The 140,412-nt window shown below is 55.2% G+C and overlaps 6 protein-coding genes, 5 long non-coding RNA genes and 1 other non-coding gene across 38 annotated transcripts; 7 read left to right on the forward strand and 5 right to left on the reverse strand.

Annotated features, from left to right (window-relative positions):
• The first annotated feature begins 3,510 nt into the window (after positions 1–3,510).
• On the forward strand, positions 3,511–3,583 carry TRNAR-CCG (transfer RNA arginine (anticodon CCG)). The gene has a single exon. It is a non-coding gene; the product is annotated as a tRNA-Arg (tRNA).
• A 16,248-nt stretch (positions 3,584–19,831) lies between these two features.
• On the reverse strand, positions 19,832–21,339 carry LOC131575095 (uncharacterized). Of its 7 annotated transcripts, none has more exons than XM_058830111.1 (5): positions 21,312–21,339; positions 21,178–21,257; positions 21,071–21,141; positions 20,131–20,742; positions 19,832–20,085 (listed from the first exon to the last, which is right to left on the reverse strand). In XM_058830111.1, the coding sequence occupies exons 1-5, from the start codon at positions 21,323–21,325 to the stop codon at positions 19,894–19,896; spliced, it is 969 nt and encodes a 322-aa protein (XP_058686094.1). In that variant the 5' UTR covers positions 21,326–21,339; the 3' UTR covers positions 19,832–19,893. The 7 variants fall into 7 exon arrangements, with proteins under 7 accessions (XP_058686094.1, XP_058686092.1, XP_058686099.1 ...); XM_058830109.1 differs by having other exon boundaries at positions 21,062–21,141; XM_058830116.1 differs by lacking the exons at positions 21,178–21,257; positions 21,312–21,339 and having other exon boundaries at positions 20,131–20,625; positions 20,680–20,742; positions 21,089–21,098.
• On the reverse strand, positions 20,889–24,907 carry LOC131575089 (GPI-linked NAD(P)(+)--arginine ADP-ribosyltransferase 1-like). 7 transcript variants are annotated; one of them, XR_009276694.1, is made up of 4 exons: positions 23,450–24,483; positions 21,401–21,521; positions 21,258–21,302; positions 21,091–21,159 (listed from the first exon to the last, which is right to left on the reverse strand). XR_009276694.1 is itself a non-coding variant. In XM_058830100.1 (3 exons), the coding sequence occupies exons 1-2, from the start codon at positions 24,447–24,449 to the stop codon at positions 21,436–21,438; spliced, it is 1,086 nt and encodes a 361-aa protein (XP_058686083.1). In that variant the 5' UTR covers positions 24,450–24,483; the 3' UTR covers positions 20,889–21,007; positions 21,410–21,435. The 7 variants fall into 7 exon arrangements, 6 of the variants coding, with proteins under 6 accessions (XP_058686083.1, XP_058686082.1, XP_058686081.1 ...); XM_058830100.1 differs by lacking the exons at positions 21,091–21,159; positions 21,258–21,302 and adding an exon at positions 20,889–21,007 and having other exon boundaries at positions 21,410–21,521; XM_058830099.1 differs by lacking the exon at positions 21,258–21,302 and having other exon boundaries at positions 21,095–21,150; positions 21,410–21,521.
• An 8,205-nt stretch (positions 24,908–33,112) lies between these two features.
• On the forward strand, positions 33,113–44,594 carry LOC131575113 (CKLF-like MARVEL transmembrane domain-containing protein 5). 2 transcript variants are annotated; one of them, XM_058830157.1, is made up of 5 exons: positions 33,113–33,204; positions 34,858–35,010; positions 41,253–41,348; positions 42,029–42,107; positions 44,302–44,594. In XM_058830157.1, the coding sequence occupies exons 1-5, from the start codon at positions 33,124–33,126 to the stop codon at positions 44,322–44,324; spliced, it is 432 nt and encodes a 143-aa protein (XP_058686140.1). In that variant the 5' UTR covers positions 33,113–33,123; the 3' UTR covers positions 44,325–44,594. The 2 variants fall into 2 exon arrangements, with proteins under 2 accessions (XP_058686140.1, XP_058686141.1); XM_058830158.1 differs by lacking the exon at positions 33,113–33,204 and adding an exon at positions 33,366–33,383.
• Positions 44,595–45,614: 1,020 nt separating this feature from the next.
• On the forward strand, positions 45,615–46,171 carry LOC131575155 (uncharacterized). 2 transcript variants are annotated; one of them, XR_009276708.1, is made up of 3 exons: positions 45,615–45,733; positions 45,800–46,051; positions 46,085–46,171. It is a non-coding gene; the product is annotated as an uncharacterized LOC131575155 (long non-coding RNA). The 2 variants fall into 2 exon arrangements; XR_009276709.1 differs by having other exon boundaries at positions 45,800–45,958; positions 46,019–46,134.
• Positions 46,017–90,215, reverse strand: LOC131575067 (myosin-6-like). Of its 3 annotated transcripts, XM_058830021.1 has the most exons (42): positions 90,179–90,215; positions 86,890–87,145; positions 85,129–85,272; positions 80,611–80,767; positions 78,064–78,091; positions 77,860–77,968; positions 77,672–77,764; positions 75,150–75,213; positions 72,782–72,880; positions 72,566–72,669; positions 71,383–71,521; positions 71,030–71,298; positions 69,670–69,840; positions 68,657–68,966; positions 68,504–68,577; positions 67,705–67,792; positions 67,488–67,605; positions 67,280–67,403; positions 65,192–65,328; positions 64,981–65,107; positions 64,769–64,897; positions 64,429–64,671; positions 63,536–63,712; positions 63,291–63,436; positions 63,120–63,210; positions 61,263–61,652; positions 59,967–60,093; positions 59,766–59,884; positions 58,259–58,455; positions 56,138–56,321; positions 55,898–56,063; positions 55,664–55,788; positions 55,271–55,579; positions 53,486–53,689; positions 52,004–52,129; positions 51,589–51,920; positions 51,304–51,518; positions 51,093–51,173; positions 50,945–51,036; positions 50,398–50,493; positions 46,261–46,395; positions 46,017–46,158 (listed from the first exon to the last, which is right to left on the reverse strand). In XM_058830021.1, the coding sequence occupies exons 2-42, from the start codon at positions 87,088–87,090 to the stop codon at positions 46,138–46,140; spliced, it is 6,261 nt and encodes a 2,086-aa protein (XP_058686004.1). In that variant the 5' UTR covers positions 87,091–87,145; positions 90,179–90,215; the 3' UTR covers positions 46,017–46,137. The 3 variants fall into 3 exon arrangements, with proteins under 3 accessions (XP_058686004.1, XP_058686005.1, XP_058686007.1); XM_058830022.1 differs by lacking the exons at positions 86,890–87,145; positions 90,179–90,215 and adding an exon at positions 86,790–86,819; XM_058830024.1 differs by lacking the exons at positions 86,890–87,145; positions 90,179–90,215 and adding an exon at positions 86,636–86,649.
• LOC131575158 (uncharacterized) lies at positions 52,136–53,479 on the forward strand. Of its 2 annotated transcripts, none has more exons than XR_009276717.1 (3): positions 52,136–52,275; positions 52,356–52,575; positions 53,331–53,479. It is a non-coding gene; the product is annotated as an uncharacterized LOC131575158 (long non-coding RNA). The 2 variants fall into 2 exon arrangements; XR_009276716.1 differs by lacking the exon at positions 53,331–53,479 and adding an exon at positions 52,771–52,850 and having other exon boundaries at positions 52,145–52,275.
• On the reverse strand, positions 54,468–55,256 carry LOC131575163 (uncharacterized). The gene is made up of 3 exons (XR_009276722.1): positions 55,134–55,256; positions 54,686–54,704; positions 54,468–54,572 (listed from the first exon to the last, which is right to left on the reverse strand). It is a non-coding gene; the product is annotated as an uncharacterized LOC131575163 (long non-coding RNA).
• On the forward strand, positions 66,396–67,273 carry LOC131575156 (uncharacterized). Its single transcript, XR_009276710.1, has 3 exons — positions 66,396–66,494; positions 66,647–66,936; positions 67,089–67,273. It is a non-coding gene; the product is annotated as an uncharacterized LOC131575156 (long non-coding RNA).
• LOC131575096 (uncharacterized PE-PGRS family protein PE_PGRS44-like) lies at positions 81,004–82,963 on the forward strand. 6 transcript variants are annotated; one of them, XM_058830117.1, is made up of 7 exons: positions 81,126–81,271; positions 81,371–81,540; positions 81,691–81,790; positions 82,005–82,064; positions 82,115–82,398; positions 82,527–82,606; positions 82,756–82,963. In XM_058830117.1, exons 1-7 carry the CDS (start codon positions 81,207–81,209, stop codon positions 82,933–82,935), a joined length of 939 nt encoding a protein of 312 aa, XP_058686100.1. In that variant the 5' UTR covers positions 81,126–81,206; the 3' UTR covers positions 82,936–82,963. The 6 variants fall into 6 exon arrangements, 2 of the variants coding, with proteins under 2 accessions (XP_058686100.1, XP_058686101.1); XM_058830118.1 differs by lacking the exon at positions 82,005–82,064 and having other exon boundaries at positions 81,691–81,884; positions 82,170–82,398; XR_009276704.1 differs by lacking the exons at positions 81,126–81,271; positions 82,527–82,606; positions 82,756–82,963 and adding an exon at positions 81,673–81,690 and having other exon boundaries at positions 81,522–81,573; positions 81,731–81,902; positions 81,996–82,034; positions 82,330–82,443.
• Positions 83,170–85,161, forward strand: LOC131575157 (uncharacterized). Of its 5 annotated transcripts, none has more exons than XR_009276712.1 (7): positions 83,170–83,401; positions 83,712–83,855; positions 83,917–84,038; positions 84,188–84,414; positions 84,498–84,519; positions 84,703–84,741; positions 85,052–85,161. It is a non-coding gene; the product is annotated as an uncharacterized LOC131575157 (long non-coding RNA). The 5 variants fall into 5 exon arrangements; XR_009276713.1 differs by having other exon boundaries at positions 83,917–83,977; XR_009276714.1 differs by lacking the exons at positions 84,703–84,741; positions 85,052–85,161 and adding an exon at positions 84,764–84,811 and having other exon boundaries at positions 84,498–84,558.
• Positions 90,216–121,285: 31,070 nt separating the features above from the next.
• LOC131575101 (GPI-linked NAD(P)(+)--arginine ADP-ribosyltransferase 1-like) lies at positions 121,286–125,620 on the reverse strand. Its single transcript, XM_058830128.1, has 4 exons — positions 125,418–125,620; positions 123,808–124,101; positions 122,375–122,895; positions 121,286–121,972 (listed from the first exon to the last, which is right to left on the reverse strand). Exons 2-3 carry the CDS (start codon positions 124,065–124,067, stop codon positions 122,376–122,378), a joined length of 780 nt encoding a protein of 259 aa, XP_058686111.1. The 5' UTR covers positions 124,068–124,101; positions 125,418–125,620; the 3' UTR covers positions 121,286–121,972; position 122,375.
• Between the last annotated feature and the right edge of the window lie 14,792 nt (positions 125,621–140,412).

Consider the following 140,412-nt stretch of genomic DNA (forward strand, 5'->3'; position numbering starts at 1 on the left):
GACAGCACCAGAGCGTCACCTGTGGGGACACACCTGTGTCACCTGTGTCACCTGTGTGTCACCTGTGTGTCACCTGTGTGTCACTGACACTGAGCCCCAGTGACCCCAGTGACCCCAGCCCCGACTGCGACAGCACCAGAGCGTCACCTGTGGGACACCTGTGTCACCTGCGGGGACACCTGTGTCACCTGTGGGACACCTGTGTCACCTGTGGGACACCTGTGTGTCACCTGTGTGTCACCTGTGTGTCACCTGTGTCACACCTGTGTCAGCTGTGTGTCACCTGTGTCACACCTGTGTCACCTGTGGGGACACAGACACGGGGCTGGGGCACCTGAAGGACACCTGTGTTCCTTGTGGGACACCTGTGTCACCCGTGGGACACCTTTGTCACCTGCGGGGGGGGGGACACGGGCACTGAGAGCCCCCAGCACCCCCCACTGGGACCCTCTACACCTGCAGAAAAAGCCCCGCCCCCTTTTCCCGAGGCCCCGCCCCCTCCGCCGAGCCCCGCCCCCTCCGCCGAGCCACGCCCCTTTCCCCGAGGCCCCGCCCCCTTTCCCAGAGGCCCCGCCCCCTTTCCCAGGGCCCCCGCCCCCTTTCCCAGAGGCCCCGCCCCTTACTGAATGCTCGCGGCAGCTCGTGCAGCGCCAGCCCCGCCCCCCTTTCCCGAGGCCCCGCCCCCTTTCCCCCAGGCCCCGACCCCTTTCCCGAAGCCTCGCCCCCTTTTCCCGAGGCCCCGCCCCCTTCCCGAGGCCCCGCCCCCTTTCCCGAGGCCCCGCCCCCTTCCCCCGAGGCCCCGCCCCTTTCCCCGAGGCCCCGCCCCCTTTCCCCCGAGGCCCCGCCCCTTACTGAAGGCTCGCGGCAGCTCGTGCAGCGCCAGCCCCGCCCCCGCGGCGGCCCCGGCGCTCCCGGAAGCGGCGAAGGCGGAGCCGAGCGCGAGCCCGTCCGCCAGGCGGTGAACGGCGCCCCCTGCCGACAGCAACAGCGCCTGCGCACTGCCCCCGGAACCGGACACCGAGCGCGCTGCCGACGGACACACGGACAGACGGACCGGACAGACAGACAGACAGACAGACGGACCGGACAGACAGACCGGACAGACAGATAGACAGACGGACAGACAGACACACGGACAGACGGACCGGACAGACAGACAGACAGACAGACGGACCGGACAGACAGACCGGACAGACAGATAGACAGACGGACAGACAGACACACGGACAGACGGACCGGACAGACAGACGGACAGACAGACGGACCGGACAGACAGAGCCAGGGACAGACACACGGACAGACGGACCGGACAGACAGACCGAGCCAGGGACAGACAGAGCCGGGGACAGACAGACACACGGATAGACAGACCGGACAGACAGAGAGACAGACAAACAGAGCCAGGGACAGACAGACCGGACACACAGACAGACAGACAGACGGACAGACAGACGGACAGACAGACAGACAGACAGAGCCAGGGACAGACAGAGCCAGGGACAGACAGACAGACAGACAGACGGAGCCAGGGACAGACAGACAGACAGACAGACACACGGACAGATACACGGACAGACAGATAGACAGGCAGACCGGACAGAGCCAGGGATAGACACAGGGACACACAGACAGACGGACAGACCGGACACACGGACAGACAGACAGAGCCAGGGACACACCGACAGACGGACAGACACACGGACACACGGACAGACAGACGGACACACGGACAGACAGATGGACAGACACACGGACAGACAGACACACGGACACACCGACAGACAGAGCCAGGGACAGACAGACGGACAGACAGAGCCAGGGACAGACACAGCCAGGACACAGCCGGGACAGACACACGGACACACGGACAGAGCCAGGGACAGACAGACAGGCACATGGACACACAGACACAGCCGGGGACAGACAGACGGACAGACAGAGAGACACAGCCAGGACACAGCCAGGGACAGACACACGGACAGACAGACACACGGACACAGCCCGGACACACACGGACACACCGGGGGACAGACACGGGGTGGGGGGACAGTGAGGGACATGGGGGGACATGGGACAGACAGAGGGACAGACAGACAGAGAGACAGGGGTCACCACAGGGCACCCACGGGTCACCTGGGGGCACCCATGGGTCACTCGTGGTCACCCGGGGTCACCTGGGGCCACCCATGGGTCACTCGTGGTCACCCCCCTGTCCCCAGCGGCTCCCCAAATGTCCCTCCCATCCCCCCCCGTGTCCCCCCCCAGTGTCCCCCCATGTCCCCCCCGTGCGCCCCCATGTCCCCAATGTCCCCCACAATGTCCCCCCAATGTCCCCAATGTCCCCCCAATGTCCCCCCATGTCCCCAATGTCCTCCCATGTCCCCAATGTCCCCAATGTCCCACCGTGTCCCCCTATCCCCCCGTGTCCCCTCTGTGTCCCCCAATGTCCCCCCAATGTCCCCAATGTCCCCCCAATGTCCCCAATGTCCCCCCAATGTCCCCAATGTCCTCCCCATGTCCCCAATGTCCCCCCCATGTCCCCCATGTCCCCAATGTCCCCCGTGTCCCCCCCCATGTCCCCAATGTCCTCCCCATGTCCCCCATGTCCCCAATGTCCCCCGTGTCCCCCCCAATGTCCCCAATGTCCCCTCCCCGTCTCGGGGGGGGTCTCTCCCAGCGCCCCCAGCTGCCTCCCGGCAGGTGTCCCCCCAATGTCCCCTCCCAATGTCCCCAATGTCCTCCGTGTCCCCCCAATGTCCCCCCCATGTCCCCCATGTCCCCCCCCATGTCTCCAATGTCCCCCTCATGTCCCCCCAATGTCCCCAATGTCCCCAATGTCCCCCCATGTCCCCCCATGTCCCCAATGCCCCCCCAATGTCCCCCCATGTCCCCAATGTCCCCCGTGTCCCCCCCAATGTCCCCAGTGTCCCCCCCCCGTCTCGGGGGTCTCTCCCAGCACCCCCAGCTGCCTCCCGGCAGGTGTCCCCCCATGTCCCCCATGTCCCCAATGTCCCCAATGTGCCCCAATGTCCCCCCCAATGTCCCCCCCAATGTCCCCAGTGTCCCCCCCCCGTCTCGGGGGTCTCTCCCAGCACCCCCAGCTGCCTCCCGGCAGGTGTCCCCCCATGTCCCCCATGTCCCCCATGTCCCCCCATGTCCCCAATGTCCCCCGTGTCCCCCCAATGTCCCCAATGTCCCCCCCATGTCCCCAATGTCCCCCGTGTCCCCCCCGTGTCCCCCCCAATGTCCCCTCCCCGTCTCGGGGGTCTCTCCCAGCGCCCCCAGCTGCCTCCCGGCGCATGTCCCCCCCAATGTCCCCAATGTGCCCCCATGTCCCCAATGTCCCCCAATGTCCCCCGTGTCCCCCCCAATGTCCCCAATGTCCCCCCATGTCCCCAATGTCCCCCGTGTCCCCCCCAATGTCCCCCCCGTGTCCCCAATGTCCCCTCCCCGTCTCGGGGGTCTCTCCCAGCACCCCCAGCTGCCTCCCGGCGCCGCAGCCGCGCGCACGGCCCAGTGGCCTAATGGACAAGGCATCAGCCTCCGGAGCTGGGGATTGTGGGTTCGAGTCCCACCTGGGTCGGTACCGCCCCTTTTACCGGGGGGGGCTCGGGGAGTTTTTGGCGGGGGATTGGGGGAGATTTGGGGAGTTTTGGGGGGCATTTGGGGAGTTTTTGGGGGGATTGGGGAGTTTTTCGGGGGTCTTGGGGAGTTTTTGGGGAGTTTTTGGGGGGATTTGGGGAGTTTTTTGGGGGATTTGGGGAGGTTTTGGGAGTTTTTGGAGGGATTTGGGGAGTTTTTGGGGGGATTTGGGGGAGTTTTTGGAGGGATTTGGGGAGTTTTTGGGGGGTCTTGGGGAGTTTTTGGGGGGACTGGGGAGTTTTGGGGGGACGTGGGGAGTTTTGGGTGGATTAGGGGAGTTTGGGGGAGGTTTTGGGGGATTTGGGGAGCTTTTGGGGAGTTTTGGAGGGATTTGGGGAGTTTTTGGGAGGTTTTGGGGGGATTTGGGGGAGTTTTTGGAGGGATTTGGGGAGTTTTTTGGGGGATTGGGGAGTTTTTTGGGGGATTGGGGAGTTTTGGGGGGGATTGGGGAGTTTTTGGGGGATTTGGGGAATTTTTGGGGGAGTTTTGGGGAGTTTTGGGGGGGTCTTGGGGAGTTTTGGGGACTTTTGGGGGGGATTTGGGGAGTTTTTGGGGTCGTACCGGGGCCGGGCAGCTCCTCCGTGCTCTGCGCGGGGTCGGGGCTGGGGTCTCCATCCTTTGAGGTGAGGGGGGAGGGGCTTCTGTACCCCAAAATCGCCCCCCCCCCATCGCCGGGTGACACCCCCAGACTCATCATCCCCTCCCCCCCCCAAATCCTCCCCACAGCCCCCCTGACCCCCCCCCAGGGGGTCCCCAGCCCCCCCAAATCCCCTCCGTGTCCCCTCCTCCTCCGGGGGGGCGTTCACAGACCCCAAATGTCCCCCCTGTGACCCCCAGTGTCCCCAGTGACCCCCAGTGTCCCCCAGTGTCCCCCCAGTGACCCCCAGTGTCCCCAAATGTCCCCCCTGTGACCCCCAGTGTCCCCCAGTGTCCCCCCTGTGACCCCCAGTGTCCCCCAGTGTCCCCCAGTGTCCCCCAGTGACCCCAGTGTCCCCCAGTGTCCCCCCAGTGTCCCCAGTGTCCCCAGTGTCCCCCCAGTGTCCCCCCCCAGTGTCCCCAGTGTCCCCACCTGTTGGGGGGGGTGGGCTCCCAGTGTCCCCAGTGCCCCCCAGTGTCCCCAGTGTCCCCCCAGTGTCCCCAGTGTCCCCCCCCCAGTGTCCCCAGTGTCCCCACCTGTAGGGGGGGGTGGCCTCCCAGTGTCCCCAGTGTCCCCAATGTCCCCCAGTGTCCCCCCAGTGTCCCCCCCAGTGTCCCCAGTGTCCCCAGTGTCCCCAGTGTCCCCCCCAGTGTCCCCAGTGTCCCCACCTGTAGGGGGGGGTGGGCTCCCAGCCCCCCCAGCAGCCGCTCCAGGACGAAGCCCCCGTAGAGCCCCCCCAGCACCGCCAGCATCTCCCAGGGGGGGCCCCGGAGCCCCCCGAGCTCCTCGTGCGCCCCCCCCGCGTGGCTGTGGATCCCCAGCACCTGCGGGGACACTGCTGTCACCTCCCCGTGTCACCCCCGTGTCACCCCCGTGTGTCCCCCCGCGTGGCTGTGGATCCCCAGCACCTGTGGGGACAGCGCTGTCACCTCCCCGTGTCACCTCCCCGTGTCACCCCCGTGTCACCTCCCCGTGTCACCCCCCGTGTGTCCCCAGTGTCCCCCCGCGTGGCTGTGGATCCCCAGCACCTGTGGGGACACTGCTGTCACCTCCCCGTGTCACCCCCGTGTCACCTCCCCGTGTCACCCCGCGTGGCTGTGGATCCCCAGCGCCTGCGGGGACACTGCTGTCACCTCCCCGTGTCACCTCCCCGTGTCACCCCCGTGTGTCCCCAGTGTCCCCAGTGTCCCCAGTGTCCCCCCGTGTGGCTGTGGATCCCCAGCACCTGTGGGGACAGCGCTGTCACCTCCCCGTGTCACCCCCGTGTGTCCCCAGTGTCCCCAGTGTCCCCCCGCGTGGCTGTGGATCCCCAGCACCTGTGGGGACACTGCTGTCACCTCCCCGTGTCACCTCCCCGTGTCACCCCCGTGTCCCCAGTGTCCCCAGTGTCCCCCCGCGTGGCTGTGGATCCCCAGCACCTGTGGGGACAGCGCTGTCACCTCCCCGTGTCACCCCCGTGTCACCCCCGTGTGTCCCCAGTGTCCCCCCAGTGCCCCCCAGTGTCCCCCACAGCAGCCTCTGTGTCCCCCCCCCCGTGTCCCCCCCCGTGTCCCCGATGTCACCTCAGTGTCCTCTGGGTGTCTCCAGTGTCCCCAGGCTGTCCCCCCCGTATCCCCAGTGATGTCCCTGATGTCTCCAATGTCCCCAGGCTGTCCCCAGGCTGTCCCCAATGTCCCCAGTGATGTCCCCAACGTCCCCAACGTCCCAGTGTCCCCAGGCTGTCCCCAATGTCCCCAATGTCCCCAACGTCCCCAATGTCCCCCAATGTCCCCAATGTCCCCAGGCTGTCCCCAATGTCCCCAACGTCCCCAATGTCCCTCCAGTGTCCCCAATGTCCCCAGTGATGTCCCCAATGTCCCCAGTGTCCCCAATGTCCCCCAATGTCCCCAATGTCCCCAGGCTGTCCCCAATGTCCCCAATGTCCCCGATGTCCCCAGTGTCCCCAATGTCCCCAATGTCCCCAGGCTGTCCCCAATGTCCCCAATGTCCCCAGGCTGTCCCCAATGTCCCCCCAGTGTCCCCAGTGTCCCCAATGTCCCCCCAATGTCCCCAATGTCCCCAGGCTGTCCCCAGTGTCCCCAATGTCCCCAGTGATGTCCCCAACGTCCCCAATGTCCCCAATGTCCCCGATGTCCCAGTGTCCTCAGGCTGTCCCCAATGTCCCAATGTCCCCAATGTCCCCAATGTCCCCAATGTCCCCGATGTCCCCAGTGTCCCCAATGTCCCCAGTGATGTCCCCAATGTCCCCAGGCTGTCCCCAATGTCCCCAGTGTCCCTGATGTCCCCAGTGATGTCCCCAATGTCCCCCAATGTCCCCAATGTCCCCAGGCTGTCCCCAATGTCCCCAATGTCCCCAACGTCCCCAATGTCCCCTGATGTCCCCAATGTCCCCAGGCTGTCCCCGATGTCCCCAATGTCCCCAATGTCCCCGATGTCCCCAATGTCCCAGTGTCCCCAGGCTGTCCCCAATGTCCTCAGTGTCCCCAATGTCCCAATGTCCCAATGTCCCCAGTGATGTCCCCAACGTCCCCAATGTCCCAATGTCCCAATGTCCCCAATGTCCCCGATGTCCCCGATGTCCCCAATGTCCCCAGGCTGTCCCCAATGTCCCCAATGTCCCCAGTGATGTCCCCAATGTCCCCAATGTCCCCGATGTCCCCAATGTCCCCGATGTCCCCGATGTCCCCGATGTCCCCAATGTCCCCAATGTCCCCAATGTCCCAATGTCCCCAGTGATGTCCCCAATGTCCCCAATGTCCCCAATGTCCCCAATGTCCCCGATGTCCCCAATGTCCCCACCTGTGGCAGCACGTGCAGCAGCGCGTCCCCGCTGAGCGCCCCGGCCGCCAGCCCGTCCAGCAGGGGGCGCCACCAGCGCCCGCGACAGCCGCGACAGCGGCGACAATCGCGACATCCGCGACATCCGGGACAGCGGGGACAGCAGGGACAGCGCGGGTACAGCACCAGCGCCAGCGCCACCAGCGGCACCAGCGCCAGGGCCAGCGCTGTCACTGTCCCCAACACGTACCCTGGGACAGGGACACGGCTCAGCGACAGGGACAGGGACAGGGACACGACTCAGCGACAGGGACACGGGGACAGGGACAGGGACAGGGGGACACGGGGACAGGGACAGGGACAGGGACAGGGACAGGGACACGGGGACAGGGACAGGGACAGGGACAGGGGGACAGGGACAGGGGGACAGGGACAGGGGGACAGGGACACGGACACAGGGACAGGGACAGGGACAGGGGACAGGGACACGGGGACAGGGACAGGGGGAGAGGGACACGGGGACAGGGACAGGGACAGGGACACGGGGACAGGGACAGGGACAGGGGGACAGGGACAGGGACAGGGGGACAGGGACAGGGACAGGGACAGGGACAGGGGCAGGGACAGGGGGACAGGGACAGGGACAGGGACACGGCTCAGCGACAGGGACACAGGGACAGGGACAGGGACAGGGACAGGGACACGGGGACAGGGACACGGGGACAGGGACAGGGACACGGGGACAAGGACAGGGACAGGGACAGGGATGGGGACATGGAGGGGACAGGGACAGGGACAGGGGGACAGGGACAGGGACAGGGACAGGGGACAGGGACAGGGACAGGGACAGGGGGACAGGGACACGGGTCAGGGACAGGGACAGCCCCAGGAGGACAGCAGGGCACTGTCCCAGTCCTGTCCCTGTCCCTGTCCCCATGTCCCTGTCCCCGTGTCCCTGTCCCTGTCCCCTGCCTTGTCCCTGTCCCCAGTTTTGTCCCCAGCCCTGTCACTGTCCCCAACATGTACCCTGGGACGGGGACAGAGTCCCTGCCAATCCCAGGGGGACAGCAGGACACTGTCCCCATCCTGCTCTCTGTCCCCTCCCTGTCCCCATCCCTGTCCCCTCCATGTCCCTGTCCCTGTCCCCATCCCCTGTCCCATCCCTGTCCCCATCCCTGTCCCCTCCATGTCCCCTCCCTGTCCCTGTCCCCTCCATGTCCCCATCCTTGTCCCCTGTCCCTGTCCCCTGTCCCTGTCCCCATCCCCTGTCCCCTGTCCCCTGTCCCTGTCCCCTCCCTGTCCCCTCCCTGTCCCCTCCGTGTCCCATCCCTGTCCCCATCCCCTGTCCCTGTCCCCTGTCCCTGTCCCCTCCATGTCCCCATCCCTGTCCCATCCCTGTTCCCATCCCTGTTCCCATCCCTGTCCCCTCCTGTCCCCCTCTCCGTCACTGTCCCCATCCCTGTCCCCTCCCTGTCCCTGTCCCTGTCCCCATCCCCTGTCCCCATCCCTGTCCCTGTCCCCTGTCCCCTGTCCCCTGTCCCCTGTCCCCTGTCCCTGTCCCTGTCCCCGTGTCCCCATCCTTGTCCCCTGTCCCCTGTCCCCGTGTCCCCATCCCTGTCCCCATCCCTGTCCCCTGTTCCCCTGTCCCTGTCCCCTGTCCCTGTCCCCTGTCCCTGTCCCCATCCCCTGTCCTTGTCCCCTCTCCCTGTCCCCTGTCCCCTGTCCCTGTCCCTGTCCCCTGTCCCTGTCCCCATCCCTGTCCCCTGTCCCTGTCCCTGTCCCCTGTCCCCTGTCCCTGTCCCTGTCCCCTGTCCCCATCCCCATCCCTGTCCCTGTCCCCTGTCCCTGTTCCCATCCCTGTCCCCTGTCCCTGTCCCCTGTCCCTGTCCCTGTCCCTGTCCCCTCTCACTCTGGGTGTTGCTGAGCTGCTCCTCATCCTCGCTGCTGTTGGTGGCCGTGGGGACAGTGACGCTGTCCCTGCTGTCCCCAGACCAGGGGCTGGCGGCTGCGGGGCTGTGGTGGCTCTCAGGGTCCCCACGGGCGACAATGTCACCGATGTCACCATGGGGGGTGTCCGTGTCACCGGTGTCCCCATGGGGGGTGTCCGTGTCACTGGTGTCACCATGGGGGGTGTCCGTGTCACCGGTGTCCCCATGGTGCCAGCTCTCTGTGTCACCATGGGGGGTGTCCCTGTCACCAGTGTCCCTGAGGTGCCAGGTGTTGTCCCCACGGTGGCTCTCGGTGTCCCCAGGGTGGCTCTTGGTGTCCTCGTGGTGGCTCTTGGTGTCCCCAGGGTGCCAGGTGCTGTCCCCAGGGTGGCTCTTGGTGTCCACAAGGTGGGGGCTGGGGGTGTCCTCGCTGTCCCCAATGTCCCCACAGTGGCTCTCGGTGTCCCCACGGTGGCTCTCGGTGTCCCCAGGGTGGCTCTCGGTGTCCCCAGGGTGTCTCTCACTGTCCCCATGATGTCTCTCGGTGTCCCCAGGGTGTCTCTCAGTGTCCCCAGGATGGCTCTCAGTGTCCCCACGGTGGCTCTGGGTGTCCCCAGGGTGTCTCTCGGTGTCCCCAGGGTGGGGGCTGGGGGTGTCCTCGCTGTCCCCAATGTCCCCACAGTGGCTCTTGGTGTCCCCATGATGTCTCTCGGTGTCCCCAGGGTGCCAGGTTCTGTCCCCAGGGTGGCTCTCGGTGTCCCCAGGGTGGGGGCTGGGGGTGTCCCCGCTGTCCCTGCTGTCCCCACGGTGGCTCTCGGTGTCCCCACGGTGGCTCTCGGTGTCCCCACGGTGGCTCTCGGTGTCCCCACAGTGGCTCTCGGTGTCCCCAGGATGTCTCTCAGTGTCCCCACAGTGGGGGCTGGGGGTGTCCCCGCTGTCCCCGATGTCCCCATGGTGGCTCTTGGTGTCCCCAGGGTGCCAGGTGCTGTCCCCAGGGTGGCTCTCGGTGTCCCCACGGTGGCTCTCAGTGTCCCCACGGTGGCTCTCGGTGTCCCCACGGTGGCTCTCAGTGTCCCCACGGTGGCTCTCAGTGTCCCCACGGTGGCTCTCAGTGTCCCCACGGTGGCTCTGGGTGTCCCCATGGTGGCTCTCAGTGTCCCCACGGTGGCTCTCGGTGTCCCCAGGATGTCTCTCGGTGTCCCCAGGGTGGGAGCCGGGGGTGTCCCCGCTGTCCCCGATGTCCCCAGGGCAGAGGCAGCGGCCATGCAGCACCAGGACCCCGAGTGCCACCAGCACACGCCCGGTCCCCACCCTTGGGGACACCCCGGCGGTGGCTGCCAGCACCCCCTGAGCGTCCACGCAGGCCTGTGACACCCACAGGTCACCGTGTCACCCTGGGGTCACCCTGGGGTCACCCTGGGGTCACCCTGGGATCATCTGTGACACCCACAGGTCACCGTGTCCCCGTGTCCCCATGTCCCCGTGTCTCCGTGTCCCCTCACCTGTCCCCCTGTCCCTGTGTCCCCCTGTCCCCCTGTTCCCCTGTCCCCTCACCTGTCCCCGTGTCCCCTCACCCTCCCCCTGTCCCCCTGTCCCCCTGTCCCCCGTGTCCCCGTGTCCCCTCACCTGTCCCTGTGTCCCCTCACCTGCTGGCCGTTGTCACTGCGGTAGTTGGGCTCGATGGCCGCCAGCAGCTCGGCCACCTCCCGCAGCCCGGGGCCACCATGGCCAGCGACGGTGACATTGGTGGTGACATTGGTGGTGACATTGCCAGTGACACCTCCAGTGACACCTCTGGTGACATTGCTGGTGACATTGCTGGTGACATCTCTGGTGAATTCCCAGTGCAGGGCGCGGACACGGCTGGCCCAGGAGCCCGTGGTGGCCTTGGTGTCCCCATCGATGTCCCCGTTGGTGTCCCCACCGATGTCCCCGTCGATGTCCCCGTCGATGTCCCCACAGGCGCCCGGGGGGTCCCTGAGCGTGGCCACCACGGCCGCCCCCAGCCAGGACAGCGCGGTGGCCTCGAGCCCGGCGGTGTCACCTGAGCCCTGCCCGGCCAGGGCCAGCAGCGCTGGCACCGAGGGACACTGTGGGGACAGGGACACGTCAGGGGACACTGCGGGGACAGGGAGGGGACAGGGACATGTCAGGGGACAGGGAGGGGACAGGGACACGTCAGGGGACACTGCGGGGACAGGGAGGGGACAGGGACATGTCAGGGGACAGGGAGGGGACAGGGACACTGTGGGGACAGGGACACGTCAGGGGACAGGGAGGGGACAGGGACACGTCAGGGGACACGGGGGGGACAGGGACACCTCAGGGGACAGGGACACTGCGGGGACAGGGACACGTCAGGGGACAGGGAGGGGACAGGGACACATCAGGGGACAGGGACACTGTGGGGACAGGGACACGTCAGGGGACAGGGAGGGGACAGGGACATGTCAGGGGACAGGGAGGGGACAGGGACACTGTGGGGACAGGGACACATCAAGGGACACATCAGGGGACAGGGACACGTCAGGGGACATGGAGGGGACAGGGACACGTCAGAGGACACTGCGGGGACAGGGGTGAGGAGGGGGGACAAAGGGTCACAGGGAGATGTGGCACAGGTGACACACACGGTGTGATACAGCGGGCACGGCACAGGTGACACAGGTGACACAGATGGCACAGGTGACACACACGGTGAGACACAGTGGGCACGGCGCAGGTGACACAGGTGACACAGGTGACACACATGGCACAGGTGACGCACACGGCACAGGTGACACACATGGCACAGGTGACACAGGTGACACACACAGTGCACACGGCATAGGTGACACACACAGCACAGGTGACACACATGGCACAGGTAGCAGCACAGGTAATACAACACAGGTGACACACAGTGCACATGGCACAGGTGACACACAGGTGACACAGGTGACACACACAGCACAGCTGACACAGGTGACACACACGGTGCACATGGCACAGGTGTGACACACACAGCACAGGTGACACAGGTGACACACACAGTGCACACGGCACAGGTAACACAGCACGGGTGACACAGGTGACACAGGTGACACACACAGTGCACACGGCACAGGTGACACAGGTGACACAGGTGACACACACACACGGTGCACACGGCACAGGTAACACATGGCCCAGGTGTGACACAGGTGACACAGGTGCCACACACGGTGCACACGGCCCAGGTGCCCCAGCCCAGGTGTGACACAGGTGACACAGGTGACACAGGTGTCACACACAGTGCACACGGCCCAGGTGCCCCAGCCCAGGTGTGACACAGGTGACACAGGTGACACAGGTGACACAGGTGTCACACACAGTGCACACGGCCCAGGTGACACAGGTGACACAGGTGACACAGGTGTCACACACAGTGCACACGGCCCAGGTGCCCCAGCCCAGGTGTGACACAGGTGACACAGGTGACACACGCGGTGCACACGGCCCAGGTGTGACACAGGTGACACAGGTGACACAAGTGCCACACACGGTGCACACGGCCCAGGTGCCCCAGCCCAGGTGTCCCAACCCCCGTCCCCCGCTGTCCCTCTCCCCTCCCCCGCTGCCAGCCGCCCTTTGTCCCCGCGTGTCGCCGTCCCCGGGCGCGGCTGTCACCTCTCCGCACGGCTCTCGCGGGCACTGCGCACGGCCGGCCACGCTCGCCACGAGGGCCCCCAGCTCGCCACGGCCCAGCCGGCCCTCGCCCGACGCCAGCAGCGCCTGCAGGGCCAGCAGGGCCCCCCCGGGCTGGCCCCGGGCCGGTGACCCCCGGGGCTGGGCCAGCGCGGGGGGCACGGCCGGGGCCAGCGGCAGCAGCAGCAGCAGCGGCAGCAGGCGCGGCGCGGCCATGGTGACAGCGGTGGCAGCGGTGGCACTGGTGACAGCGGTGGCACTGGCGGTGGTGGCACTGGGGTGACAGCGGTGGGGACAGCGGGGCTGTAAAACCCGCCCGGGCTCGCGGCCCTGATTGGCCCGGGCTGAGATTGGGCCGGGTTAACGATTCATTCACCCCGCGGGGCACGGCCCGCACCCCCGGCACCGACCGGGACAGGTGGGGACACACCGGGACACCCCTGGGGACAGACAGGGACACCCCTGGGGACAGCCTGAGACACCCCTGAGACACACGGGGACAGACAGGGACAGACAGGGACAGACAGGGACATCCCCGGGACCGACCGGGACAGATGGGGACACACCGGGACACCCCTGGGGACAGCCTGAGACACCCCTGAGACACCCCCGGGACACACGGGGACAGACAGGGACACACCGGGACAGCCTGAGACACCCCCGGGACCGACCGGGACAGGTGGGGACACACCGGGACACCCCTGGGGACACACCGGGACACCCCTGGGGACAGACAGGGACAGCCTGAGACACCCCCGGGACCGACCGGGACACACGGGGACAGACAGGGACACCCCTGGGGACACACCGGGACACCCCTGGGGACAGCCTGAGACACCCCTGGGGACAGCCTGAGACACCCCCGGCACCGACCGGGACACACGGGGACAGACAGGGACAGCCTGAGACACCCCCGGCACCGACCGGGACACACGGGGACACACCGGGACACCCCTGGGGACACACCGGGACACCCCTGGGGACAGCCTGAGACACCCCCGGCACCGACCGGGACAGGTGGGGACACACCGGGACACCCCTGGGGACAGACAGGGACACCCCTGGGGACAGCCTGAGACACGACCGGCACCGACCGGGACACACGGGGACAGACAGGGACAGCCTGAGACACCCCCGGGACACACGGGGACACACGGGGACACACCGGGACACCCCTGGGGACAGGCAGGGACACACCGGGACACTCCTGGGACACAGGGGAACAGGCAGGGACACACCGGGACACTCCTGGGGACAAACAGGACGGACAGGGACACCCCTGAGACACCCCCGGGACAGACCGGGACAGACGGGGACAGACAGGGACACTCCTGGGGACAGACAGGGACACACAGGGACACCCCTGGGGACGGGCAGGACGGACGGGGACACCCTTGGGGACAGACAGGGACAGATGGGGACGGACAGGGACACCCCTGGGACACACCGGGATGGACATGGACAGATGAGGACACCCCTGGGGACAGACAGGGACAGACAGGGACAGCTGGGGACACCCTGGGGACACCCCTGGGGACACCCTGGGACAGACAGGGACACACAGTCCCCAGCCTGGCACCCCTGGGACACCCCTGGGTCACCCCCGGGTCACCCCTGGTCACCCCCAGTCCATACCCAGGGCACTCGGCTGGGCCTGGGGTCACCTTTGGGTGTCACCGCTGTGACACCGGTGCCACCGCTGGGTGCTGTGGTCACCTCTGGGTGTCACCTCTGGGTGCTGTGGTCACCTCTGGGTGTCACCTCTGGGTGCCGGGGTCACCTGTGGGTGTCACCTCTGGGTGCTGTGGTCACCTGTGGGTGTCACTGCTGTGACCTCAGTGTCACCTCTGGGTGCTGTGGTCACCTGTGGGTGTCACTGCTGTGACCTCAGTGTCACCTCTGGGTGCTGTGGTCACCTGTGGGTGTCACTGCTGTGACCTCAGTGTCACCTCTGGGTGCTGTGGTCACCTTGGTGTCACCTCTGGGTTCCGGGGTCACCTCTGGGTGTCACCTCTGGGTTCCGGGGTCACCTGTGGGTGTCACCCCTGGGTGCTGGGCTGTCCCCACAGCCCACCCAGGACAGGGGCACAGTGCAGGTGACACAGGTGACACAGGTGACACAGGTGACACAGGTGGCACACGCAGAACATCACCCATGTCACCCCTGTGTCACCCCTGTGTGTCACCCCTGTGTCACCCCTGTGTCACCCCTGTGTGTCACCCCTGTGTCACCCCTGTGTGTCACCCATGTCCCCTGTGTGTCACCCCTGTGTCCCCTGTGTGTCACCCCTGTGTCCCCTGTGTGTCACCCCTGTGTCACCCCTGTGTGTCACCCCTGTGTGTCACCCCTGTGTCACCCCTGTGTCCCCTGTGTGGTGCTGCCAGGCTGGATGTTGTCCCCAGGGCCAGCCCCTCTCTCCACACGGCCCAGGGCCGCTGTCACCTGGGGCCACACCCTTGGGGACACCTGGGGGTGCTGGTGTCACCCCTGGGCCTGGGGACACCTGGGGGTGGGGACACCTGGGGGTGTTGGGGACACCTGGGGGTGCCAGTGTCACCCCTGGGCCTGGGGACACCTGGGGGTGGGGACACCTGGGGGTGTTGGGGACACCTGGGGGTGCCAGTGTCACCCCTGGGCCTGGGGACACCTGGGGGTGGGGACACCTGGGGGTGTTGGGGACACCTGGGGGTGCCAGTGTCACCCCTGGGCCTGGGGACACCTGGGGGTGTTGGGGACACCTGGGGGTGCCGGTGTCACCCCTGGGCCTGGGGACACCTGGGGGTGTTGGGGACACCTGGGGGTGCTGGGGACACCTGGGGGTGTTGGGGACACCTGGGGGTGCCAGTGTCACCCCTGGGCCTGGGGACACCTGGGGGTGCCCCGGTGTCACACCTGGGTGCTGCTGTCACCTGTGGCGGTGTCCCTCTGTCCGTGTGTCCCCATGTCCATCCCAGTGTCCATCCCGGTGTCCCCATGTCCATCCCGGTGTCCCCATGTCCATCCCCATGTCCCTCCCGGTGTCCCCATGTCCATCCTGGTGTCCCCATGTCCATCCTGGTGTCCCCATGTCCATCCTGATGTCCCCATGTCCCTGTGTCTGTCCCTCCCGGTGTCCCCATGTCTCTCCCAATGTCCCCATGTCTCTCCTGGTGTCCCCATGTCCATCCCAGTGTCCATCCCAGTGTCCCCATGTCCATCCTGATGTCCCCATGTCCATCCCAGTGTCCCCATGTCCCTCCCGATGTCCCCATGTCCATCCTGGTGTCCATCTCGATGTCCCCATGTCCCTCCTGGTGTCCCCATGTCCATCCCCATGTCCCTCCCAGTGTCCCCATGTCCCTCCTGATGTCCCCATGTCCCTCCTGGTGTCCCAATGTCCCTCTTGGTGTCCCCATGTCCATCCCCATGTCCCTCCTGGTGTCCCCATGTCCCTCCCGGTGTCCCCATGTCCATCCTGATGTCCACATGTCCCTGTGTCTGTCCCTCCCGATGTCCCCATGTCTCTCCTGGTGTCCCCATGTCCCTCCTGGTGTCCCCATGTCCATCCTGGTGTCCATCCCAGTGTCCCCATGTCCCTCCCAATGTCCTCATGTCCATCCTGGTGTCCATCTCGATGTCCCCATGTCCCTCCTGGTGTCCCCATGTCCATCCCCATGTCCATCCCAGTGTCCCCTTGTCCCTCCTGATGTCCCCATGTCCTTCCCAGTGTCCCCATGTCCCTCCTGGTGTCCCCATGTCCATCCCAGTGTCCATCCCAGTGTCCCCATGTCCATCCCAGTGTCCATCCCAGTGTCCCCATGTCCCTCCTGGTGTCCCTCCCGATGTCCCCATGTCCTTCCCAGTGTCCCCATGTCCATCCCCATGTCCCTCCTGATGTCCCCATGTCCATCCTGGTGTCCCTCCCGGTGTCCCAAGCCCTTCCGACCCCACCCCATCACACCATGGGCACAGGGTGACAGGGACAGGGTGACAAGGATGGGGTGACAGGGACAGGGTGACGAGGACAGGGTGACAGGGACAGGGTGACAAGGATGGGGTGACAGGGACAGGGTGACGAGGACAGGGTGACAGGGACAGGGTGACAAGGATGGGGTGACAAGGATGGGGTGACAGGGACAGGGTGACAGGGACAGGGTGACAGGGACAGGGTGACAGGGACAGGGTGACAAGGATGGGGTGACAGGGACACGGTGACTGACGAGGACTTTGCCCCGTGAGGTGGCACCGGGACCTTGTCCCCTTGTCCCAGCCCAATTAGGGGTAATTAAGGTAATTAAGGTAATTAACCCCCAACTTCCCGGAGATCCCAACGGCTCCGGGGGGGGGGAGGGGACATTTGGTGACAAAGGGGACAGAGGGCACCGCGGGGGGGGGGAGGGGAGGAGCCCGGGGACATTTTGGGGCATTTTCCAGGTAAATCCCGGGAATTCGGGGGCTCCGGAGCCGCCCCTCCCCCTCCCCGAGGGTGGGGGGGGGGCCCCAACTGGTTTTACTGGGAGGAGCCACCAGTGAGGGGGGGATGGGAGCCCACAGGGACCCCCCGAACCTCCAAAATGGCCAAAATCCCTTAAACCGGCCCAGAAATCGCTTAATTCGGGTTTAAATCACTTAATTCGGGTTTACATCACTTAATTTGGGTTTAAATCACTTAATTCTGATTTAAATTGCTTGACTCTGATTTAAATGGCTTAATTGTGGTTTAAATCACTTAATTGTGGTTTAAATCCCTAAATTCTGGTTAAAATCACTTAATTCTGGTTTAAATCGCTTGATTCTGATTTAAATCACTTGATTCGGGTTTAAATAATTTAATTCTGGTTAAAATCACTTAATTTAGGCTGAAATCACTTACTTCGGGTTTAAATAGCTTAATTCTAATTTAAATAATTTAATTCTGGTTAGAATCACTTAATTCTGGTTAAAATCACTTAATGCTGGTTTAAATCACTCAATTGCGGTTTAAATCCCCTAAATCAGGCCTAACTCCTTTAATTCTGGTTGGAATATTTTCATTCAGATCGAAATCCCTTAATCTGGATTAAAATCCTTTAATTCAGGCCTAAAACCTTCAATTCAGGCTGAAACCACTGAATCCAGATCCCTTAATTTGGGTCTAAATCCCCTAAACCCGACCCCAAATCCCTTAATTTGGGTCTAAATCCCCTAAACCAGACCCCAAATCCCTTAATTTGGGTCTAAATCCCCTAAACCAGACCCCAAATCCCTTAATTTGGGTCTAAATCCCCCAAACCGGACCCCAAATCCCTTAATTTGGGTCTAAATCCCCTAAACCAGACCCCAAATCCCTTAATTTGGGTCTAAATCAAATAAACCAGACCCCAAATCCCTTAATTTGGGTCTAAATCAAATAAACCAGACCCCAAATCCCTTAATTTGGGTCTAAATCAAATAAACCCGACCCCAAATCCCTTAATTTGGGTCTAAATCCCCCAAACCAGACCCCAAATCCCTTAATTTGGGTCTAAATCCCCTAAACCAGACCCCAAATCCCTTAATTTGGGTCTAAATCAAATAAACCAGACCCCAAATCCCTTAATTTGGGTCTAAATCCCCTAAACCGGACCCCAAATCCCTTAATTTGGGTCTAAATCCCCCAAACCCGACTCCAAATCCCTTAATTTGGGTCTAAATCCTCTAAACCGGACCCCAAATCCCTTAATTTGGGTCTAAATCAAATAAACCGGACCCCAAATCCCTTAATTTGTGTCTAAATCCCCCAAACCCGACCCCAAATCCCTTAATTTGGGTCTAAATCCCCTAAACCAGACCCCAAATCCCTTAATTTGGGTCTAAATCAAATAAACCAGACCCCAAATCCCTTAATTTGGGTCTAAATCCCCTAAACCGGACCCCAAATCCCTTAATTTGGGTCTAAATCAAATAAACCAGACCCCAAATCCCTTAATTTGGGTCTAAATCCCCCAAACCGGATCCCAAATCCCTTAATTTGGGTCTAAATCAAATAAACCGGACCCCAAATCCCTTAATTTGGGTCTAAATCCCCTAAACCGGATCCCAAATCCCTTAATTTGGGTCTAAATCCCCCAAACCCGACCCCAAATCCCTTAATTTGGGTCTAAATCAAATAAACCAGACCCCAAATCCCTTAATTTGGGTCTAAATCCCCCAAACCCGACCCCAAATCCCTTAATTTGGGTCTAAATCTCCCAAACCAGACCCCAAATCCCTTAATTTGGGTCTAAATCCCCCAAACCAGACCCCAAATCCCTTAATTTGGGTCTAAATCCCCTAAACCGGACCCCAAATCCCTTAATTTGGGTCTAAATCAAATAAACCAGACCCCAAATCCCTTAATTTGGGTCTAAATCCAATAAACCAGACCCCAAATCCCTTAATTTGGGTCTAAATCCCCCAAACCCGACCCCAAATCCCTTAATTTGGATCTAAATCCCCCAAACCAGACCCCAAATCCCTTAATTTGGGTCTAAATCCCCCAAACCAGACCCCAAATCCCTTAATTTGGGTCTAAATCCCCTAAACCGGACCCCAAATCCCTTAATTTGGGTCTAAATCAAATAAACCAGACCCCAAATCCCTTAATTTGGGTCTAAATCCAATAAACCAGACCCCAAATCCCTTAATTTGGATCTAAATCAAATAAACCAGACCCCAAATCCCTTAATTTGGGTCTAAATCCAATAAACCAGACCCCAAATCCCTTAATTTGGGTCTAAATCCCCTAAACCAGACCCCAAATCCCTTAATTTGGGTCTAAATCCCCCAAACCAGACCCCAAATCCCTTAATTTGGGTCTAAATCAAATAAACCGGACCCCAAATCCCTTAATTTGGGTCTAAATCAAATAAACCAGACCCCAAATCCCTTAATTTGGGTTTAAATCAAATAAACCGGACCCCAAATCCCTTAATTTGGGTCTAAATCCCCTAAACCAGACCCCAAATCCCTTAATTTGGGTCTAAATCCCCCAAACCCGACCCCAAATCCCTTAATTTGGGTCTAAATCAAATAAACCAGACCCCAAATCCCTTAATTTGGGTCTAAATCAAATAAACCCGACCCCAAATCCCTTAATTTGGGTCTAAATCAAATAAACCAGACCCCAAATCCCTTAATTTGGGTCTAAATCCCCTAAACCCGACCCCAAATCCCTTAATTTGGGTTAAAGTGAGAGGATCATTTTTTGATTGAGGCAAATCCAGTTTAATTATCGGGAAATTAAATTATTAAAATTTAAAGAATTAAAATTTAGAATTTAGAGAATTAAAATTATCGGGAAAGGGACACAAAAAATCCCCAAAAGCGAAGAACCGCGGCCACCACCCCCTGTCCTGTCCCCGCTCCTGGTGGCAACCATGGCTCTGTCCCCTTGTCCTGGCCATGGTGGCCATGGTGGCCACGGTGGCCACGGTGGCCTTGGTGGCCATGGTGGCCTTGGTGGCCACAGTGGCCACAGTGGCTTCAGTAGCCATGGTGACCATGGTGGCCTGAGTGACCATGGTGGCCACGGTGGCCTTGGTGGCCTTGGTGGCCTTGGTGGCCTTGGTGGCCACAGTGGCTTCAGTGGCCATGGTGACCATGGTGGCCTGAGTGACCATGGTGACCATGGTGGCCATGGTGGCCTTGGTGGCCATGGTGGCCATGGTGGCCATGGTGGCCTTGGTGGCCTTGGTGGCCATGGGGGCCATGGTGGCCTTGGTGGCCTTGGTGGCCATGGTGGCCATGGTGGCCTTGGGGACCATGGTGGCCTTGGTGGCCACAGTGGCTTCAGTGGCCATGGTGACCATGGTGGCCACGGTGGCCATGGTGGCCTTGGTGGCCTTGGTGGCCATGGTGGCCATGGTGGCCATGGTGGCCTTGGTGGCCATGGTGGCCACGGTGGCCATGGTGGCCTTGGTAGCCTTGGTGGCCATGGTGGCCTTGGTGGCTACAGTGGCCATGGTGGCCATGGTGGCCTTGGTGGCTGTGGTGGCCTTGGTGGCCATTGTAGCTACAGTGGCGTTAATGGCCACAGTGACCATGGTGACCTTGGTGGCCATGGTGGCATTGGTGACCACAGTGGCCATGGTGGCCTTGGTGGCCATGGTGGCCTCAGTGGTCACAGCGGCCACAGTGGCCACAATGGCCATGGTGACAATGGTGACTCCAGTGGCCCAGTACCCACGGTGGCCAAAGTGACCACAGTGACAGTGGTGGCCTTGGTGGTGGCCTTGTGGCTCAGGGGGTCCTGGTGGCCTTGGTGACCCCAGTGCTCGTGGTGGCCAAAGTGACCACAGCCACAACAGTGGCCAAAGTGACCACGGTGGTGGCCTTGTCACTCAGGAGGTCCCGGTGTCCTTGGGTGGCCACAGTGACCTCGGTGACCTTGGTGGCCACAGGGACTACGGTGACCTTGGTGTCCACAGTGACCTCGGTGACCTTGGTGGCCACAGTGACCTTGGTGGCCTTGGTGGCCTCATGGCTCAGAAGGTCCCAGTGGCCGCAGTGACCTCAGTGACCTCGGTGTCCTTGGTGGCCGCAGTGACCTCGGTGACCTTGGTGACCTCGGTGACCTTGGTGGCCTGGTGGCTCAGAAGGTCTTGGTGGCCACAGTGACCGCGGTGACCTTGATGGCCGCAGTGACCTCGGTGGCCTTGGTGGCCACAGTGACCTTGGTGACCTTGGTGGCCTCATGGCTCAGAAGGTCCCAGTGGCCACAGTGACCACAGGGACCTCGGTGACCTTGGTGGCCGCAGTGACCTCGGTGACCTTGGTGACCTCGGTGACCTTGGTGGCCTCGTGGCTCAGAAGGTCCCAGTGGCCACTGCCAGGGCTGTGGTGGCCACGAGGAGCCCCCCGAGGTGGGGGAGGGGCCTGGGGACACTCCCACCTGGGGACAAAGAGGGACAGGGGGGGAGTGAGTGGGACAGGAGGTGACAGGGGGTGACAGGAGGTGACAGGGGGTGACAGGAGGTGACAGGAGGTGACAGGGGGTGACAGGAGGTGACAGGAGGTGACAGGGGGTGACAGGAGGTGACAGGAGGTGACAGGGGGTGACAGGAGGTGACAGGAGGTGACAGGGGGTGACAGGAGGTGACAGGAGGTGACAGGGGGTGACAGGGGGTGACAGGAGGTGACAGGAGGTGACAGGGGGTGACAGGAGGTGACAGGAGGTGACAGAGGGTGACAAGGGAGGTGACAGGGGGTGCCAGGGGGTGCCAGGGGGTGCCAGGAGGTGACAGGAGGTGACAGGAGGTGACAGGGGGTGACAGGAGGTGACAGGAGGTGACAGGAGGTGACAGGGGGTGACAGGAGGTGACAGGAGGTGACAGGAGGTGACAGGGGGTGACAGGAGGTGACAGGGGGTGACAGGAGGTGACAGGAGGTGACAGGAGGTGACAGGGGGTGACAAGGGGGGTGACAGGAGGGGACAGGGGGTGACAGGAGGTGACAGGAGGTGACAGGAGGTGACAGGGGGTGACAAGGGGGGTGACAGGAGGTGACAGGAGGTGACAGGAGGTGACAGGAGGTGACAGGGGGTGACAGGAGGTGACAGGGGGTGACAAGGGAGGTGACAGGAGGTGACAGGAGGTGACAGGGGGTGACAACGGGGACCTGTCCCCACAGCGCTGCTCTGTCGGGGGGAGGGACAGTGGCAGCGCAGTGGTGGCCCTGGCCCTGTCCCCTCCCTGTCCCCTCGTTGTCCCCTCCCTGTCCCCTCCCTGTCCCGTCCCTGTCCCCTCCCTGTCCCCTCCCTGTCCCCTCGTTGTCCCCTCCCTGTCCCCTCCCTGTCCCCTCCCTGTCCCCTCTCTGTCCCCTCTCTGTCCCCATCCCTGTCCCCTCCCTGTCCCATCCCTGTCCCCTCTCTGTCCCCTCTCTGTCCCCTCCCTGTCCCCTCTCTGTCTCCTCGCTGTCCCCTCCCTGTCCCATCCCTGTCCCCTCTCTGTCCCCTCCCTGTCCCATCCCTGTCCCCTCCCTGTCCCCTCGCTGTCCCTTCCCTGTCCCCTCCCTGTCCCCTCGTTGTCCCCTCCCTGTCCCCTCTCTGTCCCCATCCCTGTCCCCTCCCTGTCCCCTCTCTGTCCCCTCCCTGTCCCATCCCTGTCCCCTCCCTGTCCCCATCCCTGTCCCCTCGCTGTCCCCTCGTTGTCCCCTCCCTGTCCCCTCCTGTCCCCTCTCTGTCACCTCTCTGTCACCTCTCAGCCACTCTCTGTCCCATCCCTGTCCCCTCTCTGTCCCCTCCCTGTCCCCTCTCTGTCCCCTCTCTGTCCCCTCTCTGTCCCCTCCCTGTCCCCTCCCTGTCCCCTCTCTGTCCCCTCCCTGTCCCCTCTCTGTCCCCTCTCTGTCCCATCCCTGTCCCCTCCCTGTCCCCTCTCTGTCCCCTCTCTGTCCCCTCCCTGTCCCCTCCTTGTCCCCTCCCTGTCCCCTCCGTGTCCCCTCTCTGTCCCCTCTCTGTCCCCTCGCTGTCCCCTCCCTGTCCCCTCCCTGTCCCCATCCCTGTCACCTCTCTGTCCCCTCTCTGTCCCATCCCTGTCCCCTCCCTGTCCCCTCCCTGTCCCCTCTCTGTCCCCTCGCTGTCCCCTCCCTGTCCCCTCCCTGTCCCCTCCCTGTCCCCTCTCTGTCCCCTCCCTGTCCCCTCCCTGTCCCCTCTCTGTCCCCTCCTTGTCCCCTCTCTGTCCCCTCCCTGTCCCCTCGCTGTCCCCTCCCTGTCCCCTCCTTGTCCCCTCCCTGTCCCCTCGCTGTCCCCTCCCTGTCCCCTCCCTGTCCCCTCGCTGTCCCCTCTCTGTCCCCTCCCTGTCCCCTCCCTGTCCCCTCTGTCACCTCTCAGCCACTCGCAGTTGTATTTGCTGAAGACTCCGGTGGAGCGCAGCCCGATCCTCACTGTGACCCCTCCGCTGTCCCCGGTGTCCCCCGCGGTGTCCCCTGCTCCGGTGACCCGTGTCACCTCTGTCACCTCTGTCACCTCGAAGGTCTCGAAGGGCGGGATCAGCACCTCCTCCTCGTGCGGGAAGAAGGAGAATTCCCGGATCTCCACCCCATGGCAGGTGCTCACCTGGAACGCCGTGTCCATCCCGAAGCTCCAGGAGCTCCGGTTCCTCAGCGAGGCCGAAGCGAAGTGACCGAAGCGAACCGTCCGGCCCGGCCGCGTCCGGAAGCGCACCCCGCGCACCCCGCGGAACACGCGGTGACACCGCGCTCCCCGCGCGTCCCTCAGCGCGGTCACCGCGCCGGTCAGCAGGAAATGCAACGCCTTGAAGTGGAAATTGTCGCGGTAATCGCGGCCGGAGCGGCCGGACGAGCGGACGGCGGCGTTGAAGGTCCGGTGGAGAGGAACCGGCGCCGTGTAGGCCAGCAGGGCCGTGAGCTGAGCCGGGGACAGAGGGGACACCGGTGACACCGGCCGGACGCGCCGCTCGGACTCGGCCAGAGCCCAGGCCTCGGCCAAGTGACCGCCCTGGAGGAACTCGGAGCGGTTGAGGGCCGGCAGCGCCGCGGTCATGGCGCGGCCGCAGCCACGGTAGCGGTCATCGAACGAGTCCGGGGACATGTCCAGAGGAACCAGCAGAGGTGTGGGGACGGTGGCCGGGACGGTGGTGGCCGCGGTCACTGTGGTCATGGTGGTCATCATGGTGGTCATCATGGTCATCATGGTCATGGTGGTCATTGAGGTCATCATGGTCATGGTGGTCATCATGGTCATGGTGGTCATCATGGTCATGGTGGTCATGGTGGTCATCATGGTGGTCATGGTGGCCATTGAGGTCATCGAGGTCATCGTGGTCATCACCAGGAGGGTCAGGGTCAGCGGCAGCAGGTCCATGGTGGGGATGGCCACAGGGGACACTGAGGGGACACTGGGGGACACCGGGGACACTGAGGGACACTGGGGACACTGGGGACACTGAGGGACACTGGGGACACTGGGGGACACTGGGGACACTGGAGGGCACTGGGGACACTGGGGACACTGGGGGGGCACTGGGGACACTGGGGACACTGGGGGGGCACTGGGGACACTGGGGACACTGGGGACACTGGGGGATACTGGGGGGACACTGGGGGACACTGAGGGGACACTGGGGGGTTACTGGGGGACACTGGGGACACTGGGGACACTGGGGGGACACTGGGGACACTGGGGGACACTGGGGGGTCACTGGGGGACACTGGGGACACTGGGGACACTGGGGGGACACTGGGGACACTGGGGGACACTGGGGGGACACTGGGGGGACACTGGGGGACACTGGGGGACACTGAGGGGACACTGGGGGGACACTGAGGTGACACTGAGGGGACACTGGGGGGTCACTGGGGGACACTGGGGACACTGGGGACACTGGGGGGACACTGGGGGGACACTGAGGGGACACTGGGGGGTCACTGGGGGACACTGGGGACACTGGGGACACTGGGGACACTGGGGGGACACTGGGGGACACTGAGGTGACACTGAGGGGACACTGGGGACACTGGGGACACTGGGGGGACACTGAGGGGTCACTGGGGACACTGAGGGGACACTGGGGGGACACTGGGGACACTGAGGGGACACTGGAGGGCACTGGGGGACACTGGGGGGACACTGGGGACACTGGGGACACTGGGGACACTGGGGGGACACTGGGGGGACACTGAGGGAACACTGGGGACACTGGGGACACTGGGGGGACACCGGGGGGACTCTGAGGGGACACTGAGGGGACACTGAGGGGACATGGGAATGGTTCCATGGTGAGGGCCTGGGGAGGGGTCAGCCCCACCCAGGAGACCCCCGGACATGTCCTGGGGACACCCCTGTCCCCTGTCCCTGTCCCCATCCCTGTCCCTGTCCCTGTCCCTGTCCCCTGTCCCCTGTCCCTGTCCCTGTCCCCTGTCCTGGGGCCACTCCCTGTCCCTGTCCCTGTCCCTGTCCCTGTCCCTGTCCCTGTCCCTGTCCCTGTCCCTGTCCTGGGGTCACCCCTGTCCCTGTCCCTGTCCCTGTCCCTGTCCCTGTCCCTGTCCCTGTCCCTGTCCCCTGTCCTGGGGCCACCCCCTGTCCCTGTCCCCTGTCCCTGTCCCTGTCCCCTGTCCCTGTCCCCATCCCTGTCCCTGTCCCCTGTCCCTGTCCTGGGGTCACCCCTGGACCCCCTGAGCCCTCCAGGACCCCAACCCCAAATCCGGGGGTCACTGCTGGCCCCAGTCCCGTGTCCCCCAGTGTCCCCCCAGTGTCCCCCAGTGTCCCCAGTGTCCCCCCAATGTCCCCTCAGTGTCCCCTCAGTGTCCCCCAGTGTCCCCCCAGTGTCCCCCAGTGTCCTCCCAGTGTCCCCAGTGTCCCTGCCCCGGTGACCTTCCAGTGCTCCCCCCGTGACCCCGGCCCCAGGGTGTCCCCTGCCCCCCCCCCAAGTGTCCCCAAAGCCCCCCCAGTCCCTTCCCCCAGGTGTCCCCAGTGTCCCCAATATGGGGGGTCCCTCCCGGTGGCACCTCAGGTGTCCCCAGCCCTGGGTCCCCCAATCCTGGGTGTCCCCGGTGTCCCCAATCCTGGCTGTCCCCTCCCCCCACGGTGTCCCCAAGACCCCAATCCCCCCCTCCAGGTGTCCCTGATGTCCCCGACCCCGTGTCCCCAATGTCCCCAAGACCCCAATCCTGGCTGTCCCCTCCCCTCCCCCCCCAGTGTCCCCAACCCCGTGTCCCCCCCCCAGTGTCCCCAAATGTCCCCGGTGTCCCCAATGCCCTCCAGTGTCCCCAGGTGTCCCAAATCCCCCCCCCCCAGTGTCCCCAAGACCCCAACCCGGGGTGTCCCCTCCCCCCCAGTGTCCCCAATATCCCCCCCCCAATGTCCCCAACCCCGTGTCCCCAATGTCCCCAAGACCCCAATCCTGGCTGTCCCCTCCCCCCCCAGTGTCCCCAACCCCATGTCCCCCCCCCAGTGTCCCCAAATGTCCCCGTGTCCCCTCCCCCCCCCGGTGTCCCCGGTGTCCCCTCCCCCCCCAGTGTCCCCAATATCCCCCCAGTGTCCCCAATATCCCCCCTCAGTGTCCCCAACCCCGTGTCCCCAATGTCCCCAAGACCCCAATCCTGGCTGTCCCCTCCCCCCTCAGTGTCCCCAACCCCATGTCCCCCCCACAGTGTCCCCAAATGTCCCCGTGTCCCCTCCCCCCCAGGTGTCCCCGGTGTCCCCAATCCCAGCCCAGTGTCCCCAATATCCCCCCAGTGTCCCCAATGTCCCCCCCAATGTCCCCAACCCCGTGTCCCCAATGTCCCCAAGACCCCAATCCTGGCTGTCCCCTCCCCCCTCAGTGTCCCCAACCCCATGTCCCCCCCCAGTGTCCCCAAATGTCCCCGTGTCCCCTCCCCCCCAGGTGTCCCCGGTGTCCCCAATCCCAGCCCAGTGTCCCCAATGCCCTCCAGTGTCCCCAATGTCCCAAATCCCCCCCACCAGTGTCCCCAAGACCCCAACCCGGGGTGTCCCCTCCCCCCCCCCAGTGTCCCCAATGTCCCCCCCCAATGTCCCCAACCCCGTGTCCCCAATGTCCCCAAGACCCCAATCCTGGCTGTCCCCTCCCCCCTCAGTGTCCCCAACCCCGTGTCCCCCCCCCAGTGTCCCCAAATGTCCCCGTGTCCCCTCCCCCCCCGGTGTCCCCGGTGTCCCCAATGCCCTCCAGTGTCCCCAGTGTCCCAAATCCCCCCCCCCCCAGTGTCCCCAAGACCCCAACCCGGGGTGTCCCCTCCCCCCTCAGTGTCCCCAATGTCCCCCCCCAATGTCCCCAACCCCGTGTCCCCAAGGTCCCCAAGACCCCAACCCGGGGTGTCCTCCCCCCCCCAGTGTCCCCAACCCCGTGTCCCCCCCCCACAGTGTCCCCAAATGTCCCCGTGTCCCCTCCTCCCCCGGTGTCCCCGGTGTCCCCTCCCCCCCCAGTGTCCCCAATGCCCTCCAGTGTCCCCAATGTCCCAAACCCCCCCCCCCAGTGTCCCCAATGCCCCCCAGTGTCCCCAAGACCCAAACCCGGGGTGTCCCCTCCCCCCTCAGTGTCCCCAATGTCCCCCCCCAATGTCCCCAACCCCGTGTCCCCCCCCAGTGTCCCCAAATGTCCCCGTGTCCCCTCCCCCCCATCTGTCCCCAGGTGTCCCCAGGTGTCCCCAGGTGTCCCCATTGTCCCCTCCCCCCCCCGGTGTCCCCCCGGTACCTGCGGGGTCCCCGCTCCTCTCCCCTCCCCCCCCCCGCGGTGCCCCCAGGGTCACGTGACCCCCCCCGGGTTATTTTTAGCCGGAGCCGCCCCTCCCCCCTCTCCCCTCCCCCCCCCCCCCCCCGGGTATTTTTAGGGTGGCCCCGCCCCTCCCCCACCCCCCCCCCCCCAGCAGGGACCCTGAGCGGGACTGGGAGAGACTGGAGTTATACTGGGATGGACTGGGATGGACTGGGAGGGACTGGGATGGACTGGGACAAACTGGGATGGACTGGGATGGACTGGGATGGACTGGGATTGAACTGGGATGGAACTGGGATGGACTGGGATGGACTGGGGGGCACTGGGAGGGGACTGGGATGGACTGGGAGGGACTGGGAGGGAACTGGGATGGACTGGGAGGGACTGGGAGGGAACTGGGATGGACTGGGAGAGAACTGGGAGGGACTGGGAGGGACTGGGAGGGAACTGGGATGGACTGGGAGAGAACTGGGAGGGACTGGGAGGGACTGGGAGAGAACTGGGAGGGGACTGGGATGGACTGGGAGGGACTGGGGGAAACTGGGAATGGACTGGGACAAACTGGGAGAGACTGGGATAAACTGGGAGGGACTGGGAGGGACTGGGATGGACTGGGAGAGAACTGGGAGGGAACTGGGATGGACTGGGAGGAACTGGGGGGGAACTGGGAGGGAACTGGGATGGACTGGGATAAACTGGGATGGACTGGGATGGACTGGGAGGGACTGGGATGGACTGGGAGGGACTGGGAGGGGATTGAGGGGGACTGGAATAAACTGGGATAAACTGGGAGTGACTGGGATGGAACTGGGATGGAACTGGGATGGAACTGGGATGGACTGGGACAAACTGGGATGGACTGGGATGAACTGGTGGGACCAGTAAGGGACACCAGTGACACCAGTGACACCAGTAAGGAACACCAGTGACACCAGTAAGGGACACCAGTGACACCAGTGACACCAGTAAGGGACACCAGTGACACCAGTAAGGGACACCAGTGACACCAGTGACACCAGTAAGGGACACCAGTGACACCAGTAAGGGACACCAGTAACACCAGTGACACCAGTAAGGGACACCAGTGAGAGGGACCAGCGCTCCCAGTGCTCCCAGTTCATCGCAGTTCATCCCAGTTCCCTCCCAGTCCATCCCAGTCCATCCCAGTATCCCCACAAACCCCTCCCAGTCCATCCCAGTCCATCCCAGTCCCTCCCAGTCGCCCTTTAACCCCTCCCAGTCCCTCCCAGTCCCCTCCCAGTCCCTCCCAGTTCCCTCCCAGTCCCTGCCAGTCCCTCCCAGTCCATCCCAGTATCCCCACAAACCCCTCCCAGTCCCCTCCCAGTTCCCTCCCAGTCCCTCCCAGTCCATCCCAGTATCTCCCAATCCCCTCCCAGTCCCTCCCAGTTTCCCTTTAACCCCTCCCAGTCCCCCCCAAACCCCTCTCAGTCCATCCCAGTCCATCCCAGTCCATCCCAGTATCCCCACAAACCCCTCCCAGTTCCCTCCCAGTCCCTCCCAGTCCCCCTTTAACCCCTCCCAGTCCCCTCCCAGTCCCTCCCAGTTCCCTCCCAGTCCATCCCAGTCCCCTCCCAGTCCCTCCCAGTCCATCCCAGTCGCTCCCAGTTCCCTCCCAGTTCCCTCCCAGTCCCTCCCAGTCCCTCCCAGTCCATCCCAGTATCCCCCCAAACCCCTCCCAGTCCATCCCAGTCCCTCCCAGTCCATCCCAGTCCCTCCCAGTCCATCCCAGTATCCCCCCAAACCCCTCCCAGTCGCCCTTTAACCCCTCCCAGTCCCTCCCAGTCCATCCCAGTGTCCCCACAAACCCTTCCCGGTCCCCTCCCAGTCCATCCCAGTCCCTCCCAGTCCCCCCCAGTTCCCTCCCAGTCCCTCCCAGTCCCTCCCAGTCCCCCCCAGTTCCCTCCCAGTCCCTCCCAGTCCCCTCCCAGTTCCCTCCCAGTTCCCTCCCAGTCCCTCCCAGTCCCTCCCAGTCCATCCCAGTCCATCCCAGTATCCCCACAAACCCCTCCCAGTCCCTCCCAGTTCCATCCCAGTTCCTCCCAGTTCCCCCCCAAACCCCTCCCAGTCCCTCCCAGTCCATCCCAGTCCCTCCCAGTCCATCCCAGTATCTCCCAATCCCCTCCCAGTCCATCCCAGTCGCCCTTTAACCCCTCCCAGTCCCTCCCAGTCCCCTCCCAGTTCCCTCCCAGTCCCCTCCCAGTCCCTCCCAGTCGCCCTTTAACCCCTCCCAGTCCCTCCCAGTCCCTCCCAGTTCCCCTTTAACCCCTCCCAGTCCATCCCAGTCCATCCCAGTCCCTCCCAGTCCCCTCCCAGTTCCCTCCCAGTCCCTCCCAGTCCATCCCAGTCCCTCCCAGTCCCTCCCAGTCCCTCCCAGTCCATCCCAGTCCACCCCAGTCCATCCCAGTCCCTCCCAGTCCATCCCAGTCCCTCCCAGTCCCTCCCAGTCCCTCCCAGTCCCCTCCCAGTCCCTCCCAGTCCCTCCCAGTCCCTCCCAGTCCCCTCCCAGTCCATCCCAGTCCCTCCCAGTCCATCCCAGTATCTCCCAATCCCCTCCCAGTCCATCCCAGTCGCCCTTTAACCCCTCCCAGTCCCTCCCAGTCCCTCCCAGTTCCCCTTTAACCCCTCCCAGTCCCCCCCAAACTCCTCTCAGTCCCTCCCAGTATCCCCACAAACCCCTCCCAGTTCCCTCCCAGTCCATCCCAGTCCCCCTTTAACCCCTCCCAGTCCCTCCCAGTCCCTCCCAGTTCCCTCCCAGTTCCCTCCCAGTCCCTCCCAGTCCCTCCCAGTCCCTCCCAGTTCCCTCCCAGTCCATCCCAGTCCCTCCCAGTCGCCCTTTAGCCCCTCCCAGTCCATCCCAGTTCCCTCCCAGTTCCCCCCCAGTCCCTCCCAGTCCACTCCCAGTATCCCCACAAACCCCTCCCAGTCCCTCCCAGTTCCATCCCAGTTCCTCCCAGTTCCCCCCCAAACCCCTCCCAGTTCCCTCCCAGTCCATCCCAGTCCCTCCCAGTCTCTCCCAGTCCATCCCAGTCCCTCCCAGTCGCCCTTTAACCCCTCCCAGTCCCTCCCAGTCCATCCCAGTCCCTCCCAGTCCCTCCCAGTCCCCCCCAGTTCCCTCCCAGTTCCCTCCCAGTCCCTCCCAGTCCCTCCCAGTCGCCCTTTAACCCCTCCCAGTCCCTCCCAGTCCATCCCAGTTCCCTCCCAGTCCATCCCAGTCCATCCCAGTTCCCTCCCAGTCCATCCCAGTCCATCCCAGTCCCTCCCAGTCCATCCCAGTCCCTCCCAGTCCATCCCAGTCCATCCCAGTTCCATCCCAGTCCCTCCCAGTCCCTCCCAGTCCATCCCAGTCCATCCCAGTTCCCTCCCAGTCCATCCCAGTCCATCCCAGTCCCTCCCAGTCCATCCCAGTCCCTCCCAGTCCCTCCCAGTCCCTCCCAGTCCATCCCAGTTCCCTCCCAGTCCCTCCCAGTCCCTCCCAGTCTCTCCCAGTCCATCCCAGTCCCTCCCAGTCGCCCTTTAACCCCTCCCAGTCCCTCCCAGTCCATCCCAGTCCCTCCCAGTCCCTCCCAGTCCCCCCCAGTTCCCTCCCAGTTCCCTCCCAGTCCCTCCCAGTCCCTCCCAGTCGCCCTTTAACCCCTCCCAGTCCCTCCCAGTCCATCCCAGTTCCCTCCCAGTCCATCCCAGTCCATCCCAGTTCCCTCCCAGTCCATCCCAGTCCATCCCAGTCCCTCCCAGTCCATCCCAGTCCCTCCCAGTCCATCCCAGTCCATCCCAGTTCCATCCCAGTCCCTCCCAGTCCCTCCCAGTCCATCCCAGTCCATCCCAGTTCCCTCCCAGTCCATCCCAGTCCATCCCAGTCCCTCCCAGTCCATCCCAGTCCCTCCCAGTCCCTCCCAGTCCCTCCCAGTCCATCCCAGTTCCCTCCCAGTCCCTCCCAGTCCCTCCCAGTCCCTCCCAGTCCATCCCAGTCCTTCCCAGTATCCCCACAGGGTTTCTTTGTTCCGCTCCCGCCGGTGCCTGGCACGGCGGGGGGGGGGGGGGAGTGGGGGAGGGGCGGGGGGGGGCACCCACGTGATCCCGCCCCTCCCCCACCCCCACAGGAACCCCGGACACCCCAAAAACTCCGCAGGGACCCCCCGGGACCCCCAAAATCCCCCTCGGGACCCCCCAGAATCCCCCCCAAACCCCCCCCAAATCCCCCCCAGGACTCCCCAAAATCCCCCCGGGACCCCCAAAATCCTCCCCGGGACCCCCAAAATCCCCCCGGGACCCCCATAATCCCCCCCGGGACCCCCAAAATCCCCCCCGGGACCCCCATAATCCCCCCCGGGACCCCCAAAATCCCCCCAAAGACCCCCCAGGACCCCCAAAATCCCCCCAAAACCTCCGGGACCCCCCAAAACCCCCCCAGGACCCCTCAGGACCCCCCCAAAACCCCCTGAGACCCCCCCAGGACCCCCCAAATCCCCCCCAGGACCCCCCAAAGACCCCTCTGGGACCCCCCAAAATCCCCTCGGGACCCCCCAAATCCCCCCCAAAACCCCCTCAGGACCCCCCCAAAACCCCCTGAGACCCCCCAGAATCCGCCCCAGGACCCCCCAAAATCTCCCCAGGACCCCCCAAAGACCCCCCAAACCTCCTCGAGACCCCCCAAGGACCCCCCAGGACCCCCCAAAATCCCCCCCAGGACCCCTCAGGACCCCCCCAAAACCCCCTGAGACCCCCCCAAGACCCCCCAGGACCCCCCCAAGGACCCCCCAGGACCCCCCAAAACCCCCCAGAACCCCCCAAGGACCCCCCAAATCCCCCCCAGGACCCCCCAGGCCCCCCCAAAATCACCCCGAACCCTTTGAGACCCCCCAGGACCCCCCCACAACCCCCTGAGACCCCCCCAGGACCCCCCAGGACCCCCCGGGACCCCCCAAATCCCCCCCAGGACCCCCCAAAAACCCCTGAGACCCCCCCAGGACCCCCCCAGGACCCCCCCAAGACCCCCCAAATCTCCCCAGGACCCCTCCAGGACCCCCCCAAAACCCCCCAAAACCCCTGAGACCCCCCCAGGACCCCCCGGGACCCCCCAAAATCCCCCCAAAACCCCCCAAAGACCCCCCAGGATCCCCCCAAAAATCCCCTGAGACCCCCCAGGACCCCCCCAGGACCCCCCCAAAACCCCCTGAGACCCCCCCAGGTCCCCCCCAAGGACCCCCCAGGACCCCCCAAGACCCCCCGGGACCCCCCAAGACCCCCCGGGACCCCCCAGGACCCCCCAAATCCCCCCGGGACTCCCCCATGGCGCAGCCGGAGCTTTCGGGGGTTTTTGACCTGGGGATGCTGAAAACTCCCCGAGGGATCCTGATGGGAACGGAACTGGTACTGGTTTATACTGGTTTATACTGGTTTATACTGGTTTATACTGGTTTATACTGGTTTATACTGGTTTATACTGGGAGCACTGGGAGCACTGGGAACTGGGGATACTGGGGATACTGGTTTATACTGGTTTATACTGGGAGCACTGGGAGCTGGGGATCCTGATGGGAACGGAGCTGGTACTGGGCATACTGGTTTATACTGGTTTATACTGGGGATACTGTGGATACTGGTACTGGGGATACTGGGAGCACTGGGAGCTGGTACTGGGGATACTGGGGATACTGGTTTATACTGGGAGCACTGGGAACACTGGGAACTGGGGATCCTGATGGGAACAAAGCTGGTACTGGGGATACTGGGAGCACTGGTGGGGTACTGGGAATCCAATTGTTGTGACCCCTGTGTGACCTTTGTGTGACCCCATGACCTCTCTGTGACCCTGTGACCCCTCTGTGACCCCATGACCTCTCTGTGACCCCTGTGTGACCCTGTGACCTCTGGGTGACCCCTGTGTGACCTCTCTGTGACCCCGTGACCTCTCTGTGCCCCCAGGTGCTCTCGGTGGCCGTGGTTGCCCTCCTGGCCCCCCTGTGACCCCTGTGTGACCCCTGTGTGACCCCTGTGTGACCCTTGTGTGACCCTGTGACCCCTGTGTGACCCCGTGACCTCTCTGTGACCTCTCTGTGCCCCCAGGTGCTGTCGGTGGCCGTGGTTGCCCTCCTGGCCCCCCCTGCCCCCCCTGTGACCCCTGTGTGACCCTGTGACCTCTGGGTGACCCCTGTGTGACCCCTGTGTGACCCCATGACCCCTGTGTGACCCCTCTGTGACCCTGTGACCCCTGTGTGACCCCTCTGTGACCCTGTGACCCCTGTGTGACCCTGTGACCTCTGTGTGACCCCTGTGTGACCCCGTGACCTCTGTGTGACCCCTGTGTGACCCTGTGACCCCTCTGTGACCTCTCTGTGACCCCGTGACCTCTCTGTGACCTCTCTGTGACCTCTCTGTGCCTCCCAGGTGCTCTCGGTGGCCGTGGTTGCCCTCCTGGCCCCCCTGTGACCCCTGTGTGACCCCTGTGTGACCCTGTGACCTTTCCATGACCCTGTGACCTCTCTGTGACCCCGTGACCTCTCTGTGACCCCAGGTGCTGTCGGTGGCCGTGGTTGCCCTCCTGGCCCCCCCCTGCCCCCCCGTGACCCCTGTGTGACCCCGTGACCTCTGGGTGACCCCTGTGTGACCCCTGTGTGACCCCATGACCCCTGTGTGACCCCTGTGTGACCCTGTGACCCCTGTGTGACCCCTGTGTGACCCTGTGACCCCTGTGTGACCTCTCTGTGACCCCGTGACCTCTCTGTGACCCCAGGTGCTCTCGGTGGCCGTAGTTGCCCTCCTGCCCCCCCGTGACCCCCCGTGACCCCTGTGTGACCCCGTGACCCCTGGGTGACCCCTGTGTGACCCCTGTGTGACCCCATGACCTCTCTGTGACCTCTCTGTGCCCCCAGGTGCTGTCGGTGGCCGTGGTTGCCCTCCTGGCCGTCCCCGCCCCCCTGTGACCTCTGGGTGACCCCTGTGTGACCCCTGTGTGACCCCTGTGTGACCCTGTGACCTTTCTGTGACCCCATGACCTCTCTGTGACCTCTCTGTGCCCCCCAGGTGCTGTCGGTGGCCGTGGTTGCCCTCCTGGCCGTCCCCGCCCCCCCCTCGCTGGCCCCGGCGCTGCTCCAGGCCCTGGGGGGGGCGGCGGCTCTGGGGGGGCTCCTGATGAGAGACCCCCCAAAACTGCCCCGGGGCTACGGGACCTGCCTGGTGAGAGCTGGGGGACACCTGGGGACACCTGGGGACACCTGGGGGGACATGGGGACACACCTGGGGGGACATGGGGACACCTGGGGACACCTGGGGACACCTGGGGGGACATGGGGACACCTGGGGACACCTGGGGACACCTGGGGGGACATGGGGACACCTGGGGACACCTGGGGACACCTGGGGACACCTGGGGAGACATGGGGACACCTGGGGACACCTGGGGACACCTGGGGACACCTGGGGACACCTGGGGAGACATGGGGACACCTGGGGACACCTGGGGACACCTGGGGACACCTGGGGAGACATGGGGACACCTGGGGACACCTGGGGAGACATGGGGACACCTGGGGACACCTGGGGACACCTGGGGGGACAGCTGGGGACACCTGGGGACACCTGGGGACACCTGGGGACACCTGGGGACAGCTGGGGACACACCTGGGGACACCTGGGGACACCTGGGGACACCTGGGGACACCTGGGGACACCTGGGGGGACATGGGGGGACAGCTGGGGAAATGGGGACACCTGGGCACACCTCTGGACACCTGGGGACACACCTGGGGACACCTGGGGACAGCTGGGGACAGCTGGGGACACATGGGGACACACCTGGGGACACCTGGGGGGACAGGGGGACATACCTGGGGGGACACGGGGACACACCTGGGGGGACATGGGGGGACAGAAACACACCTGGGGACACCTGGGGACACCTGGGGGGACAGAAACACACCTGGGGACACCTGGGGACACAGCCAGACACACCTGGGGACACCTGGGGGGACATGGGGGGGACATGGGGGGGACAGATGGGGACACCTGGGGACAGAAACACACCTGGGGGACAGGTGGGGACAGGTGGGGGGACATGGGGATACCTGGGGACACCTGGGGACACACCTGGGACACCTGGGGACATGGGGACACACCAGGGGACATGGGGACATGGGGGGACACCTGGGGGGACATGGGGGACAGCTGGGGACACACCTGGGGGGACATGGGGACATCCCAGACACACCCAGACACACCTGGGGACAGCTGGGAACAGAAACACACCTGGGGGGACATGGGGGGACATGAGGGGACACCTGGGGACAGCTGGGGACATCTGGGGGGACATGGGGGGGACACCTGGGGGGACAGAAACATATCTGGGGACACCTGGGGACATGAGGACAGCTGGGGACAGCTGGGGACATGGGGACAGAAACACACCTGGGGACACACAGGGGACAGCTGGGGACACCTGGGGGGACACCTGGGACACCTGGGGACACCTGGGGGGACACCTGGGGACAGCTGGGGACATTTGGGAACACGTGGGGACAGTTGAGGGGACATGGGGGGATATGGGGACACACGTGGGGACACCTGGGGACATCTGGGGGGACATGGGGCCACCTGGGAGGACAACTGGAGGGACATCTGGGGACATGGGGACAGCTGGGGACACACCTGGGGACAGCTGGGGACACCTGGGGGGACACCTGGGAACATCTGGGGGGGACAGAAACACACCTGGGGACCTCTGGGGACACCTGGGGACACCTGAGGGACATCTGGGTGGACATGGGGACACCTGGGGACAGCTGGGGACAGAAACACAGCTGGTGACACCTGGGGACACCTTTGGGGGACATGGGGGACACCTGGAGACCTTCCCAGGACCCCCCAGGACGTTGTCCTCTGTGTCCTCGTGGCCCCATGGTGGCCTCTGTGGTGGCCTCTCCCTGTCCTCGTGTTGTCCTCATGGTGGCACCTCTGTGTCCTCTGTCACCACTCCATGGTGGCCTCCATGGTGGCACCTCCATGTCCTCATGCCATCTCCTTGGTGGCCCCTCCATGTCCCCATGTCATCGCTCCATGGTGGCACCTCCATGTCTTTCTGTCATGTCCTTGGTGTCCTCCATGGTGGCCTCTCCATGTGTCATTCCCATGGTGTCCTCTCCATGTTCTCGTGTTGTTCCTCATGGTGGTCTCCATGTCCCTGTGTCATCACCCCATGGTGGCCTCTGTGGTGGCCTCTCCCTGTCCTCGAGTCATCCCCATGGTGGCATCTCCATGGTGGCACTTCCATGTCCTTGTGTCATCACCCTGTGGTGGCCTCTCCATGTCCCTGTGTCACCATCCCATGTGTCCTCTATGGTGACACCTCCATGTCCTCATGTCACCACCCCATGGTGGCCCCTCCATGTCCCTGTGTCATCGCCCTGTGGTGGCACCTCCATGTCCCCTGTCATCCTCATGGTGGCCTCCATGGTGGCATCTCCATGGTGGCCCCTCCATGTCCTCATGTCATCTCCTTGGTGTCCTCCATGTCCTCATGTCATGTTCATGGTGGCACCTCCATGTCCCCTGTCATCCTCATGATGGTCTCTGTGGTGGCCTCTCCATGTCCCCGTGTTGTCCCTCTGGTGTCCTCCATGGCCCCATGTCATGTCCCATGGTGGCCTCCATGGTGGCACCTCCATGTCCTCGTGTCATCCTCATGGTGGCACCTCTGTGTCCCCATGTCATGTCCATGGTGGCTTCCATGTGGCACCTCCAAGTCCCCGTGTCATCACCCCATGGTGGCCTCTCCATGTCCTCGTGTCATCTCCTTGGTGGTCCCTCCATGTCCCTGTGTCATCACCCCATGGTGGCCTCTGTGGTGGCCTCTCCCTGTCCTCGTGTCCTCCTCATGGTGGCACCTCTGTGTCCTCTGTCACCACTCCATGGTGGCCTCCATGGTGGCACCTCCATGTCCTCATGCCATCTCCTTGGTGGCCCCTCCATGTCCCCATGTCATCGCTCCATGGTGGCACCTCCATGTCTTTCTGTCATGTCCTTGGTGTCCTCCATGGTGGCCTCTCCATGTGTCATTCCCATGGTGGCCTCTCCATGTTCTCGTGTTGTTCCTCATGGTGGTCTCCGTGTCCTGTGTCATCACCCATGGTGGCCTCTGTGGTGGCACCTCCATGTCCCCATGTCATGTCCATGGTGGCACCTCCATGTCCTTGTGTCATCACCCTGTGGTGGCCCCTCCATGTCCTGTGTCACCACCCCATGTGTTCTCCATGGTGGCCCCTCCATGTCCCTGTGTCATCACCCTGTGGTGGCCTCTCCATGTCCCCTGTCATCCTCATGGTGGCCTCCATGGTGGCATCTCCATGGTGGCACCTCCATGTCCTCATGTCATGTTCATGGTGGCCCCTCCATGTCCTCGTGTCATGTTCATGGTGGCACCTCCATGTCCCCTGTCATCCTCATGGTGTCCCTCATGGTGGCCCCTCCATCTCCTGCTGTCATCCCCATGGTGACAACTCCATGTCCTTGTGTCATCTCTTTGGTGGCCCCTCAGTGTCCTCATGTCATCACTCCATGGTGGCATCTCCATGTGTCATCCCCATGGTGGCCTCTCCATGTTCTCGTGTTGTTCCTCCTGGTGGTCTCCATGTCCCTGTGTCATCACCCCATGGTGGCCTCTGTGGTGGCCTCTCCCTGTCCTCGAGTCATCCTCATGGTGGCACCTCCATGTCCTTGGTCACCATCCCATGTGTCCTCCATGGTGGCCCCTCCATGTCCTTGTGTCATCTCCTTGGTGGCACCTCCATGTCCCTGTGTCACCACCCCATGGTGGCCTCTGTGGTGGCACCTCCATGTCCCCTGTCATCCCCTTGGTGTCCCCTCAGTGTCCTCATGTCACCACCCCATGGTGGCCCCTCCATGTCCCTGTGTCACCACCCCATGTGTCCTCCATGGTGGCCCCTTCATGTCCTTGTGTCATCGCCCTGTGGTGGCCTCTCCATGTCCCCTGTCATCCTCATGGTGGCCTCCATGGTGGCATCTCCTTGGTGGCCCCTCCATGTCCTCATGTCATGTCCATGGTGGCACCTCCATGTCCTCATGTCATGTCCATGGTGGCACCTCCATGTCCCCTGTCATCCTCATGATGGTCTCTGTGGTGGCCTTCTCCATGTCCTCGTGTTGTTCCTCATGGTGGCACCTCCATGTCCCCGTGTTGTCCCTCTGATGTCCTCCATGTCCCCATGTCATGTCCATGGTGGCCTCCATGGTGGCACCTCCATGTCCTCGTGTCATGTCCTTGGTGGCACCTCCATGTCCTTGGTCACCACCCCATGGTGGTCTCGTTGGTGGCCCCTCCATGTCCCCCATGTTATGTTCATGGTGGCCTCCATGGTGGCATCTCCATGTCCTCGTGTCATCGCCCTGTGGTGGCCTCTCCATGTCCCCCTGTCATCCTCATGATGGTCTCTGTGGTGGCCTCTCCATGTCCTCGTGTTGTTCCCCATGGTGGCATCTCCATGTCCCCGTGTTGTCCCTCCATGTCCCCATGTCATCTCCATGGTGGCCTCCTTGGTGGCCCCACCATGTCCTCATGTCATGTTCATGGTGGCCTCCATGGTGTCCCCATTGTCACCACCCCATCCCCGCTGGTGTCCCCATGATGTCCCCACGGTGTCCCCAATGTCCCCATGATGTCCCCATGATGTCCCCATGATGTCCCCACGGTGTCCCCAATGTCCCCATGATGTCCCCATGATGTCCCCATGATGTCCCCACGGTGTCCCCAATGTCCCCATGATGTCCCCATGATGTCCCCATGATGTCCCCAATGTCCCCACGATGTCCCCACACTGTCCCCATGATGTCCCCACGATGTCCCCATGGTGTCCCCCTGGTGTCCCCATGGTGTCCCCAATGTTCCCATGGTGTCCCAAATGTCCCCACGGTGTCCCCATGGTGTCCCCCTGGTGTCCCTATGATGTCCCCACGATGTCCCCATGATGTCCCCACGATGTCCCCACGATGTCCCCATAATGTCCCCCACACTGTCCCCACGGTGTCCCCACGATGTCCCCATGGTGTCCCCAATGTCCCCACGGTGTCCCCACGATGTCCCCATGATGTCCCCACGATGTCCCCACACTGTCTCCCTGGTGTCCCCATGGTGTCCCCCTGGTGTCCCTATGATGTCCCCACGATGTCCCCAATGTCCCCATGCTGTCCCCATGATGTCCCCATGGTGTCCCCACGATGTCCCCAATGTCCCCATGATGTCCCCATGATGTCCCCATGGTGTCCCCAATGTCCCCATGATGTCCCCATGGTGTCCCCATGATGTCCCCACACTGTCCCCCTGGTGTCCCCCTGGTGTCCCCATGATGTCCCCATGATGTCCCCATGATGTCCCAACAGTGTCCCCAATGTCCCCACAGTGTCCCCAATGTCCCCATGGTGTCCCCCTGGTGTCCCCCTGGTGTCCCCAATGTCCCCACGGTGTCCCCAATGTCCCCACAATGTCCCCATGATGTCCCCACAGTGTCCCCAATGTCCCCATGGTGTCCCCATGATGTGCCCACGATGTCCCCATGATGTCCCCACGATGTCCCCACACTGTCCCCATGGTGTCCCCACGATGTCCCCACACTGTCCCCACGGTGTCCCCAATGTCCCCACGATGTCCCCATGTTGTCCTCACAGTGTCCCCAATGTCCCCACGGTGTCCCCCTGGTGTCCCCATGATGTCCCCACAGTGTCCCCATGATGTCCCCATGGTGTCCCCATGGTGTCCCCATGGTGTCCCCAATGTCCCCATGATGTCCCCATGATGTCCCCATGGTGTCCCCATGATGTCCCCATGATGTCCCCATGATGTCCCCATGATGTCCCCATGGTGTCCTTCTGGTGTCCCCAATGTCCCCATGGTGTCCCCACGGTGTCCCCAATGTCCCCACAGTGTCCCCATGGTGTCCCCACGATGTCCCCATGATGTCCCCACAGTGTCCCCAATGTCCCCATGGTGTCCCCAATGTCCCCACGGTGTCCCCATGATGTCCCCATGATGTCCCCATGATGTCCCCACAGTGTCCCCAATGTCCCCATGGTGTCCCCAATGTCCCCACAGTGTCCCCAGTGTCCCCACAATGTCCCCATGATGTCCCCACAGTGTCCCCAATGTCCCCACGGTGTCCCCAGTGTCCCCACGGTGTCCCCATGGTGTCCCACGGTGTCCCCAATGCCCCCATGGTGTCCCCATGGTGTCCCCCTGGTGTCCCCATGATGTCCCCATGGTGTCCCCATGGTGTCCCCACGGTGTCCCCAATGTCCCCACGGTGTCCCCATGATGTCCCCATGATGTCCCCACGATGTCCCCACGGTGTCCCCATGATGTCCCCACACTGTCCCCACGGTGTCCCCTCACTGTCCCCCCCCTGCCGTCCCCCCAGGACCTTCTCCGGGCGGTCAGTGGGACCCTCATCTTCCTGGTGGTGGCCCTGGTGGCCTTGTCCTCGTCCCGTGACGCTCTGGCTGCCACCACCTTCGTGAGTGTCCCCAAACCCCGCCCCCTGCTCTGACCACGCCCCCTGGGTGACATGGCCACGCCCACTGGCTGACATGGCCACGCCCCCTGGTGACATGGCCACGCCCCCTGGGGGGTGACATGGCCACGCCTCCCTGGGTGACCTGGCCACGCCCCTTGGTGACCTGGCCACGCCCCCCGGTCTGACCTGGCCACGCCCACTGGCTGACATGGCCATGCCCCCTGCTCTAGCCACGCCCCCTGGTGTGACCTGGCCACACCCCCAGAAACTGGCCACACCCCCTGGAAACTGGCCACGCCCCCTGGTGACCTGGCCCCACCTCCTGGGTGACCTGGCCCCGCCCCTGCTCTGGCCACGCCCCCTGGTGACATGGCCACGCCCCCTGGGTGACCTGGCCACGCCCCCTGGGTGAGCTGGCCACGCCCCCTGGGGTGACATGGCCACGCCCCCTGGGTGACCTGGCCGCGCCCCCTGGGTGAGCTGGCCACGCCCCCGGGTGACCTGGCCACACCCTCTGGGTGAGCTGGCCACGCCCCCTGGGTGAGCTGGCCACGCCCCCTGGGTGAGCTGGCCACGCCCCCTGGGGGAGCTGGCCACGCCCCCTGGGTGGGCTGGCCACGCCCCCGGTGACCTGGCCACGCCCCTGGGTGAGCTGGCCACGCCCCCTTCCCCTCCCCCAGACCTTCAGCCTGGTGCTGGCCTTGATCTTCGCCCTGGACACTTTTGTCACCTTCCGCAGCCGGGTGACACCGGGACAGGGTGAGGGACACGGGGACACCTGGGACACCTGGGGTGGGGACACCTGGGACATCTGGGGTGGGGACACCTGGGGTGGGGACACCTGGGACATCTGGGACATCTGGGACACCCTGGGGTGGGGACACCTGGGACACCTGGGGTGGGGACACCTGGGACATTTGGGACACCTGGGACAGAGTGAGGGACACGGGGACACCTGGGGTGGGGACACCTGGGACATTTGGGACACCTGGGACAGGGTGAGGGACACGGGGACACCTGGGGTGGGGACACCTGGGACATTCTGGGACAGGGTGAGGGACATGGGGACACCTGGGACATCTGGGACACCCTGGGACATTCTGGGACATCTGGGACATTCTGGGGTGGGGACACCTGGGACATCTGGGACACCTGGGACAGGGTGAGGGACACGGGGACACCTGAGGTGGGGACACCTGGGACATCTGGGACAGGGTGAGGGACATGGGGACACCTGGGGTGGGGGCACCTGGGACATCTGGGACAGGGTGAGGGACACGGGGACACCTGGGACACCTGGGGTGGGGACATCTGGGGTGGGGACACCTGGGACATCTGGGACACCTGGGACAGGGTGAGGGACACGGGGACACCTGGGGTGGGGACACCTGGGACATCTGGGACAGGGTGAGGGACATGGGGACACCTGGGACACCTGGGGTGGGGACACCTGGGGTGGGGACATCTGGGGTGGGGACACCTGGGACATCTGGGACACCTGGGACATTCTGGGGTGGGGACACCTGGGGTGGGGACACCTGGGGTGGGGACACCTGGGGTGGGGACAGTTGGGACATCCTGGGACAGGGTGAGGGACACGGGGACACCTGGGACACCTGGGGTGGGGACACCTGGGACATCTGGGACCTCCTGGGACACCCTGGGACATCTGGGACATTCTGGGGTGGGGACACCTGGGACATCTGGGACACCTGGGACAGGGTGAAGGACAGGGGGACACCTGGGACACCTGGGGTGGGGACACCTGGGACATCTGGGACAGGGTGAGGGACACGGGGACACCTGGGACACCTGGGGTGGGGACATCTGGGGTGGGGACACCTGGGACATCTGGGACAGGGTGAGGGACACGGGGACACCTGGGGTGGGGACATCTGGGGTGGGGACACCTGGGACATCTGGGACCTCCTGGGACATTCTGGGGTGGGGACACCTGGGGTGGGGACACCTGGGGTGGGGACACCTGGGGTGGGGACATCTGGGACATCTGGGACACCTGGGACAGGGTGAGGGACACGGGGACACCTGGGGTGGGGACACCTGGGACATCTGGGACAGGGTGAGGGACATGGGGACACCTGGGACACCTGGGACATCTGGGACACCTGAAACACCTGGGTTGGGGACACCTGGGACCTCCTGGGACATTCTGGGGTGGGGACACCTGGGGTGTGGACACCTGGGGTGGGGACACCTGGGACAGGGTGAGGGACATGGGGACATCTGGGACATCCTGGAGTGGGGACACCTGGGACATCTGGGGTGGGGACACCTGGGGTGGGGACATCTGGGGTGGGGACACCTGGGACATCTGGGACCTCCTGGGGTGGGGACACCTGGGGTGGGGATACCTGGGACATCTGTGACCTCCTGGGACATTCTGGGGTGGGGACACCTGGGACACCCTGGGACAGGGTGAGGGACACGGGGACATCTGGGGTGGGGACACCTGGGGTGGGGACCCCTGGGACACCTGGGACATCCTGGGACATCCTGGGACAGGGTGAGGGACACGGGGACACCTGGGGTGGGGACACCTGGGACATTCTGGGACATTCTGGGACATCTGGGACACCTGGGGTGGGGACACCTGGGACATCTTGGGACATTCTGGGACATCTGGGACACCTGGGGTGGGGACACCTGGGGTGGGGACACATGGGACATCTGGGACATCCTGGGGTGGGGACACCTGGGACACCTGGGACATCCTAGGACACCCTGGTGTGGGGATGGGGGACACCTGGGACATCTGGAACATTCTGGGGTGGGGACACCTGGGACATCTTGGGACATCTGGGACATCCTGGGACACCTGGGGTGGGGTTGGGGGACACCTGGGACCTCCTGGGACATCCTGGGACACCCTGGGGTGGCGATGGGGGACACCTGGATCCTCCTTGTCCACCATCTCCAACGCTTCCTCCTCCAGACCCCGACATGGAGAGCAGCTGATGGCCACCGACCCCCACCATTGTCCCATTGTCCTCCTCTGTCCCCTCTCCACCTTCTCCTGCTCCTCACCCCCCAAATGAAACCTCGTCCCACACCTGGTGCTGCTCAGGGTCGTGTTTTTGGGGTGGGGTGGCCAAGGGGACATTGTGTCCCCCCTGGGGCTCGTTAATGGATTAATTAATGATGGTGTGGGGGTCTCCTCGTCTTGGACGGGGGGTGGGGGGTGTCACTGGTGGGGAGAGATGTCACTCATGGTGGTGGCTCCATCATCACCATCATCATCATCATCATCATCATCATCATCATCATCATCATCATCATCATCACCATGGGTCCATTGTGGTGGTGATGGGTCCATGAGCGTCACCATGGGTCCATCATGGTGGTTCATCATCATCATCATGGGTCAGAGGTGGTAGCTCCATCATCATCATCATCATCATCATCATCATCATCACCATCATCATCATCATCATGGGTCCATTGTGGTGGTGATGGGTCTATGAGCGTCACCATGGGTCCATCATGGTGGTTCATCATCATCATCATGGGTCAGAGGTGGTAGCTCCATCATCATCATCATCATCATAATCACCATGGGTCCATGATGGTGGTGATGGGTCCATGAGTGTCACCATCGGTTCATCATGGTGGTCCATCATCGTTATCATGGGTCAGAGGTGGTGGCTCCATCATCATCATCATCATCATCATCATCATCATCGGTCCATCATGGTGGTGATGGGTCCATGAGTGTCACAACGGCTCCATCATGGTGGTCCATCATCATCATCATGGGTCAGAGGTGGTAGCTCCATCATCATCATCATCATGATCATCATAATGATCATGATCATCACCACCACCACCATCATCACCACCATCATCATCATCATGGGTCCATGATGGTGGTGATGGGTCCATGAGCGTCACCATGGGTCCATCATGGTGGTCCATCATCATCATCATGGGTCAGAGGTGGTGGCTCCATCATCACCATCATCATCATCATTGTGGGTCCATGATGGTGGTGGTGGGTCCATCACGGTGTTGGTTGGTCAGTCATTGTCATGGTGGGTTCTTCATCATGGTGGGTCACTTGTGGTGGCAGTGGAGTCCCTCGTGGTGGCCATGGGTCACTCGGGGTGGTCACTCATGGTGGTGATGGGTCACTTGAGGTGGTCACTCATGGTGGTGATGGGTCACTTGAGGTGGTCACTCATGGTGGCCATGGGTCACTTGGGGTGGTCACTCATGGTGGTGATGGGTCACTCAAGGTGATCACTCATGGTGGCCATGGGTAACTCAAGGTGGTCACTCATGGTGGCCATGGGTCACTTGAGGTGGTCACTCATGGTGGTGATGGGTCACTTGAGGTGGTCACTCATGGTGGCCATGGGACACTTGAGGTGGTCACTCATGGTTGTCATTGGCCACTCGGGGTGGTCACTCATGGTGGTGATGGGTCACTCAAGGTGGTCACTCATGGTGATGGGTCACTCAAGGTAGTCACTCATGGTGGTGATGGGTCACTCAAGGTGGTCACTCATGGTGGTGATGGGTCACTCAAGGTGGTCACTCATGGTGGCCATGGGTCACTCGAGGTGGTCACTCATGGTCATGGATCACTTGGGGTGGTCACTCATGGTGATGGGTCACTTGGGCTGGTCACTCATGGTGATGGGTCACTTAAGGTGGTCACTCATGGTGGTGATGGGTCACTCAAGGTAGTCACTCATGGTGGTGATGGGTCACTCAAGGTGGTCACTCATGGTGGGGGTGGTCACTCTGGTGGGTCCCTCCTGGAGATGGGTCACTCCTCATCGTGCAGCTTCTGGAGTGGGGTGGGAGAGAAGGTCCAGGGAAGGTTGTGGTTGAGGTTGTCACCAGCCGTGGGTGGTGACAGGGGGTGGCAGGAGGTGACAGGAGGTCCCACCTTGGCTCCGATGTCGCGGCTCTTGGCCCGCAGTTTGTTGACCTGGGACTCGGCGATGTCCGCGCGTTCCTCGGCCTCGTCCAGCTCGTGCTGAGCCTTCCGGAACTTGGCCAGGTTGGTGTTGGCTTGTTCCTCCTGGAGGGGTGGAGAAGGTCACTGTGGTGGCCACATGGAGGTGAGGATGAGCTCCTGACACCCCAACAGCTGAGATGGCTTCATCCATCTGTCCATTCTTCACATCCATCATCATCCATCCATCATCCATCCATCCATCATCCATCCATCCATCATCATCCATCCATCATCATCATCCATCCATCATCCATCATCCATCATCCATCCATCCATCATCATCATCCATCCATCATCCATCATCCATCCATCCATCATCATCCATCATCCATCCATCATCCATCAATCCATCCATCATCCATCATCCATCATCCATCATCCATCATCCATCCATCATCATCATCATCATCCATCCATCATCCATCGATCATCCATCCATCATCCATCATCCATCATCCATCCATCCATCATCCATCATCCATCATCCATCATCCATCATCATCATCATCCATCATCCATCCATCATCCATCATCCATCCATCATCCATCATCCATCCATCATCCATCATCCATCCCTCATCCATCATCCATCCATCATCATCCATCATCCATCCATCATCCATCATCCATCCATCCATCATCCATCATCCATCATCCATCATCCATCATCATCATCATCCATCATCCATCCATCATCCATCATCCATCCATCATCATCCATCATCCATCCATCATCCATCATCCATCCCTCATCCATCATCCATCCATCATCATCCATCATCCATCCATCCATCATCCATCATCCATCCATCCATCATCCTTCCATCCATCATCCATCCATCCATCATCCATCATCATCATCATCATCCATCCATCATCATCATCCATCATCCATCATCCATCAATCATCCATCATCCATCCATCATCATCCATCATCCATCCATCATCCATCATCCATCCATCATCCATCCATCATCCATCCATCATCCATCCATCATCCATCATCCATCCATCATCCATCCATCATCCATCCATCATCCATCATCCATCATCCATCATCCATCATCATCATCATCCATCATCCATCCATCATCCATCATCCATCCATCATCATCCATCATCCATCCATCATCCATCATCCATCCCTCATCCATCATCCATCCATCATCCATCCATCCATCATCCATCATCCATCCATCCATCCATCATCCATCCATCCATCATCCATCATCATCATCATCATCCATCCATCATCATCATCCATCATCCATCATCCATCAATCATCCATCATCCATCCATCATCATCCATCATCCATCATCCATCCATCATCCATCATCCATCCATCATCCATCCATCATCCATCATCCATCATCCATCCATCATCCATCATCCATCCATCCATCCATCATCCATCATCCATCATCCATCCATCATCCATCCATCATCCATCCATCATCCATCCATCATCATCATCCATCATCCATCATCCATCCATCATCCATCATCCATCCATCATCCATCCATCATCCATCATCCATCCATCCATCATCCATCATCCATCATCCATCCATCCATCATCCATCATCCATCCATCCATCATCCATCATCCATCATCCATCATCCATCATCCATCCATCATCCATCCATCATCCATCCATCATCCATCCATCATCCATCATCCATCCATCATCCATCATCCATCCATCATCCATCCATCATCCATCATCCATCCATCCATCATCCATCATCCATCCATCATCCATCCATCATCCATCATCCATCCATCCATCATCCATCATCCATCATCCATCCATCCATCCATCATCCATCATCCATCATCCATCCATCCATCATCCATCATCCATCCATCCATCATCCATCATCCATCATCCATCCATCCATCATCCATCCATCATCACCATCCATCCATCATCCATCATCCATCCATCCATCATCCATCCATCATCCATCCATCATCCATCCATCATCCATCATCCATCCATCATCCATCATCCATCATCCATCCATCCATCCATCCATCATCCATCCATCCATCATCCATCCATCATCCATCATCCATCCATCCATCATCCATCATCCATCATCCATCCATCATCCATCATCCATCATCCATCCATCATCCATCATCCATCCATCCATCATCCATCCATCCATCATCCATCCATCATCCATCCATCCATCATCCATCCATCATCCATCATCCATCCATCCATCATCCATCATCCATCATCCATCCATCATCCATCATCCATCCATCATCCATCATCCATCCATCCATCATCCATCATCCATCATCCATCCATCATCCATCCATCATCCATCATCCATCATCCATCATCCATCATCCATCCATCATCATCCATCCATCCATCATCCATCATCCATCCATCATCCATCATCCATCCATCATCCATCCATCCATCCATCATCCATCATCCATCATCCATCCATCATCCATCATCATCATCCATCATCCATCCATCCATCATCCATCCATCCATCATCCATCATCCATCCATCCATCCATCATCCATCATCCATCCATCATCCATCCATCATCCATCATCCATCCATCCATCCATCATCCATCATCCATCATCCATCCATCATCCATCATCCATCATCCATCATCCATCATCCATCCATCATCCATCCATCATCCATCATCCATCATCCATCATCCATCATCCATCCATCATCCATCATCCATCATCCATCCATCATCCATCATCATCATCCATCATCCATCCATCCATCATCCATCCATCCATCATCCATCCATCATCCATCCATCATCCATCATCCATCATCCATCCATCATCCATCCATCATCATCATCATCCATCCATCATCCATCCATCATCCATCATCCATCCATCCATCATCCATCATCCATCCATCATCCATCCATCATCCATCATCCATCATCCATCCATCCATCATCCATCATCCATCATCCATCCATCATCCATCATCCATCCATCATCCATCCATCATCCATCATCCATCCATCCATCATCCATCATCCATCATCCATCCATCATCCATCCATCATCCATCATCCATCATCCATCATCCATCATCCATCCATCATCATCCATCCATCCATCATCCATCATCCATCCATCATCCATCATCCATCCATCATCCATCATCCATCATCCATCATCCATCCATCCATCATCCATCATCCATCATCCATCCATCCATCCATCATCCATCATCCATCCATCATCCATCATCATCATCCATCATCCATCCATCCATCATCCATCCATCCATCATCCATCCATCATCCATCCATCATCCATCCATCCATCATCCATCATCCATCATCCATCCATCATCCATCCATCCATCCATCCATCATCATCATCCATCCATCATCCATCCATCATCCATCATCCATCCATCCATCATCCATCATCCATCATCCATCATCCATCCATCCATCATCCATCCATCATCCATCATCCATCATCCATCCATCATCCATCATCCATCCATCCATCATCCATCATCCATCCATCATCCATCCATCCATCATCCATCCATCATCCATCCATCATCCATCATCCATCATCCATCATCCATCATCCATCCATCATCCATCATCCATCCATCCATCATCCATCATCCATCATCCATCATCCATCCATCCATCATCCATCCATCATCCATCATCCATCATCCATCCATCATCCATCATCCATCCATCATCCATCCATCATCCATCATCCATCCATCCATCATCCATCATCCATCCATCATCCATCCATCCATCATCCATCCATCATCCATCCATCATCCATCATCCATCCATCATCCATCATCCATCCATCATCCATCCATCATCCATCATCCATCATCCATCATCCATCATCCATCATCCATCATCCATCATCCATCCATCATCATCCATCCATCCATCCATCATCCATCCATCATCATCATCATCATCCATCCATCATCCATCATCATCATCATCATCATCATCCATCCATGGATCCACATCTCCACCCCCCTGTCCCCTTCACCCACCGCCTCCTCCGCCTGTCTCTTGTAGGCCTTGACCTTCATCTGCAGTTTGTCCACCAGGTCCTGCAGCCTCAGCAGGTTCTTCTTGTCCTCCTCGGTCTGGGGGAACAAGGATGGGGTGGCCACCAGGCCAAAGCACAACCACAACTCCTGGGCCTCAGTTTCCCTTCCCAGAGGCTTCCTGTGTCCTCCTGGCCACCAGGTTGATGTTCTGGGTCACCCACATCACTTTGGTCAATGAATGTTCTGGGTCATCTCAGTTCCTGTGGCCACCCAGCCACCATTCTTGGTCACCCATGTCCATGGGGCTACCATCTCTGCCCCTTGGTGGTCCCACAGATGGGTGCTCACACCTGGTACCTGAATCTCACCCCCATGGTCTCACCCCCATGGTCTCACCTCCATGGTCTCATCCCCATGGTCCCACCTCCATGGTCCCACCTCCATGGTCCCACCTCCATGGTCCCACCTCCATGGTCTCACCTGATAGCTGAGCTCCTTGACCCATCTCCATGGTCCCACCTCCCTGGTCCCACCTCGATGTCCTCACCTGGTAGCTGAGCTCCTTGACCCATCTCCATGGTCCCACCTCGATGTCCTCACCTGGTAGCTGAGCTCCTTGACCCATCTCCATAGTCTCACCTTCATGATCCCACCTTCATGGTCCCACCTCCATGGTCTCATCTCCATGGCCCCACATCCATGGTCCCACCTCCATGGTCCCACCTCCATGTCCTCACCTGGTAGCTGAGATCCTTGACCCATATCTATGGTCCCACCTGCATATCCTCACCTGGTAGCTGAGTCCCACATCCATGGTCCCACCCCCATGGTCCCACCTCCATGGTCCCACCTCCATGGTCTCACTTCCATGGTCCCACCTCCATGGTCTCACCTCCATGGTCCCACCTCCATGGTCCCACCTCCATGGTCCCACCTCCATGGTCCCATCTCCATGGTCCCACCTCCATGTCCTCACCTGGTAGCTGAGCTCCTTGACCCATCTCCATGGTCCCACCTTGATGTCCTCACCTGGTAGCTGAGCTCCTTGACCCATCTCCATGTTCTCACCTCCATGGTCCCACCTCGATGTCCTCACCTGGTAGCTGAGCTCCTTGACCCATCTCCATGGTCCCACCTCCCTGGTCCCACCTCCATGGTCCCACCTCCCTGGTCCCACCTCCCTGGTCCCACCTCCATGGTCCCACCTCCATGGTCTCACCTCCATGGTCCCACCTCGATGTCCTCACCTGGTAGCTGAGCTCCTTGACGCGCCTCTCGGACTTGCGCAGTCCCTTGACGCTCTCGGCGTTTCTCTTCTGCTCGTTCTCCAGCTCGTTCTCCAGCTCCTTCACGCGTCCCTCCAGCTTCTGCAGCTGCTTCTTGCCCCCCTTGAGGGCCAACTGCTCGGCCTCGTCCAACCGCAGCTGAAGGTCCTTGATGGTCTGCTCCATGTTCTTCTTCATCCTCTCCAGGTGAGCGCTCGTGTCCTGCTCCTTCTTCAGCTCTTCCGCCATCATGGCTGCCTGCCCGTGGTGGGACAATCAGGAGGTCCACGGTGTGTCCTCCACCGTGGTGGCCCCGGTGACGGCCCCGCCGCGACACTCACGTCGGTGATGGCCTTCTTGGCCTTCTCCTCGGCGTTCCGACACTCCTGGACGGCCTCCTCCACCTCTGTCTGCAGCTGGGAGATGTCACCTTCCATCTTCTTCTTCTGGTTGATGAGGCTGGTGTTCTGGGGAGGGTGGGGAGACACCTCAGGAGGTGGTCCTGGGGCTGCTGTCCCACCCCTCGGTGCCACCAGCTCTTGGAGACTCGCCCGTCTGCAGGGTCAAGGATCTTCTGGGGATCTTGGTGATGTGAGGTGGAAGGGAACCCAAGGTTCTTTGGACCAACCCCAGGTTCCTTGGACCAAGCCAACCTTCTGTGGACCAACCCAACCTTCTATGGACCAACCCAAGGTTCTTTGGACCACCCCAATGCTCCTTGGACCAACCTAAGGTTCCTTGGACCAACCCAACCTTCTATGGACCAACCCAACCTTCTTTGGACCAACCCAAGGTTCTTTGGACCAACCCAAGGCTCTTTGGACCAACCCAAGGTTCTTTGGACCAACCTGAGGTTCCTTGGACCAACCCAAGGTTCCTTGGACCAACCCAACCTTCTTTGGACCAACCCAAGGTTCCTCAGACCTTCAGGAGAAGGTGGCACTGTTTGGTCCAGGTCAACTTGGAGCCATCTTGGGGCTCTCCAGCTCAGCAAGACTTGGTCTTTGTCAACCAGACTTTCCATGGACCAACTCAACCCTCCTTGGACCTTATTTGGACCAACCCAAGGTTCTTTGGACCATCCCAACCCTCTTTGGACCAACCCAAGTTTCCTTGGACCACCCCAAGGTTCCTTGGACTAACCCAACCTTCTTTGGACCAACCCAACCTTCTTTGGACCAACCCAACCTTCTCTGGACCACCCAAACCTTCCTTGGACCACCCCAAGGTTCCTTGGACCAACCCAACCTTCTCTGGACCACCCAAACCTTCCTTGGACCACCCCAAGGTTCCTTGGACCAACCCAACCTCCTTTGGACCAACCCAACCTTCCTTGGACCACCCCAACCTTCTGTGGACCAACCCAACCTTCTCTGGACCAACCCAAGGTTCCTTGGACCACCCCAAAGTTCCTTGGACCAACCCAGCCTTCCTTGGACCAACCTGAGGTTCCTTGGACCAACCCAAGGTTCCTTGGACCAACCCAACCTTCTATGGACCATCCCAACCTTCTCTGGACCAACCCAACCTGCCTTGGACCAACCCGAGGTTCCTTGGACCAACCCGAGGTTCCTTGGACCAACCCAAGGTTCTTTGGACCAACCCAAGGTTCCTTGGACCAACCCAACCTTCTATGGACCAACCCAACCTTCCTTGGACCAACCCAAGGTTCCTCAGACCTTCAGGAGAAGGTTGACCTCTCAGGTCCACACCACCCTGAGCCACCTTGAGCTCCTCAAGCGAGCAATGAGAGCTGTTTCTCCTGGTTTGGAGCATCCCTGGATGGAGGTGGACCTTCTCGTGGTCACCTGTGGTGGTCTCACCTGTGAGTGGAGAAGCTGGACCCTCTCGCTGGCCTCGATCAGCTCCTGCTCGGCCAATTTCCGGGCCCTCTCGGTCTGTTCCACCAGGCCCCGGAGCTCCTCCAGCTCCGACTGCAGCAAGGTGTTCCTGCGTTCCACCATGGCCACGTTCTCCTTCAGGTCCTCCCCGACCCTGGCTGCGTCATCCAGCTGGAGCTGTGTGTCCTGGGGAGTGGTGGGAAGGGGTGGTGGGTCCATCTGGACCTTGGGGTGGTGGGTCCATCTGGACCATGGGGTGGGGAGTGGTGGTGGGACCATCTGGACCTCAGGGTGGTGGGGAGGGGTGGTGGGTCCATCTGGACCTCAGGGTGGTTGGAAGGGGTGGTGGGTCCACCCAACCTTGGGGTGGGAAGGGTGGTGGGTCCATCTGGACCTCAGGGTGGTTGGAAGGGGTGGTGGGTCCATCTGGATCTTGGGGTGGGAAGGGGTGGTGGGTCCATCCAACCTTGGGGTGGGAAGGGGTGGTGGGACCATCTGGACCTCAGGGTGGTGGGAAGGGGTGGTGGGACCATCTGAACCTCAGGGTGGTTGGAAGGGGTGGTGGGTCCATCTGGATCTTGGGGTGGGAAGGGGTGGTGGGTCCATCTGGACCTTGGGGTGGGAAGGGGTGGTGGGACCACCCAACCTTGGGGTGGGAAGGGGTGGTGGGACCATCTGGACCTTGGGGTGGGAAGGGGTGGTGGGTCCATCCAACCTTGGGGTGGGAAGGGGTGGTGGGACCACCCAACCTTGGGGTGGGGAGCAGTGGTGGGTCCATCTGGACCTCAGGGTGGGAAGGGGTGGTGGGTCCATCTGGACCTCAGGGTGGTGGGAAGGGGTGGTAGGTCCATCTGGACCATGGGGTGGGAAGGGGCGGTGGGTCCACCCAATCTTGAGATGGGAAGGGGTGGTGGGACCACCCAACCTTGGGGTGGGGAGCGGTGGTGGGACCATCTGGATCTTTGGGTGGGAAGGGGTGGTGGGTCCACCTGGACCTTGGGGTGGGGAGGGGTGGTGGGTCCCTGTAGGACCTTCCAATATCTCCTACCCCTCCATGTCCCTGTAGGACCTTCTGGTACCTCCTACATCTCCACATCCCTGTAGGACCTTCAGGTTCCTCCAACCCCTCCAGGTCCTGTAGGACCTTCAGGTTCCTTCTACCCCTCCATGTCCCTGTAGGACCTTCAGGTTCCTCCTACACCTCCATGTCCCTGTAGGACCTTCAGGTTCCTCCAACCCCTCCATGTCCCTGTAGGACCTTCAGGTTCCTCCAACCCCTCCACGTCCCTGTGGGACCTTCAGGTTCCTCCTACACCTCCATGTCCCTGTAGGACCTTCTGGTACCTCCAACCCCTCCAAGTCCTGTAGGACCTTCAGGTTCCTCCTCCACCCCCATGTCCCTGTAGGACCTTCAGGTTCCTCTAACCCCTCCCCATGGGACCTTCAGGTTCCTCCAACCCCTCCACGTCCCTGTAGGACCTTCAGGTTCCTCCTCCACCTCCATGTCCCTGTAGGACCTTCAGGTTCCTCTAACCCCTCCCCATGGGACCTTCAGGTTCCTCCAACCCCTCCACGTCCCTGTAGGACCTTCAGGTCCCTCCAACCCCTCCAGGTCCTGTAGGACATTCACCTCCATGTCCCCATGGGACCTTCAGGTTCCTCCAACCCCTCCACGTCCCTGTAGGATCTCCAGGTTCCTCCAACCCCTCCAGGTCCTGTAGGACCTTCAGGTTCCTCCAACCCCTCCACGTCCCCATGGTCAGGTACCTTCAGGTAGCCCTGCAGAACCTTGACCTGCTTCTGGGCCTCGTTGGCGCCGCGGTTGGCGTGGCTGAGCTGGATCTCCATCTCGTTGAGGTCGCCCTCCATCTTCTTCTTCAGCCTCAGGGCCTCGTTGCGGCTCCGGGTCTCGGCGTCCAGGGAGGTCTGGAGAGACTCCACCACCCTCAGGTGGTTGCGCTTCACCTGCTCCATCTCCTCCTCCTTCTCCCCCAGCTTCCGCTCGTACTCGGCCTTCACCTGGTTGAACTCCAGTTGTCCTCTCAGGATCTTCCCCTCCTCGTGCTCCAGGGACGCCTTGGTGGGTGGACAGAGAGGACCTTGAAGACCACAGAAGATGGACGTCCCACCAGGAGAACGTCGGGATGGGGATTGTCCCACCTCAGCTTCCTCCAGAGCAGCTTGGAGCTCCATCTTCTCGGCCTCCAGCTGTTTCCGGACCTTCTCCAGCTCGTGGATGGATTTGTTGCCGGCGCCGAGCTGCTCCGTGAGGTCCGAGATCTCCTCTGCCCAGGTGAGACCTCAGTGAGACCTCGTGGGAATGGGTGAGGAGCACCCAGGTGGGTCTCCTCCCAGGTTCCTCTCCCAGGTGGGCAGAGGAACCTGCGGTGTCACCTTGGAGGTTCTTGTTCTCCCTCTTGAAGGTCTCCAGGTGCTCCAGGGACTCCTCGTAGATGTTCCTCAGCTTGAAGAGGTCGGTGCTGAGGGCCCTGGCTTCCTTCTGAGATGCCTCCAGCTCCGTCTGTGACTCCTCAAACTTCTGCTTCCACTCAGCCAGGACCTGAGGACCACCAGGTGTCACCCCACGGCCACCTGGCCCCACCCCACCACCTCCAACCCACCACAGATGTCCACCTTGTCGAAGTTCCTCTGCTTCTTGTCCAAGCTGGCGGCGGCCGCGTTCGACCGCTCCACGTCGGCCATCAGGTCCTCGATCTCGTTCTGCAGCCGGTGCTTGGTCTTCTCCAGCGAGGAGCATTTGGCGTTGACGGCCTCCACGGCCTCCTCGGCCTCCTGAAGACGCTGAGCCAACTTCTTCCTGCCCCAGGGACCACCTGAGGTCACCCGTGGGCCAGGTGGGGCCATTCGAACCTTCTCCCACCCGGCCATTGGTCAAGGTTCTGCTCTGCTTCTGCTCTACCATCTCCAGGTCATTCTACCTTCTCCAGAACCTTCTCCTGTGGGTGGTCTCCACCCCTGAGGAGATGACTCACTTGTCCTCCTCCAAAACCTTCTCCAGAACATTCTCCTGTGGATGGTCTCCACCCCTGACCCCACAGGAGCTCCACCCATGAGGAGATGACTCAGACTCCTCCAAAACCTTCTCCAGAACATTCTCCTGTGGATGGTCTCCACCCCTGACCCCACAGGAGCTCCAACCATGAGGAGATGACTCAGACTCCTCCAAAACCTTCTCCAGAACATTCTCCTGTGGATGGTCTCCACCCCTGACCCCACAGAAGCTCCACCCGTGAGGAGATGACTCAGACTCCTCCAAAACCTTCTCCAGAACATTCTCCTGTGGATGGTCTCCACCCCTGATCCTACAGGAGCTCCATCCATGAGGAGATGACTCAGACTCTTTCAAAACCTTCTCCAGAACATTCTCCTGTGGGTGATCTCCACCCCTGACCCCACAGAAGCTCCAACCATGAGGAGATGACTCAGACTCCTCCAAAACCTTCTTCAGAACCTTCTCCTGTGGGTGATCTCCACCCCTGACCCCACAGAAGCTCCAACCATGAAGAGATGACTCAGACTCCTCCAAAACCTTCTTGAGAACATTCTCCCGTGGTGATCTCCACCCCTGACCCCAAAGGAGCTCCATCCATGAGGAGATGACTCAGACTCCTCCAAAACCTTCTCCAGAACCTTCTCCTGTGGGTGGTCTCCACCCCTGATCCTAAAGGAGCTCCACCCATGAGGAGATGACTCAGACTCTTCCAAAACCTTCTCCAGAACATTCTCCTGTGGGTGGTCTCCACCCCTGAGGAGATGACTCACTTGTCCTCCTCCAAAACCTTCTCCTGTGGGTGGTCTCCACCCCTGACCCCACAGAAGCTCCACCCATGAGGAGATGACTCAGACTCCTCCAAAACCTTCTCCAGAACATTCTCCCATGGGTGATCTCCACCCCTGACCCCACAGAAGCTCCACCCATGAGGAGATGACTCAGACTCCTCCAAAACTTTCTTGAGAACCTTCTCCTGTGGGTGATCTCCACCCATGAGATGACTCACTTGGCCTCCTCCAAAACCTTCTTGAGAACATTCTCCTGTGGGTGATCTCCATCCATGAGGAGATGACTCACTTGGCCTCCTCCAAAACCTTCTCCAGAACATTCTCCCGTGGTGATCTCCACCCCTGACCCCACAGAAGCTCCACCCATGCGGAGATGACTCACTCGGCCTCCTCCAAAACCTTCTCCAGAACATTCTCCTGTGGTCTCCACACCTGACCCCAAAGGAGCTCCACCCATGAGGAGATGACTCAGACTCCTCCAAAACCTTCTCCAGAACATTCTCCCATGGGTGATCTCCACCCCTGACCCCACAGAAGCTCCAACCATGAGGAGATGACTCAGACTCCTCCAAAACCTTCTCCAGAACATTCTCCTGTGGGTGATCTCCACCCCTGACCCCACAGAAGCTCCAACCATGAGGAGATGACTCAGACTCCTCCAAAACCTTCTCCAGAACATTCTCCCGTGGATGGTCTCCACCCCTGACCCCACAGAAGCTCCACCCATGAGGAGATGACTCAGACTCCTCCAAAACCTTCTTGAGAACATCCACTGAAGCTCCACCCATGAGGAGATGACTCAGACTCCTCCAAAACCTTCTCCAGAACATTCTCCTGTGGGTGATCTCCACCCCTGACCCCAAAGGAGCTCCACCCATGAGGAGATGACTCAGACTCCTCCAAAACCTTCTTGAGAACATCCACAGAAGCTCCACCCATGAGGAGATGACTCACTTGGCCTCCTCCAGCTCCTCGGTGCGTTGGATGGCATCTGTTTCATACTTGGTCCTCCACTGGGCCACCTCGGAGTTGGCCTTGGAGAGCGCGCGCTGGAGCTCGGCCTTGGCCTCGGTCTCCTCCTCGTACTGCTCCCGCAGGAGGTCCCCGTCGTGCCGGGCCGACTGCAGCGCGTGCGCCAGCGCGTTCTTGGCCTGGTGAGGAGAAGGTGACACCGTTGTCACCTTCTCCTCGGGTCCAGGTCACCTGGAGACCTCCATGCATTGTCTTCATCACCACAACCCAACCAGAGCTTCTGTAGACCAAACCAACCTTCTCCAGACCAACCCAATCATGCTTGGACCTTCTGTAGGCCAAGCCAACCTTCTCCAGACCAACCCAATCATGCTTGGACCTTCTGTAGACCAAGCCAACCTTCTCCAGACCAACCCAATCATGCTTGGACCTTCTGTGGACCAAGCCAACCTTCTCCAGACCAACCCAACCTTCCTTGAACCTTCAGGAGAAGGTGACACTGGTGGGTCCAGGTCACCTGGAGACCTCCATGCCTCAGCAAGGGATGGTCTTCATCACCACAACCCAACCAGAGCTTCTGTAGACCAAGCCAACCTTCTCCAGACCAACCCAATCATGCTTGGACCTTCTGTAGACCAAGCCAACCTTCTCCAGACCAACCCAATCATGCTTGGACCTTCTGTAGACCAAGCCAACCTTCTCCAGACCAACCCAACCTTCCTTGAACCTTCAGGAGAAGGTGACACTGGTGGGTCCAGGTCACCTGGAGACCTCCATGCCTCAGCAAGAGCTGGTCTTCATCACCACAACCCAACCAGAGCTTCTGTAGACCAAGCCAACCTTCTCCAGACCAACCCAACCATGCTTGGACCTTCTGTAGACCAAGCCAACCTTCTCCAGACCAACCCAATCATGCTTGGACCTTCTGTAGACCAAGCCAACCTTCTCCAGACCAACCCAATCATGCTTGGACCTTCTGTAGACCAAGCCAACCTTCTCCAGACCAACCCAATCATGCTTGGACCTTCTGTAGACCAAGCCAACCTTCTCCAGACCAACCCAACCTTCAGGAGAAGGTGGGGCCATTGGATCCAAGCCAACTTGAGCTTCTTGGAGGTCTCCAGCCCAGCAAGAGCTGGTCTTCACCATCTCAACCCAACCAGAGCTTCTGTAGACCAAACCAACCTTCTCCAGACCAACCCAACCTTCCTTGCACCTTCAGGAGTAGGTGACACTGGTGGGTCCAGGTCAGCTTGAGCTTCTTGGAGGTCTTCAGCCCAGGAAGAGCTGGTCTTCACCACCTCAACCCAACCAGAGCTTCTGTAGATTGACCCAACCCTCCCTGGACCTTCTCCAGTGGAAGCCCCTGTAGATGGAACCACTGCAGATGGACCCACCAAACCCCACGATCATGACCATGAGGGTGAAGGACACCTGTGACCCACCTGGACCCCCCTCAGATCTTCTCAACCCCACCACCAGATCCCACCTTCATCTCCTCCTCCAGCTGCCTCCTCAGGTCCTCCAGCTGCTGGGTGTAGGACACCTTCCCTCGGGTCAGCTGGGACACCAGCGCCTCCTTCTCCTCCAGCTGCCGTGACAGCTCACCTGCATGGGGTGGGTGGACCTTCAGCTGTGGGGTGGGGTGGGGTGGGAGGTGGAGATGTGGGGCAACAGGTTCAGGTCCCACCGTTCTCCGTCTGCAGCTTGGCCCGTTGGGTGTTGGCGTCGTTGAGGACACGTTGGGTCTCCTCCAGCTTGGCCAAGTGCTCGGCAGCCTGGTCCTCCATGGAGCGGGACACCTTCTCCATGGCCACCTGCAAGGAAGGGACAGAGGTGGGGTGGGGCTGGAGTGGACATGGACATTGCTGGTGGTGTTCAAGGCCAGGTTGGACAGGGCTTGGAGACACCTGGTCTTGTGGAAGGTGTTCCTGGGTGGGACCCACCCAACCTCTTGGAGACTTCTTCATTTCCAACCCAACTTAGGTCAACTCAGCCACGTGGAGACTCTTCAGCTCAACCAGCTGAAGGTTCTTCAACCCAACAAGGTGGACACTCAACCCAACTCAACCACCTGAAGGTTCTTCAACCCAACAAGGTGGACATTCAACCCAACTCAACCAGCTGAAGGTTCTTCAACCCAACAAGGTGGACATTCAACCCAACTCAACCAGCTGAAGGTTCTTCAACCCAACAAGGTGGACATTCAACCCAACTCCACCTGCTGAAGGTTCTTCAACCCAACCCAACAAGGTGGACACTCAACCACCTGAAGGTTCTTCAACCCAACCGCACAAGGTGGACATTCAACCCAACTCAACCAGCTGAAGGTTCTTCAACCCAACCCAACAAGGTGGACACCCAACCCAACTCAACCAGCTGAAGGTTCTTCAACCCAACAAGGTGGACACTCAACCAGCTGAAGGTTCTTCAACCCAACCCAACAAGGTGGACACCCAACCCAACTCAACCACCTGAAGGTTCTTCAACCCAACAAGGTGGACACTCAGCTAACTCCACCAGCTCAAGGTTCTTCAACCCAACCCAACAAGGTGGACACTCAACCACCTGAAGGTTCTTCAACCCAACCCAACAAGGTGGACACCCAACCCAACTCAACCACCTGAAGGTTCTTCAACCCAACAAGGTGGACACTCAACCAGCTGAAGGTTCTTCAACCCAACCCAACAAGGTGGACACTCAACCACCTGAAGGTTCTTCAACCCAACCGCACAAGGTGGACACCCAACCCAACTCAACCAGCTGAAGGTTCTTCAACCCAACAAGGTGGACACTCAACAAGCTGAAGGTTCTTCAACCCAACCCAACAAGGTGGACACTCAACCCAACTCAACCAGCTGAAGGTTCTTCAACCCAACCCAACCTGGTCTAGTAGAAGATGTCCCTTCCCACACCTTGATGGAACTGGATGGTCCCACAGGAACCATCCCATGGTTCCCTGCTGTCCACCTCAACCTCCTCCTACCTTAGACTTGATCAGCTGCTCCACGTTGGCGCTGAGGTCATCCAGCTCCAGCTTGAGCTCGCTCTTCTCCTTCTCCAGCTTCTGCTTGACGCGCTGGAGGTTGTCCAGCTGCTCGCCCAGCTCGGCCACGCTGTCGGCGTGTTTCTTCCTCAGCGCGGCCGCGGTGGCCTCGTGCTGCAGGGTGGCCTCCTCCAGGTCCCTCCGCAGCTTCTGGAATTCCACCTCTCGCTTCTTGTTGAGCTCCAGCTGGGCCGAGGTGGCACCACCGGCTTCCTCCAGACGTTCGCTGAGCTCCTCCAGCTCCCGTGACAGCTCCGAGCGTTGCTTCTCCACCTTGGCCCGGCCCGTCCGCTCGGCCTCCAGCTCCTCCTCCAGCTCCTCGATCCGCGCCTGATGGGTGAGAAGGTGGTGGGTGGTGGGATCCAAGCGAGTGTCCAACTTGGGATGCATGAATCCAGCTCGACCCAAATTGGGTCAATCCAACTTGACCCAACTCAATCATCTGGAGATGTTCTTCAATCCAACAAGGTGGATGTTCAACCAACTCAACCAGTTGAAGGTTCTTCAACCCAACAAGGTGGACACTCAACTCAACCCAACCAGCTGAAGGTTCTTCAACCCAACAAGGTGGACACTCAGCTCAACCCAACCAGCTGAAGGTTCTTAAACTCAACCCAACAAGGTGGACAACCAACCAACTCAACCAGTTGAAGGTTCTTCAACCCAACCCAACAAGGTGGACACCCAACCTACTCAACCAGTTGAAGGCTCTTCAACCCAACCCAACAAGGTGGACACTCAACCTACTCAACCAGTTGAAGGCTCTTCAACCCAACCCAACAAGGTGGACACTCAACCCAACTCAACCAGTTGAAGGTTCTTCAACCCAACAAGGTGGACACTCAACTCAACCCAACCAGCTGAAGGTTCTTCAACCCAGCAAGGTGGACACTCAACCAACCCAACCAGCTGAAGGTTCTTCAACCCAACCCAACAAGGTGGACACTCAACCCAACTCAACCAGTTGAAGGTTCTTCAACCCAACAAGGTGGACAATCAGCTCAACCCAACCAGCTGAAGGTTCTTCAACCCAACCCAACAAGGTGGACATTCACTCAACCAGCTGAACGTTCTTCAACTCAACCCAACAAGGTGGACACTCAACCCAACTCAACCAGCTGAAGGTTCTTCAACCCAACCCAACCAGGTGGACACTCAGCTCAACCAGCTGAAGGTTCTTCAACTCAACCCAACAAGGTGGACACCCAAGCAACTCAACCAGCTGAAGGTTCTCCAACCCAACCCAACAAGGTGGACACTCAACCCAACTCAACCAGTTGAAGGTTCTCCAACAAGGTGGACACTCAACCAGCTGAAGGTTCTTCAACTCAACCCAACAAGGTGGACACCCAAGCAACTCAACCAGCTGAAGGTTCTCCAACCCAACAAGGTGGACACTCAACCCAGCTCAACCAGCTGAAGGTTCTTCAACCCAACTCAACCAGGTGGACACTCAGCTCAACCAGCTGAAGGTTCTTCAACTCAACCCAACAAGGTGGACTCTCAACCAACTCAACCAGCTGAAGGTTCTACAACCCAACAAGGTGGACACTCAACCCAACTCAACCAGCTGAAGGTTCTTCAACCCAACCCAACAAGGTGGACACTTAAATCCAACTCAACCCAACTTGGGTCAATCCAACTTGACCCAACCCAACCAGCTGGAGACCATTCAGGTCAACCCAATCACCTTGAGACTCTCCAAGTCAACCACCAGGTTCCTCTTCCACCCAACCCAACCCCCTGGAGATTCTCCAGTTCAACCCAAGCAGACCCAGACCAGACTTCCCCCCCCACCTGGAGCTCCTTCAGCTTCTTCTGGAGCTGCAGAGCCAGCGCCTGCTCGTCCTCGATCCGGCTGTTCTGCTGGTGGATCTCAAACTCCTTCCTGTGGAAGGAGGAAGGACAAGTGAGGACTCACCTGGGACCTTCAGTTGGACCTCACTTGGCAGGTGGATCCAGCCTCACTTCTTGAGCTTCTCCTCCAGCTGCTGCTTGTCATTCTCCAGATCCATGATGTTCTCCTGGGTCAGCTTCAGGTCACCTTCCAGTTTTCTCTTGGCCCGTTCCAGGTCCATCCGGATCTTCTTCTCCTGCTCCAGGGAACCTTCGAGCTGTGCAGGGACACAGAAATGGGGAGAAACCTCAAGTTTTGCTCATCTTTGACCCAGAAGTTCCTCAGCAGGTCCTGAGGTGGGACCGGCCACACTCACGTCGTCCACTTGCTGCTCCAGCTTGACTTTGCCCTTAGTCAAGGTGTTGACCTTGTCCTCCTCGGCCTGTAGGTCATCCAGCGTCTGCTGGTGGGACTCCTGCAGAGTCTTCTTCTCCTTGGTCAGCTTGGCGATGGTCTCGTCCAGCCCGGCCATCTCCTCTGTCAGGTTCTTGACCTGTGGGTGGAGTGTCCGGTCTCCAGCTCAGTGCCCAGGGTGGGGCAGAGTTGGAGGAGGTTGATGTTCACCTCAGCCAAGGAGGTTTCAAAGCAGGAGAACCCAAAGGACTTTGGGTCTTCTCAAAGCCCAACCCAACCACCAATGGGTCTTCCCAACCTGACTTGGGTCTCCTCAACCCAAGCTAAGAGATCCCACCCAGCCTTGGGTGTCCTCAAGCCCAACCTCAACCATCCTTGGTCAACCCAACCCAACCCAACCAGCTTTGGGGCTCTTCAACCCAACCCAACCAGTCTTGGATCTTCTCAACCCAACCCAACCAATCTTGGGTCTTCTCAAACCCAACCTCAACCCACCTCAACCATCCTTGGTCATCTCAACTCAACCCAACTCAACCAGTCTTGGATCTTCTCAACCCAACCCAACCAGTCTTGGGTGTCCTCAAACCCAACCTCAACCCACCTCAACCATCCTTGGTTCTCCTCAACCCAACCCAACCAGTCTTGGATCTTCTCAATCCAAGCTAAGAGATCCCACCCAGCCTTGGGTGTCCTCAAACCAAACCTCAACCATCCTTGGTCAACCCAACCCAACCAAACCCAACCAGCCTTGAGTCTCCTCAACCAAACCCAACCCAACCCAACCAGCCTTGGATCTTCTCAACCCAACCCAACAAGTCCCCTCAGCATGAGGCCATCTTCTCTCCCCACCCTCACCTTGTTCTCAGTGGCGTGTTTCTCCTTCTCCACCTTGGCCAGGGTCAGCTCCAGGTCATCGATGTCCTTCTTCAGCTCCGAGCACTCGTCCTCCAGCTTCCTCTTCTTGGCCGTCAGCTCGGCGTTCATCTCCTCCTCGTCCTCCAGACGTTCCGTCAGCTCCTTCACCTTGGCCTCCAGCTGGATCTTGTTCTTGATCAGTTGGTCGCAGCGTTCCTCGGCGTCGTTCAGGTTGTCCTGCTCCTGTTGGGGTGGGACAGCAGGTGAAGCTGGGTTGTCCCAGGGGCTGGTGGAGGTGTTGGTCACCTCCATGGCGTGGTTTTGGGGTGATGTGACTCACAGCCTGCACTTGGAGCTGGAGGTCGTTCTTCTCCTGCAGCATGGAGACCATCTTCTCCTCCAGCTCCTTCCGCCGCGATTCCGACTTCTCCAGGGCGTCCTTCAGCCGCCCGTACTCCTCCTTCATGTTCTGCTCCAGGAGAACCCGAGATGGTCAAAGATCCTCATCCAAGACCATCGGTGGTCCCACCCTGCCCTGTCCACTCCTCCCACCTGCATCTCCTTCTCCGTCTCCGCGCTCTTCAGCAAGGGCTTGATCTTGAAGTAGAGCTTCATCCACGGCCAGTTCTTCACGCCCATGAAGGCCCTGAGGTTCCACTGGATCACCAGCAGCGCGTCCCTACCAGGAGGAGGAGGAGGACACAGGTGCCACCACAGCCCCAAGCCGGTGGCCAGGTGAGCAGAAGGTCCACCTCAGTCTCACCGGCGTTCCACGATCTTCTTGAACTCGAGGCGCATGAGTTGTCCCCGCGCCCGCGCCTGGATGCGGGTGATGATGCGGGACAGGCGCTCGTCCCGCATCTCCTCCAGCTGACCCAGAAGCCCCGCCTTGAAGAAGACCTGAGGGGAGGGAGGAGGTGGTGGGACCATGAGGTCCACCTCGGATGGTGGGACCACCAGGGAGAGTGGGATCAGACTGGTTGTGGTGGGTGGAAGGATGGGGTGGTGCGTGACCCTTCACGGATGGACACGGTGATGGTCACAGGACACGGTGATGGTCACGGGACTATGAGGTCCATGTCCACCTTGGATGGTGGGACCACCAGGAACAAGAACCACGAGATCCTACCCAGTGGGATCAGACTGGTTGTGATGGGTGAAGGATGGGGTGGTGCGATAATGGAGGTCAGATGGACACGGTGATGGTCATGGGACCATGAGGTCCACCTCAGATGGTGGGACCACCAGGGACAGTGGGATCAAACTGGTTGTGGTGGGTGGAAGGATGGGGTGGTGCATGACCCTTCACAGATGGACACGGTGATGGTCACAGGACACGGTGATGGTCACGGGACTATGAGGTCCATGTCCACCTCGGATGGTGGAACCACCAGGAACAAGAACCACGAGATCTCACCCAGTGGGATCAGACTGGTTGTGATGGGTGGAAGGATGGGGTGGTGAGTGAAGGAGGGTCAGATGGACACGGTGATGGTCACAGAACCATGAGGTCCATGAGGTCCACCTGAGATGGACCACAAGATCTCACCCAGTGGGATCAAACTGGTTGTGATGGGTGGAAGGATGGGGTGGTGAGTGAAGGAGGGTCAGATGGACACGGTGATGGTCATTGGACCATAAGGTCCACCTCAGATGGTGGGACCACCAGAAACAGGAACCACAAGTTCTCACCCAGTGGAATCAAACTGGTTGTGGTGGGTGAAGGATGGGGTGGTGCGTGAAGCAGGGACAGATGGACACAGTGATGGTCATGGGACCATGAGGTCCAGCTCGGATGGTGGAACCACCAGGGACAGGAACCACAAGATCTCACCCAGTGGGATCAGACTGGTTGTGGTGGGTGGAAGGATGGGGTGGTGAGTGGAGGTCAGATGGACATGGTGATGGTCATGGGACCATGAGGTCCACCTCAGATGGTGGGACCACCAGAAACAGGAACCACAAGTTCTCACCCAGTGGGATCAAACTGGTTGTGTTGGGTGGAAGGATGGGGTGGTGCCTTAATGGGGGTCAGATGGACACGGTGATGGTCATTGGACCATGAGGTCCACCTCAGATGGTGGAACCACCAGGAACAGGAACCACGAGATCTCACGGGAACCACAAGATCTCACAAACTGGTTGTGTTGGGTGGAAGGATGGGGTGGTGAGTGAGTGGGTGGTCTGATGGACACAGTGATGGTCATGGGACCATGAGGTCCATGTCCACCTCGGATGGTGGAACCACCAGGAACAGGAACCACAATTTCTCACCCAGTGGAATCAAACTGGCTGTGGTGGGTGAAGGATGGGGTGGTGGATGAAGGGGGGACAGATGGACACGGTGATGGTCATGGGACCATGAGGTCCACCTCAGATGGTGGGACCACCAGGGACAGGAACCACAAGTTCTCACCCAGTGGAATCAAACTGGTTGTGGTGGGTGAAGGATGGGGTGGTGAGTGAGTGGGGGTCAGATGGACACGGTGATGGTCATGGGACCATGAGGTCCACCTCGGATGGTGGAACCACCAGGGACAGGAACCACGAGATCTCATGGGAACCACAAGATCTCACAAACTGGTTGTGTTGGGTGGAAGGATGGGGTGGTGAGTGAGTGGGTGGTCTGATGGACACAGTGATGGTCATGGGACCATGAGATCCATGTCCACCTCGGATGGTGGAACCACCAGGGACAGGAACCACAAGATCTCACCCAGTGGGATCAAACTGGTTGTGGTGGGTGAAGGATGGGGCAGGAGTCCAAGAGGACCAGATGGACACAGGGAGACACAGACGGACACGGTGGGACCACGTGGTCCTGCAGGATGGTGGCACCACGTGACCTCACCTTGGTGTGCCCAAACTTGTACTGGTTGTGGTCGATGTCGATGGAGCCCAGGAGCTTCTCGGCGCCTTTGCGGCTGTCGATGAACTGTCCCTCGGGGATGGCCGCGGGGTTCAGGATGCGGTACCTGGTGGCCACAGAGGACGTGACCTCCAAGATCAGCCCCGCTGGGGTTGTCCTCTCCTCCCCTCACCCCTCCAGGTGTCCCCACCGCTGGCGGAAGTCCCCGTAGAGGATGCGGTTGGGGAAGCCCTTGCGGCAGATGCGGATTCCCTCCAGGACTCCGTTGCAGCGGAGCTGGTGCATGACCAGGGCGTTGTCCATCACACCTGGTGGTGGTGGTGGTGGTGGTGGAGAAGACAAGGTGAGAGGTCAACCACGAGCCACACCCACAAGCCCCACCCTCCCATCCCCCACCCTCGGCTCACCCGGCTCCTTCCGCTCGTTGGGGACCAGGCAGCGGACGAAGTGGGGGTGGGTGGTCTTGAGGTTGGCCATCAGCTTGTTGAGGTTCTCCTGGGGAGGAGAGGCGAGGATGACCACCAGGAGAACGTGGGGGTGGTGGCACCACCATCTTCTCCACCAGGGCCTGTTGTACCCCCGCCCCACCGAGTGGGAAGGACGGTGGGAGGTACCCTCAGGTGGTGACCATCACAGGTGGTGACCATCACAGATGGTGACCATCACAGGTGGTGGCCATCACAGGTGGTGGCCATCACAGGAGATGACCATCGTAGATGGTGACCACCACAGGTGGTGACCATCACAGGTGGTGACCATCACAGGTGGCAACCATCACAGGTGGTGACCATCACAGGTGGTGACCATCACAGGTGGTGGCCATCACAGGTGGTGGCCATCATAGATGGTGACCATCACAGGTGGTGACCATCACAGGTGATGACCATCACAGGTGGTGGCCATCACAGGTGGTGGCCATCACAGGTGGTGGCCATCATAGATGGTGACCATCACAGGTGGTGACCATCACAGGTGATGACCATCACAGGTGGTGATCATCGCAGGTGATGACCATCACTGGTGATGACCATCACAGGTGGCGACCATCACAGGTGGTGACCACCACAGGTGGTGACCATCACAGATGGTGACCATCACAGGTGATGACCATCACAGATGGTGACCACCACAGATGGTGACCATCACAGGTAGTGACCATCACAGGTGGTGACCATCACAGGTGGTGATCTTGGGCAGGTTCCTCACCCGGTGCAGGGCCGAGACCGTCTGGAAGGAGGAACCTTTCTTCTTGGCTCCTTTCCCCTTGCCGCTGTCACCTCCTGCAGAAGAGACCGGTGGGATGAGGTGGGAACAGCTCCTGTGGGCCACCATCTTCTTCACCACCCCTCCATCACCCACCAGAATCCGCCCCGGCGTAGTTGGAGAAGAGGTGGGCCAGGAGCTTGAGGGCGGATTTCTGGTAGAGCCCCACCACCGTCTCGTTGAGGGGGTCCTTGTTCTTCTCCAGCCACCCCAGGATGTTGTAGTCCACCGTGCCGGCGTAGTGGGTGAGCGAGAAGTGGGCCTCGGACTTGCCCTTGACGTTCCTGGGCTTCCCGAAGTTGGCCGACTTGCCCAGGTGGTTGTCGTAGAGTTTGGACTTGAAGGTCATGTCCGAGGCCTTGGGGAACATGCACTCCTCCTCCAGGATGGACATGATGCCCATGGGCTGTGGACGAGGAGAACTTGGACACCAAGAACAACTTGGACACCAAGAACAACCAAGAACAACTTGGACAACCAAGAACAACCAAGAACAACTTGGACAATCAAGAACAACTTGGACAACCAAGAACAACCAAGAACAACTTGGACAACCAAGAACAACTTGGACACCAAGGACAACCAAGAAGAACTTGGACACCAAGAAGAACTTGGACACCAAGAAGAACTTGGACACCAAGAACAACCAAGAACAACTTGGACACCAAGAACAACTTGGACAACCAAGAACAACCAAGAACAACTTGGACAACCAAGAACAACCAAGAACAACTTGGACACCAAGAACAACCAAGAACAACTTGGACACCAAGAACAACCTGGACACCAAGAACAACCTGGACACCAAGAACAACCAAGAACAACTTGGACAACCAAGAACAACTTGGACACCAAGAACAACCAAGAACAAGTTGGACAACCAAGAACAACTTGGACACCAAGAAGAACTTGGACACCAAGAACAACCAAGAACAACTTGGACAACCAAGAACAACCAAGAACAACTTGGACAACCAAGAACAACTTGGACACCAAGAACAACTTGGACAACCAAGAACAACTGTGGGGCACCTGAGGAGCTCCAAATGGATGGAGCCTCCTCCTTCAGCTCCTCCAGGAGGTCCTGGAGGTGCTGGGGGTGGTGGTACCTTCTCGATGAGGTCGATGCAGGCCTGGAGGTCCATGCCGAAGTCGATGAACTCCCACTCGATGCCCTCCTTCTTGTACTCCTCCTGCTCCAGCACGAACATGTGGTGGTTGAAGAACTGCTGGAGCTTCTCGTTGGTGAAGTTGATGCAGAGCTGCTCGAAGCTGTTGAACTGGGGCAGGAGATGGAGAGGTGGGTGGAGGAGTCCATGGGGGCAACCAACAGCCAATGGGACAACTCAACACTCAACGGGGCAACCAACACCCGACTGGGGCAACCAACACCCAACTGGGGCAACCAACACTCAACAGGGACAACCAACACCCAACTGGGCCAGTCAACACCTGACTGGGGCAACCAACACCCAACTGGGACAACTGAGTCCATGGGGGCAACCAACAGCCAATGGGACAACTCAACACTCAACGGGACAACCAACACCCAACTGGGCCAATCAACACCCGACTGGGGCAACCAACACCCAACTGGGTCAACCAACACCCAACTGGGACAACTCAACACCCAACGGGGCAACCAACACCCGACTGGGGCAACCAACACCCGACTGGGGCAACCCAAAACCCAACTGGGACAACTCAACACCCAACGGGGCAACCAACACCCAACAGGGACAACCAACACCCAACTGGGACAACTGAGTCCATGGGGGCAACCAACAGCCAACTGGGCCAGTCAACACCCAACTGGGCCAATCAACACCCAACTGGGCCAGTCAACACCCAACTGGGACAACTGAGTCCATGGGGGCAACCAACACCCAATGGGACAACTCAACACCCAACAGGGCAACCAACACCCGACTGGGGCAACCAACACCCGACTGGGGCAACCAACACCCGACTGGGGCAACCCAAAACCCAACTGGGTCAATCAACACCCAACTGGGACAACTGAGTCCATGGGGGCAACCAACACCCAACTGGGCCAGTCAACACCCAACTGGGACAACCAACATCTGACTAGGGCAACCAACACCCAGCTGGGCCAGTCAACACCCAACTGGGCCAACTCAACACCCAACTGGGCCAACCCAACACCCAACAGGGACATCTCAACACCCAACTGGGTCAAAGTGATCCCCAGTGGGGGTCAACAGGGACAACACCCGGCAGGGTCAACAGAACACCCAACGAGATCAACCAGGTCAACCTGAGAGCCCAAGGCTTCACCCGGTGGGGTCAAGAGGGACAACCCAACCCCCGAAGGCGTCACCACCCAACGGGCTCCATGAGGTCACCACAAAGACCCCAATTCCCACCCGAGGTCACCACGAAGCTGCAGGAGATCCACTCAGGACCCAAGGCCACCCCTGGAGGAACCAACTCCACCTCGATCCTCACGTCAAAGATCTCGAAGCCGGCGATGTCCAAGACGCCGATGAAGTATTGTCGCGGTTGCTTGGTGTCCAAGGAGTTGTTGATCCTCACCACCATCCAGTTGAACATCTTCTCGTAGACAGCCTTGGCCAAGGCCCCGATGGAGTAGTAGACCTGCTGGACGCTCTGGCCCTTGGTGACGTACTCGTTGCCCACCTTGACGCGTGGGTGACACAAGCCCTTGAGAAGATCGGCCGAGTTCAGCCCCATCAGGTAGGCGGACTTGTCGGCGTCTGCGGAGGAGAAGACACGCGGGTCAGGTGTCACCTCAAGCGGTGACACCTCCCTGACCCGTCACCCCCGTCACCCCGACCCACCTTCGGTGCCGTCAGGCTCCGCCTGTTCCTCCCGCTGCTTCTGCTTGAACTTCATGTTGCCGAAGTGCATGATGGCACCCGTCAGCTTGTAGACACCGGCCTTCTCCTCGGCCGTGAAGCCCAGGACATCAAAGGCGCTCTGGGTGGGGTGAAGAAGGAGCCAGGTGAGGGTGTGGCCTCTGGTGGTCACCACCTGTGATGGCCATCACCTGTGATGGTCATCGCCTGTGGTGGTCACCACCTGTGATGGTTATCACCTGTGGTGGTCACCACCTGTGATGGTTATCACCTGTGATGGTCACCACCAGCGATGGTCACCACCTGTGGTTGTCACCACTTTTGATGGTCATCGCCTGTGATGGTCATCGCCTGCGATGGTCACCGCCTGTGATGGATCATCTATCATCCATCCATCCATCATCCATCCATCATCCATCCATCATCCATCATCCATCCATCATCCATCATCCATCCATCATCCATCATCCATCCATCCATCATCCATCCATCCATCATCCATCCATCATCCATCCATCATCCATCATCCATCATCCATCCATCCATCATCCATCCATCATCCATCATCCATCATCCATCATCCATCATCCATCCATCATCCATCCATCCATCATCCATCATCCATCATCCATCCATCATCCATCCATCATCCATCATCCATCATCCATCCATCATCCATCCATCATCCATCATCCATCATCCATCCATCATCCATCATCCATCATCCATCCATCATCCATCATCCATCATCCATCATCCATCCATCCATCATCCATCCATCATCCATCATCCATCATCCATCCATCCATCATCCATCCATCACCCATCATCCATCATCCATCCATCATCCATCATCCATCATCCATCATCCATCCATCATCCATCCATCATCCATCCATCCATCCATCCATCCATCATCCATCATCCATCCATCATCCATCATCCATCATCCATCATCCATCCATCCATCATCCATCCATCCATCATCCATCCATCATCCATCATCCATCATCCATCATCCATCATCCATCATCCATCCATCATCCATCCATCATCCATCCATCATCCATCAATCTTCCATCCATCATCCATCATCATCATCCATCCATCATCCATCATCATCATCATCCATCCATGGACCCTCCCTCCACCCCTCCCTGCTCACGTCGGTGGCCAACAGCTCCTCAGAGTCATCGATGGAGGCCACGGTCACCTCGCCCTGGGAGACGTAACCGTAGTCGTAGGGGTTGGAGGTCACCAGCAGCATCTCTGGAGCAGGATGGAGACACCACTGAGCTTTCCTGGTTTCTCCAAACCACCCCAGATTTTGGGAGGAGAGGGGAAGGAGAAGACCCGAGGCCACGGTGGTGGCCCGGCTCACCCAGAAGCTCCGGCTTCTTGTTGGAGAGGATCTGGTAGAAGATGTGGTAGTTCCGCTCCGCCTTCAGCTGGAAGATGACGCGGGACTTCTCCAGGAGGTCTGGGGGTGGATGGGGAGAAGGTGGCATGAGGAGAAGGATGGAGATGGGAATGGTGGGATGAGGAGAGGGATGGAGACATGAAGCTCATCGGATCTATCAGACATGGATGATGATGATGGATGATGGATGGATGATGGATGGATGATGGATGGATGGATGATGGATGGATGATGGATGATGGATGGATGGATGATGGATGATGGATGGATGATGGATGGATGGATGGATGGATGGATGATGGATGGATGATGGATGATGGATGATGGATGATGGATGATGGATGGATGATGGATGGATGATGGATGGATGATGGATGGATGATGGATGGATGATGGATGGATGATGGATGATGGATGGATGATGGATGGATGATGGATGATGGATGATGGATGATAGATGATGGATGGATGATGGATGATGGATGATGGATGATGGATGATGGATGGATGATGGATGATGGATGATGGATGATGGATGGATGGATGATGGATGGATGATGGATGGATGATGGATGGATGGATGGATGGATGGATGATGGATGGATGGATGGATGATGGATGGATGGATGGATGATGGATGATGGATGGATGGATGATGATGGATGGATGGATGGATGATGGATGGATGATGGATGGATGATGGATGGATGATGGATGATGGAGGATGGATGGATGATGGATGGATGGATGATGGATGATGGATGATGATGGATGATGGATGATGGATGGATGGATGATGGATGGATGGATGATGGATGGATGATGGATGGATGGATGATGGATGGATGATGGATGGATGATGGATGGATGATGGATGGATGATGGATGGATGGATGGATGGATGATGGATGATGGATGATGGATGGATGATGGATGATGGATGATGGATGGATGATGGATGGATGATGGATGATGGATGATGGATGATGGATGATGGATGGATGATGGATGGATGATGGATGGATGATGGATGGATGATGGATGGATGATGGATGGATGATGGATGGATGATGGATGGATGGATGGATGGATGATGGATGATGGATGATGGATGGATGATGGATGATGGATGATGGATGGATGATGGATGGATGATGGATGGATGGATGGATGGATGGATGATGGATGATGGATGGATGGATGATGGATGATGGATGGATGATGGATGATGGATGGATGATGGATGATGGATGATGGATGGATGATGGATGATGGATGGATGATGGATGGATGATGGATGATGGATGATGGATGGATGGATGATGGATGGATGATGGATGGATGATGGATGGATGGATGATGGATGATGGATGGATGATGGATGATGGATGGATGATGGATGGATGATGGATGATGGATGGATGATGGATGATGGATGATGGATGGATGATGGATGATGGATGATGGATGGATGATGGATGGATGATGGATGGATGATGGATGGATGATGGATGGATGATGGATGGATGATGGATGGATGATGGATGGATGGATGATGGATGATGGATGGATGGATGATGGATGATGGATGATGGATGGATGATGGATGATGGATGGATGATGGATGATGGATGATGGATGGATGATGGATGGATGGATGATGGATGGATGATGGATGGATGATGGATGGATGATGGATGATGGATGGATGATGGATGGATGATGGATGGATGATGGATGATGGATGGATGATGGATGATGGATGATGGATGATGGATGATGGATGATGGATGGATGGATGATGATGGATGATGGATGATGGATGATGGATGATGGATGGATGGATGATGATGGATGATGGATGATGGATGGATGATGGATGATGGATGGATGGATGATGGATGATGGATGGATGGATGATGGATGGATGGATGGATGGATGGATGGATGATGGATGGATGGATGGATGATGGATGGATGATGGATGATGGATGGATGATGGATGATGGATGATGGATGATGGATGATGGATGGATGGATGATGGATGGATGATGGATGGATGATGGATGATGGATGATGGATGATGGATGATGGATGGATGGATGATGGATGATGGATGATGGATGATGGATGGATGGATGGATGGATGATGGATGGATGATGGATGGATGATGGATGATGGATGGATGGATGGATGGATGATGGATGGATGATGGATGGATGATGGATGATGATGGATGATGGATGGATGATGGATGGACGGACAGACAGATGGACAGCGGCCGGACAATGTCCAAGCCCCGCCCCCACCCCCCTGTGGTCACTCACAGGTCTCGATGTCGGCCGACGCCAATTTCCCGGTGGCGCCAAAATGGATCCGGATGAATTTCCCCTGGAAGGGCAGAGGGGGCTCGTGGGGGGCTCTGCCCCATGGGCCCCACAGAATGGCCCTGCCCCATAGATCCTGCCCCATAGATCCTGCCCCACAGATCCCACACAATGACCCTGCCCCATAGATCCGGCCCCATAGACCCTGCCCCATAGATCCCACAGAATGGCCCTGCCCCATAGATCCTGCCCCATGGACCCTGCCCCATAGACCCCACAGAATGGCCCTGCCCCATAGATCCTGCCCCATGGACCCTGCCCCATAGACCCCACACAATGACCCTGCCCCATAGATCCTGCCCCATGGACCCTGCCCCATAGACCCCACAGAATGGCCCTGCCCCATAGATCCTGCCCCATAGACCCCACAGAATGACCCTGCCCCATAGATCCTGCCCCATAGACCCCACACAATGACCCTGCCCCATAGATCCTGCCCCACAGATCCCACACAATGACCCTGCCCCATAGATCCTGCCCCACACAACCTGCCCCATAGCCCCTTCCCCACACAACCTGCCCCATAGACCCCACAGAATGACCCTGCCCCATAGATCCTGCCCCATAGACCCCACAGAATGGCCCTGCCCCATAGATCCTGCCCCTTAGACCCCACACAATGACCCTGCCCCATAGATCCTGCCCCATAGACCCCACACAATGACCCTGCCCCATAGATCCTGCCCCACAGATCCCACACAATGACCCTGCCCCATAGATCCTGCCCCATAGAACCTGCCCCATAGACCCTCCCCCACACAACCTGCCCCATAGATCCTGCCCCATAGATCCGGCCCCATAGACCCCACACAATGACCCTGCCCCGTAGATCCTGCCCCATGGACCCTGCCCCATAGACCCTGCCCCATGGATCGTGCCCCATAGACCCTGCCCCATAGATCCTGCCCCATAGACCCTGCCCCATAGATCCCACACAATGACCCTACCCCATAGACTCTGCACCATAGATCCTGCCCCATGGACCCTGCCCCATAGATCCCACACAATGACCCTGCCCCATAGATCCGGCCCCACAGATCCCACACAATGACCCTGCCCCATAGATCCTGCCCCACACAACCTGCCCCATAGACCCTGCCCCATAGATCCTGCCCCATAGACCCTGCCCCACAGATCCCACACAATGACCCTGCCCCATAGATCCTGCCCCATAGACCCTGCCCCATAGACTCCACAGAATGACCCTGCCCCATAGATCCTGCCCCATAGACCCTGCCCCATGGACCCTGCCCCACAGATCCTGCCCCCAACCCTATAGGCTCTGCCTCACAGAATTACCCTGCCCCATAGATCCTGCCCCATAGACCCTGCCCCACAGATCCTGTCCCCAACCCTATAGGCTCTGCCTCAGAGAATGACCCTGCCCCATAGATCCTGCCCCATAGATCCTGCCCCATGGACCCTGCCCCATAGGTCCTGCCCCACAGACCCCGCCCCACAGACCTCACCCCACAGACCCCACCCCACAGACCCCACCCCACAGCAGTGCCCCACAGACCCCACCCCACCCCACAGACCCCACAGACCCCACCCACAGACCCCACCCCACGGCAGTGCCCCACAGACCCCAGCCCTGCCCCATAGACCCCACCCCACAGACCCCACCCCACAGACCCCACAGACCCCACAGACCCCACAGACCCCACCCCACAGACCCCACCCCACCCCACAGACCTCACCCCACAGACCCCAGCCCTGCCCCATAGACCCCACCCCACAGACCCCACCCCACAGACCCCACAGACCCCACAGACCCCACAGACCCCACCCCACAGACCCCAGCCCTGCCCTATAGACCCCACCCCACCCCACAGACCCCACCCACAGACCCCGCCCCACAGACCCCGCCCCACGGCAGTGCCCCACAGACCCCACCCCACCCCACAGACCCCACCCCACCCCACAGACCCCACCCCACCCCATAGACCCCACCCCACAGACCCCGCCCCCCAGACCCCACAGACCCCACCCCACGGCAGTGCCCCACAGACCCCACCCCACCCCACAGACCCCACCCCACAGACCCCAGCCCTGCCCCATAGACCCCACCCCACAGACCCCAGCCCTGCCCCATAGACCCCACCCCACCGACCCCACCCCACAGACCCCACCCCACAGACCCCAGCCCTGCCTCACAGACCCCACCCCACCCCACAGACCCCACCCCACAGACCCCAGCCCTGCCCCATAGACCCCACCCCACAGACCCCACCCCACCCCACAGACCCCACCCCACAGACCCCACAGACCCCACCCCACCCCACAGACCCCACCCCACGGCAGTGCCCCACAGACCCCACAGATCCCACCCCAGACCCCACAGACCCCACAGACCCCGCCCCACAGACCCCGCCCCACAGACCCCACCCCACAGACCCCACAGACCCCACCCCACAGACCCCACCCCACCCCACAGACCCCACCCCACAGTCCCCACTCACGAATCTGGAGGAGTTGTCGTTGCGCACGGTCTTGGCGTTGCCGAAGGCCTCCAGCGCGGGGTTGGCCTGGATGATTTGATCCTCCAGGGTCCCCTGGGGGTGGAGGAGATGACACCAGAGGGGTGGGGTGGGGTCAGAAGACCTTCCCCCACCTCGCCAGGGGGGGCGTGGTCACGGTCCCACCCCACCTTGTTGCTATTGGTGGCCTCCTTCTTGCGGTCGCCGATGGCGGCGATGCTGGCGAAGTATTGGATGACGCGTTTGGTGTTCACCGTCTTCCCCGCCCCCGATTCGCCGCTAGGAGGTCACCACGAGGTCACCATGGTCACCACGAGGTCACCACGAGGTCACCACGAGGTCACCATGGGGGTCTGGTCCCACCCCACACTCACGTGATGAGGATGGATTGGTTCTCGCGGTCTGTGGGGGGGAACAGAGGGGTGAGGAGGGGTCTTGGGGGTCTTCAAACCTTCTCAAGGGGGCCTCAAGGGAGATGTTTTGGGGTCTCCAAAGCTGAGGGAGATGTTTGGAGGTCTCCAAAGCTGAGGGAGATGTTTTGGGGTCTCCAAAGTTGAAGGAGATGTTTGGGGTCTCCACCTTCTCAGGTGGGACAAAGCTGAGGGAGATGTTTGGGGTCTCCAAAGCTGAGGGAGATGTTTGGGGTCTCCAAAGCTGAGGGAGATGTTTGGAGGTCTCCAAAACTGAAGGAGATGTTGGGGTTCTCCACCTTCTCAGGTGGGACAAAGCTGAGGGAGATGTTTGGGGGTCTCCAAAGCTGAGGGAGATGTTTGGTTTCTCCAAAGCTGAAGGAGATGTTTGGGGTCTACAAAGCTGAAGGAGCTGTTTGGGGGTCACCACATTCTCAGGTGGGACAAAGCTGAGGGAGATTTTGGGTTCTCCAAAGCTGAGGGAGATTTTGGGTTCTCCAAAGCTGAAGGAGATGTTGGGGTTCTCCAAAGCTGAGGGAGATGTTTGGGGTTCTCCAAAGCTGAGGGAGATGTTTGGAGGTCTCCAAAGCTGAGGGAGATGTTTGGTGTTCTCCACCTTCTCAGGTGGGACAAAGCTGAAGGAGATTTTGGGTTCTCCAAAGCTCAGGGAGATGTTTTGGGGTCTCCAAAGTTGAAGGAGATGCTTGGGGTCTCCACCTTCTCAGGTGGGACAAAGCTGAGGGAGATGTTTGGGGGTCTCCAAAACTCAAGGAGATTTTGGGTTCTCCAAAGCTGAGGGAGATGTTTGGGGTCTCGAAAGCTGAGGGAGATGTTTGGGGTCTCGAAAGCTGAGGGAGATGTTTGGGGGTCTCCAAAGCTGAGGGAGATGTTTGGGGTCTCCAAAGCTGAGGGAGATGTTTGGGGGTCTCCAAAACTGAAGGAGATTTTGGGTTCTCCAAAGCTGAGGGAGATGTTTGGGGTTCTCCAAAGCTGAGGGAGATGTTTGGGGTTCTCCAAAGCTGAGGAGATGTTTGGGGTCTCCAAAGCTGAGGGAGATGTTTGGGGTCTCCAAAGCTGAGGGAGATGTTTGGGGTCTCCAAAACTGAAGGAGATTTTGGGTTCTCCAAAGCTGAGGGAGATGTTTGGGGTCTCCAAAGCTGAGGGAGATGTTTGGGTTCTCCAAAGCTGATGGAGATGTTTGGGGTCTCCAAAGTTGAAGGAGATATTTGGGGTCTCCAAAGCTCAAGGAGACGTTTGGTGTTCTCCACCTTCTCAGGTGGGACAAAGCTGAGGGAGATTTTGGGTTCTCCAAAGCTGAGGGAGATGTTGGGTTCTCCAAAACTCAAGGAGATATTTGGTTTCTCCAAAGCTGAGGGAGATGTTGGGGTTCTCCAAAGCTCAGGGAGATGTTTGGGGTTTTCCAAAGCTGAGGGAGATGTTTGGAGGTCTCCAAAGCTGAGGGAGATGTTTAGGGTCTCCAAAGCTGAGGGAGATGTTGGGGTTCTCCACCTTCTCAGGTGGGACAAAGCTGAGGGAGATGTTTGGGGTTCTCCAAAGCTGAGGGAGATGTTTGGGGTTCTCCAAAGCAGAAGGAGATTTTGGGTTCTCCAAAGCTGAGGGAGATGTTTGGAGGTCTCCAAAGCTGAGGGAGATGTTTGGTGTTCTCCACCTTCTCAGGTGGGACAAAGCTGAAGGAGATGTTGGGGGTTCTCCAAAGCTGAGGGAGATGTTTGGGTTCTCCAAAGCAGAAGGAGATGTTTGGGGTTCTCCAAAGCTGAGGGAGATGTTTGGTTTCTCCAAAGCTGAGGCAGATATTTGGGGTTCTCCAAAGCTCAAGGAGACGTTTGGTGTTCTCCACCTTCTCACGTGGGACAAAGCTGAGGGAGATTTTGGGTTCTCCAAAGCTGAAGGAGATGTTGGGGTTCTCCAAAGCTGAGGGAGATGTTGGGGTTCTCCAAAGCTGAGGGAGATGTTGGGGTTCTCCAAAGCTGAGGGAGATGTTGGGGTTCTCCAAAGCTCAGGGAGATGTTTGGGGGTCTCCACCTTCTCACGTGGGACAAAGCTGAGGGAGATTTTGGGTTCTCCAAAGCTGAGGGAGATGTTTGGGGGTCTCCAAAACTGAAGGAGATTTTGGGTTCTCCAAAGTTGAAGGAGATGTTTGGGGTTCTCCAAAGCTGAGGGAGATGTTTGGGGTTCTCCAAAACTGAAGGAGATGTTTGGGGTTCTCCAAAGCTGAGGGAGATGTTTGGGGGTCTCCAAAACTCAAGGAGATATTTGGGGTTCTCCAAAACTGAAGGAGATTTTGGGTTCTCCAAAGTTGAAGGAGATGTTTGGGGTTCTCCAAAGCTGAAGGAGATGTTGGATTCTCCAAAACTCAAGGAGACCTTTGCCTTCTCCACCCTCTGACCTTCGACGGACCCAAACCCCGAGGAACCACCGAGGTTCTCCGGTGTCCCCCAGCACCCAGGTGACCTCCCCAGGTGTCCCCGGGCAGGTTTTTTGGGGTCCCACCTGTCAGCATGTACTGGTAGGCGTTGTCGGAGATGGAGAAGATGTGGGGTGGGACCTCGTTGCGCTTCTTGCCCCGGTAGGCGGCCACCACTTGTGGGTCGTAGACCGGCAGCCACTTGTAGGGGTTGACGGTGACGCAGAAGAGCCCCGAGTAGGTCTGGGGGGGACAATCGGTGGGGTGGGGGGTCAGGGGTGGGGACAACCCCCCAGCCCACCCCACCCAGAGAGGGGGGACAATCCGATGTGGAGGAGGGGGAGGGGTGGTGGTGGGTTCCTGGAGGTCCTGGAGGTCCAAGGATGGGACATTTGGGGTCTGGGGGCTTCAGGAGGTCCTGGAGGTCCAGGATGGGACATTTTAGGTCTGGGGGAGGTTCTGGGGCTCCTGGAGGTCCTGGGGGTCCAAGGATGGGACATTTTGGGTCTGGGGGTTTCAGGAGGTCCAAGGATGGGACATTTTGGGTCTGGAGAAGGTTCTGGGGGTCCTGGAGGTCCTGGGGGTCCAGGGATGGGACATTTGGGGTCTGGAGAAGGTTCTGGAGGTCCTGGGGGTCCAAGGATGGGACATTTTGGGTCTGGGGGCTTCAGGAGGTCCAAGGATGGGACATTTGGGGTCTGGGGGGGGTTCTGGGGGTCCTGGAGGTCCAGGGATGGGACATTTTGGGTCTGGGGGTTTCAGGAGCTCCAAGGATGGGATATTTTGGGTCTGGAGGAGGTTCTGAGGGTCCTGGAGGTCCAGGGATGGGACATTTTGGGTCTGGAGAAGGTTCTGGGGGTTCTGGAGGTCCTGGGGGTCCAAGGATGGGACATTTTGGGGTCTGGGGGTCCTGGAGGTCCAAGGATGGGACATTTTGGGGTCTGGGGGTCCTGGAGGTCCAAGGATGGGACATTTTGGGTCTGGGGGGGGTTCTAGGGGTCCTGGAGGTCCTGGAGGTCCAAGGATGGGACATTTTGGGTCTGGAGGAGGTTCCGGGGCTCCTGGAGGTCCAAGGATGGGACATTTTGGGTCTGGGGGCTTCAGGAGGTCCTGGAGGTCCAGGATGGGACATTTTGGGTCTGGAGAAGGTCCTGGGGGTCCTGGAGGTCCAGGGATGGGACATTTGGGGTCTGGGGGCTTCAGGAGGTCCAAGGATGGGACATTTTGGGTCTGGAGGAGGTTCTGGGGGTCCTGGAGGTCCTGGGGGTCCAAGGATGGGACATTTGGGGTCTGGAGAAGGTTCTGGGGGTCCTGGAGGTCCTGGGGGTCCAGGGATGGGACATTTTGGGGTCTGGAGGAGGTTCTGGGGGTCCTGGAGGTCCTGGGAGTCCAAGGATGGGACATTTGGGGTCTGGAGGAGGTCCTGGAGGTCCTGGAGGTCCAAGGATGGGACATTTGGGGTCTGGAGGAGGTCCTGGAGGTCCAAGGATGGGACATTTTGGGTCTGGGGGTTTCAGGAGGTCCAGGATGGGACATTTTGGGTCTGGAGAAGGTTCTGGGGCTCCTGGAGGTCCAAGGATGGGACATTTTGGGTCTGGAGGAGGTCCTGGGGGTCCAAGGATGGGACATTTGGGGTCTGGAGGAGGTTCTGGGGGTCCTGGAGGTCGAAGGATGGGACATTTGGGGTCTGGGGGCTCCAGGAGGTCCAAGGATGGGACATTTTGGGTCTGGAGGAGGTTCTGAGGGTCCTGAAGGTCCAGGGATGGGACATTTTGGGTCTGGAGAAGGTTCTGGGGGTCCTGGAGGTCCTGAAGGTCCAAGGATGGGACATTTGGGGTCTGGAGGAGGTTCTGGGGGTCCTGGAGGTCCTGGAGGTCCAAGGATGGGACATTTTGGGTCTGGGGGTTTCAGGAGGTCCAGGATGGGACATTTTAGGTCTGGGGGAGGTCCTGGGGGTCCTGGAGGTCCAGGATGGGACATTTGGGGTCTGGGGGTCCTGGAGGTCCAAGGATGGGACATTTTGGGTCTGGGGGCTTCAGGAGGTCCAAGGATGGGACATTTTGGGTCTGGGGGCTTCAGGAGGTCCAGGATGGGACATTTTGGGTCTGGAGGAGGTCCTGGGGGTCCTGGAGGTCCAGGATGGGACATTTGGGGTCTGGAGGAGGTTCTGAGGGTCCTGGAGGTCCTGGGGGTCCAGGGATGGGACATTTGGGGTCTGGGGGCTTCAGGAGCTCCAAGGATGGGACATTTTGGGTCTGGGGGCTTCAGGAGCTCCAAGGATGGGACATTTTGGGTGGCCCAAAGGGACCTGGACAATTCCCCCCCCCTCAATTCCCGGTGCTCCAAAGACCCCCCCAAGAATCTCCTCCAAATTCAAGACCCCCTCCCCAATTCAGGAAACCCCCCCTTGAAGGTTCCAGAACCTTCCACCAGCCAGAAGGTTCCAGACGCCCACCCTGAAGGTTCCAGAAGCCCACTCAGAAGGTTCCAGAATCCCACCCAGAAGGTTCCAGAATCCCACCCTGAAGGTTCCAGAACCCCACCCTGAAGGTTCCACCACCCAAAACTCTCCAGAATCCCACCCAGAAGGTTCCAGAAGCCCACCCAGAAGGTTCCACCACCCAGAACTCTCCAGAACCCCACTCAGAAGGTTCCAGAACCCCACTCAGAAGGTTCCAGAACCCCACCATGAAGGTTCCACCACCCAGAACTCTCCAGAACCCCACTCAGAAGGTTCCAGAACCCCACTCAGAAGGTTCCAGAACCCCACTCAGAAGGTTCCACCACCCAAAACTCTCCAGAACCCCACCCAGAAGGTTCCAGAACCCCACTTAGAAGGTTCCACCACCCAAAACTCTCCAGAACCCCACCCTGAAGGTTCCACCACCCAGAACTCTCCAGAATCCCACCGTGAATGTTCCAGAACCCCACTCAGAAGGTTCCAGAACCCCACTCAGAAGGTTCCAGAATCCCACCCAGAAGGTTCCAGAACCCCACTCAGAAGGTTCCAGAACCCCACTCAGAAGGTTCCACCACCCAGAACTCTCCAGAACCCCACTGAGAAGGTTCCAGAACCCCACTCAGAAGGTTCCAGAAGCCCACTGAGAAGGTTCCACCACCCAGAACTCTCCAGAACCCCACTCAGAAGGTTCCAGAACCCCACTTAGAAGGTTCCACCACCCAGAAGGTTCCAGAACCCCACTTAGAAGGTTCCAGAAGCCCACCCAGAAGGTTCCACCACCCAAAACTCTCCAGAATCCCACCCAGAAGGTTCCAGAACCCCACTGAGAAGGTTCCACCACCCAGAACTCTCCAGAACCCCACTCAGAAGGTTCCAGAAGCCCACTGAGAAGGTTCCACCACCCTGAAGGTTCCAGAACCCCACCCAGAAGGTTCCAGAAGCCCACCCAGAAGGTTCCACCACCCAAAACTCTCCAGAACCCCACTCAGAAGGTTCCAGAACCCCACCATGAAGGTTCCACGACCCAGAACTCTCCAGAACCCCACTCAGAAGGTTCCAGAAGCCCACCATGAAGGTTCCAGAATCCAACCTTGAAGGTTCCAGAATCCCACCATGAAGGTTCCAGAACCCCACCCTGAAGGTTCCACCACCCAGAAGGTTCCAGAACCCCACTCAGAAGGTTCCAGAATCCCACCCTGAAGGTTCCAGAACCCCACCATGAAGGTTCCACCACCCAGAACTCTCCAGAACCCCACTCAGAAGGTTCCAGAACCCCACTCAGAAGGTTCCACCATCCAGAACTCTCCAGAACCCCACTCAGAAGGTTCCAGAACCCCACTTAGAAGGTTCCAGAACCCCACTCAGAAGGTTCCACCACCCAAAACTCTCCAGAATCGCACCCAGAAGGTTCCAGAACCCCACTCAGAAGGTTCCAGAACCCCACCATGAAGATTCCACCACCCAGAACTCTCCAGGACCCCACCCTGAATGTTCCAGAATCCCACTTAGAAGGTTCCAGAAGCCCACCATGAAGGTTCCACCACCCAGAACTCTCCAGAACCCCACCCTGAAGGTTCCAGAATCCCACTCAGAAGGTTCCACCACCCAGAACTCTCCAGAATCCCACCCTTAATGTTCCAGAAGCCCACTCAGAAGGTTCCACCACCCAGAACTCTCCAGAACCCCACTGAGAAGGTTCCAGAACCCCACTCAGAAGGTTCCACCACCCAGAAGGTTCCAGAACCCCACTGAGAAGGTTCCAGAAGCCCACCATGAAGGTTCCAGAAGCCCACCATGAAGGTTCCACCACCCAGAACTCTCCAGAACCCCACTCAGAAGGTTCCAGAATCCCACCCAGAAGGTTCCAGAACCCCACTGAGAAGGTTCCACCACCCAGAACTCTCCAGAACCCCACTCAGAAGGTTCCAGAACCCCACTTAGAAGGTTCCAGAAGCCCACCATGAAGGTTCCACCACCCAAAACTCTCCAGGACCCCACCCTGAATGTTCCAGAACCCCACTCAGAAGGTTCCACCATCCAGAACTCTCCAGAACCCCACTGAGAAGGTTCCAGAAGGCCACCCCGACCTTCAGGGCCCCAGATTTTTTGAGGAGCACCCCCTGCCCAGGTTCTGGTGTCTCACGTAGATCATCCAGGCCCCGTAGCGCTCCTTGAGGTTGAAGAGGACGGCGGGCTCGTGGAGGAAGGTCAGCATGGCCATGTCCTCGATCTTGTCGAACTTGGGCGGGTTCTGCTGGTGGACCTCGCCCTCCTTCACCGTCACCGTCTGGGGGGACACGGGGAGGGGTCACGGGGGGTCACCTGTCCATGGTGAGGTGTCCATGGGGATGTTCTTCGCTGGTGGTCCCACCACAGGTCCCGCCACGCCCCGACGCCCGTGGTCCAGGTGTGGTGGCCTGGAGGTTTCTCGTGGAGTTCTGGTGTCACCTGGAGGTTGGGTTCTGCAGGGCGTGGACGCCACCCAATGTCCCCATGACCTCCATGACCTCCACCCAATGTCCCCATGACCCCACCCAATGTCCCTGAGACCCCTGTGACCCCAACCAATGTCCCCATGACCTCCTGACCCCCACCCAATGTCCCCATGACCCCACCCAATGTCCCTGTGACCCCTGTGACCCCACCCAATGTCCCTGTGACCCCACCCAATGTCCCCATGACCCCCACCCAATGTCACCTGGAGCTTGGGTTCTTCAGGGCATGGACCTCCCGTGACTCCACCCAATGTCCCCATGACCTCCATGACCTCCACCCAATGTCCCCGTGACCTCCATGACCTCCACCCAATGTCACCTGGAGCTTGGGTTCTTCAGGGCATGGACCACCCCTGTGACCCCACCCAATGTCCCCATGACCCCACCCAATGTCCCCATGACCCCACCCAATGTCCCCATGACCTCCTGACCTCCACCCAATGTCCTTGTGACCTTCATGACCTCCACCCAATGTCCCTGAGACCCCTGTGACCCCACCCAATGTCCCTGTGACCTCCATGACCTCCACCCAATGTCCCCATGACCTCCATGACCCCACCCAATGTCACCTGGAGCTTGGGTTCTTCAGGGCATGGACCTCTCGTGACCCCACCCAATGTCCCCGTGACCCCTGTGACCCCACCCAATGTCCCTGTGACCTTCATGACCTCCACCCCATGTCACCTGGAGTTTGGGTTCTTCAGGGCATGGACCTCCCGTGACCCCACCCAATGTCCCTGAGATCCCCGTGTGACCCCACCCAATGTCCCCGTGGCCTCCACCCAATGTCCCCGTGACCTTCATGACCTCCACCCAATGTCCCCATGACCCCACCCAATGTCCCCGTGACCTCCATGACCTCCACCCAATGTCCCCATGACCCCACCCAATGTCCCCGTGACCTTCATGACCTCCACCCAATGTCCCCATGACCCCACCCAATGTCCCCGTGACCTCCATGACCTCCACCCAATGTCCCTGAGACCCCACCCAATGTCCCCATGACCCCTGTGACCCCCATGACCTCAATGTCCCCAATGTCCCCCAATGTCCCCAATGTCCCAAACACCCCCAATGTCCCCAATGTCCCCAGTGTCCCCAATGTCCCCAGTGTCCCCAATGTCCCCAATGTCCCCAATGTCCCCTCAGTGTCACCTCTCCCAGCTCGGTCCCCGATGTCCCCATGACCCCTGTGACCTCCATGACCTCAATGTCCCCAATGTCCCCAATGTCCCCAGAGTCCCCAATGTCCTCACTGTCCCCAATGTCCCCAATGTCCCCAGTGTCCCCAGTGTCCCCTCGGTGTCACCTCTCCCAGCTCGGTCTCCACGGTGACGCTGTCCCCAATGTCCCCAATGTCCCCAATGTCCCCAATGTCCCCAACACCCCCAGTGTCCCCTCGGTGTCACCTCTCCCAGCTCGGTCTCCACGGTGACGCTGTCCCCCTGTCTCTGCACCACGCGTCCCCTCACGAATTCGTGTCCCGGGTGGGGGACGAAGCACTCGGCCCGGGGGTCAAAAGGTCGCGTGGTGGCCGCCAGCCGCTCGCGCTCGCCCGGCCGCAGGAACGGCGCCGCCGCGCCCAGCGCCGCCAGCACCGCGTCCGCCATCGTCCTGGGGTCACCTGGGGTCAGCTGGGGTCACCTGGGGGTCACCTGGGGTCACCTGGGGGTCACCAACCCAGAGATCCTCAATGGACCACCATGGTCAGTGATTGACCACCCAGTGTCCCCAGCACCGCGTCCACCATCGTCCTGGGGTCACCTGGGGGTCACCTGGGGTCAGCTGGGGGTCACCTGGGGTCACCTGGGGGTCACCTGGGGGTCACCTACCCAGAGATCCTCAATGGTCAGTGAGTGACCACCATGGACATTATTGACCACCATGGTCCCAGACCTCCCAGTGTCCCCAGCACCGCATCCACCATCGTCCTGGGGTCACCTGGGGTCACCTGGGGGTCACCAATCCACCCACAGCTCCTCAATGGTCAGTGAGTGACCACCATGGTCATTATTGACCACCCATGGTCATCAAGTGACCACCATGGTCATCAAGTGACCACCATGGTCATTATTGACCACCCAGTGACCCCAGCACCGCGTCCACCATCGTCCTGGGGTCACCTGGGGTCACCTGGGGTCACCTGAGGTCACCAAACCACCCACAGCTCCTCAGCGGACCACTCATGGTCAGTGAGTGACCACCATGGTCAGTGAGTGACCACCATGGTCATTATTGACCACCCAGTGTCCCCAGCACCGCGTCCACCATCGTCCTGGGGTCACCTGGGGTCACCTGGGGGTCACCTGGGGTCACCTGGGGGTCACCAACCCAGAGATCCTCAATGGTCAGTGAGTGACCACCATGGTCATTATTGACCACCCATGGTCATCAAGTGACCACCATGGTCATCAAGTGACCACCCAGTGTCCCCAGCACCGCGTCCGCCATCGTCCTGGGGTCACCTGGGGTCACCTGGGGACACCTGGGGTCACCTGGGGGTCACCTGGGGGTCACCAAACCACCCACAGCTCCTCAATGGTCAGTGAGTGACCACCATGGTCATTATTGACCTTCATGGTCATCAAGTGACCACCCAGTGTCCACAACACTGTGTCCACCATCGTCCTGGGGTCACCTGGGGTCACCTGGGGTCACCTGAGGTCACCAAACCACCCACAGATCCTCAGTGGACCACTCATGGTCATGATTGACCTTCATGGTCATCAACTGACCACCATGGTCAGTGAGTGACCACCATGGTCAGTGAGTGACCACCATGGTCATTATTGACCACCCATGGTCATCAACTGACCACCATGGTCATCAAGTGACCACCATGGTCATTATTGACCACCCAGTGTCCCCAGCACTGTGTCCACCATCGTCCTGGGGTCACCTGGGGTCACCTGGGGTCACCTGGGGGTCACCTGGGGGTCACCAACCCAGAGATCCTCAAGTGACCACCATGGTCATCCCAGACCACCCAGTGACCCCAGCACCGTGTCCACCATCGTCCTGGGGTCACCTGGGGTCATCTGGGGTCACCTGGGGTCACCTGGGGTCACCTGGGGGTCACCAACCCACCCACAGCTCCTCAATGGTCAGTGAGTGACCACCATGGTCATTATTGACCACCCAGTGTCCCCAGCACCGCGTCCGCCATCGTCCTGGGGTCACCTGGGGTCACCTGGGGACACCTGGGGGTCACCAACCCACCCACAGCTCCTCAATGGTCAGTGAGTGACCACCATGGACATTATTGACCTTCATGGTTATCAAGTGACCACCCAGTGTCCCCAGCACTGTGTCCACCATCGTCCTGGGGTCACCTGGGGGTCACCTGGGGTCACCTGGGGGTCACCTGGGGGTCACCTGGGGTCACCAACCCAGAGATCCCCAAGTGACCACCATGGTCATCCCAGACCTCCCAGTGACCCCAGCACCGCGTCCACCATCGTCCTGGAGTCAGCTGGGGTCACCTGGGGTCACCTGGGGTCACCTGGGGTCACCTACCCAGAGATCCTCAATGGTCAGTGAGTGACCACCATGGTCATTATTGACCACCCATGGTCATCAAGTGACCACCATGGTCATTATTGACCTCCCAGTGACCCCAGCACTGTGTCCACCATCGTCCTGGGGTCACCTGGGGGTCACCTGGGGTCACCTGGGGGTCACCAACCCACCCACAGTTCCTCAGTGGACCCCTCATGGTCATCAAGTGACCACCATGGTCATTATTGACCACCCAGTGTCCCCCCCAGCCCCATAGATCCCCTGTGTGCCCCATAGATCCCTCCCAGCCCCATAGATCCCCCCAGCCCCATAGATCCCCCCAGCCCCATAGATCCCCCCAGCCCCATAGATCCTCCCCCAGCCCCATAGATCCCCCCCAGCCCCATAGATCCTCCCCCAGCCCCATAGATCCCCTCCCAGCCCCATAGATCCTCCCCCAGCCCATAGATCCCCTGTGTGCCCCATAGATCTCCCTCATAGCCCCATAGATCCCTCCCAGCCCCATAGATCCTCCCCCAGCCCCATAGATCACCCCCAGCCCCATAGATCCCCTGTGTGCCCCATAGATCCTCCCCAGCCCCATAGATCCTCCCCAGCCCCATAGATCCCCCCCAGCCCCATAGATCCCCCCCAGCCCCATAGATCCCCTGTGTGCCCCATAGATCCCCTCCCAGCCCCATAGATCCTCCCCCAGCCCCATAGATCCCCTGTGTGCCCCATAGATCCCCCCTGCCCCATAGATCCCCACCCAACCCCATAGATCCCCTCCCAGCCCCATAGATCCCCTCCCAGCCCCATAGATCCCCTCCCAGCCCCATAGATCCTCCCCCAGCCCCATAGATCCCCTGTGTGCCCCATAGATCCCCTCCCAGCCCCATAGATCCCCCCCAGCCCCATAGATCCCCCCAGCCCCATAGATCCCCTGTGTGCCCCATAGATCCCCCCAGCCCCATAGATCCCTCCCAGCCCCATAGATCCCTCCCAGCCCCATAGATCCCCTGTGTGCCCCATAGATCCCCTGTGTGCCCCATAGATCCCCTCCCAGCCCCATAGACCCTCCCAGCCCCATAGATCCCCTGTGTGCCCCATAGATCCCCTCCCAGCCCCATAGACCCTTCCAGCCCCATAGATCCCCTGTGTGCCCCATAGATCCCTCCCCTGCCCCATAGCAGCGCTCACCTGGAATCTGTGGGTCCGGTGGGTCAGATGGAGGGATCTGGGGGGAGGGGGGGACATGGGGGGTGAGGGCTGCACCCCACAGATTCCTGTGTGCCCCATAGATCCCCATGTGCCCCACAGATCCCATGTGTGCCCCATAGATCCTGTGTGCCCCATAGATCTCCTGTGTGCTCCATAGATCCCTGTGCCCCATAGATCGCATGTGTGCCCCATAGATCCTGGTGTGCCCCATAGATCCCCTGTGTGCCCCATAGATCCCTGTGCACCCCATAGATCCCATGTGTGCCCCACAGATTCCTGTGCGCCCCATAGATCCCCTATGTGCCACATAGATCCCATGTGAACCCCATAGATCCCGGTGTGCCCCATAGATCTCCTGTGTGCCCCATAGATCTCCTGTGTGCCCCATAGATCCCCTGTGCACCCCATAGATCCCGATGTGCCCCATAGATCCCCTGTGCCCCACAGATCCCATGTGTGCCCCATAGATCCCCTCCCAGCCCCATAGACCCTCCCAGCCCCATAGATCCCCTGTGTGCCCCATAGATCCCCTCCCAGCCCCATAGACCCTTCCAGCCCCATAGATCCCCTGTGTGCCCCATAGATCCCTCCCCTGCCCCATAGCAGCGCTCACCTGGAATCTGTGGGTCCGGTGGGTCAGATGGAGGGATCTGGGGGGAGGGGGGGACATGGGGGGTGAGGGCTGCACCCCACAGATTCCTGTGTGCCCCATAGATCCCCATGTGCCCCACAGATCCCATGTGTGCCCCATAGATCCTGTGTGCCCCATAGATCTCCTGTGTGCTCCATAGATCCCTGTGCCCCATAGATCGCATGTGTGCCCCATAGATCCTGGTGTGCCCCATAGATCCCATGTGTGCCCCATAGACCCCTGTGCCCCGCAGACCCCCAGTGCACCCCAAAACCCACCCCGTGCCCCACAGATCTCTCGTGTGACCCACAACCTACCTGTGACCCACAGAGCCCAGAATCCCACAGACCCCTGTGCCCCACACCCCACCCCGTGCCCCACAGATCCCCGTGCACCCCAAAACCCACCCTGTGCCCCACAGATCTCTCGTGTGACCCACAACCTACCTGTGACCCACAGAGCCCTGAACCCCAGAGACCCCCGTGCTCCCCACACCCCACCCCGTGCCCCATAGATCCCATGTGTGCCCCATAGATCCCTGTGCCCCACAGACCCCCATGCTCCCCACAACCCACCCCGTGCCCCACAGATCTCTCGTGTGACCCACAACCTATCTGTGACCCACAGACCCCAGAACCCCACACCCCACCCTGTGCCCCATAGACCTCTGTGCCCCACAGACTCCTGTGCCCCACAGACCCCCACACACCCCACCCCGTGCCCCATAGACCCCTGTGTGCCCCACACCCCACCCCGTGCCCCCCAGACCCCTAAGCCTGCCCCACACCCCACCCTGTGCCCCACAGACCCCCGTGCACCCCAAAACCCACCCTGTGCCCCATAGACCCCCATGTACCCCACAGACCCCTTGTGTGACCCACAACCTACCTGTGCCCCACAGACCCCCACGCACCCCACCCTGTGCCCCATAGATCACAGTGCACCCCAAAACCCATCCTGTGCCCCAAAGATCTCTCGTGTGACCCACAACCTACCTGTGCCCCATAGACCCCAGAATCCCACAGACCCCAGTGCACCCCACAGACCCCCCGTGCACCCCAAAACCCATCCTGTGCCCCATAGACCGCTGTGCCCCACAGACCCCTAAGCCCGCCCCACAGAGCCCCGTGCGCCCCAAAACCCACCCTGTGCCCCACACCTCGTGCCCCCCAGACCCCTAAGCCCGCCCCACAGAGCCCCGTGCGCCCCAAAACCCGCCCTGCGCCCCACAGACCCCCAAGCCCGCCCCACACGCCCTCCACCCCGTGCCCCACACCCCACCCCGTGCCCCATAGACCCCCCGTGCACCCCAAAACACATTCTGTGCCCCACAGATCTCTCGTGTGACCCACAACCTACCTGTGACCCACAGACCCCAGTGCACCCCACAGACCCCCCACGCACCCCAAAACCCATCCTGTGCCCCATAGACCGCTGTGCCCCACAGACCCCTAAGCCCGCCCCATACGCCCCCCACCCTGTGCCCCACACCCCACCCCGTGCCCCACAGACCCCAGAGCACCCCAAAACCCACCCCGTTCTCCACAGACCCCTAAGCCCGTTCCACAGGCCCCCCACCCTGTGCCCCACATCCCACCCTGTGCCCCACAGACCCCCACGCACCCCAACCTGTGCCCCACAGATCTCAGTGCACCCCAAAACCCACCCTGTGCCCCATAGACTCCTGAACCCCACAGACCCCTGAACCCCACAGACCCCTGTGCCCCACATCCCACCCCGTGCCCCACAGACCCCTAAGCCCGCCCCACAGGCCCCCCACCCTGTGCCCCACATCCCACCCCGTGCCCCATAGATCCCAGTGCACCCCAAAACCCATCCTGTGCCCCACAGACCCCTGTGCCCCATAGACCCCTGTGTGCCCCACAGATCCCCGTGCACCCCAAAACCCACCCTGTGCCCCACAGACCCCTGTGCACCCCATAGACACCCGCGCGCCCCAAAACCCATCCTGTGCCCCACAGATCTCTCGTGTGACCCACAACCTACCTGTGACCCACAGAGCCCAGAATCCCACAGACTCCTGTGCCCCACACCCCACCCCGTGCCCCACAGATCCCCGTGCACCCCAAAACCCACCCTGTGCCCCACAGACCCTTGTGCACCCCATAGACCCCCGTGCGCCCCAAAACCCACCCTGTGCCCCACAGATCTCTCGTATGCCCCACAACCTACCTGTGCCCCACATTCCACTCTGTGCCCCATAGACTCCAGTGCACCCCAAAACCCACCCTGTACCCCATAGACCGCTGTGCCCCACAGACCCCTAAGCCCGCCCCATACGCCCCCCACCCTGTGCCCCACACCCCATCCCGTGCCCCACAGACCCCTGTGTGCCCCACACCCCACCCTGTACCCCCAGACCCCTAAACCCGCCCCACACGTCCCCCACCCTGTGCCCCACATCCCACCCTGTGCCCCACAGACCCCCACGCACCCCAACCTGTGCCCCACAGATCCCAGTGCACCCCAAAACCCACCCTGTGCCCCATAGACTCCTGAACCCCACAGATCCCTGTGCCCCACATCCCACGCCGTGCCCCACAGACTCCGTGCCCCATAGACCCCTAAGCCCGCCCCACAGGCCCCCCACCCTGTGCCCCACATCCCACCCCGTGCCCCATAGATCCCAGAGCACCCCAAAACCCACCCTGTGCCCCACAGATCTCTCGTGTGCCCCTCAACCTACCTGTGCCCCACATCCCACCCTGTGCCCCATAGACTCCAGCGCATCCCAAAACCCATCCTGTGCCCCATAGACCCCCCATGCACCCCAAAACCCACCCTGTGCCCCACAGACCCCTGTGCACCCCATAGACCCCTGTGCACCCCAAAACCCATCCTGTGCCCCATAGATCTCTCGTGTGACCCACAACCTTCCTGTGCCCCATAGATCCCTGTGCCCCACAGATCCCCGTGCACCCCAAAACCCATCCTGTGCCCCACAGATCTCTCGTGTGACCCACAACCTACCTGTGACCCACAGACCCCAGAACCCCACAGACCCCTGTGCCCCACACCCCACCCCGTGCCCCACAGACCCCTGTGCACCCCATAGACCCCCGTGCACCCCAAAACTCATCCCGTGCCCCACAGATCTCTCGTGTGCCCCACAACCTACCTGTGCCCCACATCCCACCCTGTGCCCCATAGACCCCCCATGCACCCCAAAACCCACCCCGTGCCCCCCAGACCCCCAAGCCCACCCCACACGCCCCCCAACCTCAGTCTCTGCCCCGCAGCAGCAGCTCCGGCAGCTCCGCCGCCCCACAGCTTTTATAGGGCGCTATGGGGTGGGAGGAGCAGTGGGGCGGGGGAGGAGGGGGCTGATAAAGGAGGGGGAGGGGGGTGGCCCCACCCTTCCCCCCCCTCCCCACGGCCTCTCTGTGGGGCCCAGGAAGGCTGAACCCCCCCGTGTTCGCCCCATAGCGAGAACTGTGGGGCAGAATAAAGCCCTGGGGGTGCTCTGGGGCCCTATTTGGGGGGGTTCTATGGGGCAGAGCAGGGGGGGAGTCCCACTTAGGGGTCTCTGTGGGGCAGGGACATTGGAGTCCCTTATTTGGGGCAGTTCTGTGGGGCAGGGACGGAGGGGGGGTCCCATTTGGGGGTTTCTATGGGGCAGGATCCTTTATTTCGGGGATTCTATGGGGCAAGGAAGGGAGGGTCCCATTTAGGGCATGTCTGTGGGGCAGGACCTCATTTAGGGGGTTCTATGGGGCAGGACCTCATTTAGGGGATTCTATGGGGCAGAAACAGGCGGTTCCTTTATTTCGGGGATTCTATGGGGCAGGGACAGGGGAATCCTTTATTTAAGGGATTCTATGGGGCAGGAATGGGAGGTTCCCCCATTTCTGGGATTCTATGGGGCAGGAACAAGAGATCCCCTTATTTAGGGGATTCTATGGGGCAGAAATGGGGGTGATCTCGTATTTCGGGAATTCTATGGGGCAGGGATGGAGTGGATTCCTTTTTTAAGGGGTTCTATGGGGCAGGAACAAGACATTCCCCTATTTCTGGGGTTCTATGGGGCAGAGACAGGAGATTCCCTTATTTCTGGGATTCTATGGGGCAGGAACAGGGGGGAATCTCTCATTTCTGGGATTCTATGGGGCAAGAACAGGAGGCTCCCCCATTTCTGGGATTCTATGGGGCAGGAACAGAAGTTTCCCCCATTTTTGGGATTCTATGGGGCAGGAACAGGGGGGATCTCTCATTTCTGGGATTCTATGGGGCAGAGATGGGGTGATCTCGTATTTCTTGGGTTCTATGGGGCAGGGACAGGAGGTTCCCTCATTTCTGGGATTCTATGGGGCAGAAACAGGCGATTCCCTTAGTTAGGGGATTCTATGGGGCAGGAACAGGAGGATCCCTTTTTAGGAGATTCTATGGGGCAGGAACAAGAAGTTCCCTTATTTAGGGGATTCTATGGGGCAGGAACAGGGGATTCCCTTATTTAGGGGATTCTATGGGGCAGGAACAGGAGGCTCCCCCATTTCAGGGATTCTATGGGGCAGGAACAGGGATGGTCCTATATCTCGGGCATTCTATGGGGCAGAGATGGGGAATCCTTTATTTAGGGGATTCTATGGGGCAGAAATGGGGGTGATCTCGTATTTCTGGGATTCTATGGGGCAGAAACGGGAGGTTCCCCCATTTCTGGGATTCTATGGGGCAGGAACAGGAGATCCCCTTATTTAGGGGATTCTATGGGGCAGGAACAGAAGTTTCCCCCATTTCAGGGATTCTATGGGGCAGAAACTGGGAATTCTATGGGGCAGAAACCGGGAATTCTATGGGGCAGGAACTGGGGATTCTATGGGGCAGGAACTGAGGATTCTATGGGGCAGGAACTGAGGATTCTATGGGGCAGAAACCGAGGATTCTATGGGGCAGGCACAGGGAATTCTATGGGGCAGAAACTGGGAATTCTATGGGGCAGGAACTGAGGATTCTATGGGGCAGGAACTGGGAATTCTATGGGGCAGGAACCGGGAATTCTATGGGGCAGAAACTGGGGATTCTATGGGGCAGGAACAGGAGTTTCCTTTATTTTGGGGATTCTATGGGGCAGGAACTGGGAATTCTATGGGGCAGGAACCGGGGATTCTATGGGGCAGAAACTGAGGATTCTATGGGGCAGGAACCGGGAAATCTATGGGGCAGGAACTGGGAATTCTATGGGGCAGGAACCGGGAATTCTATGGGGCAGAAACCGAGGATTCTATGGGGCAGGAACAGAAGTTTCCCCCATTTCTGGGAATTCTATGGGGCAGGAACCGGGAATTCTATGGGGCAGGAACCGAGGATTCTATGGGGCAGGAACCGGGAATTCTATGGGGCAGGAACCGAGGATTCTATGGGGCAGAAACTGGGGATTCTATGGGGCAGGAACAGAAGCTTCCCCCATTTCTGGGATTCTATGGGGCAGGAACCGGGAAATCTATGGGGCAGAAACTGAGGATTCTATGGGGCAGGAACAGGAGTTTCCTTTATTTCGGGTATTCTATGGGGCAGGAGCAGAAGTTTCCCCCATTTCTGGGATTCTATGGGGCAGAAACAGGAGTTTCCTTTATTTTGGGGATTCTATGGGGCAGGAACCGGGAATTCTATGGGGCAGAAACTGCGGATTCTATGGGGCAGGAACTGGGAATTCTATGGGGCAGGAACTGGGGATTCTATGGGGCAGAAACTGAGGATTCTATGGGGCAGGAACCGGGAATTCTGTGGGGCAGGAACTGGGGATTCTATGGGGCAGGAACAGAAATTTCCCCCATTTCAGGGATTCTGTGGGGCAGAAACTGAGGATTCTATGGGGCAGGAACAGGAGTTTCCTTTATTTTGGGGATTCTATGGGGCAGAAACTGAGGATTCTATGGGGCAGGAACAGAAGTTTCCCCCATTTCTGGGATTCTATGGGGCAGGAACAGAAGTTTCCCCCATTTCAGGGATTCTATGGGGCAGAAACTGGGAATTCTATGGGGCAGAAACCGGGAATTCTATGGGGCAGAAACTGAGGATTCTATGGGGCAGGAACAGGAGTTTCCTTTATTTTGGGGATTCTATGGGGCAGGAACCAGGAATTCTATGGGGCAGGAACAGGAGTTTCCCCCATTTCAGGGATTCTATGGGGCAGAAACCGAGGATTCTATGGGGCAGGAACTGAGGATTCTATGGGGCAGGAACAGGAGTTTCCTTTATTTTGGGGATTCTATGGGGCAGGAACTGGGAATTCTATGGGGCAGGAACAGGAGTTTCCTTTATTTTGGGGATTCTATGGGGCAGGAACCGGGAATTCTATGGGGCAGAAACCGAGGATTCTATGGGGCAGGAACAGGAGTTTCCCCCATTTCTGGGAATTCTATGGGGCAGGAACCGGGAATTCTATGGGGCAGAAACTGAGGATTCTATGGGACAGGAACTGGGAATTCTATGGGGCAGGAACCGGGAATTCTATGGGGCAGGAACCAGGAATTCTATGGGGCAGGAACAGGAGTTTCCTTTATTTTGGGGATTCTATGGGGCAGGAACCGGGAATTCTATGGGGCAGGAACCGGGAATTCTATGGGGCAGGAACTGGGGATTCTATGGGGCAGGGACAGGGGGGATCCCCCATTTCTGGGATTCTATGGGGCAGGAACAGGGGATTCTATGGGGCAGGGACAGGGAGATTCCCCCATTTCAGGGATTCTATGGGGCAGAAACTGAGGATTCTATGGGGCAGGAACAGGGGTTTCCTTTATTTTGGGGATTCTATGGGGCAGAAACCGCGGATTCTATGGGGCAGGCCCAGGGGTGTCCTGGCCATTGTCCCCACACCTGGGGGTGGTGACATCCCGTCCCTGTCACTTCTATATCGGGCCAGGGGGTGGGGGATGGGGGGCGTTATCTGTCCCCTCTGGGGCCGCTGTGGGGCCGCTGTGGGGCCGGGGGGGGGTCCCGGGGGGGGGGGGGGGGGGTCCTGGCAGCTGTCCCCGGACACGGCTCCACTTTGTCCCCTCGGCGGTGACAAAGTGTCCTGGAGAGGTGACAAATTCCTCAGGGGGGGGGATGGGAGCCAGGGAGAGCCCCCCGCCCCCCACGGGGATATGGGGAGGGAGGGGAACCCCCCCCGGACATCTGGGACCCCCGGAGACCCCCTGGGACCCCCCTCAGGACATCTGGGACCCCCTGGGACCCCCCTCAGGACATCTGGGACCCCCTGGGACCTCCGGAGACCCCCTGGGACCCCCCCCGGACACCTGGGACCCCCTGGGGGCACCCCCCGAACTTCTGGGACCCTCTGGGACCCCCCCGGACACCTGGGACCCCCCTGGACACCCCCCGAACTTCTGGGACCTCCTGGGGACCCCCCCCGAATTTCTGGGACCCTCTGGGACCCCCCCCCGGACATCTGAGACCTCCTGGGACCCCCCCCGGACACCTGGGACCCCCGGAGACCCCCTGGGGACCCCCCCCCAACTTCTGGGACCCCCTGGGACCCCTCCTCAGGACACCTGGGACCCCCTGGGACCCCCCTCCTGGACATCTGGGAACCCCCCCGGACACCCCCCGAATTTCTGGGACCCTCTGGGACCCCCCCTGAACATCTGGGACCTCCTGGGACCCTCCCCCGGGCATCTGGGACCCCCAGAGACCCCCCCTGAACATCTGGGAACCCCCTCAGGACATCTGGGACCCCCGGAGACCCCCTGGGGGCACCCCCCGGACACCTGGGACCCCCCCCGGACCCCCCCCCGAATATCTGGGACCCCCTGGGACCCCCTGGGACCCCCCTGGGACCCCCCCTCAGGACATCTGGGACCCCCCAGAGACCCCCCGTGAACATCTGGAACCCCCTGGGGACACCCTGGGACCTCCTGGTGACACCCCCCCGAATTTCTGGGACCCCCTGGGACCCCCCCGGACACCTGGGACCCCCTGGGGACCCCCCCCGAATTTCTGGGACCCTCTGGGGACTCCCCCCGGGACATCTGGGACCCCCAGAGACCCCCTGGGACCCCCCCGGACACCTGGGACCCCCTGGGGACACCCCCCGAATTTCTGGGACCCCCTGGGACCCCCCCAAACATCTGGGACCCCCGGAGACACCCCCTGGACATCTGGGACCTCCTGGGACCCCTCCTCAGGACATGTGGGACCCCCTGGGACCCCCCCTGAACATCTGGGAACCCCCTCAGGACATCTGGGACCTCCTGGGGACACCCCCGAACTTCTGGGACCCCCTGGGACACCCCTCGAATTTCTGGGACCCCCTGGGACCCTCTGGGACCCCCCTCAGGACATCTGGGACCCTCTGGGACCCCCCCAAACATCTGGGACCTCCTGGGACCCCTCCTCAGGACATGTGGGACCCCCTGGGACCCCCCCTGAACATCTGGGAATCCCCAGAGACCCCCCCAGGACACCTGGGACCCCCAGAGACCCCCCCTGAACATCTGGGAACCCCCTCAGGACATCTGGGACCCCCTGGGGGCACCCCCCGAATTTCTGGGACCCTCTGGGACCCCCCCTGAACATCTGGGACCCCCTGGGACCCCCCCCCCGGACATCTGGGACCCCCCTCAGGACATCTGGGACCCCCGGAGACCCCCTGGGACCTCCTGGGACACCCCTCGAACTTCTGGGACCCCCTGGAGGCACCCCCCGAACTTCTGGGACCCCCAGAGACCCCCCCTGAACATCTGGGAACCCCCTCAGGACACCTGGGACCCCCCCCCCGGACACCTGGGACCCCTGGAGACCCCCCCTGAACATCTGGGACCCTCTGGGACCTCCTGGGACCCCCCTCAGGAAACCTGGGACCACCTGAGACACCTGGGACCCCCCCGAACATTTGGGACCCCCCCCCCGGGACACCTGGACCCCCCCCAGACACCTGAGACCCCCTGGGGATCACCCCCAGCTCACCTGGGACCCCCCCATGGACACCTGTGACCCCCCCATGGACACCTGGGACCCCCCCTGGGACCCCCCCGAACACCTGGGACCCCCCCTGGGGACCCCTCTCAGACACCTGGGACCCCCTGGGGACCCCCCCAGCTCACCTGGGACCCCCCCATGGACACCTGGGACCCCCTGGGACCCCCCCCGGACACCTCGGACCCCCCCTCAGGACATCTGGGACCCCCTGGGGACCCCCCTCGAACACCTGGGACCCCCCCCCCAGCTCACCTGGGACCCCCCTGAACACCTGGGACCTCCCCTGGGGACCCCTCCCAAACACCTGGGACCCCCTGGGGACCTCCCCAGCTCACTTGGGACCCCCCCTCAGGACATCTGGGACCCCCCAGAGACCCCCCCTGAACATCTGGGAACCCCCTCAGGACATCTGGGACCCCCTGGGGACACCCCCCGAACTTCTGGGACCCCCTGGGACCCCCCCCGGACACCTGGGACCCCCCCTGGACACCCCCCGAATTTCTGGGACCCCCTGGGACCCCCCCCGGACATCTGAGACCTCCTGGGACCCCCCTCGAACACCTGGGACCCCCTGGGACCCCCCCCGAACACCTGGGACCCCCCCTCAGGACATCTGGGACCCTCCTGGGACCCCCCCCGGACACCTGGGACTCCCCCCAGCTCACCTGGGACCCCCCCTGGGGACCCCTCTCGGACACCTGGGACACCCCCAGCTCACCTGGGACCCCCCTGAACACCTGGGACCCCCCCTGGGGACCCCTCTCAGACACCTGGGACCCCCTGGGGACCCCCCCAGCTCACTTGGGACCCCCCTCAGGACATCTGGGACCCCCTGGGACCCCCCTCAGGACACCTGGGACCCCCCTGAGCACCTGGGACCCCCCTGGGGACCCCTCTCAGACACCTGGGACCCCCCTGGGGACCACCCCGGACACCTGGGACCCCCCTCAGGACATCTGGGACCTCCTGGGACCCCCCCAGCTCACCTGGGACCCCCCCGAACATTTGGGACCCCCCCCGGGACACCTGGGACCCCCTGGGACACCCCCCGAATTTCTGGGACCCTCCTGGGACCCCCCCCTGAACATCTGGGACCCTCCTGAACATCTGGGACCCCCAGATGAAATATAAATATAATATAAATAAATGTTTCCCGTGCTGAATAAATGTTTCCATGAACAGAACCCGTCTGTTTGGGGCTGATTGTTCTGGATCTGAGTTTGTTCCCATATAAATAAATAAATATAAATATAATAGAAATAAATATAATATAAATATAATATAAATAAATATAATATAAATATAATATAAATAAATATATATAAATATAATAGAAATAAATATAATATAAATATAATATAAATAAATATAATATAAATATAATACAAATATAATATAAATAAATATAATATAAATATAATATAAATAAATATAATATAAATAAATATATATAAATATAATATAAATAAATACAATATAAATATAATATAAATAAATGTTTCCCGTGCTGAATAAACGTTTCCTTGAACAGAACCCGTCTGTTTGGGGCTGATTGTTCTGGATCTGAGTTTGTTCCCATATAAATAAATAAATATAAATATAATATAAATAAATATAATATAAATATAATATAAATATAATATAAATAAATATAATATAAATATAATATAAATAAATGGTTCCCGTGCTGAATAAATGTTTCCATGAACAGAACCCGTCTGTTTGGGGCTGATTGTTCTGGATCTGAGTTTGTTCCCATATAAATAAATAAATATAAATATAATAGAAATAAATATAATATAAATATAATATAAATAAATATAATATAAATATAATATAAATAAATATATATAAATATAATAGAAATAAATATAATATAAATATAATATAAATAAATATAATATAAATATAATACAAATATAATATAAATAAATATAATATAAATATAATATAAATAAATATAATATAAATAAATATATATAAATATAATATAAATAAATACAATATAAATATAATATAAATAAATGTTTCCCGTGCTGAATAAACGTTTCCTTGAACAGAACCCGTCTGTTTGGGGCTGATTGTTCTGGATCTGAGTTTGTTCCCATATAAATAAATAAATATAAATATAATATAAATAAATATAATATAAATATAATATAAATATAATATAAATAAATATAATATAAATATAATATAAATAAATGGTTCCCGTGCTCAATAAATGTTTCCATGAACAGAACCCGTCTGTTTGGGGCTCTCAGTTCTGGATCTGAGTTTGTTCCCATATAAATAAATAAATATAAATATAATAGAAATAAATATAATATAAATATAATAGAAATAAATATAATATAAATATAATATAAATAAATAAATATAAATATAATATAAATAAATATAATATAAATATAATATAAATAAATAAATAGAAATATAATAGAAATAAATATAATATAAATATAATAGAAATAAATATAATATAAATATAATATAAATAAATGGTTCCCGTGCTGAATAAATGGTTCCATGAACAGAACCCGTCTGTTTGGGGCTCTCAGTTCTGGATCTGAGTTTGTTCCCATAGAAATAAATAAATATAAATATAATATAAATAAATATAATATAAATATAAATATAATATAAATAAATATAATATAAATATAATATAAATAAATGGTTCCCGTGCTGAATAAACGTTTCCATGAACAGAACCCGTCTGTTTGGGGCTGATTGTTCTGGATCTGAGTTTGTTCCCATATAAATAAATAAATATAAATATAATATAAATAAATATAAATATAATATAAATAAATATAATATAAATATAATATAAATATAATATAAATAAATGGTTCCCGTGCTGAATAAATGGTTCCATGAACAGAACCCGTCTGTTTGGGGCTCTCAGTTCTGGATCTGAGTTTGTTCCCATATAAATAAATAAATATAAATATAATATAAATAAATATAATATAAATATAATATAAATAAATATAATATAAATATAATATAAATAAATAAATATAAATATAATATAAATAAATATAATATAAATATAACAGAAATAAATATAATATAAATATAATAGAAATAAATATAATATAAATATAATATAAATAAATATAATATAAATATAATATAAATAAATGTTTCCTGTGCTCAATAAACGTTTCCATGAACAGAACCCGTCTGTTTGGGGCTGATTGTTCTGGATCTGAGTTTGTTCCCATATAAATAAATAAATATAAATATAACATAAATAAATATAATATAAATATAATAGAAATAAATGGTTCCCGTGCTCTTGTTCTGGATCTGAGTTTGTTCCCATATAAATAAATAAATATAAATATAATAGAAATAAATATAATATAAATATAATATAAATATAATATAAATATAATATAAATAAATATAATATAAATATAATATAAATAAATATAATATAAATATAATATAAATAAATGGTTCCCGTGCTCAATAAACGTTTCCATGAACAGAACCCGTCTGTTTGGGGCTCTCAGTTCTGGATCTGAGTTTGTTCCCATATAAATAAATAAATATAAATATAATAGAAATAAATATAATATAAATATAATATAAATAAATGGTTCCCGTGCTGAATAAACATTTCCATGAACAGAACCCGTCTGTTTGGGGCTGATTGTTCTGGATCTGAGTTTGTTCCCATATAAATAAATAAATATAAATAAATATAATATAAATATAATATAAATATAATATAAATAAATGGTTCCCGTGCTCTTGTTCTGGATCTGAGTTTGTTCCCATATAAATAAATAAATATAAATATAATAGAAATAAATATAATATAAATATAATAGAAATAAATGGTTCCCGTGCTCAATAAACGTTTCCATGAACAGAACCCGTCTGTTTGGGGCTCTCAGTTCTGGATCTGAGTTTGTTCCCATATAAATAAATAAATATAAATATAACATAAATAAATATAATATAAATATAATATAAATAAATAAATATAAATAGAATATAAATAAATAAATATAAATATAATATAAATAAATATAATATAAATATAATATAAATAAATAAATATAAATATAATATAAATAAATATAAATATAATATAAATAAATGGTTCCTGTGCTCAATAAATGTTTCCATGAACAGAACCCGTTCCATTGTCCCACCCCAAACCCCTTGTGAAGGGTCCAGAGGTTCTGATGGGGTTTGGGTCCCTGGGGGTTTCTCCCTTGTTGCGTTTCTTGTTATAAATTCACTCGAGAGAGTGTTAAAGTTTAATCAAGGGAAGCTTTATTAATTATAGCAAGCAAGCAATAATCAAAAGACAGCGCTGGACAGCCGGGAAGCGATCCCGCTTTTCCACGGCCGTGCTTCCGTTTTCCGTGTGTCTCCTTTTAATCAGTCCAGCTCTCCGGTGACGTGTCCTTCCTCGGGTATTTCTGCACCTGCATCTTCATCGGTCTAGGGGTTCGTTCTTTACCTTATCTTCCTTTAACCTTTCTTCACTGTTTTCTGTAAAGGCTTAGCTCAGTAATTTTCTGGAATTCAAGGAATCTTAGCAAGGACATGATAATTATACAAACGTCAGTAACAAACTTCAATATAATCTTGATTTTACAGAACACAGCATTACAGAATATCGTATCTGCATGTTTAGTCGAACAAAAGGGTCTCTGTTTATCACAATCCCCCCTTTTTTTCTATTCCCTACTTTTGTTCGTTAAATCTTTGCAATTCTTTTTTACTTAGTTCTAAATAATCTTCGGTTTCTTCCCCATTTAAGGTTTCATATTTGGTTTGTATTAACATAAGGTGAGCTGCCTCTAACCTGCTTTTTGCGATGTTAATAACTTTATTAAGAATGCAAGGGCCAAAAGTAAGTCCTAAGATTAGTAAAATTAGTGGTCCTGCTATAGTAGATAGTAAAGTTGTTTACCAGGGAGAATAATTAAACCAGGATTCGTACCAACTCTGTTGCATTTGTTCTTTCTTTCTCTTTTCCAGTCCTTCCTGTAATTTAGCCATGGTTTCTCTTACTATCCCGCTTTTATTTACATATACACAACACTCTTCTTTAAGTGCAGCACACAGGCCCCCTTGTTGTAAAAATAATTGTTGGAGTCTGAAATACAAACTTTGTGCCCTTGCTTTTAATGTTTAGTTCTGGGATTCAAGAGAACACTGAATTTCATATAATATGAAATTCATGAGCATGTTTTCATGGTGATACATGAAAACAAATGCTAAAGTTAGATAAGAAAGGTAGATGTGTAGATTAGAAAGTTTCTTAAATCACTGGGTGAAAAAGTAGTTTAGAGAACAGGAGACAAGATGGAGGATTTAGGGTGTTGTCCCTTGTCCTTCTTCTTTCTTCTTCATGTCCTTCTCCTGAAGGTTTTTGGGTAATAGTGAGTGATTGGATAGAAAATGCCGCAGTGCATCACAGAGGTGATGGGTCATTGGGTCATTAAGAAAAATAATATACGTGTCTATTGTTAATTGGGTAAAAATAAGTATAAAGATAAAAGAATTGTGTAATTTGGGGCCATTTTGTGTATCAGACACGAAGTGTGCCACAAGGCCTTGTTTGTACCATCAGAAGAAAGAAATGTACCAAATTGCAAAGATTAACCGTGTAACCAGCCTGAAGAAACCTGTTAAGTTTTGTGAGGATCCTGCAATAAACACGAGAAACAAGATTCTAACGAGCTCGAGAGTTTTCTTCGAATAATGAGAACTGAGATATAAGTGGAACTCCCCATGAGGGAGGATCCCGGGAGAATTCAGCCCAGAGGAGGCTGGGGAATTAGAGAAGAACTGTATTCACAGAGAATTCAGCCCAGAGGAGGCTGGGGAATTAGAGAAGAACTGTATTCACAGAGAATTCAGCCCAGAGGAGGCTGGGGAACTATAGAGAGCTGTATCTACAGCGAATTCAGCCCAGAGAAGGCTGAGAGACTAAAGAAAAGATATATCCACAGAGAACAGAGCCCAAAGGAGGCAAAGAAAAGAGAGACAGAGGTAAAAATAATAAGTTTAATCCTCTTCTATTTTGCAAGGCCACTTCAGCCAATGAGTCTAGGGAGTCTGTGAGGTCTTTTATAGATTTATCAATTCTCCTTAAATCCTCATCTACTGAAATTCTAAGCTCTTTAAGTCCCTGGTGTTGATTAACTAAGGATGCTACACCTGTTCTTAATCCAGCCCCTCCTATGCCTAGTAATATGGCTCCTGTTAATACTGTGAGGGGTTCTCGTTTCACCAAATGGTGTTCTGAGTTTTGGTATTGTGTATACATATATTCTTCAGGATGATAAATAATCCGGGGAACTATTATAATTTGTATATAAAATTCATAGGTTTCATTAAAGGCTGTTACAGAGACACATGGGGTTACTCCTAAAGTGTTACAAACCCATTTAGTATTAGGTGCTGGAATCAGCTACTGAGCTGGTTTGCTGATTAATGCTAATTAATTGCTGATTAATGACCCCTGATTAAGGGTCATTAATCTGTATTTTTGTTTGACATTAATGTTTCTTATCTGGGGGCACATTTCCCACACATTTCCCTTTTCCAGTGACTCTGGATAATGTTATTCCTGGAGTGTTTTCCCTTCCCGATTTCCATAAGCAGGCAGCAGGATTAGTGCCATTTACTCTTTTTGGTTCTGCTGTGGAACCTATGGCCTCATAAAAGGGTGGGTTAATGTTATAGCATAACCAACATTCTCTGGTTAAATTTGGGTGTGTATCATTTAATACTTTAAAGGTAGCTTGCAATATTTTCCAAAGAACTTCATTTCCATATTCTTGGGGTGTCTCTACCGTGGTTGTTACTTGTGTGCTATTTTCTAATTTTTCTGAATGGTTATTCTGATCTCTTACTTTTGGGGTCTCCTGCTCCCCACACCACTGGATTTGGTCCAACAGATCCCGAATCATGTGGAACCATCTCTTTCTTTATAAGAATGTGCACTCCCCGATCTTTTCCGGGTTCCCATACCCTGAGACCCCAGGTTCGTCCCAGTAACCACCCAGGGTCTTGGGACTGTGTAATATTGATGTAATGAAATTTGCAAATTTCAATATATGTTACTTCCCTTGAGGGGCCTATCCAGGGCTTTATACATCCATGTGGACCCTGTTCAACCTTTAGATATTTATCTGGGTTTTGTACTTTCCACCCCATGGAAATTGTTTCACAGCTTCAATATTTATAGTAAAATTCCCCAGGGTAATTACAATATTCTCTGCCTGGATTAGAAGCTGGGCACATATATAGTACTTTACGTCTGGGCAGGATACAATTAATACTCTTTTACTTAATAAGAGAATCTAGTGTAACTTGAAAACTAGGGGCCCCAAAGGTGATCTGTGATTGAATAATAGCCTGGTCTTCCTATTGGATTAAAGACTAATTAAAGGGTTCGTGAGTCTTGCCTATACAAATGTCAAATGTGCTAATTAAGATTGTAAATATTATTAACTTCTTAAATGATCATTAGCTTCCCCTGCTATAATAGAGGCTTTTCTTTTGTATAGTGTCAGTTTGGATTTCCCAGAAATTATTTTGCTGGGTTGTATCATTCCCATTCTTGTGGCATTTCCAGGACCATGACCTCTTGGTCCCATGTATATTGGAGTGTTTCCCTCCACAGTTTATTACTCCTCTGCCTCTCCCATCGTCGACCCGGTTGCTGCGGGACACGGGGTGTACCATCTTCTCGGCAGCAAGAGTATTCTTCGGGAGGGAAATTACTCCTTCTCTTATTAATTCTTTGTATGTATTTTTCTCAACTTTTATGCTTTACTAAAGGGGTATTACACCTCAATTCCTGGAGCCACTGTCTACACAACCCAGCTGCTATATTTGCTACAAAAGGTGCAGGTTCGTTTGGATGGTAACAATAATACAAGGGGTTAACTCCTCTGGCATAAATAGTCCACCACTCCTCTGATTCTCTCTCAAATTCTCCTGCTCGTATTCTAGTTATTAAGGCCCAATCCGTGAGTTTTCTCTAGCAAGATCTACACACCCCTCTCGGTGGGTAGCCTCTATGACAGTGGGTCCACCAATGTTCTTCACATATTATACATTTAAAACAAACAAAAGGATAACAATTCTGACATAAAGCACAGCCTATTTTAACACTTCTATTATACATTCCTTTACCACTAGATGGGGGTATTTTATATTCTATATAAAAACCTTTATGAAATTTACTATTCATAAGTTTCTAAACCGGTTAATAGTCCTTGGATGTTACTTTGTTTTAAGTCTCAGGTCCCCAGCCGGGCTAACCACTTCTCAGTTATTATCTTTTGGTGGCTTCACAGGTCCCTTTATCCGACTGGCATGTGCCCACCCCTTCTCAGCTGTTCGAACTGCAGAGTCAGTTGTTAGTAGGACTTGATACGGTCCCTCCCACTTCGGTGTTAGGGGATTTTCTTTCCAGCTTCTTATCAACACCCACTCTCCAGGTTGTACCTGGTGTAATATAAAATCCAATGGTGGTCTCTGAGCCAGCATTCCTTTCTCCCACAATGCTTTTTTAAATTGCATTAATTTTATTAAGTACTTATTGATGTATTGATCACTCACATTTGGATGTGTTTGGACCTCCTCTATATTATAGGGCATACCATATAACATTTCAAAAGGGGAAATTCCTAAATCTGCCCTTGGCTGGGTTCGAATATTCAGAAGGGCTAGTGGAACACATTTAACCCATGATAGTTTTGTTTCCATCACTAGCTTAGTGAGTTGTTTTTTTATTTCTCCATTCATCCTTTCTACTCTTCCAGAACTTTGAGGGTGCCAAGGGGTGTGTTGTTCCCACTTTATTCCTAATGCTTCTGAAACTTCTTGAGTTATTTTGGATGTAAAATGGGGACCTTTATCAGAATCTATTGTCTCTGGTACCCCATATCTGGGAATTATTTCTTCCAATAACACTTTTACAACTGTTCGTGAAGTTTCCCTAGATGTTGGGAAAGCTTCTACGAAGTGAGTGAGATGATCCACTAAGACTAGGAGGTATTTAAATCTCCCTACCTTTGGTAGTTCTGTGAAGTCAATTTGAATATTTGCAAAGGGTCTTTTTGCTAAGGGTCTCCCTCCATAAGGTAATTTTCTGAGATTTTTCCTATTTGTTTTTAAACATGGGAGACAACTTCTAGTAATTTGCTTAGCTAAATCTCGAATACCTGTGCTCATATACTTTGCTGCAAAATAGTCTATTAATCCCTGTGCTCCCCACTGTGTTCTTTGATGTATTTTTCTAATATTCTTTGAGCTATGACTTTTGGTAGTACTTCCCGGCCATCTGGGAGAAACCATCTCCCCTCTGAGTTTTCTATTGCTCCTGTCTCTGGGAGTTTTAACTTTTCTTCCTCAGTAAATCTACTTCTTAAGTCACTATCTTTATGTTCTAAAATTTCTTCCTTCCCCCCTTTTTCTTTTATGACCATTGTTTGTAATGCCGCCTGTTTTGCCTCCTGATCAGCAGCATTATTTCCTCTACTCCTCAAGTCTATTCCCTTCTGGTGTCCCTTTAAATAAACCACTGCTAACCTCTTGGGTCTTCTCAGGGCTTTTAAAACTGCAATTATGAGTTTTTGATGAACTAAATCTTTCCCTTGAGAGTTTATTAAACCTCTTTCTTCCCACAGTTTACCAAACGTATGCACCACCCCATAACTATATCTTGAATCTGTATATATTGTCCCCTCCTTTCCTTCTAGTAATTTCAATGCCCTTAATACTGCATACAATTCACAGGCTTGGGCTGACCAAGATTTGTCTAATGGACCTGATTCTAAAACTTGAATATCAGGTCCTCTTATTATAGCATAGCCTGTTTTCCTCTTTCCTTCTATCACTCTGGAGGACCCATCCACAAACAGCTTTTCTCCGCTTTCTAATTCCTCTTCTTCCAGATCAGGTCTAATTTTGGTTTGTTCCTCAATTGTAGTTATACAGTCATGTATCAAAGGTTCACCTTCGGGTTCTCCATACAAAAATGCAGCCGGGTTTTGTACAGTTGTGGTTTCTAATATTAAGTTTGGGGCTTCAATTAAAATTCCTTCATATTTTAAAAGTCTAGCATCTGAAATCCATTTTTCCGCCTTTTGTTGTAGCACACCCCGAATGTTATGGGGGGACATTACCTTCAAGTTGCTATTAAAGGTGATTTTTCTAGCTTTCTCCACCAGTAGGGCACATCCTGCTACTGCTTGTAGACAGGCTGGCCAACCTTTACTCACAGGGTCTAAAATCTTTGATAAATACCCTATTGGCTTCTTTCTCCCTGCCCACTCCTGTGTTAGGACTCCAAAAGCAATCCCATTTTCTACATTTACAAACAAGTAAAAGGGTCTCCTCAAATCTGGGAGCATGAATTAAACTTTCTTGTAGTTCCCGGAGTTTTTCTGTATCTTCTGAACTCCATTTTATTACTCCCTCCTGTGTCAATTTTTGATATAAAAATTTAACTTTACTGCTATAATTTTCAATCCACTGTCTATGATACCCTGTTAATCCCAAGATTTGACGTATCTGTTTTTTATTTTTAGGAATTGGTAGTGATAAAATCCCTTGTATTCTTTCAGGGTCTATTCTTTTTTCCCCTTTTCTAAGATAATAGCCTAAATATTTTACTTCTTCTTCCACAAATTGAAGCTTTGCCTTGGATACTTTCAATCCCTTTAGACCCAGGAAATTTAACCATTTAATACTCTCTCTCCTTACATCTTCTTCCTCTTTCCCAGCTAAAAGCAAATCATCCACGTATTGTATCAAGGTCACTCCTGGGTCCGTCTGATAATCTTGTAAAATTTGTTCTAATGCTTGCCCAAACAAATTGGGAGATTCTGTGAACCCCTGGGGCAGTACTGTCCATCTCAATTGTTGTCTCCTCCCCGTGTCTGGATCTTCCCATTCAAATGCGAAATAATCTCGGCTAGCCTCATCAAGAGGGCAGGCCCAGAATGCATCCTTTAAATCTATAACACTGTACCACAGACTGTCAGGTCCCAGTTTGCTTAATAATGTATACGGATTTGCTACTACGGGGAACCGTGCCACTGTACGTTTATTAATTTCTCTTAAATCTTGTACCAAACGATAAGTCCCGTCTGGTTTCTTTACTGGCAGTATGGGTGTGTTAAAAGGTGACAAAAATGGTTCTAATAGTCCCTTACTTAACAATCTGTCAATTTCTGGTTTCAACCCTCTTCGTCCCTCAAGTGACAGGGGATATTGTTTTATTCTAACTGGGATTTCTGGGTTTTTAATAATGACCGAGAATGGGGTTATCTTCAACTGTCCCACACTCTCAGGGGTATACCACACTTCTGGGTTTATTTTGTCTTCATCTTCTACTCTTAAAGGGCATAGTTTTATTTTCCACTCCTTATCAACTATATCTAAATGCATTCCCAATTCAATGATTAAATCCGGTCCTAGCAAATTATAATCTGCTTCTGGCACTAACAAAAAATTTCCCAACCCGACTTTTGATTCTGATTCTATCATCACATCTTTAATAACCCCCACCTTAAAGGGTTCTCCCTTTGCCCCCACTACTGTGGCAGTTTCTTTGGATATACTACATCCTTTAGGTAAAAACTGAATAGTTGATCTTTCAGCTCCAGTATCTACCAAAAAAGTTATTTCTTGCTGTTGGGGACCTACTTTTAACTTTATCAAGGGCTCTTTCTGATGTTTTTTGTCCCCTATAATAAAGAGCCCCTGACACCCCTAGCCTTCTTTAAACATCTTTTCATCCTGGATCCTCACCCTACATTCCCTCCTAAGATGTCCTTTCTTTCCACAGTAAAAACAAGTTTTAGTGTTCTGTCCTTCCTTTGAATGTCTAATCAGTCTCTGTTGTTTCTCTTTCCATGTTTGATCTCCACCTTCTCTTACAGCAGCCACCATCATCTTATATTGCCGCTTCTGAGCCTCTTCTTCTCTCCTAACATACACTTTTTGGGCCTCCCTCAAAAGCTCATCCAAACCCCTGTCTTGCCACCCATCCAATTTTTCTATCTTTCTCCGAATATCCTCCCAGGATTTTGCTACAAATTGTGCTTTAAGCAGTGCTTGCCCCAATTGGGTGTCTGGATCCATTCCGGAATATAGTTGAAAATTCTTTCTTAGCCTTTCCAACCATTCCGTAGCGGTTTCATCTTTCTTTTGCCTCTCATTGAATGCTTTATTGATATTATGACCCCTTGGGACTGCCTCCCTAATTCCTTGAATTATAATAGTTCTCAAATCCTGCATATTTGTTCTGTGGGCTGGATTCTGATGATCCCAATGGGGATTCTGGAGGGGCCATTTTACATCTGCCAGTGGTCCCTGAGCATGCTGAGCGTCCCAGATACACATGCCTTCCCTTCTAATCATGTTTCTCTCTTCTGCAGTAAATAGAATATTCAGGATAGATTGTAATTCCTCCCATGTGTACATATTGGGTCCTAAGAATTGATCAACTCTTTCTGCAACCCCCAAAGGATCTTCCAGTAAACGCCCCATCTCCTTTTTAAAGTCTCTGACATCCCCTGAACTAAGAGGGACAGATATAAACCCTATTCCAGCTTGGGGGCCACCCATTGGCATTTCTCTTAATGGGAATAGGTGTTCCTGTTTCCTTCTGGCTCTATTCCTGGTGACAGGCCCCACTTCTGACAGGTCTGGCATGTCTAAATCCTCCTCCTCGGGATTCGGAGGCGGAGAGGGAGGGGCTCGAGGGGGAGGGGAAGGGGCTCGAGGGGGAAGGGAAGGGGCTTGAGGGGGAGGGGGAGGGGCTCGAGGTGGTGGTGGTGGTGGTACAAATGGAGGGGGGGGAATTATCATAGTATCTTCTTTTCAGGATTTCTTTTTCTTTCCTTTCCTTTCCCCCAAATTTTCTGTCAATTTAAATAAAAAAACCTCTGGATTTTCTACCCAGATTTTTGCATAAGCACTCTCCTCTGGGTTAAAAGGGATCTTTGTTTTTACCCAGGAATTTAACTTTTGTTTAACCCACTCTTCCGATGATCCAAATATAGGCCAAAATACATTCCTTGAAATTTCCTTTCCTCCCCATACTACTACACAATAGTGAATAATTTTTGCCTTATCTTTATTTTCTGTCCCCGGGAAATGTTCCCAATTATCTAGTATAAAACCCAACGGACTATCTTTAGGTACTGGTGGGAGTTTAACAGGTACAGGAGGCTTGCTCTTCCCCTGTCCCATTCTTCCGGAGTGTTTTCAATCACACAATTCCTTTCGCTTCCCCCCGTTCGTGGCCCAGGCCCTCGCGGGTCAATGGGAACCGCACTAATAGGGGGTCTGCTCTCGCTTGGGGAATCCGGTCTGCCGGTTCCCCTCTCAGACACACACACACTTTGCCACACTCCGGGATCCCGACCCCGCCCAGACGGATCCCCGTTATACTCACGCGTCCCACGTCCCGCGTCTTCGTCCGGACTCTGCACAGAATTTTAAGGGGTCGACCGGTCTCCCTTTTGCTTATTGCCTTAATTTTAGGTTCGTCGGTGCAATTGAGGCAGGAACCGGCCCCCCCGGGCTGCTAAACCTTAGAGCGGGGCGCCCCCCGGAAGTGCCGATCCGTCCTACAGATTGCATCCGAGTCACGGCACCAAATTGTTATAAATACACTCGAGAGAGTGTTAAAGTTTAATCAAGGGAAGTTTTATTAATTATAGCAAGCAAGCAATAAGCAAAAGACAGCGCTGGACAGCCGGGAAGCGATCCCGCTTTGCCGCGGCCGTGCTTCCGTTTTTCGTGTGTCTCCTTTTAATCAGTCCGGCTCTCCGGGCTCTCCGGTGACGTGTCCTTCCTCGAGTATTTCTGCGCATGCGTCTTCATCGGTCTAGGGGTCCGGTTGTTCAGTCTTTACCTTATCTTCCTTTAACCTTTCTTCACTGTTCTCTGTAAAGGCTTAGCTCAGTAACTTTCTGGAATTCAAGGAATCTTAGCAAGGACATGATAATTATACAAACGTCAGTAACAAACTTCAATATAATCTTGATTTTACAGAACATAGCATTACAGAGTATCATATCTGCATGTTTAGTCGAACAAAAGGGTCTCTGTTTATCACATGTCCCATTCCCATCCTTTCCATGTTTGGACCGGTACATGGGCTAACTTTCTTATTCCATTTGTTATTTGTTTTACCACTTTTCCATTGTCATCTATTTGCAAACAGCAGTTTGAGTCATTAAATTTTCCACACACCCCCCCCTTCTTCTGCTAATAAGTAGTTTAATACCATCTGATGTTGAAATATTGCATTTCTCATCTGAGTAGACTGGTCAGCAAGAAGGTCAAGAGCTGTAGCTGTCTGGTTGATTATTATTTCAAAGACAGCTTGCAACCTAATTACCCGATTTAGATTATAAATGGGTTCTCTGGCACCTGATATTAATTCATTTGGGTTCCAGGTAGCTGGTCCATAGTGTTGTATGATTCATTCAGGTGGCCATTCATCTTTTCCCCACTTTTGGGTGCTCTTTCCAACCAGGGATGTATCAATGGACCGCTTTTCTCTAATTAGATCATCATATACTTTGATTCCTAACTGATTTCCCTGAACTTGTGGTAGCAGAAAGAACAATGGTCTGATATACCCTACATAACATATTCCTGACCAATTTGGGGGTAGCCTGCGGTAAGCATTTTGGCCACAAATCCAATAATGCCCCTTTAGAGCCCAGGTCCCATTAGCGAAGGGACCTTTCCAATTTTCATCATCAACTGGTGGGTCAAAATACAGCTTGCTTCCAGGGCCTAGTGGTCCACCAACAATAGTTGCCTCGCCATAAGAATCACAATATTTACATTTCCAAGCTCCTACATGAGGCTTTCACTTGCAATCACATCCCAGATCTGTTTTATTAGATCTGGACCAGAACTTACTGAAAAGGGTTCGAGTTCCATTCCGGTGTTGCCATTTCCACTGATAGTCTCGGACAACATGTGTCGGACTTGTGGAATTATCCCGGGGGCAGCTTAAAAATAAAGGGTCAAAAAAACTTATCCTTCCCCACTGCTTTACAGCCTTCAAAATCTTTTTGGTAATTATGGAAGGAACACCTTACCCAGCTACCATTAGTGAGTTTAACATGTGTTTGATTCCATCTGCCTTGATATCTGGAACAGTCATAAGGAGGGCAGTTGGGGGTCCAACAATCTAAACCCAAAGATAAAGTCTAGTCACAAACGCTCTTTCCCACATATGTGCTCCCTGTTCTGTTTAGGCAATAAATGCCTCTTTCAGAAGAATGAAGCTGCCATGGACTTCCTTCTTTGTCCCAAAATCCTGTTTCATTATGGACTTCACTCAGGGTGCTAACCCACCATTTAGGCTCGACTGGGCTGGCCACCCATGGCCAGCTTTCAGATCCCCCCGGCCCCCCGCAGACCCAACAGTTCCTAAGGTTAAAGGTCTTTGCTACTTGTTCTTCTAAAGTAAAAAAATTATTTTCCCACTTTAGACTCTAACTTAACTGAAAATATAAAGGTAAAATTATTAAGAGAAACATTCTAATAGTGTTACAATCTAATTTCTAATTTTCAATTTCACGTTGTCTTCTACACCACCTGTGGCAAGTGAAAGCACAGAAACAGTTTAGCATAAAGAAAGCAATGACAGCATGGATTGGCTCCTAGTGTCTGGAGATTTGAGAGTAGGGATGCCCATACAGACTATTTCAGCAGTCAGTCTGTGGGTAGGCACTCAGGGCTTCCCCCGATGTCGACGCACCAGCTACTGCTCCAGTCCACTCCTGCGGAGTCTCAGTCGCGGCTTCCCATCCTTCTCCTCCAGCTGAGATGTCCAAATCTCTGGAGCTTTAGAGACCTTGACCCGAGTGTGATGTGTCCACCCGTGTTCAGCTGTCTTGACGGCTGTTTCTGTAGTCAGTAACACCTGGAAAGGTCCACGCCACTTAGCCACCAGGGGTGCTTCTTTCCACTCCTTAACTAGGATCCAGTCTCCTGGCTGGATATTATGCACAGCAAAGTCCAAAGGCAGGGTCTGTGTCAGCTGAGCTTCCTGTCGAAGAGATTTCACAAGAGACAGTATCCGAGCCACATACTGTTTTAGATATACATCACTTATCTCTACTCCCGCCCCAGGCTGAGAATTACAAGGATAAGGAATTCCAAACATTAATTCAAAGGGAGATAGTTGAATATCTTCCCTGGGTCTGGCTCTTATTCTTGCTAAAGCCAGTGGTAAGAGCCGCAGCCATGGCATTTTGGTTTCTATCACTAGCTTCAGAAGATGTTTTTTTATCTCTCCATTCATCCTTTCAACTTGGCCTGAGCTTTGGGGATGCCAGGGAGTGTGGAGGTTCCATTGTATCCCTAAAGCAGTCATTACTCCTTTCAGAATTTTTCCAGTAAAATGAGTTCCTCTATCTGAGTCTATTGCTTCTACCATCCCATATCTTGGAATTATTTGTTCCAAGAATACTTTAATAACTGACCCTGTGGTTGCTGAAACAGCAGGGAAGGCTTCTGGCCATCCTGTTAATTGACATATTATTACCAAAAGATATTTAAATTTCCCCACCTGGGGCATCTCAGTAAAATCTACCTGGCATCTTTGGACTGGACATGCAGCCCAAGGCCTCCCCACTCTGGCCAGTTTCTTTGTAACTTTGTTATTTGTCTTAGCACAAATCAAACAACCATCAACAGCTCGTTTTGCCAGAACAAACAGATTCACAGCAGTATACATCTTGAGGAAGGTCTCTGCCATCCCTCGGGAGCCTCGGTACCTCCTTCATGAAGTTGCTTTAACAACTGCGATGTCGGAACTCTCGGCATCCGCTCACCGTCCCTTGCAAACCAACCACCTCCCTTTCCCTCTGCCCCACTCTCCACAACTATCTCAAGGTCCTCCAGTGGAAAAGACAACCTTTCTGGCAAGGGGGCAGCCACTGGGAGCAAGGGAAACATCTCAGAAACCTCCAGCAACAATGCAGCTCCCACCTCTCCATCAACTAGTCCGCTTCTCTTTGATTCCCCCGAGCACTCTGCCCGGTGCCCTCTAATGTGCATCATTGCTACTTCTTTTGGCAAATTCACCACCTCCAACAGGCAGGAGATTAAACTCTCACGAACTAACGTCTTTCTTTTGCAGGTTAATAAACTTCTTTCTTCTCACAGTTTCTTAAATGCATGTATCGCTTCATATACATATTTAGAATCAGTAAAAACATTTACTGTCTTGTCTCGGTATAATTCACAGCCACTCACAAGAGCACACAGCTTTGTGTCTTCCTTCTATCACCCTTGAAGACCCATCAATAAACACATTTTCTCCTTCAGGCCATGGAATGTCTCGCAAATCATTCCTTGCCCTAGTCTGCAGATCTATTACTTGAATACAATCATGGACTTTGCCTTGGCTCCTCTCCTCAGGGCCATTCAAACAGGAGGCTGGGTTAAAACCTTCCTTGCTTTTAAATTCTAAATTTTCCTGTTCTAATAAACAAGACTCATATTACAACAACCGAGAGCTGGTCATCTACTTAGAGGCTCTCTCAGTTAACAAAGCTTTAATCTGGTGTGAAACTTTAACAATCAGGTAACCCCCCCTTGTCAGCTTTTCGGGCCTCAGCCACCATCAGAGCTGTGGCTGCACAGTTTTGCAAGCAATGGGGCCAGCTTCTGGCTACCAGGTCTAACATTTTAGGAAAATAGGCAACAGGACTCTGTGTTCTCCCATGCTCCTGAACTAAAATTTCGTTTGCATGACTTCTCCTCCTGTTCTCTTGATAACAGCAAATCATGCACATACTGCAACAAGTTAACTTCTGAGGGTGGAGCAAACTCTCTTAACATTTTTCTTTTGTGAAGTTTGCTCAAACAAAACAGGTGACTTTGTATAAACATGATTTAGTTCAGTAGCAAGTAATGCTACTGCTTTAAGCCAATTACATTACATTTCTCTATTTTTTTAGTAACTAACCACTCTCCATCTCAATTTTTTTGCATCAAGTTCATCCTAGGTGTATGGAGGTGACTAACAAATTAACTTCCATTAAGGAAACTCTAATATTTATAACATTTTATAACCTTTAACATTTAAAACTTTTATTAAGGAAAGAAACAAGATACTTTCCTTTAAAGTTTTCCCATAACTTCCACAGAGGAAGTGCATGACAAATACCCAGGCCTTCCATAGGACACTATTTTCACAAGGTTGTAGCTACAGAATTTGCTTTAAGGCTACAACAAACTACAGACTGGTGGGCGTGTTCCTCACAAGGTATGACTTGCCGCATTGGCTTCATAACTGAAATTTGCCAATTCTGGCTTTTTACAACAAAACATACAAAAAGCAGAGGGGTGTGGTCCCCTCCAAACTGGAGCCATTTCTCACAAAACTTCATGTAGACAAATTAATTAAATCTTCAAATTAATTTACTACAATTTTTACAATTCTTTCAGAGAAAGATGTGTTCAAACTTCTGAGCCCACAGAAGAAACCACAATTCTCACAACTCTTTTGAACGATCAAAAAAATTCTTTAGACAATTTTCTCCCTCGGGGATAAAAATTAAGGTGAATCGAGAGGTCTTTGTTTCTTACTAAGACACACACCTCTCCTCGATCCAGATCCACTTTAAAAGTTGACAATGGCTCTAGGTTGGTGGATATAATGAGAGCCTTTGACACTCTTAACAATCCATTTCTCTTATCTTCTGGACTTTCTCGACAATCCAGCTGTTTTTGGCTTTTTTGCAGATATTGCCGTTTTTCAGTGTCTTATGCCCTGAAGACAGCACACTGATCCTTTCCCAGCCGCTGTTTGGCTTGGGTCTCCCCTGCTGGGGAGAGAAATCCTCTGCCTCTTCCTTGTGACCGATCCCGTCCCCTCTGTAATAAATTATGTGTAAATAAAAATTCGTAAAGATATAAATAAGATGTATATGTTGAAATAATAAAAAACCAAAGATGTGTAACCTTCCTCCCAAGCCTGGCTGGGAGCTCTTCTCCGAAAGAAAAAGGATTGTAGCCAACACCCAGATAAGAAACATTAACTCGGAAAATAGGCAGGATGGGAGCCATCAAAGACAACAAAAGGACTAGCTCGGGGGAGGAACCCAACTCCGGACCTGACCAACGTCTCTGCAGACCTCGGTTGTGAAACAATCAAAGTCGACAAAGACGAGCCTCAGAAAAGTATCCGCTGCTAGTCCTGAATCGCCCACCTGTCAGACCAGTGTTGGAGATACAATCACTGGAAACAAAGGGGGAGACTCCGCCGAGATTTCCATCGGCACCAACCCCGGATCACATCACTTCATGCTTGATAACATAAAATTAAAATACATACAGAGTCTCTTTACATATGAGGAGACTCTGTCCGGACACTGGTTAGGTCTATTTTTCCAAGCCAGGAAATCCATTCACCGAACAATCAAGAACACTTGGTGAATGGAACCTGCTTGGAATTTTTAGCCTGAGGACTTAAAAATCCTATAAAACCCCAATCCTGGGAGCGCTCAGACGTGGATTTGGGAACCCTACACCTCGGGTGTAGACCCTGTCCACCCAGCGCTGCGCTGACCATTTTATTGTGGTTTTTCTCTCTGTTTTCTTTGTTGTTTATTAATAAATTTCTCTTTTTGATTTTATCCCAAATTTGCCTTCGCATTTATAACACCTCTGTCCCGGGGGACCCCTTGGACCTTGCGGTTTTTCCCTCTTTGGCCTGAAAAAGGCCATCACCTTCGCCTTTCCTCCTTGTGCTCACTCTATTTACCACACACCGAATACCAGAGCCAGTTCCTGTCCTGCCACATTGTCCAAACAGCTCCTCCCTGCTCCAGTGTTCCCGGTGGGCACGGCCAGCAGCACCACAGGCGGCCAGGGCGTCCCGCAGCCTCAAAGGGCCGGCAGCTGCTGCTGCCCCTGCCCGGGGCCGGTGGGGTCAGGCACTGCCCAGTGCTGAGTCTCAGCAGCCTCACAGGTCACCAGCCTGTGCTCCTGGTCCTGCTCCTCCACTCCTGGTCCCTGCTTCAACCATATCTCTCCACACTCCTCATTAACCAATTCTGTTCCATCCATCTCTGACTCGATCTTCTCGAGTGGCCCGGCTGGCTCAGGGATGAGGTTTCTCTTCACTCGAGTTTGGAGCCAGCAGATGTTTGTGGGGTTCACTGATTTTCTTCAAGAATCCAAGTCTATAGAGCGAGTAAAGAGATCAGGGGGGGATTTTCTCTCTCTGGTTTGCATTCCACAGTTTATTTCTGTGAAGGGGAGTCCAAGACCAAGGATTTGGGGTCTGGGGGGTTTCTTTTAACAGGGTTTTTTGGTGGGAGGGAACATCAGAGAGAGAACCAATTATTTTTCTCAGTTAGTACATCTTACAAACTTTCTACAAATCAAGGTTAGACACACCCAGATAAGAAATAACAGATTTATGTTAAATGCCCACCAAGGTGTAGGAATATTCTCCACAGAGGGGGAGAGAAGGGTGAGGCTGCTTTCCTGGCAACCCAGGGGGGAAAGAAAAGGAAGGGAAGCAAATCCTCTCAGCTTCCACAGCTCAGAGACATTTTGGGACAGGAAAAACAAAGTTACAAACTCCTGGGTTGGAAAGAGGGGTCTCTCTTCTCCCAACCCCGCGCTTTCCTGGGCTAAAGAAACTTCCAGCAGCTGGAAATGCCAGCAGGGTCCTCTCTTTACTCCATCCAGCCTCTCGCCGTGGGGCTGAGGAGAGAAACTTCAGTAACCACGGTAACTTGACGCCAGGTAAACAATTAGGAGAAAGAGAAGCTGAGGGGGGGGAAATCACAACTAAAAGATGGGAAAAAATACTTTTCAAGCTATCAACTACAACACATCTCCTCCTGTCAAAGACTCTTTCTTGACTCCCTTTATTGTTCCCCCCCACCCCGGGCGTGGATTCTCGAGATCCCTTCTAGTTCCAGGGGGTGATGTGATAACGCTGCTCCCTTCCCCCTACACCACTGTTATTCTCAGGTGGAGCTGCAGGAACAGCATTTCCCTGATCCCTTTGCTCTGGAAGGTGAGGACACAGGGGACCCGCAGCCGGCCCTGGGCCAGCTGGCAACACCGGAGGACAAGACGGGGGAAAGCGCTGAAAAACACCCCAATCCTCACCGTTTTCTCTTCCCTCCCGCCTCCTTCCTCCTCTCCTTCTTTTTTCTCAACACACAGACCTCCCCTGCTGCCCGTGCATATGATAAAATATGATAACATATGATAAAATGTTATTAAAATATCATAAAATATGATAGAATATTATAAAATATTATAAAATAATATGATAAAATATGATAACATATGATAAAATGTTATTAAAATATTATAAAATATGATAGAATATGATAAAATATTATACAATAATATGATAAAATATGATAAAATAATATGATAAAATATGATAACATATGATAAAATGTTATTAAAATACTATAAAATATGATAGAATATTATAAAATATGATAAAATAATATGATAAAATAATACGATAAAATATGATAAAATATGATAAAATATGATAAAATATGATAAAATCTCCTTCTGGCTTCGGAGCCCGAGGTTCCACCTGGTTTGGTTTAACTTCACCCCCGGCCAGGTTTGGGGCTCTTGGTCCTTGGGGGTGGAACGGGGACTTGTGGTGACCACGGGGGCCACAGGGGCTGTGCTGGCCACGGTGCCCTCAATGACCACAGTGACCGGGGTGGCCTTGATGACCACAGTGGCCATGGTGGCAGTGGTGGCCTGGGTCACCTTGGAGGGCTTGGTGGCCACGGTGGTCACAGTGGCTGCGGTGGCCTCACGGCTCAGGTGCTCTCTGTGGCCATGGTGGTCGCACTGGTCACAGTGGTCAGAGTGGCCCCGGTGGCCACCATGGCCATGGCAACATTGGTGACTCAAGTGGCCAGAGCTGCCCAAATGACCCCGGTGACATCCATGGCCACAGTGGCCACAGTGACCGCGGTGGCCTCGGTGGCTTCATTTCCCTGGGGGTCCTGGTGGCCTTTGTGCTCAGGGTGGCCACAGTGGCCCCCAAGACCTCGGAGTCCTCGGTGGCCTCATGGCTCAGAGGGTTCCGCTGGCCACTGCCATGGCCACAGTGGCCAGGAGAAGCCCCCCGAGGTGGGGGGGGTGGCTGGGCAGGCTCCCACCTGGGGACACAAAGAGGGGGCTCAGGGGCCATGCAGGGGGTCAGGGGGGGTCAGGGGGGGTCTGGGGGGTCTGGGGGTGTGGGGGTCAGAGGGGGCCACAGCGAGGTCCCTGTGCCTTGTCCCCAATCCCGGGGGTCCCTGTCCCCCAACCCCAATGGGTGTCCCCTGTCCCAGGGGTCCCTGTCCCCAATCCCGGGGGTCCCTGTCCCCATTCCCAGGGTCCCTGTCCCCACCTCAGGGAGTGTCCCCATCCCCAGGGGTCCGTGTCCCCAGCTCCGGGGGTCCCTGTCCCCCCACCCCAGGGACCCCCCACCCCAGGTTCCCTCTCCCCAGCCCAGGCCATGTCCCTGGTGTCCCCAGGGGTCCCTGTCCCCAGCCCAGGGAGTGTCCCCACGCTGTCACCTCACGGCCACTCGCAGTTGTACTTGCTGAAGCTCCGTCTGGATTTGAGGTGGATCCGCGTTGTGTTCCCTTCCCGGGTGACTTTGGTGACCCTGAAGGTCTCGAAGGGTGGCACCAGCAGCTGCTGCTCGCCGGGGTTGTAGGAGAAGTTCTGGATGATGGCTCCATGGCAGGTGAACACCTGGAGCAAGGTGACGTTCCCCTGACCCTGGGCCACCTTCGCGCTCAGCGATGTCACCATGAACTGACCAAACCTGACAGTGCGGCCGGGCCAGGCGTCCAGCCAGACATCCCCGAACCCCTGGAACCCCCGGTGGCAGCGCCGGGGGTCCCACAGCCTCCGCAGGGCCTCGCTGAGCAGGAAATGCAGAGCTTTGAAGTGGAATCCATCCCGGTATTCCCGGCTGGAGATCCCGGCGTGGCGCGTGGCCGCGTGGAACCCCGCGCTGGGCTCCTCCATGGTGAGGGCCAGGAGAGCGATGGCCTGGGCCGGGCTCAGAGGGGACAGCTCTCGGGAGGGGTCTCGGGAGGGGTCTCGCGAGGGGTTTCGGGAGGGCTCTCGGGAGGGGTCTCGGGAGGGCTCTCGGGAGGGCTCTCGGGAGGGCTCTCGGGAGGGGTCTCGGGAGGGCTCTCGGGAGGGCTCTCGGGAGGGCTCTCGGGAGGGGTCTCGGGAGGGGTCTCGGGAGGGCTCTCGGGAGGGGTCTCGGGAGGGGTCTCGGGAGGGGTCTCGGGAGGGCTCTCGGGAGGGGTCTCGGGAGGGCTCTCGGGAGGGGTCTCGGGAGGGCTCTCGGGAGGGGTCTCGGGAGGGCTCTCGGGAGGGGTCTCGGGAGGGCTCTCGGGAGGGGTCTCGGGAGGGGTCTCGGGAGGGGTCTCGGGAGGGGTCTCGGGAGGGCTCTCGGGAGGGGTCTCGGGAGGGCTCTCGGGAGGGGTCTCGGGAGGGGTCTCGGGAGGGGTCTCGGGAGGGCTCTCGGGAGGGGTCTCGGGAGGGGTCTCGGGAGGGCTCTCGGGAGGGGTCTCGGGAGGGGTCTCGGGAGGGGTCTCGGGAGGGCTCTCGGGAGGGCTCTCGGGAGGGGTCTCGGGAGGGCTCTCGGGAGGGCTCTCGGGAGGGGTCTCGGGAGGGGTCTCGGGAAGGGTCTCGGGAGGGCTCTCGGGAGGGGTCTCGGGAGGGGTCTCGGGAGGGCTCTCGGGAGGGGTCTCGGGAGGGGTCTCGGGAGGGGTCTCGGGAGGGGTCTCGGGAGGGCTCTCGGGAGGGGTCTCAGGAGGGGTCTCGGGAGGGGTCTCGGGAGGGCTCTCGGGAGGGCTCTCGGGAGGGCTCTCGGGAGGGGTCTCGGGAGGGGTCTCGGGAGGGGTCTCGGGAGGGGTCTCGGGAGGGCTCTCGGGAGGGGTCTCGGGAGGGGTCTCGGGAGGGCTCTCGGGAGGGCTCTCGGGAGGGATCTCGGGAGGGGTCTCGGGAGGGGTCTCGGGACCTGCGGCGGAACCACTCGGCCGTGGCCTGGTCCCAGAGCCGGGCCAGGTTCTGCTTGTGCCGGAGCTCGGCGTCGCTCAGGTTCTCCAGGATGGTCACGGCATCGCCGCAGCCCCGGTACCGATCATCGAACGCGGCCGGGACCCGGTGCAGGGGCTCCACATGGACACCACTGGCCACGGTGGCCACGGTGGCCACAGGCAGGACCAGCAGGGCCAGCAGGGCCATGGGGGGCAGAGAGGACCGGGAGCAGTGCAGGACACTGGGGACAAAGGGACACTGTGTGACACAGGGGACACAGGGGACAGTGAGGGGACACTGATGGGACACAGGGGGACAAGGAGGGGACACTGATGGGCCCCAGGGGACACTGAGGGGACACTGAGGGGCCCCAGGGAACACTGAGGACATGGGGGGACATGGGGACCCTCCTTGCTGAGGGGCTGGGCAGGGACAGTGAGCTCAGCCCGGGGAGGGGGGACAGCCCCAGCCAGGAGACCCCTGGGTGTGTCCTGGGAGCCTGACCCCAAATCCTGGGGTCACTCCTGGACACCCCAATGTCCCCCAGTGTCCCCCAGTGTCCCCCTGTGTCCCCTGTTGGGAAGGTGGCATTAGAAAGAAATTACAAATATGAGTCTTTAGCCAGAAAGGCTCAGGAAGAAATAGAAATGAAAGCAGGGTTTGAATAATTCAAAGGAACCGGGCTGGTGTGCCAGAACACAGTCTGTCTCCCAATAAAACTGAGACCCCTCTCCCCAGCCCCATGAGGAATGGGCTGAGGGACCCTGAGATAACTAAAAATACTCAAAAGCAGCGATTTCTATCGGTCCCACACAAATGTTACTGGGTTAGTCCGCTTAGAAAGATTGGTCAGTGAAGGAATGGAATAGTCAGTGTACAGGCTGTGTAAGGAACTCGAAAAGAGACTTTTTCTGTCTTTCCTGTCTTGGCTCTCAGCCCTCCCGCTCTCCTCTCTCTGCCTTCTCACTCTCCCTTTTTCACCGGCTTCACTTCTCTTCAGTCACTCTCTTTCTTAAAATGTCAAGTCTCGAGCTCCTGGTTAATATTTTGTTCCCTTTTGTGTTCTGTCCGAGCCTGCTTTGATCCCCATCTGCTGCCTCCCAGGAGAGCTCTCCCTCCTCTCAATCTCTCTCTCTTTTCCCCACAGCCTGGAATAAACTGCTGGCACCAGCTCGGCTCTAGAGCTCTGTGCTGTGGCTCGGACCGTCCACCCCGAAGGGTCTCCTACAGTCCCCAGTGTCCCCAGTATCCCCCCAGTGTCCCCCCGGTGCCCCCCAGCCCCCGGTACCGAACCGGGCCGGGCTGAGCTCCCTGCAGAGCCGCAGGATCCCCACTCCGGTTTTGGGATCAGCCGGGATCCAGCGGATCTCTGCCGCTCCCGCAGCTCAGGGGCCGCGGGGAATTAACCCGGCACAATTCAAAATGCTCATTGCGAGCGGCCCCTGCCCAATTCAGCCACAGCTTTTCCTGGGAATGATTCCCTGGCTCCCCCTCCTCCCCCTGGGAATCCTTTTGTGCTCCTGGAGAGCCCTAAAAGGGCTCTGGGGTCCTTCTCACCGAGTCCTTGGGGATCTTCGGCGTTTCCTGGGATGTTTCTTCACAGAGGCGCCGCCGGTTCCTGTTGTGACCCCACCAAAACCCCTCTGCGGTTCCTTTATCGGCTCCTCCCGCGGTTCCAGCCGGGTTTGATCCCCGATCCTGCCCCGGTTCCAGCCGGGTTTGATCCCCCGATCCTCCCCTATCGCTCCCGTAACCCGTGCGGCTCCAGCTGGGCTCACGAATCTCCGAGCTGGGTTTGATCCCCCCGCCTCCAGCGATGCTCTCCCGCTTCCAGCCGGATTGGTTCTCTCCGCTCTCCTCTCTCCGCCTCCTCCCTCTTTCCTTTTCTCCGGATTCAATTCTCTTCAGTCAAACTCTCTCTCTTACAATCTCAAATATTTCGCTCCTGGATTCATATTTTATTCCGTTTTGTGTTGTTCTCTCCGAGCCTTTGAGCTCCACTTGCTGTCCCCCAGCAGAGCTCTCTCTGTCCCTGTCTCTGTCTGTCCCACAGCCTGGAATAAACTGCTGGCACCAGCTCGGCTCTAGAGCTCTGTGCTGTGGCTCGGGCCGTCCACCCCGAAGGGTCTCCTACAGTCCCCTGTGTCCCCAGTGTCCCCCCAGTGTCCCCCCAGTGCCCCCCAGTGTCCCCACTGTCCCCCACTGTCCCCCAGTGTCCCCCCGGTGTTGGGGCTTTTGCAGGTGTTCTTGGCTTGCTGCCTCTTTACAGAGCGTGCTGATCCTGACAGTGAACTGACAAAGAAAACAAAGTGATAAATACTCCTGCTGGTTGAGCAAGAACAAGGATCAAACAAAGCTCTGTACACATCCAGGAATTTGCTGTAAGATCTGGACGGTAGCGTGTTTAGAGAAGAACACAAACAATGTTATGAATCAGAGCTATAAGTTTGTATTCTATTTTTACATTGGCTAAATTGGCTAATCTATTTTTAGATTGGCTTAAACTATATAAGTAATGCAAGAGCAAGAAATAAAGCTCTCAGTTCCACATCACATTGGTGTGCTGTCTGATTCCTGCCTGAAGATTGGACTTAACGTCTGGGGAGCCTGACGTGATGACCTTTGGTCCCGGCTGTGAACAGTCTGATCTAAGGCTGAAAAGAAGAAGAATCCCACGGCAAACCTGGCGTCCGAGAGAGACGCGAGCGCTGAGCTGGCAGCCTTCGAGCTGGAATTTGTTGGAATGGCAATGCTGTATCAGCCGTGGAGAAAGCTACGGGAAAAGCCTTGTTCCGGATGAGCCAGAATGCGTGGGCTCCTTTAGACCGTACACTTCTGCCAGGCTCACTATTTTGGGGAAAGGGGCAGGGATTAATCATTGAGACTGCCGATGTTTTTACTAATGCCGCCTGGAAATGGGTGAGAGAAGACGTGTGGCGAGCTGTACAGTCTGGGTCAAAAGAAGCTCTGTGTCCTTAAAGGGCTTTTGGATCGGGTTCTTTTTCCCTTTGAACTGAAGATTGATGAGATTGCGGCAGTTTTTTCTCGTTAGGTCTCAGTTGTTTATTTTTTTTATCAGCATTACAAGGTACAAGGAGCTACGTGCACTATGATAGAAAAGGGGTAAAATGGCTCACAAAGATCTTCTTCAAGGTCTTTTATATGTCCATTTACCCAATTAACAGGTGCCAACTCGATTATTTTTCTTAGTGACCCAATGACCCAACACCTGTGTGCTGCACTGTGGCATTTTCTACCCAGTCACCTACTGCTACCCAAAAACCCCTGGGAGAAGAAGATGAAGAAGAAAGAAGAAGGACAAGAAACAAAACCCTAAATCCTCCATCTTGTCTCTTGTTCTCTAAACTACTTTTTCACCCAGTGATTTAAAACACTTCCCAATCTACACACTTACACATTTCCTCTCTAACTTTAGCATTTGTTTTCATGTGTCACCATGAAAACACGCTCATCAGTTTCATATTATATGAAATTCAGTGTTTGTTTTGAATCCTATAACTAAGCATTAGAAACAAGGGCACACACTCTGTATCTCAGACTCCAACAAAGCTCTAGCACAAACGTATCGTCAAGCTGGATTAATGATGGAGCAGTTGGGTGCAGAGGCTGAGATCGAGGCAGCTGTGGAGGGAATTTACGCTGCAGCAGAAGGAAAAGCAGCTGAAAGGTCGAGTAACAAGCAGCCAGGGAGTGAAAATGACTGTGATGGGAGTAAGGAAAATATTCCTGCCCCTCATATGGTTGCTGCTCCAGCCCGTAAGGGACCCTATGAGGATTTGATTCCACCATGGGAGAGCAATTCCCAAGTCCTGCAGACATCGTCCCCCGTAAACCCCTCAGTGCCACCCTCTGTTCCACCGCTGCCTATGGAAATAGATCCGGCTCCCGTTCCTCCCCGATTCTGATGCTGAATTAGAGGCATTAAAAACTCTATTATCCCAACAAGCAGGAGTTATGACGCAACTTTTACAAAAATTGCAACGTTTAGATCGAGATGCAAAGTCTGCTACTGTAAAAGAAGCGTATAAAAAGGCACACGATGCAATTGTGAGTGGACTTAAGAGCAGTGAAAGTCAATTAAGAGATCTAAATGATTGTGTGCCGGGACCTTCCCCTTTAACACCAAACAGCCATCTCTGGGGCCGTCCCAATCTTTGTCATTAAGCAAACACAAGGCCCTTTTGAATGATGTGAAAGATGGGGAATGGTCTGTGGAGGAGGCTGATAATTATCTTTGTTCCAAGTATGGAACTGTGGCTCGAATAACGCCAGAGGAAAAGAGAGAAATAAGAGAATGGCAGCAAAGATATTTTCCCCATGTTCAAGCAAAACAAGACCCACGATCATCAGGAGATAATACCTTCTGGTCGCCTGCTAAGTGGCTGAAGCCCTGGATATTGAAGCAGAAACCCAAAGTCACTGGTGGTGGAGCCAACGACTTGTCCCAGTAATTGACCTCCTAAGACAACTCATAGGAAGAGATAATCTGGGCACACCATCTACAATCAACTGTCAAGAGCTAGTTCCTGAATTGCTAGAAAGGAAGCGCAGGGAAATTCTTCAGCCAAGTTGTGCTTGTAATAGTTGGCTGACATCTTATGTATATTGTGGGAATTTGTGGGCGCGGAGGAGCCTGGCGAGCCCGCGATCCCGGCTCTCCCCTAGAGACAAGATACTTCTCTGTAAGAGACACAATGTATCGCTGCCAGGGATCTTTGCGTTAGGTATGTTAAACTGCAGTGCCCCATTGGTGTTCCCCCCTGCTGTCCCACCCCGATACAGGTATCTTGGGCTTCCCCCCGCCCCTCTCCTCTCCTATAAATATCCCGGGTTTTCCCCTTTTCGGTAGTTTAGCTGTTGCTGGCGCCCTTCACCAAAGCTCTGCCTGAATAAAGGTTTGTACTTAGCGAAACGCTGGACCAGCTTTCTCGTCCGTGCTTCCCGTGTCTCCTGCCCGCCACCACTGAGCTGAAATCACTCGAGACCGTCTGAAGCTGCTCACACGCGCTTCGGCCCAGTCCTTTTCAGGGCTGCCTCTAGAGAAGTCGCGGTGCTCCGGGCTTTCCATCGCCGCGGCACTATACCAGTTAAAAATCAATTAAATCATAAACATTACTAATAACATATGTAATATAAAACTACTATTAATTACTAAAACACTGCAGCAGCATCCCATAGTTAACAAACAAACAGAAACAAAAAAAAAAAAAAATCAGTGAAGGATTGAATCATCACCTCTGGAAATGATTGCCCAAGCCCACTTCAAGATTGATCCAGCTGTCGTATTAATAGGGTCAAATTGCTGAGTCAAAAAGTGACTCAAATACTGATTTGGGACAGAAAACATCTGGATCTGTTGGCAAACATTCCATCATGGTAAAGTCAAGGCTTGGCCAGGGCCTGGCTTTAAACTGGAAAGATGCCTCTTAACTCATTTCTAGAACAAGATTTTCAATAGCAGCAGCTACGAGATGCTTACAGCACAGCAAACTGTTGGAAATACATTTGTACAAAGCAAATAATCAGAAACCTTAAGTACCAGACTAATTAAATCATTCAGCAGTTGGTTTAATCTGAAGCTTCCACCATGGCAGCTGATCCTCAGCAATGGTACATCTTAAAATTCTGGAAACACTAAAAAATAAGAAAACTATAACAAACGAAAGTGCAGAGATTGCAACAACTCAATAGAACTCCCAATGCCACAAGCAGGTGTTCATCAGTGTTTTGTCACAGCTCTTTCCGTTGTAGTTATCTTCATTTTTCTAAGAAAAATAACTATACTTTGTGGCTTAGACAAGTGTTTCCAATAAAACATAAAACAATTTAAATTGAACAATATTTAAACTTAACAAGAATTATTTATAACAAAAGGAAATAATAAAACTTAACTTTAAAAGAATATCCAAGTTATACAACTTAACTTAAAAACATTCAAGCTTAAACATTGTAAAATTTGACTATTTTTAATTCTATTAACACTTTTTTAAACCACAAATCTTTTCTATAAATAACATTAATTGAAAGGGTTTCTTTAGCAGTTGTAAATCACACCATATTTTAACTTCAGGTTTTAAAACTAATTATTGCAAGGTAACTTCTGTTAATATTCACTTTGAACATCTTTTTTTTTAAAAAAGGGGCCTTTTAAACTTTTAAAGAATCACAATAATTTCTTTAATAAAACTCTAAAAACTACAACTGCATAAACTCATAATTACTTAAAGCACAAAATTAACTCCAAAAGGGTATATAAACACATTTTAAAAACCCAATAAATCATGACTTTGTAACAAACTGGGCATTATCCCAGTGTTTATTCTTGGAGACGGAGCGGGGGCGTGAACCGCCCGCTCCGCTGCCACAGCTCTGCTCCCATTCCCTTCATATCCTTTACATTCCACAGAGAGGAAAAACGGAGAGAGAGGAAAAAAACATCACAAAATTAACTTTAACAAATGAACTGGACACAGCTCTGGACACTGAACTGGACTAAACTGGACACTGAACTGGACACTGAACTGGGCACTGAACTGGACTGAACTGGACAGAACTGGACACTGAACTGGGCAGAACTGGACACTGAACTGGACACTGAACTGGACACTGAACTGGACACTGAACTGGACAGAACTGGGCAGAATTGGACACTGAACTGGGCAGAACTGGACACTGAACTGGACAGAACTGGACTGAACTGGACACTGAACTGGGCAGAACTGGACACTGAACTGGACACTGAACTGGACACTGAACTGGACAGAACTGGGCAGAACTGGACACTGAACTGGGCAGAACTGGACACTGAACTGGACAGAACTGGACTGAACTGGACACTGAACTGGGCAGAACTGGACACTGAACTGGACACTGAACTGGACACTGAACTGGACAGAACTGGACACTGAACTGGACAGAACTGGACTGAACTGGACACTGAACTGGACACTGAACTGGGCAGAACTGGACACTGAACTGGACAGAACTGGACTGAACTGGACACTGAACTGGACACTGAACTGGACAGAACCGGACACGACAAAAAGGGAAACGAGGAACAAAACAAACCCAAAACCATCCCGGAGCAGCCCCACACCGAGGTTCAAACACAAAACTCCAACGAGAGCCCGAAAATGAAGCAGAAACCCCAAACTGAGGGGAAAATCCAGGTTTGGATGTGGCAGAAATGATTTGTTATATTCGATATAATGTATAATATACAGTATATAATATATACTGTGCATTATATGTGATATACAATATGCAATATACCATATACAATATACCATATACCATATACAATATACCATATACAATATTCCATATACAATATACAATGTACGATATACAATGTACGATATACAATGTACAATATACCATATACAATATACCATATATGATATACAATATACAATGTACAATATTCAATATACCATATACAATATACCATATACAATATACCATATACCATATACAATGTACCATATACCATATACAATATACCATATACAATGTACAATGTACGATATACAATATACAATATACAATGTATGATATACAATATACAATATACGATATACAATATACAATGTACAATATACAATATACAATATACAATGTATGATACACAATATACAATATACAATGTATGATATACAATATACGATATGCAATATACAATGTACAATATACAATATATGATATACGATATACAAAATACAATATACAATATATGATATGCAATATACAATGAACAATATACAATATACAATATACAATGTACAATATACAATATACAATATACAATATACGATATACGGTATACAATATACAATATACAATATTTAATGTATGATATACAATGTACGATATACAATGTACAATATACGATATACAATATACAATATACAATGTACGATATACAATGTACAATATGCAATATACAACATACAATATTGTCATGGGTTAGCTTCACCTTTAAGACCGAGTAAAAAAAGGGGAAGTTGAAGCTACTGGTGACTGATGGGAGTTTTTCTTCCTGACCAATTATCAGTCATTTTCAAGAATTGACAGCAGATCTGACCATTAAAAAGTGAATTCAACTTGTTAACACCCCCTTAAGAAGTACACTCAGAGCTCTTTCGTTCTCTTTGGATTTCCGGCTTTCGAGAGGTAAGGAGCTCCGTCTTGGCTTCCCTCCCCCCCCTCCCAGGCCCGGGACAAGGCCGTGGGGGGTGGGGGGAGGAGAAGAAAGCAGAGCTTGGCAGCTTAGTTTTAGTTTTCAAGGTCTGTTGCTAGACTGAAACCTGACACTATGAACTCTTGCAGCTTTTCTAAGGCTTTAATTTTTTTTACTACCTGATAAACATACAGATTACTCTTTTTTGCTAGAAAGACAGAGAAAGAGAGGCAATCAACATGCAAAAGACATCATAGAACTACTAAAAACAGTGAAGAAAAGAGTTAAGTTTAAATAAGAAAGAGAGAAAAGGAGATGCTTGTTGCTGAAAAGTCTTTCTGTTACAGCTATGGAGATAGACAGTAGTTTAAAGACTCCTTTAATTCATGACTAGAGTATGAGAGGAATAGAGTATTCAAAGGGTGGACTTTAAAGAAAAGAAGGACGGTTGTAATGCTGTGAGTTGCTGGAACTTGCGAGTGAAGTGAAGATTTTAAAGCCTTAAAGGAGCCAAAGAGATGGCTGTTTTCCAGGAAGGCTCACAGAAACAACTGTCGCCCTGAAAACTCAGCTTCTGAGCTTGCTGCCATGGTTTTCTAAAGACTTTCCCAGGACAGTAACTGTAAACATAGATATGTGTACATTCTTTCTGTTCCACGTCTTGTGATGGGCATCTCTCATGGCCAGTGCAGTGAGAAAGTGTTATCCTGACCATCCCATCCCTGGCTGTGGTCAGGAGCCTATAAATCCTGGAGGGAAAAATAAACTCTGCTCTTTCTCTCGTGGCCAGTGCAGTGAGAAAGTGTTATCCTGACCATCCAATCCCTGGCCGTGGTCAGGAGCCTATAAATCCTGGAGGGAAAAATAAACTTTCCCTTTCTCTCACCACACCTCGACCTGTGTCCGTGTGATCTATTCATCTTCAGCGGCAACATCTGGTGAACCCCTACGTGTCTTGCACGTGTGTTACAGGGTACTGTCTAGCCTGTGGCTATGGATGGTTTTGGGCTTCCTCTTACGGAGGGCCTGGTTTTGGAGATATGGCGTGCAGTGCATGATCAGAGAGGGATTGATGTTTCGTATGCTGACTTTCAGCAATTGTGTGAGTACGGGAAAACTGAGGGGTTTTTCCCTGTGGTTGAAGCGATTTTTTCGCAGTCGGCTTGGGACGCTGTAGGCGATTCCCTGATCGAGGCTCTGCTGGTCGGTTATGAGCCCCGGCTGCTCCGGCTGCTCGGGATCTGGCGAAGGTGCGGCTTTCTGAGGTCGGGTCCCGAGGTCGGCTCCCCCGGGATCGCCGGGGCCCCCAGTGGGTTGAACGGGGCCGCCGCGGGACCGGTGGGCGTGACCCCGCCTCGGCCCGTGCCCCGGCGGTGTAGGTCCAGGGCGGGGTTGGATCCCTGCCGGCAGGCTGTCCGGGACGGGGTTGGATCCCTGCCGGCAGGCTGTCCGGGGCACCGCGGACCCCGGGGGTGTAACCCCTCCTCGGCCCGCGCCGCGGCGGTGGAAGCCCGGGGCAGGGTCGCTTTCTCCGTGTGCCCTCCCGGCACAGACCGAGGTGGGGGTGCCTGAACGGGGGGCGGCGCAGGCCCTGGGGGATGCCTCGGGGTCCGTCCCATGTCCGTGCTGCGGCGGGGCCGTGCCCTGCCCCGCGGTGGGGGACGGGCCGGGCCCGGGCCCCATGCCGGATTCGTGGGGCGGGGGCACGGGTGCTGCGGGTGCTGCGGACGCGGGGCTGGGTTCTGCCGGCCCTGTGCTGCCGGATTCCCGTCCTGCGAGCCCGGGTTGTTCCCTGGCAGCGGAGCGGGACGGTGCCGCGGTTTCCCCGGCTGTGCCTTTACCGGCGCCCCGGTTCCCCCTCGCGCCGGGAGCGGGCTGTGCTGAACTGCCTCCAAACCCCCCCGCCTCAGGTTCCCGGGCATCACCCGAGCCTGCAGCTGGAGCCAGGCCTCCCCCGCCGCCTCCTGTAGCTGTGGCAGACCAAGGTCCTGAGCTGTTTACCACTGGCTCCGGTGGTGCCGCAGGGGAGAAGCCGGTGGCCTTGACGGGCCAGGGGTCCCAGGCTGCTGGAGCTTCTTCAGCTGGCCTGTGGACCTTGTCCTCCTGTAAAATGACTGTGCAGCTGAGCATATCAGGCATTCCATGTACTTCTGAATGCTTTGGTCCAGTGGGTGAGACCGTGAGTGCTCTTCTTGTGGAATGGTTGAACACCACTGCTCAGGGCACCATTGTTCACCTAGGGGACGTTGATTTGGATTTCCTGGGGTGCATTTCTGCCATGGGTTCCACACTCACCCCTCCTGTTCCTAGATTTGCTCACCTTGTGCCTTTTGAGTTTTATGTTCGCAGAGCTGAGAATCAGCTGCGGGGAGATGGTGGCTTCGGAGGTTCCCTGGACCTCCCTGGGTTCATGGACTGCTGTTCTGACAGCCAGGGATCATCCTGAACGGGTCTGCACCCTGTCCATCCTTGGTGAGATGCTGTCAGAGATCAGCTTCTGTGGGTTTTGACACTGGCATGGACATCACGGTTGTCTGGTTTGCTGATGGACCCTTGGACCCGATGCTGAGACATTCAACACAAAGAAGAACTTGAGACTGACTCTTTGTTCAGCAGATTCTGTTGTTTCTCTCTCATGATAGACTGGTCACCCTCCGTGACTGATGCAAGAACAGTTGGATCACAGTGATCTGGAGTTTCAACCAGTCCCTGGGACATTCCTGTTTTCTGTATCAAGACGAAGTCTGGGAAATGGAGGTTGCTACAACACCTCCAGAAAGTTACTGCTATGATGGAAAGCATGGGGATGTTGCAGGCTAGCATGCCTTCACCTGCCATGTTTCCTGTTGATTTGCTAGTCCTCATTGTGGATCCGAAAGATTGTTCTTTGCAATTCCTTTGCATCCCGATGACAGACCGAAATTTGTCTTTCTGGTGCCAGCTATCGTTAATGCTGAGCCCACACAGAGATATCAATGGAGATTTGCCACAAGGCTTGTGAAAATTTGCCAGCATTTGCCGATGATATGGGGCTCCAGCCCTCTCTGGAGTTTGCAAGCAGTTTCCTGCTGCTCGTCTCTACAACCTCCCTGAAATTATTTGAGGGTCAAAAATAATTTTGGGACAAACAGTCCTGCATTTGGAGGTGCAATTATTTTTTTTTGCATTCAGTGCAGACACTGCATGAATGATGTCCAAATATTAATGGATTTTTACATGGTTGTGTCCCTATATGGGACTGACCACGACAGAACTGCCTCCCTTGTTTGGTCTGTTAAAGGGGGACTCTGATTTTAAAGTCACCTCTGACACTGACCCCACAGGCACAGTAGATGCTGGAGGAGGTTCTGTGAGCAGTTTCTGCTCCTCAAGTTTATTACATTAATCTTTGCTCCTCAAGTTTATTACATTAATCTTTCCATTGATGTCACTGTTTTGTTTTTTAGGTTTTTTCTTTTTTAGAGAGTAATGAGGCTGGATCAGCCCAATTGATGGAATTACAGGCTGCTGTCATAGCATTTCATACGTTTTCCCAGGCACCTTTCAGTTTGGCCATGGATTTTGCTTCCGTGACCAAATTGAGAGCCATCCACGAGCAGGTGTTGATGTTGGACAATTGTGTCATTTATTTTTGAGTTTTGTTGTTTTTTCTGGCTCTTGTTTTTTGGGTTTTTGTTTTTTTTTTAATAATAACGAAAGGGTGAGATATCACCCTGAAATTACAGCCTTCTGATTGTATGGAGTATTGTATTTTTCTATTATTTATTATTTTGATTGTTTATAATGTTGCTAGTTTCTTTGTTCATTTTTCTTTTTCTTTTCTTTTTATTAAACCAAAAAGGGTGAGATGTCGCCCTGAAAACTCAGCTTCTGAGCTTGCTGACATAGTTTTCTAAAGACTTTCCCAGGACAGTAACTGTAAACATAGATATGTGTACATTCCTTCTGTTACACGTCTTGTGATGGGCATCTCTCATGGCCAGTGCAGTGAGAAAGTGTTATCCTGACCATCCAATCCCTGGCTGTGGTCAGGAGCCTGTAAATCCTGGAGGGAAAAATAAACTCTGCTCTTTCTCTCATGGCCAGTGCAGTGAGAAAGTGTTATCCTGACCATCCAATCCCTGGCTGTGGTCAGAAGCCTGTAAATCCTGGAGGGAAAAATAAACTCTGCTCTTTCTCTCATGGCCAGTGCAGTGAGAAAGTGTTATCCTGACCACCCAATCCCTGGCCGTGGTCAGGAGCCGATAAATTCTGGGGGGAAAAATAAACTTCCCCTTCTTTTCACCACACCTCGACCTGTGTCCGTGTGATCTGTTCATCTTCAGCGGTAACAAACAACTGAAAAGGATTTCTACCTTTGAATCACTTATCCTTAAAAATAACATCCCTGGATTCAATTTGACCCATTGCACACCTCAGAGTGGTGTGAGATGGGAGGAGTGGACTCCAGAAACTCCATGGATTAGCAGGAAGAGACTTCTGTTTCTCTACGGGGACTGATGAAAAGACTCTAAAATTGAGACTGTTTTTGACCACCAAGATTGTAAAACTATTTTTTTTGTCTCTGTGTTGTTATGTGTACAAAGAAATGGTCAAGTAGTGAAAAGAAAAAGAGTTTTCTGAAAGTTTATTTTGGTATTCTTATTCTAATAGTTTGTTAATAAACTGTCTTTATTCCTTTTAAGTTTTAAGCCTGTTTTGCTCTTATTTTAATCCATATCTCACAACAAAAAATAAGTAATTTTTGTTACTAGTTTAAAACCACAACAGTCCCCAAGGCCGCTGGTTAAAGGAGGAGCTCGTTATCCCGCAGCAATTCCTGGAAACGTTCCTGGTGAGCTCGGGAGGAGCTCGGCACAGGTGCTGGCAAGGCAGAATCAGAAAGGAATTATAAATATGACTCTGTAGCCAGATAAGGCTCAGGAAGAAATAGAAATTAAAGCAATGAATATAATTATAATTATGAATATAATTTATGAACGTATAATTTATAATTTATAATTCATTAAAATATATATATTATGAATATAATTTTATATATTATATAATAATACATAATATATAATATATATAATATATATAATATATAATATTTTATATAATATATAATATATAATATATAATATATTATATATAATATATTCTATTATATAATAATATATATTATATATAATATATAATATATATAATATATATTATATATTATATATAATAATATATATTATATTATATAATATATATTATATAATATATATATTATATATAATATATATTATATAATATAAATATATTATATATTATATATTATATATTATATATTATATATTATATATTATATATTATATATTATATATATATAATATAATAATTATTATATTAATAATAATATTGGATATTATTATCCAATGAATAATTCAAAGGAACCAGAACACATTCTGTCCCTCAATAAAACTCAGCTCTTCCCAGCCTTATTAAAAAAAGGTCTAAAGGACCCTGAGATAATTAAAAACATGCAAAACCAGCGGTTTCTATAGGTCACACACAAATGTTACTGTGTCAGTACACTTAGAAAGATTGGTTAGTGAAGGAATGGAATATTCAATGTATAGATTATAGAAACAATTGTAAAAGAGAGTTCGCTCTCTTGGCTCTCTTGTTTTCCCTTCGTCTCTCTTCTTCCCTCACGCTTTCTACCCTCCTGCTGCTCTTTTTCCTGCTCTTTCCTGCTTTTCTTTAACTCTTTTTTCCAGCTCTCTCACTTCTGTCACTCTCTTTCTTAGCAATCTTAAAGTCTTGAGCTCATATATTCATATTTTACCCCCTTTTGTATTGTTCTCTGCGAGCCTGCTTTGAGCTCCATCTGCTGGCTCCTAGCAGAGCTCTCTCTCTCCCATGCCCTGAAATAAACTTCTAACATCTGACTCGACTATTGAGGTGTTATAGATATTTTATTTTATTTTATTTTATTTTATTTTATTTTATTTTATTTTATTTTATTTTATTTTATTTTATTTTAATTTTTTAATTTTTTTTTTCATTTCATTTCATTTCATTTTATATTATTTTATTTTATTTTATTTTATTTTATTTTATTTTATTTTATTTCATTTCATTTCATTTCATTTCATTTTATTTTATTTCATTTCATTTCATTTCATTTCATTTCATTTTATTTCATTTTATTTTATTTTATTTTATTTTATTTTATTTTATTTTATTTTATTTTATTTTATTTTATTTTATTTTATTTTATTTCATTTTATTTTATTTCATTTTATTTCATTTTATTTCATTTCATTTTATTGTATTTCATTTCATTTCATTTCATTGCATTTCATTTCATTTCATTTCATATTGTTGGCTTTTCGCAAATATTAAAATGAATAATTTTAATTATTCGTTTTAATATTTGCAAAAATATCATAATATTATACACTCTGCCAGCTCGGGGTTACGTGGATAAGAATGGGAAATTTTTGTTGTATTAATGTAGTTTTCTTTATTTCTGTTATTGATGAAATTTAGAAATAGTGGTATAATACATATGTTAGGCTATGGCATAGCCATATTAAAATACTTAAAAATACTTAAAACTAAAAATACACTAATAAAATAAGTAATAATAATATAGTAAGTTTTTAATACTAAAAACTTAGAAATAGTGGTATAATACATATATGTTAGGCTATGGCATAGTATTAAAATAAAAACTGCTTTTGTTTGTATAACCCAAAGACTGAGAAAAAAAACAACAACAACAAAAAAAAACAGCTGGAGAACTCCTGCATTTGTAAACTCTCTTATCCAGATGAAGACAGCAGTGAGCAGAACTCTGGAGGGAGGAATTTATTGCATTTCTGGAATCAGGGAATGTAAATCTCGATGGCACCAAGAGGATTGATCTATTGGGAAGGGGGCAAGAGAAAACTAAACAGAAGAAAACCAAAGAGCCTAAGAAGAATTTATGAATATGGATGAGAATTTATGAATATGAATGAGAATTTAGGGATCTGTATGAGAATTTATGGATCTGTATGAGAATTTCTGGATATGTGTGAGAATTTATGGATATGTTTGAGAATTTATGGATATGAATGAGAATTTATGGATATGAATGAGAATTTCTGGATATGAATGAGAATTTACGGATATGAATGAGAATTTCTGGATATGAATGAGAATTTCTGGATATGTGTGAGAATTTCTGGATCTGTATGAGAATTTCTGGATATGAATGAGAATTTCTGGATATGTATGAGAATTTCTGGATATGAATGAGAATTTCTGGATTTGTAGCAGGGTTCTGTTTTTTAAGGGACAATCCTTTGTCAGGGAGGTGAATGCAAAGACACCCGGCCCTGTCTGTAGACTTTATTATTTTCTCCTAATTGTCTTCATTTCAATTAAACTTTTAAATTCTATAAAAATTAGGTGAAGCTCGTTTTTCACACTCGGGGAGGCACAGAGTCCGTTTCAGATCAGTGTTGTGAAGGGAGAGGCAGGGCTGTGAGCCTCGGGTGTGGATTTTGAGCCCCTGTGCTGGGGGATGAGCGCTGTGAGCCCTGGATGGAGTTACCCCACCCCAAACCCCTTGAGAAGGGTCCAGGGGTTCTGATGGGGTTTGGGTCTCTGGGGGTTCTCCTTTGGTGTTTCTGACCCTGAACTCCACCCTCAGGAGTTCTGTCCCTCAAAAACCCCTGCTCAGGCTCAGTTCTGGGCTGATTGTTCTGGATCTGAGTTGTTCCCGTGCTCAATAAACGTTTCCATGAACAGAACCCGTCTGTTTGGGGCTGATTGTTCTGGATCTGAGTTGTTCCCATATAAATAAATAAATATAAATATAATAGAAATAAATATAATATAAATATAATATAAATAAATGGTTCCCGTGCTGAATAAACGTTTCCATGAACAGAACCCGTCTGTTTGGGGCTCCATTCTGCTCCCCAGACCCTGCAGCTTTCCCTGGGTTGATCCTGAGCTTGAGGACTCCAGCCCTGCTCGTTTTTATTTCTCTCCTCCCGGCGCCGCTCCCGTTGCGTTGTCTCCAATCGGGAGCTTTGGAGCTGGCCCCGAGCTGTCCATCTGTCCGTCTGTCCATCCGTCTGTCCATCTGTCCGTCTGTCTGTCCGTCCATCCATCCGTCTGTCCTTCTGTCCATCCGTCCGTCTGTCCATCCATCTGTCCGTCTGTCTGTCCATCTGTCCGTTCGTTTGTCTGTCTGTCCGCCTGTCTGTCCATCTGTCTCTCCATCTCTCCATCACCCCAAAGTCCCAACCCCCAAAATCCCAAATCCCCAAAATCCCGACCCCCAAAATCCCAACCCCCAAAATCCCGATCCCCAAAATCCCG

Source organism: Poecile atricapillus, chromosome 2, assembly GCF_030490865.1.
Source record: "Poecile atricapillus isolate bPoeAtr1 chromosome 2, bPoeAtr1.hap1, whole genome shotgun sequence".
NCBI lineage: Eukaryota > Metazoa > Chordata > Aves > Passeriformes > Paridae > Poecile > Poecile atricapillus.

Bases quoted from the DNA above. Each gene is read 5' to 3' on its own strand.
- LOC131575095 (XM_058830109.1), bottom strand. The intron at 21,142-21,177 runs GTCACTGCGGCC...GAGGTCACTGAG, and splicing joins AGGTCACCAAGGTCACCGAG to GTCACTGCGGCCACTGGGAC. The intron at 20,743-21,061 runs GTCACTGTGGAC...GTGACCACTGAG, and splicing joins TGGCCACCAAGGTCACCGAG to GCCACCATGGCCACCAAGGC.
- LOC131575089 (XM_058830101.1), bottom strand. The intron at 21,522-23,449 runs GTGACAGAGGGG...CTTTGTCCCCAG, and splicing joins CAACTGCGAGTGGCTGAGAG to GTGGGAGTGTCCCCAGGCCC.
- LOC131575113 (XM_058830157.1), top strand. From the start codon at position 33,124: ATGGCGCAGCCGGAGCTTTCGGGGGTTTTTGACCTGGGGATGCTGAAA. The intron at 33,205-34,857 runs GTACTGGTTTAT...TGTGCCCCCCAG, and splicing joins TCCTGATGGGAACGGAACTG to GTGCTGTCGGTGGCCGTGGT. The intron at 42,108-44,301 runs GTGAGGGACACG...TTCCTCCTCCAG, and splicing joins CCGGGTGACACCGGGACAGG to ACCCCGACATGGAGAGCAGC.
- LOC131575096 (XM_058830117.1), top strand. From the start codon at position 81,207: ATGGGACATTTGGGGTCTGGGGGGGGTTCTGGGGGTCCTGGAGGTCCA. The intron at 82,065-82,114 runs GGTCTGGAGAAG...ATGGGACATTTT, and splicing joins GTCCAGGATGGGACATTTTG to GGGTCTGGAGGAGGTCCTGG. The intron at 82,399-82,526 runs GTCCAAGGATGG...GGGGTCCTGGAG, and splicing joins GGGTCCTGGAGGTCCTGGAG to GTCCAAGGATGGGACATTTT.
- LOC131575067 (XM_058830021.1), bottom strand. From the start codon at position 87,090: ATGGCGGACGCGGTGCTGGCGGCGCTGGGCGCGGCGGCGCCGTTCCTG. The intron at 68,967-69,669 runs GTACCACCACCC...CCTCGTCCACAG, and splicing joins GCATCGACCTCATCGAGAAG to CCCATGGGCATCATGTCCAT. The intron at 53,690-55,270 runs GTACCTGACCAT...ACCACTCCCCAG, and splicing joins TTCTGCAGGGCTACCTGAAG to GACACACAGCTCCAGCTGGA.
- LOC131575101 (XM_058830128.1), bottom strand. From the start codon at position 124,067: ATGGCCCTGCTGGCCCTGCTGGTCCTGCCTGTGGCCACCGTGGCCACC. The intron at 122,896-123,807 runs TCCCTCCCGAGA...CCCCTCCCGAGA, and splicing joins TCCCGAGACCCCTCCCGAGA to CCCCTCCCGAGAGCTGTCCC.